General features: G+C 44.2%; 4 protein-coding genes and 5 non-coding genes across 15 annotated transcripts; 1 reads left to right on the top strand and 8 right to left on the bottom strand.

Annotated features, from left to right (window-relative positions):
• Window positions 1-13,220: 13,220 nt before the first annotated feature.
• LOC113835540 (snRNA-activating protein complex subunit 5-like) lies at window positions 13,221-40,150 on the bottom strand. Of its 5 annotated transcripts, XM_027414775.2 has the most exons (7): window positions 37,088-37,255; window positions 36,340-36,471; window positions 32,353-32,625; window positions 25,176-25,386; window positions 22,787-22,933; window positions 14,135-14,212; window positions 13,221-13,403 (listed from the first exon to the last, which is right to left on the bottom strand). In XM_027414775.2, exons 3-7 carry the CDS (start codon window positions 32,508-32,510, stop codon window positions 13,320-13,322), a joined length of 678 nt encoding a protein of 225 aa, XP_027270576.1. In that variant the 5' UTR covers window positions 32,511-32,625; window positions 36,340-36,471; window positions 37,088-37,255; the 3' UTR covers window positions 13,221-13,319. The 5 variants fall into 5 exon arrangements, with proteins under 5 accessions (XP_027270576.1, XP_035299654.1, XP_027270578.1 ...); XM_035443763.1 differs by lacking the exons at window positions 13,221-13,403; window positions 14,135-14,212; window positions 22,787-22,933; window positions 32,353-32,625; window positions 37,088-37,255 and adding exons at window positions 37,265-37,354; window positions 39,473-40,070 and having other exon boundaries at window positions 25,249-25,386; XM_027414777.2 differs by lacking the exons at window positions 13,221-13,403; window positions 14,135-14,212; window positions 22,787-22,933; window positions 25,176-25,386; window positions 37,088-37,255 and adding exons at window positions 37,265-37,354; window positions 39,473-40,066 and having other exon boundaries at window positions 32,487-32,625.
• A 569-nt stretch (window positions 40,151-40,719) lies between these two features.
• Window positions 40,720-45,255, bottom strand: Rpl4 (ribosomal protein L4). The gene is given in 11 exon segments (XM_027414774.2): window positions 40,720-41,035; window positions 41,231-41,244; window positions 41,247-41,350; window positions 41,445-41,528; window positions 41,758-41,914; window positions 42,321-42,450; window positions 43,076-43,200; window positions 43,530-43,668; window positions 44,000-44,106; window positions 44,282-44,453; window positions 45,107-45,255. Coding segments are annotated over 11 exon segments (1,269 nt in total). The 5' UTR covers window positions 45,110-45,255; the 3' UTR covers window positions 40,720-40,801.
• LOC113835563 lies at window positions 42,050-42,121 on the bottom strand. The gene has a single exon (XR_003485209.1). It is a non-coding gene; the product is annotated as a small nucleolar RNA SNORD18 (small nucleolar RNA).
• LOC113835565 lies at window positions 42,658-42,756 on the bottom strand. The gene has a single exon (XR_003485211.1). It is a non-coding gene; the product is annotated as a small nucleolar RNA SNORD16 (small nucleolar RNA).
• On the bottom strand, window positions 43,275-43,346 carry LOC113835562. Its single transcript, XR_003485208.1, has one exon. It is a non-coding gene; the product is annotated as a small nucleolar RNA SNORD18 (small nucleolar RNA).
• On the bottom strand, window positions 43,731-43,827 carry LOC113835566. The gene has a single exon (XR_003485212.1). It is a non-coding gene; the product is annotated as a small nucleolar RNA SNORD16 (small nucleolar RNA).
• On the bottom strand, window positions 44,176-44,243 carry LOC113835564. The gene has a single exon (XR_003485210.1). It is a non-coding gene; the product is annotated as a small nucleolar RNA SNORD18 (small nucleolar RNA).
• Window positions 45,256-45,465: 210 nt separating the features above from the next.
• Zwilch (zwilch kinetochore protein) lies at window positions 45,466-79,098 on the top strand. Of its 3 annotated transcripts, XM_027414771.2 has the most exons (18): window positions 45,466-45,735; window positions 48,924-48,975; window positions 50,158-50,253; window positions 52,354-52,472; window positions 53,504-53,703; window positions 55,325-55,395; window positions 55,817-55,972; window positions 57,944-58,015; window positions 60,721-60,814; window positions 61,512-61,567; window positions 62,873-62,972; window positions 64,311-64,390; window positions 66,699-66,855; window positions 67,460-67,488; window positions 69,292-69,428; window positions 72,161-72,256; window positions 76,446-76,558; window positions 78,573-79,098. In XM_027414771.2, the coding sequence occupies exons 1-18, from the start codon at window positions 45,683-45,685 to the stop codon at window positions 78,659-78,661; spliced, it is 1,770 nt and encodes a 589-aa protein (XP_027270572.1). In that variant the 5' UTR covers window positions 45,466-45,682; the 3' UTR covers window positions 78,662-79,098. The 3 variants fall into 3 exon arrangements, with proteins under 3 accessions (XP_027270572.1, XP_027270573.1, XP_027270574.1); XM_027414772.2 differs by lacking the exon at window positions 57,944-58,015; XM_027414773.2 differs by lacking the exons at window positions 76,446-76,558; window positions 78,573-79,098 and adding an exon at window positions 73,776-74,103 and having other exon boundaries at window positions 45,467-45,735.
• Window positions 79,099-80,870: 1,772 nt separating this feature from the next.
• Window positions 80,871-103,146, bottom strand: Lctl (lactase like). The gene is made up of 13 exons (XM_035443762.1): window positions 102,843-103,146; window positions 101,171-101,334; window positions 100,617-100,704; window positions 100,278-100,387; window positions 98,207-98,335; window positions 98,023-98,118; window positions 93,647-93,701; window positions 93,406-93,567; window positions 87,412-87,686; window positions 86,100-86,226; window positions 85,738-85,937; window positions 84,208-84,271; window positions 80,871-81,119 (listed from the first exon to the last, which is right to left on the bottom strand). The coding sequence occupies exons 1-13, from the start codon at window positions 102,955-102,957 to the stop codon at window positions 81,004-81,006; spliced, it is 1,701 nt and encodes a 566-aa protein (XP_035299653.1). The 5' UTR covers window positions 102,958-103,146; the 3' UTR covers window positions 80,871-81,003.
• Between the last annotated feature and the right edge of the window lie 31,714 nt (window positions 103,147-134,860).

The following is a 134,860-nucleotide window of genomic DNA, read 5'->3' as shown; positions in this document are numbered from 1 at the left end:
CTAGATTTCATCCCTCTACCCTGTACACATGGCAACTAGAACTCCTCCAGGACAACCCCTGTACAGACTGCTGTGGCTCCCATCTGCCTTGCAACCCAGCCCAAAGCTCCCTTTCCTGGCTTTGCAAACTTCCCAATGTTTCTTATACCTACCATACCCTCCCTCTAATCCAGACTGGCCTGCCCCAGTGTAAGTCCTGCCTCCTTACCAACTTTTTGCTGTTTCCTGCATCTGAAATATCCTTTCTACTCACCCTCTGGTGTCTACATCTGGTATCTACTACCTCTTAGTGCCCTTCCCAAGGTGAGAGTTTTATTTGAGCTTCTTCCCACACTGTCCCAGCAGATGCCTCAAAGGTGATTCACATCAAAGGCCCATGGTATTGTAATTTTTAAAAAGTGGAGCCAGAGAGAAAGACACCATGCAACAGAGTTAAGTGGAGGAGTTTTTTATTAGGGAAAAGGATGATAAAAAGGGAAGGGGAAAGACTGGTCTCCAGGCACAGGAGCATCTGAAGAGAGGAAAGAGGATGGGGGGGAGGGCGTAGGCAGGGACCTTTTAAAAGGGAACACAGTGAATGTGCACAGGTGGTGCTCTTAGTGGCTGGAGCTGAGGGCATATCCTGTCAGAACCCCAAGGGCAGGCCAGTACAGATGTCTGAATACTAACAAATGGCTTATTCAAACCTCCAGTTCTCTCCCAACCTTTCAAGATCAGGAGTTGCTAAGCCAAGCAGCATTCTGTGTTAAGTACCCACTGGGCTCCCAAGTTGCTAGGAAACCCACAGGATTACTGAATGATGCTCCCTTTCCTGCCCTACTAGTATATTCTCTTTAGCAACAGTGAATCTCTTCTTGGAAAAAACAGCAAAGAGTAGGGCAGTGGAAGAATGATATCTCACAGCACTTTCGAGGCCTGGGTTCCATCACCAACACCAAAAAGGAAAACAAAATAACACAAGAAGTTTTATATAAAACTAAGTGGATAGCAGGGCGGGTGTGGCTCACGCCTTTAGTCCCAGCACTCAAGAGGCAGATGCTGGCAGATCTCTGTGAGTACGAGACCAGCGTGGTCTACAAGAGCTAGTTCCAGGATAGCCTCCAAAGCCACAGAGAAACCCTGTCTCAAACACACACACACACACACGCACACACACAAAAAAAAAAAAAAAAAAAAAAACCAAAGTGAATAAAGTATTCTGTTCTGCCACCAAAATAGCCACTGTTTGGCTGGGCGATGATAGCACAAGTCTTTAATCTCAAATCTTGGGAAGCAGAGGCAGGTGGATCTCAGAGAGTTAGAGGCCAGCCTGGTCCACAGAGCAAGTTCCAGGACAGGCTCCAAAGCCAAACAGGGAAACCCTGTGTGGAAAAACAACAAACATACAAACCCACTGTTCAAAGCTCCCTAAATTTTCAATTTTGACTTCTGGATATTTCCTACCTGCTAAAACAAGGGATCTGCATAAAATGCTCTGAGGGCTGTTATTTATGTTACAAACATAGCATTACTGCACTAAGGAATCGGCAAAAGGGCAGCCTTTGTCCTTAAGGCTGTGATCCCCAGAGGGACACTATACATAGGTATGACCATGAAAACAGACAGAATTGTGCCTCAATTCTCTGAATGAGCTGGACTGGTGCCACCCATAGACAGCTGCTGCTTAGCTGCCAAGGCTAGCAAGCAGTTGAAAGAGGCAGGGCAGCCCTCCAGGGGATCCCTCTACGGTGGGTCCCTCATGTTTCTTAGGTTAAGCTGCATTCCCTATGATGTAACTTAATGGGTAGGCATGGAGGAAGAGAAGGGCAGGAGACAGGTGTGGGGGTAGGAGCCCTAGAGAATCAGAGGAGGAACGAGGAGGGAAGAATAAGAGCCCTGCAGAGAAGCAAGCAGTGACAGGACCATCTGTGGCAAGGCTGGGACCTTGGGCAGTAAGAGCTGAAGTTTGTTTTAAAAGCAAATGAGCAATTGTTATTTGCCATTATTTACTTTGTTTTTAAAGACAGGGTCTCATGAATCCAGGCTGGCTCCACACTAGCTATGTAGTTTAGGATGATCTTGAAGTTTTTATCCTCTTGCTACCAACTCCCAAGTGCTGGGATTAAGAATATGGGCCACCACACCAGGATAAACCTAGGACTTCATGCATCTAGGTGCAAACAGTACCAACTGAGCTACATCCCCAATTCCTAATGAGATTTTCTTAAATAGTAACTTTAGGTTTCAAATGACCTGCCCCTTCCCAGCATACTTAGCAGAACACTAAGAGCCCTCTAAACAAATTCGCAGGCAAACGGACAGAACTAGAAAAAAACATCCTGAATGAGGAAACCCAAAACCAGAAAGACAAAATTTAGTATGTACTCATTCATAAGTGGATACTAGACATAAAGCAAAAGATACCTGGCCTACAATCCACAGCCCCAGAGAAGGTAGAACCCTCTTCCAGAAACAGAGGTAAGCAGACGCAGAAATCCACAACTAACGAATGGGCCAAACTCCTAGAGTACAACTGAAATGAGGGAGGAGAGATAATATGAACAAAGGGGTCAAGACCATGATGGTGAAACCCACAGAATCAGCTGACCCAAGCTAGTGAGAGATCACTGACTCAGGTCTGACAAATGGGGAACCTGCATAAGACAGAACTAGACTCCCTTAATATAGGTGACAATGGTGCTTCTGGGACAATATATGAGGTCATTGGCAGTGGGTCCAAGACCTAACACTAATTCACAAACTAACTTAGTGGAGCCCATTCTATATGGAGAGATACCTTGCCCAGCCTAGACATAGGGGTGTGGGGGTGGAGAGGTACCTTGGTCCTCAATGAGATGATGGGACAGACTTAGTAGACTTCCTAGGGGAGGCCTTACCTTGTCTGAAGAGCAGATGGGGGGGAGTAATGGGAGGAGAGAAAGAGGAAACTGGGATTGGAATGTAAAAATTTAAAAAAAGGGGGGGAAGAGACCTCCATAAGATGAAGAAATAGAAGAAGCTAACTCAAATGACTCTATTCACAGCCTTCATGGAGCTATCTCTTGCTACCCATGACCTCAGAGAACTAAGCAAAAGGGGAAAAAAAAAAAACCAACCTCCAAGAATTCCAAAGCCTTCAATTAGTCATTACTTGCAAATGTAATCCTTTTCTCACTTGAACTTTTTCCCCCAGAGTGCTGATAAAAGGTTCCAGCTTCCCCACCATGTTCCACTTCCCAAGAAAAATGGATGTAGCTGGGGCAGCTGAGGAAAGCTGGGGCAGGCTGAGAGTCTGGGCAAGCCAACAGACCCAAGCTGAAGGTCCAGGCCTGTTGAACATTCCATTTGCTACTCACAGTAGCATTGTGAGGGTACTAGGAACTCTGAGCCATGGCTCTGTTGTAACAGTAGGGCAATGTGAGAGCAAAGGTTGGGTTTGAACTCCAGACTCCTGATGGTATACCGTTGCCAAACTGGAGAGCCAGGGCCCTGACTACAGTGCTCGCACAAACCACAAGAGTCATGCCTTGAGGCTTGGCAAAGATATTCGAAAGCTGAAGTTGGCTGTGGCAATAAGCCTTTCTGGGAATGGATATGACTTGGGGATGGCTGAAATCCTGGAAATCCAGGTGTGAGAGAAACCCTACCTTCTAGTCTCCCAACACTGCTGCTTCCTCAGCTCTAGCCCATTTGCTTCTTCCAGAGTCTAACTGACAGAGGCCTTCAAGGTGTCTCCACTTCTGGTTACAGCTGAGTTCAAGCAGCAAGCAGTCATAGAGTCCTAACCAGCAGCTATTTTTATCCCCTCCACTTTCAAGATTTTACAGCCACACCCAGCAACCACACCGAAAGGATTTTTTTCTCTCTCTCCCATCCAAGACACAATAGGTTTTTAAATGCTTTCCTATGCTCCCTCCCTGGGCCCTCTCACCAACTCACTGTTCACCCAGCCTGACAGTAATAGGCACACAAATCTTGTCAATGACACATGTTACAGAGTCCAGGGTTCCATTTTTATAGCACATGTCATTTGAGCACTAGTACAGATTTTGGAAACATAAAAGCAAAGCAAGACGCATAGGGGTCACACATAGACAGCATAATAAGTGGAGTCCAGGAAGGACAGAAAAAGAGATCAGCAAGGGAAATCCTCCCGACTCTGGGTCCTTGCTTTCTCATTTCTATGATGCTATAGCAACATCTGGCACAGCCATGGAAACTGAAGCTTCCTTGCCAAAAATAAAAAAGTAATCTTCCCATCAAAACAGCTTCACTGGGGTTAGGGAGGTATACAAGCACAAGGACCTATGTTTGATCCCCAACATCCATGTAAACAGCGGAGCACAGTAGGACACACTTGTAATATCAGTGTTTCAGAGGCAGAGACAGAAGGATTCCTGGGGTTCACTGTTCAGCCAGGCTAGCCAAAACAGTGAGCTCCAAGTCCACTGAGAGACTTTGTCTCAAAAAAATAAAGCAGAGAGCAATTGACGAAGACATACTGTGTCAACTTCTGATCTACACACACAAACACACCAACATGCACACACCTAAATGTACACACCCACACAAAAGAAGAACCCTCCTTAGTTATGTTTCTACTGCCGTGATACAACACTATAACCAAAAGCAACTCTCAGGTCTATCACCAAAGGAAGTCAGAACCTGGAGGAAGAAACTGAAACAGAAGCCACACTTTGATTACTGACTTGCTCCATATGCTTTGTTCAACCTGCTTTCTTATACCACTAGGATCACCAGTCCAGGGGTGGTACCATCTATAGTGGGCTGGGCCCTCCTACATCTAACACTAATCAAGAAAACAAGACTTGCCTAAAGGTTCATCTTACAGAGGAATTTTCAACTGATATTTCCTCGTTCCAGATAACCCTAGCTTATCTCAAAGCACAGACACCTCCCCCCCCCAATACAAGACAAACAAAAAACAACCAGAACATCTACATTAAGTGCTATTTGTGTTATAATAGAAGAAAAGCAGGCTTGCTGCCTGTCTCAAAGCCAATCAGCTCCCTGTTGACAGGAACAGAACTTACTACCTTGTACACTAATCATACATTATTTAAGAAGGAAAATTAGCTAAAACCTTGTTTTGACCTCCTCAGACTAACATGCTCAATAGGAGGAGGAGAAAAATAAAAGGTATAAGGTGACAGACCTATGGAAATCTGTTTGCCTTAACTGGAAAAGGGGGACAAGGACTAGTGATCTCACTATGTGGACCAGGCTCCACCAAAGTCAGGAATCATAGAAAAGTCCAGACAAAATGTCAAGAGGCTACTCACCAACCCTTCTTAGTTTGGTGAAGATCAGGTACTTAAAGGAACACAGGAGAGACTGACAAGTTATGGACAGAATTCAGTCCTTGTTTAGTGACTAGCAACCATGTACTCATCCCCAGCTTCAGCCGCAGTTCACTTGCTGTCAAATATGCTCCATCTAAAATCCTAGCCTTTTCTTAACAGGATAAAAGGGAGTCCACCATCTCAATACAAATTCCAACTCTTTTACATCAATTCTTCCATCTATCATTGATCTGATTTTTCCTGTAGTCTTGTTTCTCCAACTCGGACCAGAACCTGTGAGGCCAGGAACTACCTTCTCATAATAGTCCAGAACTTTATGTTCAATGTTTGGTTTTTGTGGGGGGAGGGGTTTATTTGGAGGGAAGGGAGACAAAATCCCACTTTTTAGCCCTGGTTGGCCTGGAATTTGCCATGTAAACCAGGCTGGCCTTGAACTCAAGAAAGATCTGCCTGTTTCTGACTCCCAAATGCATACACCACCACACCCTGCTCAATGAACTTTTATTAATTGCCTTTATCTTGACAATCATTGGCCAGAGTTTCATCTGATCCTAGGCTGTCCGAAGATATAGAGGATGTGAGACTTGAGAAATTGCTGACAATTTTGCTGAGATCATTCGAGGAGCCAATGGTAGAGTTGGAAGCAACCTCCCATGAAGTTTTTTTGTTTTTTTTTTTTGTGTTTTTTTTTGGTATTTTGAGACAGGGTTTCTCTGTGTAGCTTTGGAGCCTATCCTGGCACTGGCTCTGGAGACCAGGCTGGCCTCAAACTCACAGAGATCCGCCTGCCTCTGCCTCCCAAGTGCTGGGATTAAAGACATATGCCACCAACGCCTGACCCTCCATGAAGTTTTACCTGCAGCCAGGATGCTAAAGGGAAAGACATGGTTTTGAAGCCATTTGATGGACAGCAGCTCCCAGGAGATTCAGTGCTGCAGCCACTATCTAGTGATAGGCACTGTGTGGGGCCGGTCAGCACTTACCTCCTGCAAGAGAACTTGAAATCAGCTGTCTCCAGGAAGAAGAAAATCCCACAACAGCTATCTGTAATTAACATGGTTCCCAGCCTCAAGCTGAGAATGACTAGTGTTGTTCCTCCATGGTGTCAAGCCTTATGAGCTGCTTTCCATCTTCTTTTGGCGGTCATTAATGAGACCACCTCCAGAGTGATAACCAGGTAATGAGACTTGCAGATCAAACCAGTGTCTGTGGGGATGGGATCCTCTCAGGATGTTATCTTTAAGAGACTGGCAGTCCTGTCCCAGGGTTCTTACCAGGACATTACTCTCCAGGACTAGCAAGTTCAGCCACAAGTCCTCTCTTAATGTGACACTGCCTCCAATAGGGCCAAGAGCAAATCCTCCTGACACCACCCCTCCCTGCCAGTACCTGCCCTCTGTTCCCCAGGGACTCTCAGAAAACTTATCATCTCTCTTTTCCATCTCCCCTCCTGCCCCTTCACAGTGTTACCACCTCACTAACTCACATTGAGTCACTGGGCTATGTTAACTCCTGAAGAACTGCCCTCCCTTATCCAGATAGCCTTAACCACAGCACCTGAGTCCTTATTCTTAGAGACCAGGCCTACACACTGTACAGGAACTTCCACTACCTCCTGGAGCCAAAATAAGCTCCAGCGCCAGGACAATCAGGAAAGCCCCTTCCCAATACTGGAACCACTTTTTACTTCAGTTCCTGACCCTGACATGTTCTAGAAAACTTATTTCTAGTATGAAATAAGTTTCTGTGTGCCTGTTTCTCGTTCTACCTGGAAAGTCTTTCCAGGCCACAACCACATGTACACTTTGACCTCAGCTTTACAGCTACCTCAAAAACCTCCCCCTCCATGGCTCTTCCCAAGTAGGAAACACTCTCCCTCTTCTAATATCTGGTCCTGCAGGGATCTTGAGGAACTGAGATATGAAATCATATTCAGCCATAATCCATCCTTGTGGGATTAACCCACAGGATAGTTCCAGTAGAATAAGACTCACATTTCTATCAAAGGAATCAACCCACTGGATTCCAGATAAAATCCCTCCATCTGCAAGGAACAACAGTCTAGACAGGCAAGAAGAGGTCCCTCTCCCTATATTCCACTGTCCTCTTGAAGCTCCTGCCCATATAGCTGAAACAAGGAGGAAGGACAGCCTCCTAGAACTCAAGGAGCAAGCAGGAAAAGCGACTCTGTACACAAAGACAAGAAGATAGTCTCAGGACAGATGCCTTGGTACATTCTCATTCCAGGTGATTTGGGTAGGCAGAGGCCTCCCCAACTTTCTGTGTGAAAAACAGTAAGGACAGTGCCCAATAGGGACAAAAGTCATCTAGAAACACAGCGTATAAGATAAGACAAAACCAGACCTGAGCCACTTCCAATTTGGCTATATGGATAGATGTGTCTGAAGAGACAGGAGTTTAGAGCCTGAAATCCTGACTGTTGCTAAGGACTTTTTGTTGCAAGCTGTTGCTGGCATCCCTGTGATTTTCTGGAGAATACTGGCACCCATAGGGGACTAGGAACTGAAAATGAAGGCTCTGAAGACCCCACTTTCATATAACTTGACTAGCCAAGGCATTCAGAACCTCTTTAGAATGCATGTCAATAGGGCAGCAGCCAAGGACATACCACCACTGCTTACACTCAGATCTGTGTCTCCTTAAAAACTTATGCTGGGGTATGATTGCACACACTTAATCTCAGGGCTCTGGAGGCAGAGGCAGGCAGATCTCTGTGAGTTCAAGACCAGCCTGTTCTACAGAATGAGTTCTAAAACAGCCAGGGCTACACAGAGAAACCCTGTCTTGAAACAAACAAAGAAAAACAACAACAACAAAAAAACATCTCTTCTGTAATTAAATCATTATCTTCCTACAGAAGACTTTAAAAACAAAACAAAAAAGCCAAATCCCAGCAAACAAAACTTCCTGCTTGTTTTCTTAAGCACGTCTTCGTATGCAATACTGGGTTTATAAAGACAAACAAGTCACCAACTGCATCATCTGACAGATGGAGAAGAAAACAGGTTAAAGCATGGGCTGAAATTGTTCTCCAGGCCAGGGAGTTTGCTCAGCAGGCAAAGGATCTGTAAGCTTATGATCCACCCTGCTCCACCTCTCCAATTTAATCTTTTTTTTTAAAAAAGTTTATTATATATACAGAGTTCTGTCTACATGTATCCCTACAGGCCAGAAGAGGGCACCAGATCTCATTACAAATGGTTGTGAGCCACCATGTGGTTGCTGGGAATTGAACACAGGACCTCTGGAAGAGCAGCCAGGGCTCTTAACCTCTGAGACATCTCTCTAGCCCCTAATTTAAGCTTTTTAAAAATAAAGTAGAACAGTTTGTTGTGTTTATTACTCTTTATCAGCAAGCAACTCCAAAGCAGAATTAAGTTACAGACTGAGTTGTATGACCTCTACAGATCTAAACCAGGCTTCTTCAAAATCCTGATAAAAATAAGGCCTGGCAGAGCAGTGAGAGTGGATTGAGAAGAATGGCTGATGGATATGTAAATCAGTCTCACTAACAGAGAAAGAGATGTACCTTGGCCACCTCCATCCCTGTAACTCCTATGAGCCATTTGGCTAGGCTTTGGAAACATGGGCCTGTCACGTGAAATGAAAAGACACATCTAAAGTTTGGTATGAAGCTGTGTGGTGGTGGCACATGCCTTTAATCCCAGCAGTTGGGTGGCAGAGGCAGGCAGATCTCTGTTGAGTTTGAGCCCAGCCTGATCTATAGAGCTACTTCAGGGACAGCCAGGGCTACACAAAGAAACCTTGTCTTGAAAAAGCAAAAGGATTGGTCTGAAAACAATTCTTTTCAGAGCTCAAGGGTAAGAAAAGTATCTACTCTCCCACCTATGCCACCTTTCTATTCATAATAGAAAGCTGTCATTCTTCAAGAACTTACAGAGATAAGCTAAAAACCTAGGTTTGTACTTAGATTCTTCTTAACTTGGTTTAGGACTCTTTTTTAGTGAAGGACTAGGAAGTAAATATTTTAGGATTTGAGTAATTTCTTTCACAAGTAAATGTTCAAAAATGCCAATCTAACCACAAAGCAGTCACAGACAACACTCAAGCAATTAAGTTTGGCTGTGTTCCAACACACCTTTATTTATGGACACTGAGCTTTATGTTTGGTTGAGGCAGGGTTTCTCCCTGTAGCCCTAGCTGTCCTGAAGTTCACTATATAGACCAGACTGCCCTGCTCAGAGCTCTACTTGCCCACCTCCCTTAAGGTAGGATTAAAAGCATGTGCCGCCATGCCTGGTCATGTACATTAAAATTTGAATTATACGTAACTGTCACATATCACAAAGTTTTTGAAAACCATCCTTAGCTTGCAGGCCATACAAAATTAGAGAGAGCAGGCACAATGTGATCTATAAACCATCTGCTCATTACTGCTGAAACGATTCACTATTGTTTTAATACTCTGTTAGGAATGATTGAGTTGTTTGTATTTTTGACTCAAGGCTTAGAAAAGTTTTGTTCTGTTAGAACTTCTACCTCACTCCTGCAGCTCTTTCACAGTTTGAGAAGCCACATTCCTGTCTCTCCAAACCCTGCCCACTCAGGGAATTTCCAACAAACGGAAGGCACAAAAAGGCCAGTTCTGCAACTCCTCCCCTGAAGTTGCCAGCAGCCCACGTCACCACCAAAAGTGTTCAGCTTTTGCCCACACTTGGGCATAAATCCAGCTTGTGGCAGACACATTATCACCCCTCACCTTCAAGCTGTATAATCTCCCTGCTTTAGTTCGGGTGTGTGGCTTCTCTGGCCTTGATCTCTGGAACTGGAGAACCTGCTCAGGAGTTGCTTTGTTCAAATAAACCTATTGTCACACTTTTTCAATTTGGCTTGCTCTGGCTTATTCCATCAGAAGAGAAAACTATTATGATGCACAGAAAACCTATGCATTTTGTTATGGAAAACCTTTTACTTCCTTTTTGTCTTAAATACTGGGAATTGAACGCAGCCTTATGCATGCTAAGAACATGCTCTATTACTGTGTTATATACCCCTACTTTTAATTTGCTTGCTTTCAATATCCATTCCTTCTCCTTGACTCCTACTAACAAATTCCATCCTTGTCACTAGAATCTGTTCCTTCTGAAATACCAAATAGTTTTGCTTGGGTGTCAACCATGAGTCCCCATCTATGCAACCAACAGTGAGCATGTAACCCAGAGTGGCCCACCACAGTATGTTAATGCCCTGGTACAAACACTGGGTCAGGTGAGAGCAGAACTTCAGCAGAGCCAAACACTGATGCAGACTGGGAAGAGTAGGTAAAACTTTATCTGGGGTGGAGTACATCCTGGACCTAATTAATATGTAAGTGGCTAGTAGGGTCCATGCTGCCATCACTAAAGGGAAATCTGCCTGGCCAGGCAGTGTTGGTGCACGCCTTTAATCCCAGGACTGAAAAAAAAAAAAAATCCCAGGACTAAGGAGGCAGAGGCAGGTGGATCTGGTTAGTCTGGTCTACAAAGCAAGTTCCAGGACAGCCAGAGCTATTACATAGAGAAACCCTGTCTTGAAAACAACAAACAAACAAAAAACACACAGAATCTGCCTAAAAAGAAAGCCATACACAAAGGAAGAAGACCAGGTTGACCAGAGAATCCTGAAGCTCTAATTTCAATCCCATCTGCCTCACTATCTTCAGATTTGCTAGTGACTCAAGTCAACACATTCCATCCTCTGAGTAAGTAATCTCAAATCTAACACAATCCTGACCATTAAATTACATCACATCAGATTCTACTAAAAAAGATGGTAAGGTAGTGACTCATGGATAAAAATACTAGTTATGTTCCACCATATCCCAGAGCCCTTTACAGATCCTCTTTTTCTCCTGGCAGACACAATGTATCTATGAACCTTTTCTATGGCCTCCACATTGACTTATCCAGTACACTGCACTTGGCAGGTATTCTATAAATATTTTATTAATATTAATTACTTGTCTAAGAAAAAGGAAGAGACTTGAGAGGAGGAAGTAGTTAACATGGAGGGGCCTAGTCATGCCCCTGTACATGACTATCACTGGAATGTTACCAAAGAGGTCAGAGAGGGTCACAGACTTCCTGCCCGATGACTGAACAGCAGCTCACAAACTACATGTACGAGGCTGAGCCACACAAACTGCTCTTCCCATTGGGTATCCAAGGGAAATAGAATACAATGGTCAGTACAGCATCAGAGCATACCCCAGAGGACCAGTTCACCATGTGGAATCCATAACTTGGCCAAAATGTGAGCACTGATTACCTGGGAACATCAGCCATACTCATGCCATCCAGAAAGTATGTTCCATGAAAGCAGAGACAAATCATTAGGAATGAGAACCTGCTTTTCTCTTAAATTCCCACTTGGTGTGGATCCTCTGGACAAAAAAGAAAGATAGTGAGAAGGCTGGGGAGATGGCTCACAGATTAAGAGCATTGACTGCTCTTCCAGAGGACCTGAGTTCAATTCCCAGCAACCACATGGTGCCCCAGACAGAACACTGCATACATAATAAATAGACAGATACATCTGAGAGAGAGGGGTTGGGGGGAAGGACAAAGGAAGGGAGGGAGGGAGGGTGGGTGGGAGGTAGCTGCCTGTACAGACAAAACAAAGATTCTCACTAGGACCAGAGCCTACACATCCAATAGAAGGTATCTATCCAAACAATACCTGAGAGCAGGGGTCATATTTTACTACTTCTCATTTGCAAAGGAATTTTTAAGTGAAAGCATGATTATCTTTATCTTGCTAACATGTTCTTTTTTTGTAACTCTGGCTGATCTGGACATCACTATGTAGACCATGTTGGCCTAGATAGAACTAATATCCACGTTCCTTTGCCTCCTAAGTGATGGGATTAGAGGCATGCACATTATGCCTGTTTACTAATATATTCTACAGGATTTTGTATGTATTTCTTGGCTGTCCTAGAACTTACTCTGTAGATCAGGCTGGCTTTGAACTCAGAGATCCACCTATCTTTGCCTCCCAAGTATTTCAATTTAAGGTGTTTGCTAACACTGCCCAGCTACTAACATTTTTTGGGGGGTGGGGGGTGTTTGAGACAGGCTTTCTCTGTGTAGCTTTGGAGCCTATCCTGGCACTTGCACTGGAGACCAGGCCGGCATGGAACTCACAGAGCTCCGCCTGCCTCTGCCTACGAGTGCTGGTGCTGGGATTAAAGGTGTGTGCCACCAACGCCCGCTACTAACATATTTTTAAAGAGAGGTTTTTGGAGCTGTAATTGTAACTAGTGTAGTGAGTGCCAGTGACATGCTCATGCCTATCACCCAAGCATTCAGGAGGCTAATGCAGGACGACTACCACAAATTCAAGGACTTCACAGTGAGTTTCCAGCAAATCTGTTCTACAATGTGACAGCCTGTCTCACAAAACAAAATAAACAAAGAATGCACTTGGAAGGTAGAGGCAGGTTGATCTCTGTGTGTTTGAGGTCAGCCTATTAGTGAGTTCCAGGACAGCCAGGATACATAAAGACACCATCTCAAAAGCCAAACAAAACTAAACAAGCAACAGTAGCAACAACACCTGTACATAACAAACAAATAAAAAACATTAGTAAAGGGCTATTTGTTGCTGATATTTGTTTGTTTGTTTGATAGTTTGTTTATAGAGGGGGGTTCAAGACAGGGTTTCTCTGTGTAGCTTTGGAGCTAATCCTGGAACCAGCTCTGTAGACCAGGGTCCTGAACTCACAGAGATCTGCCTGCCTCTGCCTCCAGAGTGCTGGGATTAAAGGTGTGAGCCACCACTCCCAGACCTGGTGGGTTTTTGTTGTTGTTGTTGTTGTTTGAGAAAGGGTCTCCCATACAGCTCTGGCTGTCCTTGAGCTCATATTCACCTGCCCCAGCCTCCCGAGAGCTGGGACTAAAAAATGTGCCACCACACCCATCTTAGTAAAGGACTTTGATTCCAAAACAAAATATACAAAAAAAGATGTGACAACCTTCAGCTTTTCAATGTAATTCAGAATAAAACATCTGGCAATGCTTTCTCACCTCTGTGCATAATCTTGTGCTTCTCCCGAAGATATGTCAGGCCTTTTATCACCTGGAGGAGAAAGTCAAAAGAAGGGAAACTGAAATGGCACTAGCTTAGAAAACACAATGGCTCTCATTAAACATCACTAACAACAACAAATCTGCTTACCAAACAGCCATGACACATGTTCTATAAAGCATTACTGCAAGTTTAAATTAAGGATGGCCAAATATAAGTAACTTTTCAAAACACCCTATAAGAGATTCTTTTCCAAATTAAGAATTTTCTCAGGGGCTGGAGAGATGGCTCAGAGGTTAAGAGCACTGCCTGCTCTTCCATAGGTCCTGAGTTCAATTCCCTGCAACCGCATGATAGCTCTCAACCATCTGTAATGAGATCTTGCGCCCTCTTCTGGCCTGCAGGCATTCATGCAGACAGAACACTGTATACATAATAGATCTTAAAAAAAATTTTTTTTTCTCAAGTACCTTATCCTGTTTTTCAGACACAGGCTTTAACAAAAGAGTTGGGGCTTGGGGTTTAGCCCACACTTCAATCCTGTATAAAACTGGATGTGTTGGTAAATACCTGACATCCTAGCACTGGGGGAGCAGATAAGGCAGAAGTATCAGAAGTTCAAGGTCATCCTCCACAGAAAAATTTCCAGTGAGAAATATTTTTGAAATAAACTCCCTTCATTGACTTCTCTTCCTCCCTTACCTATTTCCTCTCAATTCATTACTTTTTTTTCTTTTCCCAACTCATTATTTCAGAAGAAAAACTTTTTACTATATACTCACAGCAATGCTAACTTTTCCTAAAATTTGCTCAGGAATTCTTCCAGCTTTCTTCAGAACTTGATCCAAGGACCCACCATCCTTAAGGACAAGAATACAGACCAGTTAGTGATAATGTTTCTACCATATCAACTATCAAACTTCAGAAGAAAGTGACTCTCATATGTAACATGCCTCCTTAACAGATTAGAGATAAGCATCCTTCAGTTTGATCCAGCTATCAAAAAACTGAGGCCGGCTTCAAATTATGATCAAACAAAATCCTCTGAGCTTCTTTAAACAAATGACAGTGGTCATAAAAAAGGTGTGCTTTGCACTGACTGACAGCATGAGATAGTGTCAGCTGTGCAGGCTCTATAGTCAACCTGCCAAAAGTTTAAACACTAACTCTGCCACTTACTATTTACTGGACTCTAAACAGGTTCTGCAACTTGTAAAATGCTGTGAATAATTATAAGGCTACTAGCCGGGTGTTGGTGGCTCACGCCTTTAATCCCAGCACCAGCACTCGGGAGGCAGAGGCAGGCGGATCTCTGTGGGTTTGAGGCCAGCCTGTCTCCAGAGCGAGTGCCAGGATGGGCTCCAAAGCTACACAGGGAAGCCCTGTCTTGGAAAAAAAAAGCTGTCCTTTGTCCTACATATGTGCTGTGGCATACATACATATACACACTAATAAGCTAAAAATTACAAATTTAAATGGGGTTTTCAGAGAGCTGGCTCAGCAGTTCAGAGCACTTGTTCTTGCAGAGGACCCTGGTTCAGCTCTCAGAACCCACATAGCAGTGGGTTACTTCCAGTTCCAAGGGATCCAATGTCCTCTTCTGACCTTCAAGGGCACCAGGAATACATGTGGTGCACACAAGTATATGCAGGCAAGCACTTGTACACATAAAATACAAATAAATAAATGCCCTTCAAGCCAGAAGAGAGCACTGAATCTTGGAAATGGAGTTAGGAATGGCTTAAGCTACCATTTGAGCTCTGGGAGCCAAACCTGGGTTTAGTGTGATGATACATTGTTTATGAAGATTGCCTGAAGTATCAGAATGCAAAGCCAGCCACACTATTTAGCCACAGAGATGAGCAGTGGTGGCACACACATTTAATCCCAGGACTCAGAAGACAGGCAGATGGATCCACTGAGTTACACGAAATTGATCCAGTCCTAAAGAGAAACAGCTCACACAAAGATGATCTCAGCACTTGGGATCACACGCCTTTAATCCCAGGATTTGAGAGGTATAAAAGGAAGAAGTAAAGTCAGTCTTAGAGATTTATTCTCTAGCCACACTAAGGACAGGACAGTCCTTTCAGCCTGAGGCAGAAGTAAGAGCTAGTGACCGGCTGCTTTGCTTTTCTGATCTTCAGCTTGAGCCCCAATACCTGTCTCTGGATTTTTATTATTTGTGTTATAGTTTAGAGCACTTAAAAGAACAGCAAGGGCCCTAAATGTCTGAGCCCTATCTCCAGCTGCCAGTGTTAGTAGCTTTAGCACTATCATTTCAGTTCACTGACATCTGGTATTCTAACAAACCACTCAACAAAAACGAAAAGAAAAATGTCACAGGAGGCAATCATTCATTCTATAAATCCTACAAAGGATCATGGACTATGTGGTACATATAAATGTATAGAGATATAAAAAGAGCTAGCTCCTATCCTCAAAATTTTTAATTAATAAAACCAGAACTGTTTAAGTCAAATGCTATAGACACACTGAAGAAAGGAGAAGCAATTCTGTCTCAATGCAGAAGACAATGTTATCACTGAAGTCATACTCAGGAGTCAGGTTTTTCTACCAAGCAAAGGAAAGAAATGAACAGGATATTTCAGCAAGATTGAAAGCCAAAGCCAGGCGGTGGTGGTGTACAACTTTAATCCCAGCACTTGGGAGGTAGAGGCAGGCCTGGTCTACAGAGCTCTCAAACTCTCTGTGAGTTTGAGGCCAGCCTGGTCTACAGAGCTAGTTCCAGGACAGTCTCCAAAGCTACAGAGAAACCCTGACTCGAGAAAAAAAAAACAAACAAAACAAACAACAAAACAAAAAGATGCTGTATAGTTCATTTCATTTTGAGTCCATGAGTCAAGGCGGCACCTGGAAAACTTCTCAGTAAGAGTGTTCGCTATTCAAGCATGAAGGCCTGAGTTCAAATCCTCAGCATGCTTATAAAAAGCCAGGCATGGCCATGTTCACCTGTATTCCTCCTGGAATGCTTGGAAAGGATGTAGTTTACAACCTGGCGATCCTTTTCTATCTGTAGAGCCAGGCCTTACCTGTATCCTCCAGAATTTATGTTTTGTTTATCCAGACCCTCTCCCGGTAAGCATTAAGCATTGCTTCTAAATCCATTAAACCCTTCCTTATGAGAGTTGTCACCTGTACTTTACAACAACCTAAGTGACTTCTATATTATCTTAAGGCCTGTCTCAAAAAACAAAAACAAAGATGATGACATGTTTCTTACTCCATTTAGGCAAGGAATGGCACTACTTTCAAATGACCCTAACCACAGCATAGGATACAGGGCAACCTAGCTAACTTAATACATATGATCTTCCCAAGGGGTTGGTAAGGAAAGTATTTTATTTCACCTTGGGTTCATAAGAGATGCAAGGCTGATCAGAGTAGATTAGAAATGGCCAGCTGTTGAGCCAGGCAGTGGTGATACACACCTTTAATCCCAGCAGCTGGGAGGCAGAGGCAGGAGGATCTCTGTGAATTTGAGGGCAACCTGGTCTACATGGGTAGTTCCAGGACAGCTAGAGCTATTACAAAGAAACCCTGTCTCTGAAAAGAGGAAAGAAAAGGAAGGGAGGGAGGGAGGCAGGGAAGGAGGGAGAGGGGGAGGGCCAGCTGTGGCCAAGTTCCCATCTAGAAAACCAACACTTGATGTAGGCAGAAGTTAAGGAATTTGCTCCTGGTGTTTTAAGATGAGAACATCAGGAGGCAGGGGGGAGTGAGGAAGGAGGAAGGGAGGGAGAGACAGACAGATAAAGACAGACAGACAGACAGACAGACAGACAGACACAGACAGACAGACACACACACACAACACACACACACACACACACACACACACACACACACACACACACACACACACACACACACACACACGAAAAAAACTACTAAAAAGAAGTAACATTGGGTCCTCCCTTTTATCCTCCAGAGTGACAAGCAGTGCTAGAGAGAGAACAATGGGCTCAAACTAATCAGGATTACCCAGCCTCCTGCAACCAACCCTGCAGCACTCTAGTTCTGCTTCACTGTTGCCAAGAACTTGTGATCACTGACTACCACTGCTGACATGGTGCTTATTTTTAGAAGCCAATTATTAACTAAGTCAATGGTACTTTTGTGATGGCTTTCTACAGAGAGACAAATGCTTTATGAAAATAATAGCTTAAAAGCTTTTACTGCCTCAAAACCATCAATTCGAACTCCCTGCTCCCTGGTTGCTCAGCTACCAACTGAGCAGAAATCCTCCTCACTGCAGACAAGAGCAGTCTGTTCTGTCTGGTAAGGGAGCATCCTATCCCCTTGGTTCTCAAAATTCAGACTTATTTCTAAGGAAGGTGAGTCCCTGGCTGAATGCTTCAGAAAATGGATAGTGCATGCAGATGACACAAACTGACTTTAAAATGCATCTCAAAAAGCATTTTAGCAAAGAATAGATGGACAATGGTTGGTAAAGCCAATATGTGGCAAAATGCTAGCAGCAGAATTGAGGTGGTCATTACTATAAAGTCCTTCAGCTTTCTCTATGCTTGGAAATTGTCTTAATCACTGTTGGAAATACATGTTAATGATATAGACCGCTAAACAGACTGTGAAAGCGGAGACCAAAAGCCTTTATAAGTTGAGATGTGTCCACAGAGCAGAGTTCTTCATATGATCCAAGTGGCAGCAAGAATCCAGTTTTTGCTGTAAGGGGCTGTGATGAAGTCAGAGACCAAGGAAGGATGACGAGAGTTCAGGTTGCATGGACTTCCAGAAACAGCTGCTTGTTACAGAGTCCTGTCTAGATCCTTGGGCTGTTCTGAATTTTCCCCTAGTAAAAACACTGTTCTAGAAGTACAGCACAGTGGTACAGCCCTTACCCCTGCATGGACCAAGCACTGAATTCTATCAACAGCACCACAAGGAGAAAGAAAATGACAAAACGAAATGAAAGAAAGAAAATGTACTGTTCTTCCTTACAATGACTGAAGGCCTTGTTGCTGCTTCCAAGGCTCTCTCCCTCCAAGCCCCAGTCCTAACCATGGCCCTTTAGATCATTATCAATGTTTGAGGCTTAACCTTAGCCCCAGAAGCAAGCAAGTCCCTGGAGAGGAGCTCATCCAACAATTTCCCTGCTGAGAAGCAGAATCCCGCAAATATAGCACTTGTGCAGAGAGGACAGTATGAAACCAAAGGAAGCAGACCTGCTTGGCTCTGGCACTCATCTTTGTGATTTACATAATGTGAAAAGGATTTGGTAAGTGACAAACGAGTTGAAAGCTAGTTGCTATTATAACTGGTCATACCACTACCCACCTTCCATTTCTTTAGCTAGACCTAAGCAGACAAAAGGCTACTCTGGCCCTTCCTGTTTCTGGCTTATCAGTACCACTGCCCAACTTCTCTTCTTCCCTTTCTAGTTGTTAAGACATCTTAGGCCATTTAGACATCTATCTGCACCAAAACTCTTTTTGGGTTAGAACCAAAAAAAGACCAACAACACAAGAGTATAAGAAATCCAAGCCAGGAGGCTGGAGAGATGGCTCAGCGGCTAAGAGCACTGACTGCTCTTCCAGAGATCCTGAGTTCAATTCCCAGCAACCACATGGTGGCTCACAAACATCCGTTATGAGATTTGGTGCCTCTTCTGGTGTGCAGATATACATGGAAGCAGAATGTTATATACATAATAAATAAACAAACAAATAAATGAATAAATCTTAAAAAAAATCCAAGCCAGGCGGTAGTGGCACATGCCTTTCATCCCAGCACTCCGGAGGCAGAGGCAGGCAGATCTCTCTGTGAGTTCGAGACCAGCCTGGTCTACAAGAGCTAGTTTCAGGACAGCCTCCAAAGCCACAGAGAAACCCTGTCTCAAAAAAGAAAAAAGAAAAACAAACAAGAAATCCAAAAGCATCAGGCACAGTGGCACAAAGCTGTCATCCCAGTAAGAAAGATACAGAGGCAGGAGGAACACTGCAAATTCAAAGCCAGCTTGATCCACAAAGTACCCAGGGTTACATGAAAGATCCCTCTTTAAAAAAAAAAAAAAAAAAAAAAAAAAAGGGCCAGAGAGATGGCTCAGCTGTTAAGAGCACTGAATCTTCTTCCTAGGGGATCCAGGTTCAGTTCCCGGCACCCACATGGCAGCTTTAAAAAAAAAAAAGGGAAGGAGAAAGAAAAGTAGTAGTAATAGTTCTGCCAGGCTTGGTTGGTTATGCAGCCTTTAATCCCAGAAATCAGAAGGCAGAGGCAGGTAGATCTCTGAATTCAAGGCCAGTTTACCTAACTTCCAAGCCAGTAAGGGCTGTGTAATGAGACCCTGTCTGAAAAATCCTTGGCAGCCAAGACCTAAGTGGGAATCCACACCCCAGGCCAGGAGCTACAGCCAACCCAGAAGAGTTCCCATGCTTCCCACAGACATTGCTGTACACTAGTTGAAGTAATAATAATTAGACACACAGAAGTCAGTTCCAGGATCCAAGTTCCATACGGCAACCACAAATGTTGGCAGATGCCTACAACAGTATATGTGGCCCTTCTTGATCATAAAAATAAAAAGATATTCAAAACAACAGTGTGTGTGTGTGTGTGTGTGTGTGTGTGTGTGTGTGTGTGTCTGTGTCTGTGTGTGTGTGTGTCTGTGTCTGTGTGTCTGTGTCTGTGTGTCTGTGTGTCTCTGTGTATGTGTGTGTTAGTGTGGAGGTGACCATCAACAAAAAGTCTTCAGGTGGAGGAGTTGGAGGTATGCAGACCAGACACCATTCTGAAAGTCAGGCTAGGTCTAAAGCTCAGAAAGGAAATGGAAATGGGAGCCAACAGTCACTGTGCCAGGTTGAAAGCACAAAACCATCAAGTTTGTAGACTCCCTTGTCTCTAAACTGCCAGCCCCATGGGAATAAAACAGGAGCTATCACTTGCAAAATGCATCGGAGGGCATACTGACAGACTGACATCTGTCATTCTAACCTGCACAACAAAACAGAATCATGGCCACTTTACAAATGAGGAAACAGCATCATAGAGATCAGGGAGTCTACTCAAGGTCACAAAGAAATGGCATGCTGGCTAGTTTTATGTCAGGTTGACCTAAGTTAGAGTCATTTTAGAGGAGGGAACTTTAGCCTGGCGTTGGTGGTGCACGCCTTTGATCCCAGCACTCGGGAGGCAGAGGCAGGAGATCTCTGTGAGTTTCAGACCAGCCTGGTCTACAAGAGCTAGTTCCAGGACAGCCTCCAAAGCCATAGAGAAGCCCTGCCTCGAACACTCCCTCCCCCCACTTACAAAAACAGAAGAAGGAACCTTAACTGGGAAAATATCTCCAGATTGGCCTATAGGCAAACCTGTGGAACATTTTCTTTTCTCCCCCCACCCCACCAGTCTGTTTCTTTCTAATAAATTGACAATTAGATTTCCAAATTTCTGAAATAGCCAACAGAGCTCCACCAAACTGCTGGCCTTGATTCAGGGCCTTGGTACATTTTCTTGAATGATGATTGACATGGCAGGGCCATGGTGGGCTTATGGTGGGCAGAGCCACCTCTAGACAAGCGGTGCAAGGTGCAGTAAGAAGGCAGACTGAAGCTAAAAAAGCCATTAGGGACAAGCCAGTAAACAGTACCCATCCACTGCCTCTGTGTCAGTCCCTACCCTGACTTCTCTCAATAATGGAGTATGACCTGGGAGTGAAACTTGAAATAAACTCTCTTCACCCCAAGTTGCTTTCGGTCATGGTGTTCTACCACAGCAGCAAAGGCCTAACTAAGAAAACAATTATAAGTAAACAGACTTACTGAGTATCTGCTCTGTACCAGGGTGTCAAGAATATTCTGAACATTCAAGACAGTAGCAGGGCTTGGGATATAGCTCACACAGGACAGGATGACGTGACATGCACAACATGGTGGCAAACATGACAATATCATTTATATTTATGTAAGGAAAAAAAGATAGAATAAACAACTGATTTCCAAAGTCCCCATGCCATTCCATCACCTAAAAGCCAACTATCCTAGGCTTAAAGGATAGAAAAGGCCCCAGTCCCTTCATCTCTATCCAGTGGAGTCAACCAATACATGTGGGGGGGAGGGTGTTTGAGTAGGATTTACTGACTGCATGGCCTAAATACAAAGTAAGAGATAAAAAGATAAGTTTTTTTTGTGCTTTAGTTTCCTCGGTAAGAGAGATCAAAATCTGGCTGTGGAAATAGTGAGATGGCTCAGTGGGTAAAGGTGCTTGCTCAAAACGTTAGAACCTGAGTTTGATTCCGAGGAACACATGGTGAAAGGAAAAAAAACAACTCCCACAGTTATCCTCCATTTACATGCTGTGGTACTTGCACACACACATACTCAGTAAATGTAATGTGTCTTTTTTAAAGTAATCATGAGAATGCAATAAAATACTGATTTGCTTAGGATGCCACTTGATATATGCCCAATAAGCATAAACATTTTTATGTTGTTGTTATCATCATCATCACTGGGAAGAAAAGAAAGAGCCTTCAGATTAGTTCCCACACATGTAATTGCCCATAAACACCCTCTGACTTGACCGTGCCTTTCACTAATGTTCTGGGGAGATTATTACTCTCTTCACCCAAAGAAACCCCTTAGGCTGTCCTTAAAGTCTATTATAAACCTTCTGAAGGAAGAGACTTCATAACCTTGTATGGTAATATATTGCTTATGGCTTATGATCTAATAAAGCCACGAAAATCACAATGCAACGCTAGCCACACTAGTCAGACATAGAGGATGAGCAGGGGTGGCACACATTTAATTCCAGGACTCAGGAGACAGAGGCAAATGGATCTCTGTGAGTTTAAGGCCACCCAGGGCTACAGGAGAGAGAATCAGTCTAAACGACAAACAGAGCTCACGCCTTTAATCCCAGAACTAGAGAGGTATATAAGATAGGAGCAGGGTCTCAGGCAATGTCTCCAGGCACGCTGAGGACAAGATTCCCCTTCTAGCCTTGGTAGAGATAGGAGCTCTCTCGTGGCTTGGCTGCTTTGCTTCTTCAGCTTGAACCCCAATATCTGTCTCTGAGTTTTTATTATTCCTGCTACAACCCTGCCTTCATCTTCATTACCCCAGAACTTTGTAAATAGCACACAGCACTGTACACATAGTAGACTTAAACTGTATAAACCAGACTTAGACCACATCAAAATTTTATGGTCATCAAAATAGGAGAAAACTAGGGAATATTCTCTAGAAAAGCCCACCAGGAATTCCTGGCATCTAGCACCTCTCTTTGAAAAGAAGAGGGGACTTAAGAAAACAGTGCTGTCATCCTGTGACTATACCAGATTCCACAGTCAGGACCCCAAGTCTTCCAGGCTGCCGGGTAGTCACCATCCAGACCAACAATGAGGCCAGAGCCAGCCTGTTCCCAGGCCACTGCCACTAGGCAAACAGATGCAGGCATACCATGTGTTCCATGCAGATGCTGATCTTGCCGTCACTGTAGAAAGCCCCATAGAAGCCCACGATGTCCGGGGAGTTGCACTCATGCAGCCCCTGCAGCTCCCGGATGATCTGGTTCCGGATTGCGGGTTTGATCTCCAGATGAATTAGCTGGGGAAGAGAAGTGAGGGGAAAGCGTTTAGGAAGGGGGGTAAAGCAGAAAGCCCTTCTTCAGTGATTTAAGTTCCTAAAGGTAAGAATAGAAACAGCTTTTTGGTTTTATTTTTAAGGTACTGATGACCAAACAGAGCCTTGCACATGCTATGCAAGTACTCTACTGCTAAGCTATATTCCTGCTCTCTACGTACTTTATTATTTTGAGAAAGGATTTCACTATATTGCCCAGATTGGCCTTAAAATCACTCTGTAGCTGAGGTAGAGAATTCACAATCTTCCTACCTCAGTCTCTCAAACACCCATTGTAGGCATGAACCACTATACACTTGAAAAAATAAGCAATTTTTAAAATTGTTATTAATTTATCTTTGTGTGTTTGCATGCACGCAAAATGTATGTGTATGTGTGTACAAGCACATTTTTGAATATAGGCACCCTCATGCAATGGTGAACATGTGGAGGTCAGAAGACAACCCCAGGTGTCTATCCTCACCTACCCATTTGAGACAGCTTCTTCGTTTTGTTTTTATATTTATGTGTATATATGTATGCCTGAGTGTATGCATGTATACCATGTGTGTGCAGGATCCCTTGAAACTGGAGTTACAGATTGTTTTAAGTAGCCATGTAGGTGCTGAAACCAAACCCAGGTCCTCTGCAAGAGCAGTAACTGCTTTTAACCCCTGAACCACCTCTGCAGCCCCTGTCCTCTGTTTCTGTGCTGCACATGCAAAGCTAGTTGGGCCACAAGTTCCTATCCCATCATGGGAACACTGAGATCACAGAAACTCATACTACAAACTGAGCTGTTACGTAGGGTCTGGTGATTTGAACTTGAGGACTCACACTTCCATAGTAGGCACTTTTACCTACTTACTAAGTCATCTTCCCAGCCCCAAACAGGTCATTTTAAAAACCAAGTTCCTATTAATTCAGGGTTGAAAATCAATGCACAGGCAGGTGTTAGCATCAGAGTTGTAACGAGGAATCAGCTACAATTTCAGTCTTGGCTCCAAAAATGGTGATCAGAGAAAACACCCATCTTAAGAACAAAGCTATGCCAGGTGGTGGTGGCCCACGCCTTTAATCTCAGCACTTGAGAGGCAGAGTCAGGAGGATCTCTGTGAGTTCAAGACCAGCCTGGTCTCCAGAGCTAGTTCCAGGACAGCCTCCAAAGCGACAGAGAAACCATGTGGGTGGGGAGGGGGGCGCTACATGGAAGGCTTACTCCAAAATTACCTGAGGAACTAAGAGACAGGAAAATGTGGCCTTCAGGACATGGTTCATAGTTGGGCTGTGGTATACAAAGGCATGTGGAACTGTGGTAGGATAGCCTTAGTCACCCAAAAGACTACTTGACTTGAAGAACCTGATAGGATTGATTTAGCCAAAACCTCAGCTGCTCCCTAATGTGTTTCAGCGCTGTCCCTTGTCCCAACCAGGAGACAAGTGACAGACACATTTAATGTTTTTTAATAAGGTCAAGGCATAGACAATAAGTATGACATGACAATTGATGAGCTCAAACAGTTGACAGGAGGTAATCAAAAGGTGGGTCCCAAAAATGGGTACTGTTGGAAAAGCCAGAAGGAATAGTACAATACAAACACAGGGATGTCGGGCATTGGTGGCAAATGCCTTTAATCCCAGCACTCGGGAGGCAGAGGCAGAGGCAGGTGGATCTCTGTGAGTTCGAGACCAGCCTGGTCTACAATAGCTAGTTCCAGGACAGTCTCCAAAGCCACAGAGAAACCCTGTCTCGAAAAACCAAAAAAGAACAAACACAGGGAGAAGCATGAACATGGTGATCTAAAAACCATACAAGAACATAGCCCTTTTACACAGGGCAACTATGTTTCCAAGAGACAACCAATGGTAGACAGGAGAGGGATTCGGCTCAAGACTGAAGCCATGGAACTCAGCTTTGGCCTAAGCATCAATCACAAGGGCTGGGTGTAAAAAAGCAGCCCCTTGGGCTGGGTGTAAAAAAGCAGCTCGTTTTGCACTTGACAAATGTATCAGGTGTCCTTCCCATAGCACACAGGAAGTGAAAGAAGAATCAATCAGTTATTCTCCAGTCTAGGGATGGTGACTATCACACTAACAGACCTTAGTATTTCCCACAGATAAGTCCAAAATCAAACTGAACCAAAAAAGTACTAAAACCCTCTTCCTTCCACCCATTCACAGACTCCCAGTCAATAATCCAATTAGCTGTTTATCTGCACAAACTTACTTTCCTGGCCATAACTAGGCCAGACGGCTTATGGGAGACCTTGAGTACCACTCCACCATTGCCGGCCCCCAGCTCACTAATCTTCTCAAAGTCATCATCCTTCAGTTCTCCCACCTTCTGCTTCTGGGTCAGAAAGGCCTCAAGGCGCTTCTGCTGCTGCTCATCAAGCTCCAGCTCCTCCAGCTTCTTTTGCAAGGCTTCCAGGTTGGTCCTGCCCAAAGGAGTACCGAGGTCAGCACAGACCAGCAGAACAGAGAGACACTCTGCCCTGCATTCCTCCACCTTACGGGCCAAGCCCACAGGGACAGCAAGGAAGGCATTAATGGGGAGGTTCTACTCACCAGGGCTCTGTCCCATTTCAACCTGCTTTACTTCTTACGAGTGGATCTTCCTCATTTAAGAAATGAGGCCCTGGATTTCTCAATATGATAAAGGCCTACAGGAGGAACCAGGGAATCTACTAAAAGTGAGAATGACCCACCTAAACTGCTTTAAAATACCAGTTTAGAAAGTCTCACTAAAGCTCTTGATTGTAGCAAAGAAGCAACATTGCCATTTGGTTAAGTTCCTTATTTTTCAAGGTCACGGTGGGTTAAGTCATACCAGTGGCCTGACTTACTCTTAGGGAACTTGCAGAGATAAATGTTTACCTCAAAACTGACCCAGACTTAGTAGGTGAGAGGGTAGTCACAGGGTACCTTCAATCTCCTCATGCTCTATCCAAGATTTATTTGTTCACAGCATCTTTCATTTCCTGTTTCATGATTTAATTGTCAAATATCATGTTTATCTGTGGCTTGTCTTCTTATGCTAGAATATATCCTTGGGAAGGATTGGTAACTGTGCTGGATTTTGTTGTTGTTATTGTTCTTTAAACATCATCAATCAGAGCAATTAGTATCAGTACTAGATCCACATCACATACTATTAACATAAATAAATAAATAGCCTCACTGGTGACTGAAGAGATAGCTCCACAGTTAAGAGTACTTGCTCCTCTTCTAGAAGATAGGATTCAGTTCCCAGCACTCATGTCAGGCTACTTAGAACCACCTGTAACTCCAGCTCCAAAGGATCCAATCTATACTCATGTACACATACCCGAACACAGATACGCAGAAATACACATAGTTTTGAAAAGCATCACTAGAGCCTTTAATCCTAGCACTTAGCAGGCAGAGGCAGTCAGATCTCTTTGAGTTGGAGGTCAGCTTGATCTACAGATCTAGTTCCAGGACAGTTAGCTCTACACAGAGACACACTGTCTCAAAACAAAACAACAACAACGAAATACACCCAGAAATTTTACTTTTACATGGTACACATGTCTACATCTCTTGACTCATTCGTCGTGTATGTTCCTATGAGTACAGTTATACACAGAGTACAGGACACCTGTGGAAGTGTTGGTCCTCACACGCTACCTTGTTTAATGCAGGGTCTCTTGTTCTGTGTACGACAGGCTAGGTGGCCCACAAGCTCCAGAGATTCTCCTGCTTCCACTTCCCATCTCACTGCAGAAGCACTGAGATCACAGACATGTACTAAATAATCCAGCTTTATGTAGGTTCTGGGGGTTCAGTCTTTGAGCTTATGTGGTAAATATTGTTCCCCACTGAGCCATCTACTCTGCCCCTCACTTATCCTTTAAAGCAAGGTAAACCCCTCTGAGTAAGGATGTGAAACAGAGTATGAAATACCCCTATGATTTCCAAGTCCTGATTTTGTGGAAGTGAAAATGTAGACATATGAAGAACAAGTCCAGTCTACAATTTCAGGCTTTCTCATTCCCCCAGTCTTACTGCTCATCTAATATGACAGCAATTCGGCCTTACTGAGTATTTTATCAGCTTTTCCCTGGTCTTTAAAGAAAGACAAACAGAAAAGCACTTTGTTTGCAGCTGCATTTTATCAGTCCATCTGATGTAAACACCTAAGCTACCACGACACCAACTGTACAAATGGGCTTGGGAACCAGCTATCTTGCAGAAATCAAGTGGGCATGGCAGGAAGCAGTTACTAGCCCAGAAGGTGGTGTGCCATGGACATCACAGTGTGTATATACATATATATTGTATACAGTATTCTGTCTGCATGTATCCCTGCAGGCCAGAAGAGGGCACCAGATCTCATTACAGATGGTTGTGAGCCATCATGTGGTTGCTAGGAATTGAACTCAAGAACTCTGGAAAGGCAGCCAGTGCTCTAAACCTCTAAGCTACCTCTCCAGCTTCCCCCACCCCCATTTTTTTTAAAGATTTATTTATTTATTACTATGTATACAATGTTCTGAGCCGGGCGTTGGTGGCACACGCCTTTAATCCTAGCGCTCGGGAGGCAGAGGCAGGCGGAGCTCTGTGAGTTTGAGACCAGCCTGGTCTACAAGAGCTAGTTCCAGCACAGCCTCCAAAGCCACAGAGAAACCTTGTCTTAAAAAAAAACAAAAACAAAAACAAAAAAAACAGTGTTCTGCCTGTATATATACCTACATGTCAGAAGAGGGCACCAGATCTCATTAAAATTGGTTGTGAGCACTGATGTGGTTGCTGGGAGCTGAACTCAAGACCTCTGGAAGAGCTGTCAGTAGTCTTTACCTCTGAGCCCAACACAGTGTTTCTGACAGAGCACTAAAGAATGTTCAGTGAAGCTTCTTGGTTAATCTTGTGAGTTGGTAAAGAGATCATCCACTGTGTTTCATCTGATTTCATTCCCCAGTCTAAACAGATGACACACATGACAATTCAGGATTTTTACACATCAGAATGCTGTTTTCCCCCCAGGTATGCCAGTCAAGGTAGAAACACAATCCTCCACTCTTCCTTCACACCCTCTACAGAGACCAAGAAGACAGGGAGACAAGAGACTTCATGGTTCAAGCCTATAGGCTGATTCAACATATACTTGGGGCAGGAGAAGCCACAAGATGACATCACTGGCTCTCCTCACAGAGTAACTCTGGGGATAGGATGATGCCATGGTCTAAACTGTGTACACCCTCCCATATTTACTCATGGATGTGTATGGAACAGGCTGTTCAAAAGGTAATTAAGACTAAAAGAAGGGATAAGGGTAGAATACTAGTCAGATAGGCTCAGTGGCCTCCTAAGAAGAGGAAGATAAGCCCTCTTGCGCAGTACACACAGTGAAAGGCCACACAAGCACACAAAGAAAAGGCTGTCATCAAACCAGGAAGATGACCTTCCCTAGAACCCTACTGATCTTAGACATCCACCTCAACAAGTATGATAAAATAAATATCCACTGAAGCCACCCAACAACAGCCTTTTGTTAAGGTGGGTGAGGAGCCTGAAGCACCTGGCCACCATTCTCATCTTGCTACTATATTTAGTTAAGTTTCACAGTGCCCTAGTCCCTCGGTTGTGAAACTGAGAGCACATGTTAGAAGTTAGGGGTGCACACACTCTTTGGTTCCCCTCTCAATTCACCCCACTGAGGGCCCACTGGTGGCCTCATTTAGAAACATGTATCAAATACAGACAGACACCTTCCTCCAAACTTAGGTGACATTACAGCTGCCTAGAATGCTCATGGGGTGGGGTGGGGGGAGGCACACATATAGAATGCAGAATCCAAAAACTGTTGTCAAAAATAAATAGGCTAGCCTAGAGGAATGTGGCTGAAAGAAAACACACTCTTCCTAGCACTGTACTATGTGCTTACACCTATGAAATCATTTGCCAACAACCCTACCACTAGAACAGAGGAGCAAACTCAAGAACAGGCAGGTGGAGTAAATATATGGACCAAGGCCACACAGCTGTACGTGAGCAGCACAGTCAGGACTCAAACCAGGAAGAGAGAATTGACCTTAGCATGAAACCTACTGCACAAGTTCCATACTTCAAAGGAGGCAACTTCCATCCCAGGCCTCAATGGCATCTGAGGACAGCACCCACACAAGACCCTTTGTCTCAGATACAAGTGCATCCTCCTGCACAGCAACCTGCTAAGGCCCCACAGGAGCAAAACAACTCTCCTCTGAACTAGTGCATGCCAGTAGAAAGGCATGCTGACTCATCACTTGCCTAGCTCTGCAGAAACAAACTACAGTAACTATTTGTGATGGCAGATACCTATAATCTTAGCACTCAGGAGACAGATGCAGAAGGATTGCCAGTCTCAGGCTAGCCTGGGCTACACAGTGACACTCTGTCAAAAATCCAAGAAGAGGACCTAAGAGATGGCTCAGCACTTGGCACGAAAGCCTGGTAACCTAAGTTCTATTCCCAGAACAGATTTAAAGGGAGAAGAGATTGGAGAAGATAACAGGGTGGTACAAGTTAAGTTAGCACCTTCTGGGAGAAACCAGGTCTTTGGGTTCCTCCCTTCCTTACCTCCATACTGGCTTTAAACCCTCCCTTATCAGCTAAGGAACTTTCCAAAGTCCTAGTCCCACTAGACCCTAGGACTGCCTGCTATGATGGTCAGGAATGCTGGTTCCCTGGGGGTAGGTGGGTAAATAAGTGTTGTTAAATTAATGCTCCACTAGCATTGATTAACAAACAGTGGATCTCTGGAAAAAACACCTAACCTTGCCTGGTCTCAGATTTCTATGTACTGTAACTGTTTCATGCATACCTTCACCAAGGCTAGCAGCACATTCATGAGAAATCCTGAAATTCGAACCCACTTTTAAATAATGGTAAGACAGTGGATACAAGAGAGTGAAAGCAGGGGAAGCCAAGGCAGCAACAGCAGGATCTGAAATCACTGCCTTCCCTTTCAGAGTTCTTAAAGTCCTTCAGTACTTTTAAGTCTTTCCTGAGAATGAAAGGTAAACCAGTGGATCTGATCCTGGCAGCAACACAGCTCCTACTGCTCAGTGGAAAGAAACCAATCTGAGGCTGTTATGCAGGGTCACATCCTATTACACAGGGAAGTTGGTCCACAAGCCTTGTTTCTCCCTCTCAAGGTAAAATGCTTCAAGCAAAGGAAATGAGAAGAAGTCCTTACTCCTGACCCACATCACAAATCCACAAAGCTCAGATGACAAGAACCTGCTTCCTTTGCAATCATTATTTTTAAATAGTTTAACTGATTTTAAGCAAATAGGACACTGGAGATTTAAAAACAAAACTAGAGCTCCAACAGCCAGTATCCCCCCCACCACCACCACCATACACACACAGCCCACCTTCTCTTCAGGGACCAGCTGTGATCCACTCAAACCCACTCAATTTCAGCAAAAACAACACAGTGAAATGTGAATTCTGCACCCTGGTTGTCTAACAGTAAACACAAGTTCAAGAGATACAAGAAGATTATGGGTTTGAAATGGCAATGCACATAAAAACAAGGGTTGTCACTTGAATTTGGAAACATCGGAGAAGCACAATGAAAGGCTGATCCTCTGGATAAAGAACAGCTCTTCTCTCTATCCCTAACCTGATGAGCATAATTATAATTACACTGCCACACTGGGGTGTTTCATTTGTGGATCAACAGTTTAAATTAAGCTGCAAAGGAGAGACCTTAAAGACCACCAACTGGATTCAATCCTCATTTTACAGAACAGGAAACTGAGGCCCAGAGGGGACAAGGTGGCAGAACTCTTTTCTTCTTTTTAAAGACCCACCCACCAAAGAAAGGGTCTCACTTGTAGCCCTGGCTGTCCTGAAATTCACTATAGACCAGGCTGGCCTCCAATTCAGAGATCTGCCTGCTCCCACCTCCCAAGTGCTGGCATAAAAATCGTGTGCCACTATGCCCAGCTTGTTTTGTTTTGTTTTTTAAGATTTTATTTACTCATTTATTATGTATACAACATTCTGCTTCCATGAATATCTGCACACCAGAAGAGGACACCGGATCTCATAAGGGATGGTTGTGAGCTGGGAATTGAACTCCATGTGGTTGCTGGGAATTGAACTCAGGACCTCTGGAAGAGCAGTCAGTGCTCTTAACCTCTGAACCATCTCTCCAACCCCCCCCAGCTTGTTTTAGGTATTTATTGAGACAGAGTTTCAGGTAGCTCAGGTTAGTTCTGAATTCATTATGTAGCCAAGGCTGGGCTTGAATTCCTGATCTTCCTGCCTACACCTTCCAAGTGCTAGAATTACAGACAAGCATGACATCAAGCACACAACTTTCAAGATCTCATACTTCCCTCTGATAGCTACTGAACTTAGAAGCTGTCCTAAGGACTAAATAGTGTGGGGCTATACATGGTCTAGACTAAAGAACTGGGGTCCTCAAGCTCCAGACACAAACCATAGTTGCATGCCAGCACAACCAGCCTGATGAGGGTAGGTGGCAGGCTCTATCTTTGCCAAGAAACTGCACTAAAGAGAGGGCAGAGGACAACAACCAATCATTGTGCTGGAGGGAAGATAAGAGTCCCCACACAGGGGACATCTCACTAGAGAACCCAGGGAGCTGTCAAATTTCCCCTGGCCTATGATGGTATGAAATGCTATTGCTTCAGGAAACAGGGAGAGAAGAGAAGAGGAGAGAGGAAGAGAGACCCCCCTTCTGCAAACACCATCACTATCTTTAAGATCATGGGCAAGTCACTTTTCTGGTTCTCAGTTTCCACACCCATACAGAAAAGGATATGAAGTGGAAAAAAATCGGGAAAGTATCTGCCTGTCTCTGAGCTCCATGTGTGTCAATATGACAGCAAGCAAAGGATGTGCAGAATAAGGCTGAGGTTCTCAGAGAGGGCAGATCTAAAGCAGCTTCTGGTAAGACTCACAGAACCTGTGTATCCATCGTATCGAGCCCCTTTCTGCCCTGCCCCACCTCTTGTTCTTTTTTCATGCTTGGGGATGCACAGTGCCAGACATCAGTCTCCTCAGTCCTCTTATGAGTTACGGGGTTGGGGCACACAGCTGGGATGCAAGTCAGGGAGGGGCCAGCATCCATAACCTTCCTGAGAACAGGCCTTTTCTATCTCTGCCTGGTTCACCTCACATTTCCTGAGTTACTCTTCATCTAGTTCTTGTGTGATGGCCATGACATAGGAAGGTGATACTTTTTAAGATCCAGACTCCATGACATGTGCAGCCGTGAGTGTAGTGTACATTCCAACAAACTCAGAGAGTTGCTCAGAGAGACAAAGTTGCCCCAGATTATATGTGTGGCAGAGGGTCTCTGGGCTGCAGCTAGCCTACTTGTTGCTAAAGGGACAATGCTATAAGCATCTTCCAAGTGGTACCTAGGCAGTTTTCCCTTGCTTTTCCCTCCTGGTAGTTTTTCCCTGTTTTCTGCACACAGGTTCATGCTTTCATCAAGAGATCTGATGCTGAGGAGGTAGACTTCGCAGGTTGGCTCTGCTCCACCATTGGGCTTAACCAGCCCAGCACACCAACCCATGCCGCTAGCATCTGAGCCTTTGGGAAGCAGCAAAGAGGAAATCCTCTGCCCAGTGGCATGCCATGTTGCTTTCAGGCCTCTCCCATGCTTGTCTCTGTTCAGACGTGCATCTCATCTGTGACAAAGGATGAAGAACACAGCATGTGCCAAACTGTACTTGTGTGTGTCATTTTTAATATCACTGTCTTTATCACTATGGTTACTCCCCTAAGTGATTGGCTTTGTGCTTGGGGCTATATGTATGTTGATCAAAACATATACCAGGCTGAACTATAGTGAAACCCTGGTGACCTGGGTGGTCATTCTTATTGATGTTTGCACTGCTGTTCATGTTCCGTGACTCACTGGCTGGCTGCCTCTATTGTCAGGATTCTCGGACCCTTGGTACTTCACTCTTGCTGGTGACCTCTCAGTCTGAGGAGAGGGAGCCTGGTGAGACCCTTCACAGGCAGTGCATGGGAAGCATGCTTTGCTGCTACTGAAATGAGCATCAGATTGTGTACATCATGTTATTTTTATTTTTTGCTTTTGATATAGAACTCAGCAATTCCCATAAAAAAACAAAACAAAACAAAAAAACAAAAACAATAAAAAAAAAAAAAATCTAACCAGAGCCCATCACTGCCATGATAGCTGGGGCTTCAGTCTGTCTACTGTGGTGATTTTTTAGACTTCTGGTTGTATTTCTATATTTATTTTTAAATATACTATGTGGAGTACTTAGTGTGGTGTGTGTCTCTTAAGTTTGGATTAGTGTTTCTAAATAGGTGGAGTTATTTTTGAATGTCACAAATGGATTATGGCATCAGTATGTGTCAGAGTTCTATCTTTCCTCCAATCCAAGCACCAATGCTATTGTAAACAACATGTATAGTGCCTACAAACTGTATGAAAACCCTTTAACCATTTTAATCCAGATGTTTATCAATCTAATCTCTTATTCTAATAAAAATACTATCGAGTTAAAATAAAAAGGAGAAAAGATATTTCTGCTTTTGTGGCAGGCCTTTCAATTTCTCTAGACTATAGGAAATGAAGTGATTTAGCCATGCACTGGGGTAGGGGAAAGTGAAGACAGGAACACAACTGGAAGGCATAAATACTACATCTGAGGGTTTCTGTTGCTCATATGAACACCCTGACTGAAAGCAACTTGGGGAGGAAGAGGCTTACTTTGGCTTATGGCTTGTAGTCAGTCCATCGTCCAGGGAACTCAGCAAAGGAGCCTGGAGGCAGAAACTGAAGCAGAGGCCATGGAGGAACCCTGCTTACTGGCTTGCCCTTCATGCTTGCCTAGCTTTTCTTAAAGCACCCAGCAACACCAGCGCAGGGGTGACACAGCCCACAGTGAGCTGGGCCCTACCACATCAGTCATCATTCAATAAAATGCATAAGCTTGCCCACAGGCCAATTTGATGGGTGCATTTTCTCAGTTGGGGCTCTCCTCCTTAATGACTCTAGCTTGTTTTGAGTTTACATTCAAACTAGCCAACACACATGGCATGGTAGCATATTCGTCTTTAACTCCAGTACTTGGGGGGCAAAGGCAGATGGCTTGGTATATATAGTGAATTCCAGGATAGCCAGGGCTATGTAGAGAGACCTTGTCTCAGAAAAAGAAAAAAAGAACAACTCCCCATTCCCCCCGACACACACACACACACACACACACACACACACACACACCAGCCCACACACTGCCAGCTCTGTGCAGTGGTGGGCTAATGGGTCAACTTCACTCTTTGGAACAACTATACTCATGCAGAACTGTGACTATACCTTTCCAGGACCTGTGAATAAGTAGTCTCTTTTGGGTGTCATGGGGTTTCTATTGGGATAAAACACCTTGACCAAAAGCAAATTTAGGAGGAAAGGGTTTATTTGGCTTACATATCCTGAATCACAGTCCACTATAAGTAAACCAAGGAAGGTACTTTCAAACTAGGTGGGAACCTGGAAGCTATTTTAGAGGCAGTGAAATAATGCTGCTTACGGGCTTGTTCAGACTTCTTTTTCTGTGTGTGTGTGGAGGGGGTGTCGAGACAGGGTTTTTCTGTGGCTTTGGAGCATGTCCTGGAACTAGCTCTTGTAGACCAGGTTGGTCTCGAACTCAGAGATCCCCCTGCCTCTGCCTCCGGAGTGCTGGGATCAAAGGTGTGCACCACCACCACCCTGGCTTGTTCAGACTTCTTTTTATAGCACTCAGGACCACCAACCCAGAGGCTGGGCCCTCCCACATCAACCACCAAGAAAATACTTTACAGGCTTTTCTAAAGCTCAGTCGTACAGAGGCATTTTCTCAATCAAGGTTTCCTCTTCTCAGATGACTATAACTTGTGTCAAGCTGACAAAAACCTTGCCAGCATAGTGGGGTTGGGCATCTGTCTGAGGAAAATCATAAGCTATGATTTTTGTTCTCCCAGACCATTTCTTATTTTCTGTAGCAGGGCCTGCCTGCAGTTCTGGTAACCATTCTCATAGGAGAGCCTTCATCCAGGTTTAGTCAGTCCGCTGTGCTATACAGGGAAGTGGTTTCCTTTCATTACTTACAGAGTTAACTACACCTTCCAGGGAGAGGTACTCTCAGTGCTGGTTTTGTCATGCCTATGAGGTAGCTGCAAAGTCAGAAAAACAAGATGTGTGACCTCATCCTTTAGAATACTGCTGTGCAACCGTGAGGTAGTTTAAATACCAGCACCCACATTAGAAGCTGGGCATCCCACAAACATTTGCAACTGCAGCTCTGAGGAAATTGAGCTTTGTACCAACATCTACTTACATACATATGTGCGCGCGTGCGCGCACACGCGCGCACACACACACACACACACACACACACACACACATACTCAAAAAGATTTTTTTTTTTTTTTTTTTGGCCATTGAGACAAGGTTCTCTGTGCAACAGCAGGACCAGGCTGACCTGAACTCACAGAGACCCACTTGTCTCTGCCTCCTGAGTGCTGGGATTATATGAGTGCACCACCACTGCATGGCATTTTTCCTTTTTTGAGACAGGTTCTCTTTTATGTAGTCCTGGCTGTCCCAGAACTTGTCATGTAGACCATCACACTGGCCTGACATCCTGCCTCTGCATCCCCCAATCACTTCCCTTACGATTGTCCCTAGTAATGACTAAAACTATTTCAATTTGTATAGTGTTTGCCTTTTTCAGGAAAAAGATGGAATAGAATGACTAGTTTATTTCACTTAGCACAATGCTCTAGAGATTAAGCCATACTAAGACTTTGCATTGTGTTTTGCTTTGGCTATAGTCCTGGCTGGCTTCAGTGGGTGACCGTCATTCTTGCTGGAGAATATCATAGCCTGGGATTACAGGTGTGTATATGTCACAACTTCTTTTTCTCTAAAGATCTTTTAGATAACAGTCTACCTTTTCCCAGTCCTCTGAAGTTGACCTTGAATTGCTTCATATACTTGAGCAGGAAAAAAAAAAAATCTTTGTAGCTTGCTGTATACTAGCACTATTCTAAACCCTGAGTACTGCACCTCCACTCCCACCATCACTATTTTCTTCAGCTATAGTTGCTCAGTGAGCCCGAAGCTCACTGGTTTCAATAGACGGGCTGGCCACACAGCTTCAGGGATCTTTGGTCTCCCTATCCTCAGTGCTGGGGTTACAGGCATGTAACACTGTGCCCAGCTTTTTACACAGGTTTGGGGACTCAAACTCAGGTCTTGATATTTGTATGGTAGACACGTTAAAACAAGTGTATATTCCCATTCACAAGTGTATATACTCTTTCACATAAGCCCCAGGACCCAAGGCAAGTGCTTGAGATTTAAAACTTTAGTTGGTAAAACTAACCCTAGTTCTTGTCTGCCTTTACGAATCAGATTCTTCCTCTTCCTCCTCCTCCTCTTCCTCCATAGGGCTCCTTGTGCTCAGCTTCAGTGTGGTTTGATTGATTGATGCTTCATTGTCTACATGCACTGACATCTGTGTAAAACAAGAACATGCACATGACTAGGAGGGAGCTGAGTCTCAAATCAGAACATTCTTTTTTTCTTCATCAAAACAGCAAATTCCAAGAGCAGTGGTGGTGCACGTCTTTAATCCCAGCATGTGGGAGGCTGAAGCAGGCAGATCTCTGTGAGTTCGAGACCAGCCTGGTATACAAGAGCTAGTTCCAGGACAGCCTCCAAAGCCACAGAGAAAACCCTCTCAAAAACACAAACAAACAAACAAACAAAATCCCCAGCAAATTCTTTAAAATCAAATTTCATTTGTGGGGGCACATGCCTATAACCCCAGATCAGAAGGTGGCCAGCCTGGGTGTATAAGACACTGCTTCAACACAAAACTCACCATGACCTCTCTAGCACAATAATCATTACCAGTTTCTTGGGGTTCACTTGAATGACTGGAAATAAAGGGGCAGTCTGAGTAACTGGGAAGGACGGGCGTAGTGGTGTACAATACAAGAGTAGAGGCTGCTTAAATCTGACAAGTAAAAAAGACAGGCTATTATTGCCTGATAGATTAATGTAGATTAGCTATTTATTGAACTACAATATTGAGGGCCTGGAGATGTATGTAGCTCATGCTTGCTTACCATGTATAAGCTCCCAGGTTCAATCCGCAGATAATTCCCTCATGCCCCAAATATTTGATTGGCATTTTCCAGGGTCCTTCGGACTTGATAATGTGGTATACAGCATTCGCTAACCCATGCAGCAAGGCAACAATGGGACTCCACACTATCTGGAAGCCTGTTGTTAACTAAACTTACATCATATAACTGTTCAGGTGCAGGCTGAGAAGACAGCATCTCAGTCCCTCTTCGAGAACTTATCATTGACTGGAGGGCCAATTCTTCCACCTAGGGAAGAAGAGATGAGGACATTTTACTGAGTAGTCTGCTGGGGTACCAAAGTGAGTGAATTCCACTGGATGCTGTAAAGGTTGGCATCATGAGAGGAAACTGCTTCCAATCCCAGGACTGCTCCAGAAAGGTAGAGGGTGTTTTTTAACCTTTACCTGCTCCCCACCCCACCCCAGACAGGGTATCGCCATCTAGTTCTGGTTGTCCCATAATTCTGCATGTAGGCCAGGCTGGCCTTGAACTCACAGAATCTGCCTGCCTCTGCTTCCTAAGTGCTGGGAGTAAAGGTGTGCACCACTACACTAGGCCTGAAGAGCCACTAGATGGAGTATGTGGCTTTGGCAGGCCTTGCCCTTCTCCCCATTAAAATCATTAGATTACATTCCTGAAGCTAGCCCCCATGGTCCATTCCTTATTTGGCCAATCCCTCCTCCTGAGGCTGACTACTAAGGTCCAGCTATCAAAGGTCCAACAATCAAAATCTCCCCTTGGCTTATCTAATTAACATGCTCAATTAAAATTAAACACCCCATCCTACACGAGGTTTCCTCTTGTACCTTTATAAGCTGCTATTTTCCTATAGGCCATGTCTATCTTGTCTCTATCCAGAGGCAGTCCTTTGTCCTAAGGGACAAATACTTTTGTCCCCTTTCCCTTGTTATTATTCCCTGCCGCCTCTCCCTCTGGGGCAAATGAATCTCCTTTGTGCTGAGAACTTGGTCTTGCAGTGTACTGAGCTAACTTTGAGGTTCCCTACACAGCTTTACCTGCTTTTTTTCACACAGGGTTCCTATGTGTAAACCTGGCTGTCCAGGAACTCACTCTGAAAAGCAGGCTGGCCCTGCATTTAGAGATGAACCTGCCTCTGCTTACCTGTTTGTTTTTTGTTGTTGTTTCTTTTTAAATGAGGGTCTTTCTAAGTGTTTAGCTAAGCTGCAGGCTTCCACACCCCACAACCAAGCAACTCTGTGAGGAAATGCAGGCACACCACTAAAAAGCCAGGTATAGGGGCCAGGGTGATGAATCAGTGGAGTTAAGAGCACTTCCAGAGAGTCTGGGTTCTATTCCCAGCCCAAATATGGTAGCTCACAACCACCTGTAACTCCGGTTCCAGGTAATCCAAGCACCTCCTACTGCCCTCTCCAGACACTAGGCATAAACGTATTGCACAGACATACATGCAATAGATAACAAAATTATATACACCAATAGATATAAAATTTAAACAAGCAAAAGACATAGATAAACAGACAAAAACATAGATAACTATATATAGTCAGGTGTAGCTTGTTGTGCAATTGCATTCCTGTAATCCCAGCACTGGAGGAGGCAAAATGATCGCAAGCTTGAGATCAACCTGGGCTACAGAGAAGGTTCCAGATCAGTCTCAGTCAGTCTCTCCCTCTCCCTTGTCCCTCTCCCTCCCTCCCTCCACCACACCTTCAAAAAAGTCAGGGGTAAGCTGGCTCCACAGACACAGATGGATGTCCTAGGCCTGAGTTTGTCTACACATTAATGAGAAAGTGAAGACAGAAGATCAGAAAATGCAGATGTTTCCTGGAGCATCAGGGTACTTGTGTTTGGGAAATAATCAACACACAATCATTAGGTGCAGTAAGTGTGAGTGCAGTAAGGTGCAGTAAGTCTGTACCACTGTATACAAGTTCAGTTTATAAAGGGTTTCTGTAATCCTCATGTCACTTATATTTAAAGATCTTGCATACGAGTGAGGTGCTGGGATTACCATCGTCATTTCACAGGGGCCAAAAATTATCCCCTGGTCTAGGGAGTGATCAAGGTAAATGTAATTCTGGGTTCCTCCTAGTCAGTATCTGCTCCCGTGTAAGAGCTACTGAAAACTCTACGGAACAAGTTTCTTTCCCAGACCTCATTAGCACCCCAGGAGGATCTAAACACTAAAGTCCTTTCCAGTGTATACAAACACTAGTAACCAGCAGCTCTGGCGGGATCTAGCGAGCCAGAGTTGGGCTTAGGGGGCTGAGCCGCTGAAGACCTAGAGGACTGAGCGGTGGGGAGGAAGCTGCACTGCGCGGAGCTCTACCGCATGCGCCCGGACACCCGCGAGGGGCTGCGGCTGGAGGGCGGGTAGCTCACCTTGAGGCGGTTCAGTTGGTCGTGGAGGGCCGCCTTTAGACGCAGCAGGGTCTCCTCCTCCTTGCGAAGCTCCTGTAGCCGGCTTAACATCCTTTCAGCTCGTTAGGCCGCTGTCTTTTGCCGGGCGCCGGGTGATGACGTCACTACCGACTCTCGGAAGCAGGCATTGATCGCCAGACTATCCTCTTCAATCCACTTAGTATGGGTTTAGTGTCCACCGGGAGTCTGAAACAGGATAGTGGAAAACCAAGGAACTTGGAGGCTTAATTCTGTTGCTGGTTCCAGAAAATGAAACTGAGTAAACTCGTTTCATAGGCCTCAGGAAGTCAGTTACGACCGTAGCCCTTTTTAGAGGGGGTTTCCGAGACAGGCTTTCTCTGTGTACCTTTGCAGACTAGGTTGGCCTCCAGATCAGCCTGCTGCTGCCTCGGGAGTGCTGGGATGAAAAGGCATCCACTATCACCGCCAACCGCTGTCGAATGTACCAAATGGCTTTACAAAAGCTGGAGACAGCCAGGCGTTGGTGGTGCACGCCTTTAATCCCAGCACTCGTCAGAGGCAGGCGAATCTGAGTTCGAGGCCAGCCTAGAACGAGTTCCAGAACAGAGAAACCCTGTCTTGAAAACAACCAAAACAAAAAAACCCGAAAGATGGAGACATTTGCAGGCATAAACCAACTTCTAAGTTCAAACCCTTAAGGTCCCATTTTGCAGGGCATGAAAAAGCCTATGTTACAATCAAGACCTATTTTTCCTCTATTTTATTTCTTACATTCCAATCCCAGTTCACCCTCCCATACTGTGCACGGAGAGGGGTAAGGCCTCCCATAGGAAGTCTACTAAGTCTGTCCCATCATAATGGAGACTTGTGTTTTCAGGGCTCACTATGCCTGCTAATGGTTTTGACCAAATACCACGAAGGCAACAAGAAATCAGGTCAATTGTCAGATGACCAGATAGACATGTTTAGATGAGGAAACATCACTGCTGGTTAACACAAGTAGTTTAAGTACTTCACTCCCAAGGATACCACACCTATAGAGGGCCTACATGTCCTCTGATGGTTACTGTGGCCTCTTTATGGGACCAGTTCTAAAAGCTAGTCAGAAAAATGTTGTTCTTTCTGCAACCCTGATGACCTAAGCTTGGATACCCAGAACCCCATTATTTCTAAGTGTCTTGCCACCATTCATTCTACAAAGGGGGAAGGGAGATCTTGGAAACATTCACAATTAAGATTCACACAGATTGTTTCTCTGTATCTTTGATCAGGTTTATTCAAATAGGCTGTCTCTCTTTGCTCTATGGAATGAAACAGACTTTAATAATTCTAAGCAGCAGGCTTTTTTTCCTCTGTGGTAGGTTTCTTCTCTGCTGGTTTCTTCCCAGCTGCTGGTTTCTTGGTAGTTGCAGCCTTTTTCCCTGCAGGCTTCTTCAGCTTCTTGACATCCACAGGCTTCTTTTCTTTCTTACTCTCTACTGACTTCTGATCTGCTGCGCCTTTCTCTGATTTTGCTGCTAGCGCTGCTGCTGCTGCTTCTAGTTTCTTCACCCGCAGTTTGTGCTGCAACATAGACAAGTAGGAAATTAAGAATTAAATGCTCAACTTTATATACCAGTACTTGAGAGAGAGGAAGAATCTGTCAGTTTAACAGCTGCCTGGTCTACATAGTGATGCCCAGGACAGTCAGCTAAGGAGTGAGAACCCGGGTGTGGGTCAAAAGACCAACAATGCTTGACACAGCAAATTATGGCTTACATTTCTGGCCTGCGAAGAATGGTATTCCTCCTCATAGTCTTTGCATACGGGTTGAGCTTCAACATTATTCTCAGGTTTTTCAGTGGGTTCTTTTTCAAGACTCTACGATGAATCTTCTTGCTATAAAGAGGTAGCACACGGATCAATCAACACATAAACCTTTAAAAGTCAAAGTATCGGGCTATAGCAAGAGCTTTAAGTATCAAAACCTTACCGTGGTGCTCGGAGGGCTCTTTGGATCTCTGGGCTTTTTAGGATCCTGCTTAGGTCTGTGTTCATCATCTTGTGCATGGGAAGGCTTGGAAAAAAAGTCAGTAAGTCCAAAATTTAATCTTCTAACTGAAGGTAAATCATTAGAACTGCATTTCAACTGTGTTAACTCTCCAAGTACATAAGAGTTTTTACACCCTCAAAATAGGAAATGTAAAAATCCAATGCGTAATTTAGGAATATAAACCTAAATCAAGTGTGAATATAAATATACACTCTAGGCATCCATGCATAATAAATATAGGAAACTCACTCACTTGTAATTACTTTTCAGGGAAGCAGCCTTACGCCAAGTCCCATACAACTCATCTAACTTTCGGAAGGCACCCTCGGTCCAGATGCAGAAACGTCCCACATGTCCACCAGGAGCAAGTTTCAAAATGTTCAGTTTGCTCACATTGAGCAGAGTAATACCTTCAAAGGCAAGGAAGAATCAGTCTGGATTCAATCGACAGGGGAATACAACTTTATGGCTCATTGAGCTACACAAGGCACTCAAGTCTAATGAATTGTGAAGTTCAAGCCTTCATGGTGGAACTCACTCATCTAGGAATCAGAACTTGCACAAAATCATGTTTATTTCAGAAGCACGGACCATGAAGTGGAATTTCATCATTACCGAAGCTGAGCGAGTGTGTACCAAACAGGCAGTTAAAGCCTTTAACATTGTCAAGTGGTGGTGACGCACTTCACAGCACTTGCCCCACACAGGTGGTGCTCTGAATTGGAGGCCAGGCTGGTCGACAGAGCTAGTTCCAGGACAGGCCCCAAAGCTACAGAGAATCCCTGCCTCAAAACTCTTTAACATTGTAAGACTTACCAGGGATGTTCCTGAAGGCCTTGATGATACCATTATCCTCATTATAGATGATGCAGGGTCCCCTGCGCTGGATCCGTCTTCGGTTTCTCATTTTGCCTTTGCCCGCTCTCATTCTCTGAGAGGCATAGACCTATAGAGGGAGCAGCCTTAGTATTCTGATCAAGGTATAACCTTTCCATCAGCTCTCCAGCTTAAAAATGAACAAAAACCCATGCTGGAGAAGCCTTGTCAAGCAGATAGAGGCATTCTCAGCCAAACCTGATGTTTGGTCCCCGGGACTCACAATTCTTTTTTATTATTTCACATTTCATATCTCAGTTACTAAAGGGTTATGACTTGCTCAGTAACAATTTTCGTCAACCTTCTGAATCAGCTTACTGACAGCAGGCAACTGTCACTGAAAACAGAGTAGGACGCAAATTACAACATCATTGCAAGCAAAACTGCACTGTATCAAGCATGTCCTGTAAGAAAGTAAGTCCTGCAAGTTCTCCTCTTACACACAAATGACAAATGCGATACAGTAGTGGTTATATAAATATTGTATTTTTTTGTTTTCTAAATAACACAAATTAAATCTACGCTGTACTAGAGATATGTTACCTACAGAGAACGGGTTAATACAACTGCTCTCATCTATGGATCTTTCAGAGATTCCTATAATCCATCTCCAACCAAAACTAAAAGCTGACCCACTAACTCTCTTAATCTAAATCTGACAGCATTTTGAATAGTAAATGTGATGTTGAACCTACCTTTTTGATGTCATTCCATGCTTTAAGCTTCTTCAGCAGCTGAACAGCCTCCTTGGTCTTCTTGTACCCTTCCACCTTATCTTCCACGACCAAAGGGAGTTCAGGGACTTCCTCGATTCGGTGACCTATCCAAACCGTGGATACTTAGCAAGGTCTCAACTCTTTACATACATACCCAAAACAAAACTGTGTGCACCGTCAAATCAGAATTTCCACTAATATCATGTCTTTCAAAAACACGGACCAATTAAGTGGAGTTTCATCATTCTGACAGTTAAAAACACAGCAGGAATTTGATGGGAACTACAATCAAGGGCTTACTAGACTGAAACAAGCAGAACTGCTTTTAGTAGACACCAAGAGGAATAGAATTCACTCAAGCTAATCTCCTTAACAAAGGTGTCAGTTAAAGGTAAAAATTAAATGTCCTGAATCAAAGCAAAGCATCACAGACCTTTAGACATCACCAAAGCTGGCAAGGCTGAGGCAGCCAGGGCAGAACAGATGGCATATCGCTTTTGGGTTGTGTTTACTCTGCGGTGCCAACGACGCCAGGTTTTGGTTGGTGCAAACATGCGGCCTCCCCGGCACATCTGTTTTCTTTGTCAAGAATTATACCGGCTTTTAGTTCTGGAGAATTAGTGAGATTATGACTTGCTCAGTAACAACTTTCGTCAACCTTCTGAACCAGCATACTGACAGCAGGCAACTGTCGCCATGAACAGTAAGACGCAAATTACGACATCACAGCAAGTAACACCCCCCCACACTAAACTAAACATCTCCAGATTGCAGTCTAGAGGTTCTGTTTATTGGGGACACTATTAGTTTTAGACAAGATTCAAAACATTATTAAACATTAAAAGAATCAAGTCCAAGTCCAGTTGGTTAATTGCTACGAATGCTAGTACAGAAACAGGATACATTTCCAAAGGCACCCTGGCCAGAACGGTGGGTTCCTCCACCTCGGACTCTTGGAATTCGAGCCACAGCTCTGCCAGTACCCCAGGACTCAGCACTGGTCTGATGACCTAAAATCAAGAAAAAGTATTAGGTACTAAGGCACAACAACCCATGACTTGTTTTATGCATGCAAAGGCAGTATCAGAATAGCCACGTAAAATCACATGTTTCAGAAACACGGACCAATGGCATTTCATCACCCACTGCAAAGGAGCCCTACCCACGATAAATGGAAATCCATACCTGCCAATTCACTAACGGCATACGGCTGTCTGTTGTTTTTCCTCAAGTTGGTGTGAACAAAGTTCACAATATCCGGTCGAATTGGAGCTTTGAATACAGCTGGCAAAGTGACATTTTTGCCAGATGACTCCCCCTTTTCCGAGTACACCGATATGAGGGGACGGGCACAAGCCTTGGAGGGAAGAAAAAGCTAACTCAGACACAAAGCAAGCATCGTCTGCTATATCCGGAATGTAGGTTTTGAAATACACATTTTGAAGAGTTGCAAGGCGGATATAAGACTACTTGCGATATTATGCTCCTTGTGAGGAACTAGGGACCAGAGAGGCAGGTATTGAGAAACAAGGGCGAACCAGTACATTCGCTACACAAAACGCCATCAGAACCGTATCAGGATTTAGTAATACTCACTTGAGGAAATAAAAGCTTTCAAAGAAGCAGTCTTTCTAAGAGCATTAATACTAATTTCCTTAAGAGGTGCAGATCCATTCACTGGACGGCAAGCACATGACGCCCCAAGGCCCACGCCGAGTTGCCGCCAGGCATGTCACCAGCATCCAAGGGCCCGATTTCCAGATGCCCTTTTCCTCTACAACTACGGAGAGCAAGGATCCCGAAGGCCCCGCTCTCGTCCACCCCGCGCTGTCTCCCACGTTGGCTCTAAGATGGCTGCCGCAGCGCCCACAACCGAGCTCCCTGACCTAAAAGATCCAGGTTCCCTTCCCAGGTCCTCTTTGCCTGCCGACCCCATGTTCGGATCCCTTCATTCTCCCCCATACGCCCCAGAAATGAAATGAAAGCCCAGCAGAGAAGACCTCCACTCACCATGTCGGGGAAAGGAGAGGCGAGGAGAGGGCCACGCTCCTCTCAACCCGGCGGGTCCCACAGGAAAAGGAAAGACCTAGCACCTACCCGCCACACATATCCTTCCACTTGACGCACATCCTGCCCCTCCCCCAAACCAACTCGGAGAACCAAGATATCTCTTTATTAGGCTGTAAAAATTCGAAGGAGTCACATTATTACTTTGCGTGTGTTAAAATAGGTATCTATTTTTTTCTAAGCTGGAAAGACTGTTTAGAACACAGGGACTCTTTTTCGCGGAATAATTCGCAACTCGAACCAACTCTCGCGAGATGAGGTTTCTTGCTTCCTCCTCCCCCTCCCCCATCACAACCTCTATTTTAACTTTTTTTCTCCTACACGACAGAATTGGGTGTCTACTAGGATTGTAAATGCCACTGGATGCACTAATAAATTAGAACGATGTGTGTTAGCGTTGGATAAAAACGAACTTAATGTTGTGAAGTAGTTCCGGCGGGGCGGAGTCCTGTCCTCTGATGTCAGCGTCGGGGCGCGCAGTTCAGTTTTAGCTGCTCTGGAATAGGAGGCCCAGGCGGGATGTGGGCGCGTATGAACCGCGCGGCTGAGGAGTTTTATGCTCGTCTTCTGCAGTGAGTTGTGGCCGAGGGATGGAACGGCGTCTTGTCCCTCCCGGCCTTTGTGTCTCTGCCTGAGTCTTGCCACAGCTGATGGCTTCGAGCCCTGCCGGCTTTACTGGGGTCTGGGATAGCCGAGGGCGGGTCTGGTTTGGCTCTGCTGACGCCTAGGCCTGCTAGCCTCCCGAGAAAACCTCAGTACTAGAGCAACAGGGCCAAGGTCCCTTTACTCCCCTTGATGATGCACCCACTTCTACTTAGAGGCTCCGGGAATTGGAGAACTAAATGTCATCCTTCTCCTGCCTTGAGCTTTGACTGACTCCTGAAAAAGAAAAGTCTAGCCGGATCTCTCCAGTTATTACCGTGTGAGCTACATTTGACCGTGGCTGGCTTTAAAATGTCATTGGCATGTAGCGTTACACCCAGTTTTGGAGGTTTTAGGAACAGAATCCAGGGCTTCACACACGTTAGGCAAGCAGTCTTACACCTGAGTTTATGTTACTAGCCTATATGGTTGGTGTTGCCCATGTTCATCAACCCCACTGATAATTTACTCAGATCTATTATGCTTACCAATCATTTTCTGAGTGTTTTCTTCCCAATGTGGTATTTAACTCCAGAATTCTCTCAAGTTAAGAGTTCTAAATCTAAGACTCCAGCTTCCAACAAGGCGGTAGTGGGGCAAGCCTTTAAATCCCAGCATTCCGGAGGCAGAGGCAGGCAGATCTCTGAATTCCAACAAGAGCTAGTTCCAGAGAAACTGCCTCGAAAAAAAACAAAACAAACAAACAAAAAAGACTCCAGCTTCCTTCTTTTCACCTTTCCCAGACTCCCCACCCCTTCTGTTTTATTTCTTTGCTGAGGATTGGAGGTTGGGGGTCGGGGGCCTTGTGATGCTACACAAGTGTTTACCAGTAATCCCAGTCTCTTTATTCTTGCCCATCTGCACTGTTCTACTACTTGGGGCCATTATCATCTCTCCGAAAAACTACAAGTCATTCACAGTTATTTTCCTTCCAGAGTTGTCCATGCCCCCTGACAGTTTACTCTTTGGATTCCTGTCACAACTGGTTTTGTTTGCTATTCCCAGTATCTAACCAGAATGTTTGAGAAGCAGATGCTCAATGACCAAGCAAAATCCTTGAATTATATGGAAGGTACAACCATCTTTAAGAGAAATTCACAATCTTGGGCCAAAAAGATGGTTCAGCACTTGCCACCAAACCTTAGGCATGGCATGGGACCCACGTAGTGGGAGGAAAAAATATCCTACAAGTGGTCCTCTGACTTAAGGAAGCACACATACACACACATATACACATATCTAATAGGAAATAAACAGTGGGGTGTGCTGGCAAATGCCTTTTTAATCCCAGATCTCGGGAGGCAGACAGCAGAGTTTGAGGCCATCCTGGTCTACCGAGTGAGTTCCAGGACAGAACTGTTACATAGAGAATCCCTGCCTGGAAAAAGAAAAAGAAAAAAGTCTTGTACAATATAACAAATTAATTTATCAGGCCTGTTTTCGTGTTCCTAAATCAGTTAGGCCAAGTCTCAAATCAAAAGAGGCAAACTGCATCCTGAGATAACTATTGAGGTTTTCCAGTTAAGATTCTTTTCCCTGTAGACCAGACTGGGAGTGCATTTTGGTATTTCATTCTTGTCTGCTAATGGTTTATAAATTATGTAACTCTTAAATATCTTGTGAAATGGGGCCGAGCAGTTAGTTAAGAGCACCACTTACGGTGACTCACAGCTGCAGCTGTGATGGGAGGGTCCAGTGTTCTCTTCTGGCCTCTGTACATGCACAGACACACAGATAATTAAAATAGCAAATCTTTATTTTATTTTCAAAGATTTATTTATGCATACGAGTGCTCTATTTACATGTATGCCTTCATGGGACAAAATAGGGCATCAGATCCTGTTACAAATGGTTGTGAGCCACCATGTGGATGCTAGGAATTGAACTCAGGATCTCTGGAAGAGCAGCCAGTGCTGTCAGGCAACAAGCCATCTATTTTAGAGGGTTTTGCCTTTTTGGGTTTGTTTTTTAAATAGGCTCTCAAGTTGCCCTAGAACTTATCTTCCTGCTTCAGCATCTTTTTGTTTGTTTGTTTGTTTTCGAGACAGGGTTTCTCTGTGTAGCTTTGGAGCCCATCCTGGCACTGGCTCTGGAGACCAGGCTGGCCTCGAACTCACAGAGATCCGCCTGCCTCTGCATTCTGAGTGCCTGCTTCCGCATCTTAAGTGCCAGAGTTACAGGTGTATAACACCATCCCTAGTAGATTTTTACATTTTTAGGTTTTTTGTTTCATTTTGGTTTTTGGTTTTACGAGACAGGTTTTCTCTGTATTGCTTTGGAGCCTGTCCTGGAACTTGCTCTATAGACCAGGCTGGCCTTGAATTCACAGAGTGCTGGGATTAAAGATGCCACCAACACCTGACTTGTTTTCATTATTATTATTATTATTATTATTATTATTATTATTATTATTATTAATTTTACTGAATCTGGAGGGATGGCTGAGGGGCTAAGAGCACTTACTACTCTTCCACAAGACCAGAGTTTGGTTTCCAGAGAACACAGCAGTCACCTACTGTAATTCTAGCTCCAGGGCAATGCTCTCTCGGGCACCTGCTCTCACACATGCATTACCCACTCCCCTTACGTACACACATAATCCAAAAATATTTTAGATTTATTTATTTTATGTGTATGCTTTATCTACATGTATGTATGTATACTGGTTTGTGCCTGGTGCCTGCAGAGGTCAGAAAAGGGTGTCAGATCCCCTGGACTTGAGTTACAGATAAGGTTGTGGGCCATCCCATAGGTTCTGGTATCTGAACCCAGGTCCTCTGAAGGAGCAATAGTGCTTTAACCCTTGAGCTATCTTACTTATCCATAAACCCCCCCAAAAAAAAAAAATTGTTCTGAGACAAGAGTCTCACTATATGTCCCTGGCTGGCCTAGATCTGCTTGCCTCTGCTGGGATTAAAGGTGTGCCCCAACATGATTGACCCTCCTTTATCTTTTCTTAACCTAATTGTTTCCCCTTCTGCAGCTATCCTTAGAGCTGCTATAAGGACTGAGCTTTTCTCGCTGATGCATGCATAAGTAAAGTAGCAGCTAATTCCCGAGTTTAAATAACAAGAATGATCCTGAAGCTCTGTTTCCCACACACTGTTCTGTATTTCAGGGAGTTTAATGAAGAAAAGAAAGGAGTCAGTAAAGAACCGTTTATCTATGAGGTATGTGCAGTTTATTTGGTTTTAATATAATTATCCTAAAATCATAGGTTTTTTTAAAAACTTAATTTACGTATGCTAAATTTTACCCGTTTAGGACATAGTTCTATGAATTTTGACAAATAGCTTCAGAAGTGCAGCTACCCCCATTATGAAAATGTAGACTATTTCCTGTGCTCATGTCCCTTATAAGCATTTTTATGTTTCTAGTACCTGCAGCTGCTAATTTGTTTTCTGTCTCCATAGTTTTGCCAATTCCTGAATGTCAATAAATAAAATATATAGTTTCCTAGCTTTGGTGCTTTTTTTCTCTGTCTCTGTCTGCCTTCCTTCTTTCCTTTCTTCCTTCCTTCCTCTCCTTCTCTTTCTTTCTGTGTGTTTGAAGCAGGTTCCCACTGTATAGCAAAGAGGGCTTTCTTTACAAAGCAGAACATCTTCAGTTGGACTTTGATGAAGTGTGGACAGGTGGTGGGTGTAAGCTAGATTTTCTTGTATCGGTGCATGCACATGTGCCTATGGGTACGTATCAAGGCCAGAGGTCAGTGTTGGGTGTCTTCCTCAGTTGCTGTCCACCTTAGTTATTTTGTGACAGGGTCTCCTACTCAGTCTAGAACTCCTTTCTTGGCTGTACTGACTGGCCAGCAAACCTGAGTTTCTCCTGTCTCTGCCTTCTGAGCACTGGAATTACAGATATATGTGAAGGTGGGGTAATAATGAGTTCACTAGACCCAAGATAAATGATAAATGAGTGTTTTATTGGGGAACAACCTACACAGATTAAGGACCACCATGGTTTTCCTGCCCTTCTGATACTTTCCAAGACCCAAGCGAGAGTGTGTTGCCCTTCTCTACCTTCAAGCAGTCACCTCCGCACCTGGAACCATGCCCAAAGGGGTGTGGCCACTAACACGAATTCACTGGCAAGGCAAGATGCTACTCCATACATGTCCTTGTGCTCATCTTTACATAGGTGCTGGGAATTGAGCTGAGGCCCCCATGCTTAAGCAACAATTTTCAAACTGATATATTTCCCCAATCCATAAGCTAGGTTGTCTGGACACAAGAAACAATCTGGCAAAATAAGGGGAACCTTTTTAAACATGTTCCTTTTTTAAGTAATTTGCATGCAGTTGGTGTGTAATACTTAAATTACATATAAAAACACTGCAGTCTTATTTTTAATAGGCTGATGTGCAAGTGCAGCTGATCAGCAAAGGCCAACCAAATCTTCTGAAAACTATTCTAAATGAAAACGACGAAGTGTTTCTTGTGGAAAAGGTGGTAAGTATTGGGCTTCATGGTTAGTTCTTGGTAGCTAAATTTGTTTCTTTGGGAATATTCTCACACTACATGTTTTCCTATCAGCATTAATGAAAGTGGCTAGTAATTTCTGGAGTAAGCATGGTACTATCTACTGGAAATATAATGCCAACCACAGATATATACATATCCATACTTTTATAATAGATTCATTAAGAAAAAGAACAAAGCCAGGCATGGTTGCAGAAACCTTTAATCCCAGCACTCTGTGAAGCAGAGGCAGGTGGATCTCTTGAGAGTTCAAAGCCAGCCCAGTCTACATAATGAATTCCAGGACAGCCAATGTTACATAATAAGACCCCCACCCCCAATCTCAGAAACAAAACCAAAACAATAAAGAACAAATAAAATTATACATCATTCAAGCCCATTGGACACATTAATGAATAGTCCCTTTTGTAAATTACTGCTATGTATATTCCATAGTGTGGAAATACCACAATTTGATCCTTGAAGTGCATTTGGGTTGGTCTTGGTCTTTGGCTCTTATGTATACTACTACTATAAAAGGGCCAGAAAGATAGCTCAGTTGTTAAGAGCACTGGCTGTTTTTATAGAGGGCCTAGGTAACTCTAGTTCCAGTGTACCTGTCGCCCTCTTCTGGAATTCATGGGTATTGAACACACTTGATGCACAGACATACATGCTGGCAAAACATGCATGCGTGTAAAATTAAGAGAGAGAACTAAGAACTACTATAACTATTCCTGTATTGTTTTTTTTTTGTGTGAGCACACCTAGGTTCAAATGTTGATCCTCAACCCCACACTCCCATTTAGTAGCTAAATGTGGTTCTGGGCAAGTGACTTAATTTTTTGTTAATTTCAGCTTTTTCATCTATAAAACAAGGATACTAATAGTGTCTATCTCATGATTTTTATGGATAATAAAGGGAAAATTAAAACGGTGCCTAAGATGCACTAAGGCTCAGGAAATGTTACTCTTAACTATCATTGTTGTCAAAACCAAGTTATGTAACTACCATACAGACATAGATACTAGATCTCTGTAACACTGGTGAGAGCTGACGCCCAAAAAAGAGTAAATATAAGAAGTGAGAGCTAGTTGGGCAGTGGTGGACGCACACCTTTAATCCCAGCACTTGGGAGGCAGAGGCAGACAGATCTCTGTGAGTTCAAGGCCAACATGGACTACAAAGTGAGTTCTGGGACAACTAGGACTATTGCACAGAGAAAATCTTTCTTGAAATCCGCCCCATGTGAGAGCTAGGGACTGGAAAGATGGCTCAGCCTTTAAGAGCACTAGCTGTTCTTCCAGAGGACCCAGGTTCAATTCTCATTGCCCACATGGCAGCTCACAGCTGTCTGGATTCCTGTTTCAGAGAATCTGACACCCTCACATAGACATACATGTGGGCAAAACACCAATGGATATAAAATACAAATAATAAATGTTTTTTTAAAAAGGGAGGCCTAAAGCTAATTGGTTGTGGTGTACATCTTTAGTCCCAGCCCTCTGGAGGCAGAAGCAGGTGGATCTCTGTAAGTTGAAGGCCAGCCTGGTCTAAAGAGTGAGTTCCAGGACAGCCAGGGCTACAGAGAGAGACCCTGTCTCAACAAACAAACTGGGGCCTGTGGTTGAGTGTGGTTCTGTATACCTGTGATCCCAACATGTGGACCTTGTGTCCAAATAAATAAATAAAAGGTAAAATTGAGGGCTGTGTACTCAAAGCTTATATCCCATTAACAGTTTGTTCCAATTGGGAAATGAAAATATCTAAATATCTGGGCATCTCTCATGAGTTTCCTGTGGTATTTTACCTTTAGCTTAGCATGTTAGGGCATTTTTCTAATGTCTTCAGATACTTCCTTTACAAGCAGCAACTAAAATCATTATCTTTGGAAGTTAGAGAGATGGCTCAGTGGCTAGGGGCACTGGCTTCTCTTTCTAAGGAACTGGGTTTGATTTGCAGTATCCACATGGCAGCTTACAACTGTCTATAACTCCAGTGCCAGTGCTCTTAAATGCTCCTGTGTAGTTCTTAGCACAGAAGAGATTTGACACTTGCATCTGATTAAATTATTTATAACATTTTTAAAGCTTTTGGAGAAGGAAGAAACAAGTCATGTTGAAGAACCACAGTCTGAAGAAACTGCTATTTCTGATTTCTCTACTGGTGAAAATGTTAGGCCACTGGCCTTGCCAGTTGGGAGAGCAAGGTAAGTCTTTCATTTATTTGTTTTGTTTTTTTATAAGTTTACAGTTAGGGATAGAGTCGAGGATTTGAATTGAATCTTTGCTGAGGATAAGATTGTAGCTCGGTGTGTAGACTGCTTGAATAGCACACACGAAGCCCTGGATTTGAGTCATAGCAATGCATAAAACGATACATGGCGACAGATACCTCTAATCTTAGCACTTGGGAGACAGAAGGAGGAGGATCAGAAGGTCAAAGTCATCTTTGACTACTAACTAAGTTTTCAGGAGCTTGGCTACCTGAGACCCTGACTCAAAAGGGGGGAAAAAAATGTAGCTGGGTGTTGCTGGCGCACACTTTTAATCCCAGCACTCAGGAGGCAGAGGCAGGTGGATCTCTGTGAGTTCGAGGCCAGCCTGTCTCCAGAGCGAGTGCCAGGATAGACTCCAAAGCTACACAGAGAAACCCTGTCTCAAACAACAACAAAAAAAAGTCTTACTGGGCCGGAGAGATGGCTCAGCGGTTAAGAGCACTGACTGTTCTTCCAGAGGTCCTGAGTTCAGTTCCCGGCAACCACATGGTGGCTCACAACCACCTTGAATGAGATCTGGTGCCCTTTGCTGGCATGCAGGCAGAAAACTGTATACATAATAAATAAATAAAATAAAATAAAAGTATGTGAAAGTATTTCTTTTTTTTTAAGATTTTATTTATTTATTATGTATACAACATTCTGCTTCCATGTATATCAGCACACAGAAGAGGGCACCAGATCTCATAATGGATGGTTGTGAGCCACAATGTGATTGCTGGGAATTGAACTCAGAACCTCTGGAAGAGCAGCCGGTGCTCTTAACCTCTGAGCCATCTCTCCAGACCCACATTATCTTTTTTTAAATTAAAAAAAAAAAAAATAGGGTGTGGGTGGTGCTGGAAATTGAACTCAGGGTTTCATATATGCCAAGCATATGCTCTCCCACTGAGCTACTCTTTCAGCTTCAAAGATAATCTGTGATTGGTATTTTAGAATTGGTTCTATCCATTATTTTCAAGGCAATTAATTGGGCTTTATACCATGGCTCACAATCCTAATATGACCCACTTGAAGATTAAGCAGCCAGTTACTGCCCTTCCTCCTCTTTGGGTGAGATGTGACAGTTCAGATCCTGAAGGTACCTGTTGGCTAGGAGCTGAGCTCATCACAGCAAATGACATCATTACAGGAGTTGTCTTATATGTGGTCACTTGTAAAGGTGAGTGTTCAGTCTTGGTATATTTATTTGCATAATTATTTTGTGGTACCCCTAGACTTCCATATAGGAGGGAAGTGTGATGTGGAGCATTGAACTTTTGATGTGTACTTAGTATCAGGGAGGAGGTATTGCAGAAACTCCTGAAAGTCTGGACAGATTATGTATGCTTTGTTTGGGTTTAAATTATTGTGTACTTTTTTTTTAATTTAAAGATTAAAAACCAGACTATAACTAGAATGAAATCCTATTTTTACCTTTTTGGAAGGGGTGGGTTGAGGCAAGGTTGGCCTTGAACTTACTAATTTTTGCTTTAGCTTCTGTGACTCTACCTGAATCCAGACCTTTTTTTAAGATGTGAGTTCTTTGCAGGCTAGTCTTGAACTCCTGGGCTCAAGTAAGACTTCATTTCAGCCTCCCAAGCAGTTGGGACTACAAGCCCATGCCAGTGTGCCTAACTATTTATTTTCCATATATATTTGTGAGTGTGCACATTTGTTGTTTGTTTATTGCACAGTGTCTTATAGCCCAGTCTGAGCTCAAATTCAATATCCTTCTGCCTCAGCCTTCAGAGTAGCTAAGATTTTAGATTTGAGTCTCCATGCTTGACTTGAAACAAGGTATTACTGTGTAGCCCTAGTAGGCCTGAACTTAGTACATAGACCAGAGTGATTTGGAACTCACAGAGACCCACCTACCTCTTTCTTTCTCTCTCTTTCTCTCTCTTTTTAATAATTTATTTTTATTTCATGTGCATTCATGTCTGGCCTGCATATATGCCTGTGTGAAGGTGTCAGATCCCTTCACACAGGGATCTGGAGTTACAGATAGTTGTGAGGTCCCATGTGGGCACTGGAAATTGAACCTGGGTCCTCTAGAAGAGCAGCCAGTGCTCTTAACAGCTGAGTCTCTGTCTCTTGAGTGCTAGGATTAAAGGCACTTGTCAGTATGCCCAGCTAATTATGTCCTTTTGTTAATTGGAAATAATTTTTTTCATGTAATATGTTCTGATCACAGTTTCCCTTCCCCCAACCCCTGCCAGACCCTCTTCCCCATCCCCCTGCCCACCCAACTCCCCTTTCTTTCTCTATTTAACACTTTGGTTTGGTTTTGGTTTTTTTGAGATGAGATCTCACTGTATAGCCCTGGCTATCTTGGAACTCACTATGTAGACCAGGCTGGACTTAAATTCAAAGAGTTCTGCCTGCCTCTACCTCCTGAGTGCTGGGATTAAAGACCTGTGCTATCACTTATCACTGTCTGGCATATCTTTCTAGTTTTTTGTTTTGCTTTTATATATTTGGGAAACTGAGGGCCAGGTGATCACTGACTATAATACCAACCAGAACTATACTGTGAGCTGCTATCTCCAAAAGAAAGAAATAGATATAATTTATTATGTATACAATGTTCTGTCTGCATGTATGGGTACAGGCCAAGGAGCGCAACAGATTCTACTATAGATGGGTGTGTGGTTGGTGGGAGTTGAACTCAGGACCTCTGGAAGAGCAGCCAATGCTCTTAACTGCTCTGCCATCACTCCAGCCCCCAACTTTCTAGTTTTAACAGTATAATTTGGAATTTAATCTTTACTCTTTTTTTTTTTTCATTTTATGTCCTGTAGCTGATAAAAATTACTCTGAAGATCTGGAAAATCTAAAAAATTCACACAAGAAAAGACATCACTTGTCTGCTGTGAGTTTTTGTCTTGTTAGCTTACTTAATACAAAGCTTGATTGATCTGCCTTCCTACATAACAGCTTTCTTCTCATTGGCACTATGACTAGATTTTCTCTGTACTGTCAGAGTATTTGTATTTCTAACAGCCAGGGCACAGTTATTCTTAGGTATCTTTGGGGTTGGTTCTAGAATCATGCTCAAGTACTAAAATCTGTGTGCTTAAGGTTCAAGGTTGGCAGACTCCTTAGATGTAGTACCCACATACTATATAAGTACAATATTTGTTGTTTAAAAGAATTGTCTTATATTTTCATTTAGGAAGACAATGTCATGTATGGTTTGTTTGTTTTCTTTTGGGGCAGAAATGAAGGTGATTTTTATAATGGTTTGGTCGTATGAAGTTGTTGCTAATGATCTCCCTATGACCTGTCTTTAGGTAACAGCCAGAGGATTTGCCCAGTATGAGCTCTTTAAGTCCACTGACTTGGATGATATTGTTACCCCATCACAAACTACAGTCACTTTGGATCTTTCCTGGAGTCCTGTGGATGAGATTCTTCAAACCCCTCCCTTGACTTCAACTGCAGCTCTGGTAGAAATGGACTCTGTCTTCTCTTTAGGTTGCTCAGGCTCCTGACTGGTTTACTTGTGTTTTTTTTTTTTTTTTTTTTTTTTTTTTTTTTTTTTTTTTGCTATTGTTATATGACATTCACTGGTTGCTAGGCTGTACCACTGGCTCCCAGGGTCTCTCTAAGCAAACAACCAATGGCGGTTTTGCCTATTAAGGTGTGCTATCAGTTGCCCATAACCCTGATACTATGGAATTTTACTTTCAAGAGATGATTAAGGTCTCTTGTGTGGGAACTCAGGGGGGTGTTGACTTTTTTCTGTTCCTGGGCACAGTGGCACACTCTTTTAATCCCAGCACTCAGGAGGCAGAGGCAGGATGATCTCTGTAAGTTCAAGGCCAGCCTGGTCTACATAGTGAGTTCCAAGACAGCCAAGCTACATAGTGAGACCCTGCCTCAAACAGAAACAATAAAAAAAAAAAAAAGAAAAGAACTATATTAAGTTTATTTTTGGTATTGGAGAATGATTCTAAGTCTTGCGTATAACGTAATAGGCAAACATCCTCCCACTGACCTATGTCCCCAGCTAACCCCCTTTTAAAGATTTATTTCAATGATTTTTTAATTATGAGTATGTTCATGTGAATGCAGGTGCCTGCAGAAGCCAGAGGTGTTGGATTCCCCTAGTTCTGGAGTTAGAGGTGATTATGAGCTTCCCAACATTGGTGTTGGAAATCTAACTTAGGATCTCTGCCTGAGCAGTATGTGCTCCTGACTACTGAACCATATCTCCAGGACAACACCCCCCATGCCCACACCAAGCCTCTTTTTTTTGCTTAAAAAAAAAAAAAAAAAAGAGGCAGGCCAGGTAGCACATTCCTTTAATACCAGTATCAAGTATGTTTTCTGGGAGTTCCAGGGCAGGCAATCATATGTAATGAGACGCAGGCTCTTACTAAGTTTCCTTAAGGTTGGCTGTAGGGAGTAACCCTGGTCAGCAGTACCTATGACTAGGGTCATTCGGTACCACTGACCAGGGTTACTCCCTACAGTTGGCCTTGAACTTGCTCCTTAATCCAGACTGGCCTATAATTTGTGACTTCTTGATTTAGCATCCAGAGTAGCTGGGATTATAGACCTGCAGCACCAGGTTTGGTTCTTTTACAGGTGAGGCAAGTGGATCTCTGTGAGTTTGAGGACAGCCTAGTATACACAGCTTATTCTAGGACAGCCAAGGCTACACCAAAAAAACAAAACAACAAAAAAAAACTATGTCTTGCAGGGGGAAGAAAAGGTTATGTTTTAAAAGTCTAGGGCTAGGGATATGACTCAGTGGTAAAGTCTAGATCCAATCCCTAGACTTTGTGGTATGGGGATAGTTACTTTAAAAGAACAGGAAATGCTTATTAAACAAAAGTTAAAAAGAGGTATACAGAATAGCTTGTACAACTGTGGATGTCAAATATGTTTTGTTTAAAAAAAAAAAAAAAGTGTACCCAGAAGCCTACATCATATTAGCAGTGGTTCTCTTGGAGGATGGGATTGTGGGTAATTATATTTGTGCTTTTCTTCTCCTGTAGTGGGAATTTACTTGATTGTTTTTAAGCATTTAAGTTTGTAAAGCTGTAGCTTCTAGCTAGACTAGTGTGTTGGTTTAGCTGGGAGTCTCAGACAGTTACTTATTGTATCAATAAGTATCAACGAGTTTTGAGCTATTTATTTAAATTTTCACCCGTGTGCTCTTGGAAATTTCCCTGAGGGAGGCAGTTGTTCCATCTTCAAGGTACAGAGGAGGGCAGTGGCCTGATTCAGGTTGTGTATCAGGATGGCTAGATTAGTAAGTTCACAGGGTAAGATGTTCTGAGCATGATGTGGACCTAATTTAATTTACTGATGTTTTATAAAACTTGCAATTGAAATGCAAGTCACAAGTACTCATGGAAAGAGGAGAATGGTATTGTGAATGAAAACTGATAGTCTTTGATACTTTGTAGCATATCAGAGTGCAATCAGGAGAGCCCAGAAGTTGTTTGAGTCATCTCCAAAGGGAACTGAAATTTCTCCTTGTGAGTATCATTCTGGAGTTTCTTTTGAATTACACATTGTCATGATAATGTTTCACAATTCAGCTTTGATTTTCTTTAAAATCTGTTTTAAATTTTACATTTCATTATACTCTTTACAACTTGGACAGTTACTTCTGTGGCAGTTGTCCTCAAAATGAAAGGGAGCTCGACTTAGATAATAGCTATGTACACTCTCCACCTTTCTACTTGAGTGGCAGAATTGTACACGCCAGCGCCACAATTAGATTTTGTTTTATGTCTGTCTGTCTGTCTGTCTGTCTATCTATCTATCTATCTTGTTTATTTATTTATTTTGGGGCTGGGTTTCTCTGTAGCTTTGGAGCCTGTTATGGAACTCACTCTGTAGACCAGGGTGGCCTCCAACTCACAGAGATCCTCTTGCCTCTGCCTCTGGAGTGCTGGGATTAAAGGTGTGTGCCACTACTGCCCAGCTTTATTTGTTTTTCTAAGATTTATTTTTATGTGCATTGGTGTCTCATCTGCATGTATGTCTGTGTCAGGGTGTTGGTTCCCCTGAAACTGGAGCTACAAACAGTTGTGTGCTGCCATGTGGGTACTGGGAATTGAACCTGGGTCCTATGGAAGAGCAGCTAATGCTCTTAACTGCTGAACCATCTCTCCAGCCCCCACAATTAGTTTTACAACATTTTCGTCTCCTAAATGAAACCTTATATTCATAGTGCAGTTTAGCACTCTTTTTACAACCTTGCCAGCCTTTAGTAACCATTAATCTACTTATAAGGTTTTGTTACTTTTGATTGTCAAATAGCTTCTCATTGTATGGATGCACTGCATTTTATTCATCCTATCATGGGCTGATAAACATTTTAATTTTTTTTGTACTTTTTGGCTATTAGGAATAATATTGTTGTGAACATTTATACATTTTTGTAGGAACATATATTTTCTAAAACATTTCTGGTGAAATTGCTAGGTTATATGGCAACTATGTTTTATTTTTTTGTTTTTGGAGACAGGGTTTCTCTGTGTAGCTTTGGAGCCTATCCTGGCACTCGCTCTGGAGACCAGGCTGGCCTCGAACTCACAGAGATCCGCCTGCCTCTGCCTCCCAAGTGCTATGATAAAAGGTGTGCACCACCAACGCCAGATATATGGCAACTATGTTTAAACCATCCTTTCCTCTGACAGCCCCCCCACACACACACAGAATCACAGATGTGTTAGGATTGTGTGTGTGTGCGTGAGAGTGCCTATGGACTTTTCAAATTTAGTCCTTGTATTTCATAAATGTTATAATTTTTTATTTTATGAATATCTGCCCTCTTTTGTACTCTTCTTTTTGTCCTTCGACTGCCCCCACCCCTTTTTGTGTTTTAAAACATTCAATTACAGTTCTTTCACTTGCATCTGACACCCTCTCAAGATCATGCATTGTTTCTCAATAGAGACTGTTGGCATTTCACACTTCCCCATTCTTTGTGATTTGGACCATTCTACACACAGCAGTATGTTAAACATCCCTGACTTCCACCAAGTTATTTTGACACATAAAAAATTATTTTCGGGGCTGGAGAGATGGCTCAAAGGTTAAGAGCACCGACTGCTCTTCCAGAAGTCCTGAGTTCAATTCCCAGCAACCACATGGTGGCTCACAACCATCTTTTATGAGATCTGGTGCCCTCTTCTGGTGTGCAGATATACATGGAAGCAGAATGTTGTATACATAATAACTAAAATCTTTAAAAAAAAAAATTATCTTCACCTTTTAGACCCTCTGGAAGTGGGAAATTACCTCTTTTCTGGTAAAAAACATTTTTCTTTTCTTTGGAAATAACAAAATTACTAACTACTTGATCCTGTCATTTTATTGTTACAAAGTGAATGAATGATGGATATTATGTCTCATATGAAGAAAAAAAAAAAAAAAACTTGTGAAGTTTCTCAGTGTTTTGGTAAATTTGCCCTGTTCCTTCTGTTTCCTGCTATTGGTTCACTGTGGTTGAAGTCTTCTCTCATGATCTTCCCCCTCCTCCTTCCCTGCTTGTAGGCTCTGCTTAGAGTTTGGTATGTGCATGTGTGTGTAATTATATTGTGTTTGATAAACTTGTTTTCCGTTTCACATTTGTGGTTTCATTTTTACTTCACCTGTTGTTCCTGTGTGCATAGCATTATAGTTGAGAATACCATTCTTAGAATCAGCCTGCTGGATATGTATCCTGTACTGTTCATTAGTAACTGTGTAACGCTCAGTTAGTGACCGAAGCTTTCTTAACCTCCATAAAATGAAGATAGTAGTAGTACCTACTTCAGAAAGTTTTGTTGGGATTAAATAACACTACATACAAAATCCTATGACAGTGCCTAGCAAGTGGTCAGTAGTCAAGAACTGTTACCATATGGCTGGAGAGGTAGCTCATTGGTTAAGAGCACTTGTAGCTCTTCCAGAGGACCTGGGTTTGATTCCTAGTACCCATATGGTGCCTCATAACCATCTAAACTCCATTTCCAGGTTATCCAATAACCTCTCTTGAACTCTGAAGGTACCAGGCATGTGGTGTACAGACATACATGTAGGCAAAAAACTCAATACATGCAGTAAAATAAATAAGTCTAAAAAAAATTGGTTTTAAAGAACTACCTTAATTGATACTATTAAATACATCCATGTTAATTAAGCTGTAATTTCTGCTAACATATTTTCTGACTGTTAAATTTTTTTACAGGTTTTGGCTGATGGCTTGAGGACTGGTATAACTGAATGGCTTGAACCTCTGGAAACAAAATCTGCTGTTGAACTTGTGCAAGAATTTCTGAATGGTGCTTGTTTTCATAATCTGTTCTTGTTTGTTGCTTGTTTTTAATTGAGTATATATGCTTACTATATTTAAGCATCAGTGGTCTCGTGACTTTATATAGCTTTGAGTTAGAATACATTAATGCTGTGATCTGATCTAGTTGGAGGGATGGCTTTTATTATAAAGTATTAATGATAGATGTTATTGTTAAGATTTAGTTTGAGCCAAACCTGGCAATACAGGCATGTAATCCTAGCTAGCTGAGAAGCTGAGGCAGGAGAATTGTTACCTAGAGCTACAACAGAGTGAGATCAGTACAAAGCTAGGCAACTTAGTGAGACTTTGTCACAAAATAAATACAAAAGTAAGAAGAGGTCTGGGGCTGTAGCTCAGTGGTAGAGCACTTGCCAACTGTACTTGAGTTCCTAGGTTTGATCAGGCTTCAGGGCTACAAAAAAAGAGACGATTTACATGGAAATTCACATAGCACCGGTGGGTTTCAGGTTGGAGAAGAATGATGAAATAGCATCTTAGTATCTTCCACATGCCTGCCGTTGTGTTGTACCCCTGCTTGAAGGCTAGCTATCATAGTGGTAGTTTGCTAAAGTCCCACTCTGCTCCTACTATTCTCATTTGCTACTTGGAAACGGGGATTGGATGAAAATAATACAGAAGGCAGAAAAATAAAATCAAGTTAATGAGCTTTTTCTACTTCCTAGACTTAAATAAATTGGATGAATTTGATGATTCTACAAGAAAAGACACACAAAAAGAGGTAAGCAATTACTATCAGTTAGAAACTTAGCCTGTGGGCTCGAGAGATGGCTCAGCGGTTAAGAGCACTGGCTACTCTTCCAGAGGATCCCGGTTCAATTCCCAACACCCATACAGCAGCTCACAACTAGAACTGTCTGTAACTCCTGTTCTAGGGGATCTGACATCCTCACACAGACATACATTCAGGGAAAACACCAATACATATAAAATAAACATAAATAAATCATTAAAAAATGTTTTAAGGGCTGGAGAGATGGCTCAGTGATTAAGAGTACTGAAAGCTGTTCTTCCATAGGTCTTAAGGTCAATTCCCAACAACCACATGGTGGCTCACAACTATCTCTGGTGGATCTGATGTCCTCTTCTGGCATAGATGTGTATATGCAGATAGAGCATTCATCTATAAAATAAACAAATCTTTTTAAAAGAAGTTTCTAAAAAGAAAAGAAACTTGCCCTGCTTTTCAAATTTGGTGTACTGCTACTTTTGGTTTTGTAGCATCTCAGATCTCCTTCCATCTGTATTTGTTTTTGTTAGCTGCAGAGAGTAGAATTAGTTATGTTAATAATATACTGCTATAGTATATGAATGCAACATAAAATGCTGTTGCCATACCATAATGTGGCATTATGAAACTAAGATACTTTCCATCTGATGAAAACAAAATGGAGACAAAAGGAACTTAATATTTTCATGTGGAAAGAGAACTGAGAGCTTGCTTTTAAGCAGTGTAGTTTTGCTGTTATTTGGTGTTTGATTTTTGTTTTGAGACAGGGTTTTGCTGTGTAGCTTAGGCTAGCTTCAAACTCATTTTACTTCTGCCTCAGCCTCCTGAGTAATGCCTGGCCTTTATGGGTATGATCTACCACCATGTCTGGTTAGGCATTACAGATTTAAAACAACTTTTTTTTTTAAAGATTTTATTTATTTATTATGTATCCATCATTCTGCTTCCATGTATATCTGCAGATATACCAGAAGAGGGCACCAGATCTCATAACGGATGGTTGTGAGCCACCATGTGGTTGCTGGGAATTGAACTCAGGACCTTTGGAAGAGCAGTCGGTGCTCTTAACCTCTGAGCCATCTCTCCAGCCCGATTTAAAACAACTTTAAGACTATTATTTTAATCTGTTTAATAATAAATGTCTCTTTATTAGTAAATGAAAGTCTGTGGAAAATAACATTTGTATAGTTTTTTGTATGTGTTCATGTCTTCACAGCTCTCAGAACAGTGTTTAAAGCTTAAACTATTTCACTTTGAAAGTAAATAAATAGTGTTTGAAGTTTGCTTCTTTTTCAGAAGGTGAACCATGATGCAGCTGCAGTTGACAGGTCTGTGCTTATCACAGTGCGGGGGGATCTTGATTTTGCTGAACAGCTTTGGTGCAAAATGAGCAGCAGTACGTATCCATCATCCACTACAGTGTCAGTGGGCTTTTGTTTGTTTGTTTAAGGTTTTTTTTTTTTTTAAGTTTTATGTGTATTGGTGTTTTACCTGCATGTATGTTTGTATACTACATGAGATCAGCCTGCTTACACATGTCAGAAGGCAGCTTCAAATCATCTGGAACTAGTTATAGATGGTTGTGAGCCACCATGTGTAATCAGATGTTTATTTCCTTCCCTTTAGTTCCCAAATAACCATTCAGAGGCTGAATATGAATTATATATGCTCAGCCAATAGCTCAGGCTTATTACTAACTAGCCCCTACAACTTAACCCATTTCTATTAATCCATGCACTTACTGCCCCAAAACTTATGGCCTTTACCTCTCCTGGTTTGTATATTTGATTTGTTCTCCATCTGCTTGGCAACTCCTCTCACTCCCTCCTTCTTCATCCCGTCATTCTGAGTTTGGCTTTCCCACTTAGCTTTATCCTGTTCTGCTATTGGCCAGTCAGCTTGCATATTAAACCAATCACAGCAACAAAACTTCACAGTGTACTAAAGGATTTTCCACAGCAACCATGTAGGTGCTGGTATTGAATCCCAGCACTATGGAGGCAGAGGCAGGTGAATCTCTGAGTTTGAGGCCAGACTAGACTACATAGTGAGTTCCAAGCGAAACCCTGTCTTGGAAAACAAAAACAAAAAAAAAGTTTGTGTCAGCACATCCAACTTTTTTTTTTTTTTTTTTGGTTTTTCGAGACAGGGTTTCTCTGTATAGCTTTGGAGCCTATCCTGGCACTCGCTCTGGAGACTAGGCTGGCCTTGAACTCACAGAGATCCACCTGCCTCTGCCTCCTGAGTGCTGGGATTAAAGGTGTGCGCCACCAATGCCCGGCTAACACATCCAACTTCTCATGCCTTTAAAATATAAAACTTGCTGAGCAGTGTGGTGCCCACCTTTAATCTCAGCACTTGGGAAGTAGAGGCAGGTGGATCTCTTTGAGTTCCAGGTCAGCCTGGTCTACAGTGTGAGTTCAGGACAGCCAGGGCTGTTACACAGAGAAACCCTGTCTGGAGAACACACAAGATAAAATAAAATGTAAAACTTAACTATATTTGCATGAATCAAAACATATCTTCATAAAATTGTTTAAAAAATACATTCCTGCCAAATGTTATTTGTCAATCTGAGCTATGTCTTTTGGGGTTTTTTTTCCCTCCCATTTTAAATCCCCCCTTTCACCACTAACGTACAGGGTTTTTGCTTATTTCATGTGCATGTCATTATAATTGGCACTTTTGATCAGTAGAGATGTGGAAATAATTTCTGTGTGACTTGGTTTTCAAGGTGTGGTTTCATATCAAGACTTGGTGAAGTGTTTCACATTGATCCTGCAGAGTCTGCAGCGTGGTGACATACAGCCTTGGGTAGGTCGAAACACTTTGTGACTAGAGTGTTTTACTCAGTGTCAGATACAAACCAAATCAAACCAACAAAAAGAGTATGTTTGATAAGACACTGGATCAAAAATTTGAGTTGAACTCCAATATACTACTTTCATTTTTGTTTTTTTGAGACAGGGTTTCTCTGTGTAGCCCTGGCTATACTGGAACTTGATCTGTAGACCAGTCTAGTCTCGAACTCACAGAGATCTGCCTGCCTCTACTTTCCGAATGCTGGCATTAAGGTGTGCACCACTATGCCCGGCGAACTCTGCTACTTTCTAGTTGTGTGAACTTGGACTCCTTTACTTCTGTACCTAAATGCCCTCATCTGCAATGTGAGGACTGGAATCTGCGCGTCATAGTATTGTGTAGGGGTGAATTGATCTAATGTATACACAGTACTTAGTTCCTTGAACATATAAACTGCTGATATTGTTAACTATTCTGGGAATGAATGTTTTCATAGGCCACTGATGAGACTTACAAACTAAGATTCTCTTTTTCAAAACAATTTTGATGATGACTTGAGATTCTCCAAATGTAATATGATCTTTGAACCAATAATACTTGTGTTAGGATCTACTCTTCACTCATGCACAAAAATAATATACCAAGGCTGAGTGTGGTAGCATATGCCTGTAATCTCAGCATTTGGGAAGCAGAGGCAGAGCAATCACACATAGAGGTCAGCCTGGGTTATGTCATGAGACTGTGTCTCAAAAACCAAAACCAAACAAAAAAAAGTAGATTTTTGTCTGTCAGAATAGTTCTATATTTTGTTTATCAGAGCCAAAACCAGCAAATGATGTACATTTCTCTTGTTGATGAGATGACTAAGTAGCAATAATATAGCCACATGGGGTGTGTAATAGCTGCTAAAGCAGGGTTAACAACAAATGGTGCAGAATACACTGTATAAATGTAAATTTTGAAAAGAACAAATAATCTAAAAACAGATGGGCTAAATTCTCAGTAACAGCCACCTCTGGGAGAAGCCTTACAAATGGCTGTGCTCTCTGCATTTGAACTTTGTGTCCTTGTGTGCATTTTCCACTGAACAAAAAGCAGTTAGAGCCGGGCAATGGTGGTGCAAGCCTTTGATCCCAGCACTTGAGAGGCAGAGACAGGTGGAGCTCTGTGAGTTCAAAGCCAGCCTGGCCTTCAGAGTGTGTTCCAGGACAGACACCAAAAGCTACAGAGAAACCCTGTCTTGAAAAAACAAAACAAAACAAAATCCCAAAAAACAGAAAGGAAATTTAAAGGTTAGAAATGGCCTATTAGGAACCATTTTAAATAATGTAGCTCCCAGTTCATTGTGATAAAAGAATTGTAAGTGAAGTACAGAAGTTTAGTAGAGATGCCCGGTGGTTCTGAAATCACCACCAGAAGGAGTCTTAGTTGTAAAGCTTCAAAGGACCAGCTCTGACTCCTCCTTGCTAAAACTGAGCTTACCACTTTTATTTATTTTTTTATTTTATTATTATTATTATTATTTACTTATTTAATTTTTTTTTGGTTTTTTGAGATAGGGTTTCTTCTCTGTGTAGCTTTGGAGCCTATCCTGGCACTCACTTTGGAGACCAGGCTGACCTCGAACTGACAGAGATCTGCCTGCCTCTGCCTTCCAAGTGCCGGGATTAAAGGCGTGCACCACCAACGCCCGGCAGCTTATCACTTAGACCTTCCTTGGTTGCTTTGGATTTTCAACACAAGTGATGTGAGAATAGCTTCCTTTTTTTTTTTTTTTTTTTTTCTTGGTTTAAAAGTACAAATAGCGGGCTGGAGAGATGGCTCAGCAGTTAAGAGCACTGACTGTTCTTCCAGAGGTCCTGAGTTCAATTCCCTGCAACCACATGGTGGCTCACAACCACCTTGAGTGAGATCTGGTGCTCTCTACTGGCATGCAGGCAGAAGACTGTATACATAATAAATAAAATCTTTAAAAAAAAAATACAAATAGGGTATTAAGCTGAGGATGACTGACTTTGAATTTCTGGTGCACATGCCTCTATTTTCATAGTGCTGGAGTTACAGACATGTGTCAACACTTTGTGTTCATAAGGTGCTAGGGATGGAACCCAGAGCTTTGGACATGCTAGGCAAGCAAACACTCTTAATGCCACAGCTCCAGCCAGGAATGGCATCTTAGAAACTTAGGATAATTTTAGTAAAACAATTTATAGTGCTAAGAAGCTGAAAATTGTAATTTTGAACTCCATAGTCTTCTTTTGCTTTATTACATTTATTTATACTTAAATTTAAGAATGTATAAACTTTTTTCTATTTGTAGCTGCACAGTGGGAGTAACAGTTTACTAAGTAAGCTCATTCATCAGTCTTACCATGGATCCATGGACAGCGTCCCTCTCTCTGGAACTACTCCACTTCAAATGCTTTTGGAAATTGGTTTGGACAAATTAAAGAAAGATTATATCAGTTTTTTCGTCAGTGAGTCCTTTTACCAACTTGAAAACCTGTCAGTTGCTACCCGAGTTAGATTTTTACCTTCCTAATCATTGTAGGTCTGGCTTTGCCCATTGACTGTGAGACAAGTATTTCCCATTTGATATATATAATTGGTTAAATAGAGCCATAGCGTTCATTTTTTGCTTTTAGGTATGAGGTTTTTGTTTGCTTTTTTGTTGTTGTTGTTTAGTTTTCTAATGTGGTGTGGTAGGGCATCCGTGCATGTGGAGATGGAAAGATACCTTGCTGGAGTCAGTTCTTCCACCATGTGGATCCCAGGATCTAGCTCAGTTTGTAAGGTTTGATGGCAGGTACCTTTACCTGCTAAGCCATCTTCTTGTCCCTAGTTAAAACATTTTTTTCACTACCTAACACTTGATACTTTTATTTATTTAGGGCCAAACTATGATCAGTTTTAGAATATTAGTGTATATTTATGATGTAATTGAGTAGCTATTTAGCTTGATCACCTCTTTAATATATGAACTATGAAGTTTTTCTTCTTAGGTTCTGTTTTTTGTTTTAATTTTTAAAATTTTATTGGAAAATTCCTAAAGTTTATTCTCATATATATTTTTCTTGATAGGTCAAGAACTTGCATCTTTGAATCATTTGGTGAGTTTCTTTCTCTTATGTAGTCATTCTGTACCCAGTTGTTAAGTGTCTGTATTGTGCCAGCCTCTGTTCTAGGTCCTAGGATGCATCAGTAAGCCAACTGATGCCAGTTACTACTATATAAATTAAAAAGTAGCTCATTCCATGTCATTCCTTTTCTCTTTGTATTTCTGCAACTGATACGTAGTTTTATTTTGTTGTTTATATGGTTTTATTTTGTTGAAGCTAATGTTCTACTGAAACTCTTTATCTAGAATGGTTAGGGAAGCCATTAGACCCATGGAGGAGTATTTATTTTATATACTTTGACTCATTTGTATTACAGTTTAAGGATTGTTTGTTAAAGGAGTTACTACATTCCTGCTGGGCACATGCCTTTAATCCCAGGACTGTGGAGGCAGAGTTAGGCAGATCTCAGAGTTCCTGGCCAGCCTGGTTTACAGAGTGAGTTCCAGGACAGCTAGGACTACACAGAGAAAAACTGTCTCAAAAAACAAAACAAAAAGTTATGGCATTCTTTTCTTTTATTGGCTCAGGACCAGTCTCAAGTCTTATAGGTTGCTCTCAGCATTTATCATGCAGTCCTGCCCACAGCATGACAGTTTATTCTTTCAGAGTGAGAGTAAGGGCGAAGAGCATCTCCTGTGCCTCTCAGCCTTAAAATGGCCAGGCTGAGCAGGTTTTTTATAAAGAACAGGTGATAATCTCTCTTTGATCAACAAATAGTCTATTAGTGACCTAGTTATTTATGGCAATAAAACCACATCATGTTTGCAAGTTCTAGGCTTGCTCAAGGGGAAGGACCTGTACAAAGTGTACACTTCAAGAGACTAGTCTTGACATTTCCACTATGGGTTATTAGGTAGGGTCTCTAAATTAGGTCTGGAAAGATGAACGTTTTATGATACTGCTTAGCTCACCAAATTTCTTCTCCAAAAGCTGTGCTGGTATACCAGTGATATGCGCTAGGGGAAGGTTGTCATATGCTTGGTTACTTTCTTGAACTTCAGTTCACTGGGTATAGAGAGATTTAGAGTGGTTTTTCATATTAGTCAGTCCTTCACACCATCTCCAGTAATGAGTAGTGTCGGCTGTCTACTTGTGCCTCCCAAGTGAATCAGCCCTGGGATTAGTTTTTATGGGAGACTTCATACCATTGTCTACCTGTGGCATTCTTAGAAAAGACTTGAGTTTGTTTGTTTGATTGGTTGGTTTTGCTTTTTTTTTTTTTTGAGACAGGGTTTCTCTATGTAATAGCTCTGGCTGTCCTCGAACTCGCTTTGTAATCCAGGCTGGCCTCGGAATTTAGAACCTACCTGAATTTAAAGGGTAGTGGTGAAAGGTGGTGAACTCTGTGACATTGTCTCTAGTTCCCAACTCTGCTGTCAAGCATTCAAATTTAGAGGTAGAGGGAATGCCATTTTTCCCAGAGGCTCTGTTTAGTCTTTGCTTCCTTATTTGTCCCGCGCAATCGCCTCGCCAGCAAGAACCACACAGGACATTCGGATCCTTCTGCAGGAAAGCTTTAATGCGTCTTGAGAGGAGAGCATAAGCTTACCAGAGCGGAGACCCCGAGCCAAGAATCCCGTCCCCTAATAAAGGCTGGCAGCCGCTGCCTGGGACGTGTCACCCTATGATTGGCTGCAGCTCATCAGGCCATAGGCAGAGATCAAGGAATGGAAAATTACCCAGCGCCTGCGCAATAATCTTATTTACATTCAGTGCCTGCAGGCGCCATCATTGTAATGGAGAATGCAGGGACGGCTCCCTACACTTATTCTCTCTATACTTCTTTCTTTCCAGGAATATTTCATTTCTCCATCAGTATCTACACAGGAGCAGGTTAATCGTATTCAGAAACTCCACCATATTCTAGAAATACTAGTCATCTGCATGCTTTTCATTAAATCTCAGCACGAGCTTCTCTTTTCTTTGACACAGTAAGTATTTTTTCTTTTTACTTTGAGATTTTGTCTCATTTGTAGCCCAGGATGGCCTCAAACTCAATGTAATCCTCCTGCCTCAGTTTCTCAAGTGCAGGGATTATAGGTGTGAGCCACCACAGCAGCTCACAGTAAGTATTGCTCCATTGTTTATTTATTTAAGAGCTACCCTCTTCTAAATATCTTCTTTTAAAAAGTGCAGTTAGAGCTGGGCGTTGTGGCACACACCTTTAATCCCAGCACGGGAGTCAGAAACAGGTGGTTCTCTGTGAGTTCAAGACAAACCTGGTCTACAAGAGCTAGTTCCAGGACAGCCTCCAAAGCCACAGAGAAACCCTGTCTTGGAAAAAAAAATGCAGTTAGAAGTATGCACCAAGCTGGAAAGATGGCTCTGCAGTTAAGTGCACTGGCTGCTCTTGCAGAGGACCAGGTTCTGTTCCCAGAACCCACATGGAAGCTCACAAACCATCGGTAGCTCCAGTTCTAGGTAATCTGATGCCCTCTTCCGGCCTCCTTAGGCTCCTGCTTGCATGTGGTATGGTACACATATATACTATACACTCAGGTACACACATATGCGCATAGAATAAGTTTGTGTTTTAAATATTCACAGTTTTATTGCTAGTTAGACTCGAATCTATTTGCCTTGTCTTTAATGTGGATTTAGGGCAATGTTATATGATGGAAAGGCTTTATATTGAAAGATAATCAGATTCAACCCTTTCTTACACCTGTCTTTATTAGGAAGTTTCCTCTCAATCATGTTTCTTCTGTAAAAAGGATATACTAACTCATTTGACTACTGAAAGATTAAATGACATAACCTATATATATATATGGTACCTGATATATAATAGGCATTTAGTAAATACTGTTGTATTTGAATTTTAAAAAGCAAGTTCTACACTTCTGTAAATGTAGATCAGGTTGCCAACTGTCTGTGATGACTGAGGGAGATCCCCAGACCTGTCAGTAGCATGGCTGTAATTAGAGCTGATCAGTTTGACTTCAGGCAGTTTAGAATAAACTTGCATGTAAAGATGCTGGGTCTTACTGGAAATTGGAGAACCATTATCTTTTCCAAATATTTTTCAAGATTTATTTATTAATATGTGTGTGAGTGTTATATACTGTGTACACCCCGTGCATAGGCACAGAGGCCAGAAAAGGGCCTCCTGTGTTCTTCTCTATCATTCTCCATGCATTCCCTTATTTATTTATTTTTTTTTAATTTTGGCTGGATATGACACATGCTCTTAATCTCAGCATTTGGGAGGCAGAGGCAACTGATCTCTGAGCTCTAGGTTCTACATAGGTAAGTTCAAGGCCAGGATGGGCTACAAAGTGAGACTCTGTCTCAAAAAAAAATTTTTTTTTAATATTTATTTAGTGTGCACATATATGTGTGCCAAGACATCTATGTAGCAGTCATAAGGACAATTTACAGGACTGTATTCTCTTCTACCATGTGAGTCTTGCAGAATGAGCTCAGGTTGTCAGGATTTGCAGCAAATCCAGTAGAAATCATCTCACTGCCGCCACGCCCCCCCCCCCCCTTTGTTTCTTCTTTCTGGGAAGGTCTCCCAGGAACCTAAGGCTTGCATTTTTCTCAGAAGACTGAAGCCATCAGGCCCCAATCTTCCTCCCTCTGCCTGCCTCCCAGCTGAGTTGTCATTGCATATATATATATATATATATATATATATATATATATATATATATATGAATGAGATGTCCAGTTTATTATGTGGGTTCTGGTATCTGAACTCTGGTACTCATGATTCCTTTTAACTGTTAAGCCATCTCTCCAAATCACATTTTTCAAATTTAGAATTTGCATCAGTTGTGAAGATGTAAAGAGGAAAGTTTGAAATCATTATTGTTTATCCAATCTAAAAGGTTTTTTCCCCCCTGTTAAGCATCAATACTATAGACATGCTAGAGATGCAGCATAGTGGTAGTAGAACATTTGCCTAGCATGTATGAGGTCCTGGATTTATTCCCTAGCACTAGAGAAAGGGTGGGGGGAGATAAAGGAAAAAAGAAAAGATCAGTAGTATAAATGAATTAATTTTTTAATTCCCTAGATTCTGAACAGGAGAGATGGTTCAGCAGTTAAAGACATTTGGTGCCAAGTCTGGGGACCTAGGTTCATTCCCTGGGACTCACATTATAGGAGGAGAAACAACACCTCTGAGTTGTTCTCAGATCTCTCTACATGTATACATTGAGATGGTAGCACCCACACATGTTCACAAACACACACATACACACAATAAATAAATTTGTTTAAACTTCCAGTATTCTGAAAGCCATGGAGTCTATATTTGTCTCTCCTGTATTAATTTTTCTCTTTCAGATATTTCTTCTTCCTACTTAAGTCTTTATTTGTGCTTGGCTGGGAATTGAACCTAGATCCTTGCCTATGAAAAGCAGGCTCTCTACCACTTAGCTACATTTTTAGCAATGTGTTTTATATAAGAAATGTATCAACTATTGTTTTGTTTTTGTTTTTTTAAGTAATAGGATTTCCTTGGACAGAAAGAGAACATAATTTAAGTTTTGTTGGAAGGGCTAGATGGGGGTGTTTGTTACTATTATGGCTTTGAATTCATTCCGTCTGGTGATTTCCTGGTTAGTGGTTCTCAATAAAATGTTTTTCTAGACTATAAAGCCTTTATTTTTTCTGGTGGTTCTTATTCCTAAAAGAGATTGTTTTATCTTTCTAGATCCTGCATAAAATATTACAAACAAAATCCTCTGGATGAGCAACACATTTTTCAGTTGCCAGTCAGACCAGCTGCTGTAAAGAATTTGTATCACAGGTGAGAAACTTAATAATTACATTGTACCTCATGGGCAGTCTGTAACACTTTAATAAAAGACCCAGAGACAGATAGTGGTTCAAGCTTTAAGCTGAAGATCAGAAAAGCAAAGCATCTGGGCACTAGCTCTTACTCTACCTCAGGCTGAAAGGTGAGCCTAGCTCCACTAAACCTCAGACTGCTGCCTCTTATCTGCATGGTTGGAGAATCCTGAGACTTCAGTGTCTTCCTATCCTCAATGTGACTGGAGAATGAATGCCTCCTCTGAGAACCTGTTCCTGTCTTAAATACCTCTTATGAGTCCTAGGATTAAATGCATGTGATCCCAACTGCTGAAATCACCTTTGTGTAAGCTGTTTCTCTTTAAGACTGGGTGTATTTCTTGTAGCTTAGCGTGGCCTCGAAGTAACAGAGATCCATCTACCTCTACCTCCCAAGTGATGGGATTAAAGGTGTGTAGCACCACCTCCTGGCTGCTATAGCTTGTGGCTAACTTTGCTTTCTGAATCCTCAGGCAGGCTTTAATGAATTATAAACAGTACATCACCACTGTACCCATTTTCCATAGGATTTTATGACTCAGCGTGGCTTAACCTCTGACCTTTAGTCTTTGTCCCAAGTTTCATGGCTTTCTGTATGTCTTCTCCCAGACTTAGTGTCACTTAAGACTTTTGAGCCTCTAGTCTTTGTTCTGTCGATTACAGTTCTGTCACAAAATCAAGGGAGAAACAATAACCAGGAAAAAATGACAGACTAAGAGAAAGTAATGGGGATAGATAGGGATAGCAAGGCCAAGGACGTGAATGTGGGAGTGGGAGAATTGTTGTGGACATTCACTCTGACATACTGCAAATGCTTATCTCTGGCTTTTCCTTTCTTCCTCATGTCTGCTTCCTGAAGCTGCTTTATCATACTAAAAAGTATATCTAGTGATTGGTTGATTTTTAGATGACCTCTTACTGTGTTGCCTAGGCTGACATATAATCCAAAGTATTGGGATTATAGCTATGCACCCACATGTCCAGTTACTAATGGCCTCTTAATTTGCCAAATTAAATGGACATGTTGTAGAATGTTTTTGGCTAGTTGTGATGGCACATGCTTTTAATTCTAGCAGGTGCCTCTCATGAGTCCCAAGGCCAGCATGGTCAGCCTGGTCAACATAGCAAGTTCTATGCCAGACAGAACTACAAATTGAGACACTGCCTCAAAAAGGCGGGGGAAAGTCAAAATATGGGTAGGCAAGATAGATTACTTGGTAAAAGTCACTAAACCTTAGTCACAGAGTTCAGCTCTTGGAACTCACATAGTTAAGAGAGACTGACTTTCACAAGTTGTCCTTTGACCTACACATGTATACTCTGGCATACTTACCATGGCATATACACACCCATACATGGACACTCTCACACATACACTAAATAAATGTTTAAAAGGGGGTGGGTTTGGGAGATGGCTCAGCTGGTAAGAAAATCACCCACTGCCCAATTCTTAGTGACCTGAGTATTTTGCTCTCCAGGACTCATATAAAAAGCCATTGTAGTGGCTTGCATTAAGTTATTCCAACCGTGGCTAAATGGGAGACAGAGACAAGAAAAGCCACTGGACCCCCCCAATACTCATCAGTAAACAGCAGAAGTAATGAGAACTCTGCCTCAAAACCAGAAGAAGGGGGCTGGAGAGATGGCTCAGAGGTTAAGAATACTGACTGCTCTTCCAGAGATCCTGAGTTCAATTCCCATCAACCACATGGTGGCTCACAACCATCCTATATGAGGTCTGGTTCCCTCTCCTGGTGTCCAGATATACATGGAAACAGAATGTTGTAGACATAATAAATAAAATCTTAAAAAAAAAAAAAAAGACTCTCTAAAAGTTGTCCTCTGACCTTCATATGTCCTGTGGAACATGCTTGTCTGCACTCACGCACTAAATAAGTCTTTAAAAGTTTAAAAAATATGCATTTATTTATTTATTGGTTTGTTTTTGGTTTGGTTTTTGGTTTTTCAAGACAGGGTTTCTCTGTGGCTTTGGAACTTGTCCTGGAACTAGCTCTTGTAGACCACGCTGGTCTGGAACTCATAGAGATCCACCTACCTCTGCCTCCTAAGTGCTGGGACTAAAGGTATGCACCACCACCTGGCTGTTTATTGTTTTTTTTTAGATAGGGTTTCTCTATGTAGCCCTGGCTGTCCTAGAACTTACATTGTAGACCAGGCTGACCTTGAACTCACAGAGATCCGCCTTCCTCTGCCTCTGCCTACTGAGTGATGGGATTAAAGGCATGTGCCACCACTGCCCAGCTAAAATATGTATTTATTATTATATGTATGTGTGTGTGTGTGTGTGTGTGCTCTATGCTGTGGCATGTATATGGAGGTCAGAGAGCAACTTTGTAGCGTTCATTCTCCTTCCACCTTACATATGCACTCTGGTGGTCAGACTCAGGTTGCCAGCCTTTCATCATCTGGCAGCAAGCACCTTTACCCACTGAGCCATCTTGAAGGCCTAAAATGAATATTAATTTTTATTACACTTATTTATTTGTATATGTGTATGTGGATGGGTGCTTGTAAGCTATGACACACATGTGGAAGTCAGAGGACAGCTCACACGCGTCAGTTCTCCCCTTCCATCATGAAACTCAAGTTATCAAGCCTGTACTTGCTGAATCGGCTCTCCTGCCATGATAATCTTCTTTAAATTTAATTAATTAATTTTTTAAAATTCTACATTCTTTTTAACACTTTTTCCTTCCCTTGTATTGCATTTTTCAAATGATCATCACTAATCACCTAATGCCCAAACCAGGATTCACCCTCTGTTCACTCTTATTCCTCACTTTGACTTTTAAATTATTACCAATCTTAACTACCCCCACCCCCACATACATGATGTTATTTCTTTGGGGGAAAATAGGAAAATAGAAGTAGGAACTCACTGTAGTTCATGCTGGTCTTAAATTTGTGATTCTCCTGCCTCAGCCTCTCACATGCTAGAATTATAGAATACGACACCACACTTGGCTTACACATAGTTTCTCTATTACTGCTTTTTGTATGTATGTAAAAAAATACAATTTATTTTCTATTTTATGTTCATTGGTGTTTTGCCTGCATGTATACCTGTGTGAGAGTATCAGAACTCCTGAAACTAGAATCAGAGACAGTTGTGAGCTGCCATGTGGTTGCTGGGACTTGAACCCCAGGTCCTCTGAAAGGAGCAGCCATCTGGAAGGATAGCTCTTAACCACTGAGCCATCTCAACAGCCTCAGTCTACTACTGCTTTCTTTTTTAACATTTTTTATTTATTTTTTTATATTCCAATCCTAGCTCTCCTCCTTCCTCTCCTGCTCCCCCACTTCCCATCCACATCCCTTCTGCTCCTCAGAGAGGGTAAGGCCTCTCCTAGGAAGTCTACTAAGTCTGTCCCATCATCTCCTTGAGGCAGGACCAAGGCACCTCTCCTGTGTCTAGGCTGAGCAAGGTACCTCGCCATATAGAATGGACTCCACTAAGTCAATTTGTACATTAGAGTTAGATCTTGGACCCACTGCCAGTGGCCTCATATATTGTCCCAGCTGCACCATTGTCACCTATTTTAAGGGAGTGTAGTTGAGTCTTATGCAGTTTCTCCATTTGTCAGACTGTAGTCAGTGATCTCTCACTAGCTTGGGTCAGCTGATTCTGTGAGTTTCCCCATCATGGTCTTGACTCCTTTGTTCATATTATCTCTCCTCCCTCACTTCGATTGTACTCTAGGAGCTTGGCCCAATTTATAATTGTGGATTTCTGCCTCTGCTTCCATCTGTTTCTGGTATTACTACTGCTTTTTTAAAGATGTGTTTTCTGCTGGACAGTGGTGGTGCATGCCTTTAGTCCCAGTGCTGGAGAGGCAGAAATAGGCAGTTCTCTGAGTACGAGGCCAGCCTGGTCTACAAATGGAGTTCCAGGATGGCCAGGGCTACATAGAAAAACCCTGTCTTGAAAAAACAAAATAGCAAAAGTTTTTCTTTGAAATGTGTTTATGCTCTTGTCTCTCTCATTTCTTGACTGTACTGGTCCACCACAGACATTGTGACCTATTTATATCTCTCTCAGTGCTTGTCACATAAGAATCTCACTAAGTGGCTAGGGGGAAGGAAGGTATTATTTAATTTTTAATTTGTTTTGATCTTTTTTTCTTCAGTGAGAAGCCACAGAAGTGGAGAGTGGAAATAAGCAGTAGTCAGAAGAAGGTGAAGACAGTGTGGCAGCTGAGTGACAGCTCTCCTATAGATCACTCCAGTTTCCACAAACCTGGTAAAGATGACTCATAGTAAATTCAGTCTTTCTGGGAGGAATCACTGTTACAGGTCTTTTCCTGAACCATAGGCATAAAACACACTTTAAAGGAAAGTCTGACTTTGTGCCAGTGTAAGTATAATAATCTCTAACAAGATCTTTTTCTTATTGTCCTGGATAAAAAGAGCCTTTACTGAATAAGGGCAAGAAGTAATGAGACAAATGGAAAGGTCAGTGATGAGATGGAAATGTTAGCTCACACTGTATACTGTAACTGTGGTAATACTCTTTCCCAAGTGCATTCTCTATAACTAGAATAAGGGTTGCCATTTCTGATTTCCTGTCAAAGATTGCCTATGTCAGTCTCTTAGCTCTTTGTATAGTTAGCTGGCCCTCTAGCTTCTTCAGTAAGCACCTTTTGCTTTTATCTTCATGCAGACTTCATGTGATGTTATCTCTTACTCATATGGGCCTTAAGTGGTCACATTCAAACATTACAAAGATTATCTGAAAATAAATCTGACAGTTTTCTGACAGAGAAGATTTCAGATGCCTTAGTCAGCCACTGGTTGGAATCCAAATAATTTTATCTTATTGATTGATACAGTCCTAGTTTCTTTTCTTTTGCTCTGATAAAATACCCTAATAAAAACAACTTTGGGAGCCAAGCAATGGTGGCACACACTTTTAATCCCAGCACTCAGGAGGCAAAGGCAGGTGGATCTCTTGAGTTCCAGGACAGCCAAGGCTAACAGAAAGAAAAAACAAAAACAAAACAAAAGGGAATTTAAAAGAAAAGAGAGATAGGGTTTATACTGGCTCATGGGTAAGTCAAGGCACCAGGAGCTTAAAGCAAGCAGCCAGTTTCATTGCATTCATACCCAAGAAGAATGCTGCTGCTGAATTCCCTTTCTCCTCTTACACAGTCCAGGGTCCCTGCCCAAGGAATGGTCCTGTTCATAATTAAGATGGGTCTTCCCACATCACTTAACATAGTCAAGATAATCCCTCACAGACATGCCCAGATGCCCATCTCCTAAGTGATTCTAGATTTTATGGATTTGAAATTAACACTAACACTAACCAACACAACTTTACCCCCAAATAAAAGTCTGAGAAAAGCTTTATTTTATTTCACAGTTCAAGGTACAGCCCATCATGGTAAGGAAGTGAAGACAGCAGGAGCTTGAAGTAGCTGTTGATATAAATTCCATAGACAGAAGAAGAAAGCAATGCATGCCTGTATGCTGGTGTCAGCTCATTTTCTCCAATTTAAAGCAGTCCAGAATGCCTGGCCCAGGGAATGGTTCTGTCTATAGTGGGCAAGTCTCCCACTTCAGTTAACACAATCAAGATAATCCCAACAACCTGCCCAGGCCTATTTCCCAAGTGGTTCTAGATTCTGTCAATTTGACAGTTAATACTATCACAGATAGACAAAATGCAGAAATCCTTAAACTGTAGGAATTTTTCTGGAAGTCATCAGTTAAAATCATGTTAGGTGTTTTTAAGTAAGATGTAAAACTTAGAGCCAGGTGGTGGTGGCACATGCCCTTAATCCCAGGGTTTGGGAGGCAGAGGCAGGTGAATCTCTGAGTCTACAGCCTGATCTACAAAGTGAGTTCCAGGACATCCAGAGCTACACAGAGAAACCTGTCTTGAAAAAACAAAACAAAAGACTAAATCCTAAGCATTTCTTCTCTGAAATTATGTTATAGCAGGATTCAGAACAGACACTTGTTGAGCCTTATGTGGTGACACAGAAATTAATGTAATTGGTTCTCAAGGGAGGGTAGCTTTCTTCCTTTCATTCTATTGTTAGCTTTGTTTTTAAATAAGTTGTTCAGTCTTGGTTTAAAAGGAGAGTATACTGTATAACAGTTGCCCTAGCTAATTTGCCAAACAGATCCTTAGATCAGTTTGGAAGACAGATGCCATCCACAATCCTTCTCATCTTCTGTGTCATAGTAAAGTCAGCATCGTACATGGTGTGAAGCAGTTCTTACTGACCTCATTATCTTTCTGGTTACAGATTTTTCTGAGTTGACACTGAATGGTAGTCTGGAAGAAAGGACTGCTTTCATTAACATGGTTACCTGCAGCCAGGTGCACTTCAAGTAACACGTGCTGAGCATCCCTGCAAGATATCTGTGTTCTTCTCTCAAATATGTTGTAATGTGTTGAGTACCTTGTGTTTTAGCTATTTTTACATTGTCAATATTGAATCTACACATCAGGAATCCAGTTGTTCACCTGTCATCTCCTGAATAGCCTATTTACTTGACTTTGCAAGTCTCTAATTCCTTTGTACTTTTTTTTTTTTTTTTTTTTTTTTTTTTTTTTTGGTTTTTCGAGACAGGGTTTCTCTGTGTAGCTTTGGAGCCTATCCTGGCACTCGCTCTGGAGACCAGGCTGGCCTCGAACTCACAGAAATCTGCTTTCCTCTGCCTCCCGAGTGATGGGATTAAAGGTGTGAGCCACCAACGCCCGGCCCTTTGTACCTTTTGTTGGCCACTTACCACCTCTGCTTAACTCTAGAATTAAAGAAATGAAAATGATTTTTCAGTGGTAATAATATCTTTTTATTTTAAATCTGAAGAGTTCAGTTTCAAAATCGTTGATTTTGAAAAAATCATAAACAAACCCCAACTGGACATGAAAAGCAGTTTCTTTAATAAACAGTTTTCTTCATCTGGGTGTTGGTGGCTCACACCTTTAATCTCAGCAGAGGCAGGCAGGTCTCAGTAAGTTTGAGGCCAGTCCGGCCTACAAATCAAGTTCCAGGACAGCATTGATTCTTACACAAAGAAACCCTGTCTCACAAAAACAAACAAAAAACCAGTTTTCATCAGGTCAATTTCATTGAGCCCCAAATGTAAGCACCTTTTTAAAAATCTTACTCTGATTTTTTAAATTAGAAAGTAAGCACCACCAGGCTGTGGTGGGGCACACCTTTAATCTCAGCCCTTGACAGGCAAAGGTAGGAGGAGCTCTGGATTCAAGGCCAGCCTGGGCTACACAGAGAAGCCCTAAAAAATAAAATCATCTTACTTTGAGATGGTATTAGCTAAAAGGATTCAGGAAAATCCTCCTTTTGTTTTTTGTTGTTCTGTTTTTGAAACTAGATCTCACTGTGTAGCCCTAGCTGGCCTGGAATTCATGGTATAGAACAGGCTGACCTGGAACATACAGAGATCCTGGGATTAAATGTGTATACTGCCTTGCCCATCAGACCTCTTTTTGTTTGTTTGTTTCAGAAACAAAAATAAATAGAATTATAGAATTAAATAATAAGTAAAATTTCTTAAGCTACATTTGTCCTCTAATAAATGGAGGGTTTTTTTTTTTAAGATTTTATTTGTTATGTATACAACATTCTGCTTCCATGTATATCTGCACACCAGAAGAGGGCACCAGATCTCATTATAGATGGTTGTGAGCCACCATGTGGTTGCTGGGATTTGAACTCAGGACCTCTGGAAGAGCAGCTGGTGCTCTTAACCTCTGAGCCATCTCTCCAGCCCCCAGAGATTTTTTTTATTATGTATAGTGTTCTACCTTCAAGTTTTGCCTGCAGGCCAGAAGAGGGCGCCAGATCTTATTTTAGATGGTTGTGAGCCACCATGTGGTTGCTGGGAATTGAACTCATGACCTCCTGAAGAGCAGCCAGTGAGTGCACTTTAGCTCTGAACCATCTCTCCAGCCCTGGAGATTAATTTTTATCATAGTTAAAAATAAAGTGAACTTTAAGACAGGCCTGTCTATGTAGTCCTGGCTGTTTGGGAGCTCATTGTGTAGACCAGGCTGGCCTCAAACTCACAGAGATCTGCTTGCCTCTGTCTCCTGAGTACTGACTGGTATTAAAGGTGTTACCACACCTGACTTTATTTAAATTGAAGAGGGGGAAAAAACAAACCTTTGTTCCCTAGCAGATGTTTGGTTTACCATCACAGTTTGTTACTTCACAGTGTCTCTTTGCTGGCTGCACCAGTGACTAGCATGCTTGGTCTCCCTCAGGACACACATGTCACACATGTTCCTGTTCGCTTGCTGCACAACTGCTTAGCTAATAGTCTGCAGCTTAAAAGGATCTTAGAGATTGACGATATCCATCAGATATGGCAGTGCTTGGGTGACGGTCATTTGTACATTACACTAATCTTTCCAGATAAGTGAAAAATAATCAAGTTACAAATTATATGCTATATTCCTAATTTTGAAAAAATGAAATATGTGCATAATACTCTGACTTCAGGAGAGTTGAGATTACAGGTCACTTTCATTTTATTTATGTTTATTTTTATTTTCTGATTCTTAAATCCCAGCACAAACCAAAAAAGGTGGGGGGAAGAAACAGGTAATTTTCAGATCCTAAAATATAGACATCAAGTGAATTTTGAAGCAGAAAAGAAGCATGATCCTGAAGGTTGTCTGAAAGATGAAGGTGGAGATGAGATCCTATCTCAGCCGTGGCTCCTGAGAAGGAGTGTTAGCAGCAGGGCAGCAATGAGGATGGAGAGGACGCAGACTGTGGGTACCACAATCTCTGAAGCCACACGCATGTGCCTAAGCAAGGGCTCTGAAACGGACAGAGAACATTCCACCAGAAGTGAACTTTGTTTTGAAGCAAAACTAAAGAAGAGGTACCACTGTGGGGTTTTTTGTATTGTTTTTGTTTAGGAACTCACTCTTTAGACCAGATTGGCCTCGAACTCACAGATCCGTCTGCTTCTGCCTCCCAAGAGCTGGGACTAAAGGTATGCCCAGTTTAACACTTGTATCTAATTGTTGTAATTGTACATTTGTTGTAAAAGGAAACCAAACCAGTAAATCATACATTTTGAAGTGATTGTCCAGGTGCATAGTGCTGGGGCAGAGCATTCACTTGACATGACACAGCCTTGGGGGATTTCTACCATCACACAAAACTTATGTGAGAGTTGAAAATGTCACAGAAAATATGGGAATGCCTAAATTTGGTTCTTTCATTGAAACTTCAGTAACCCTAAGTATGGATATTTATACTGGCATTAATTTCAAAATATTAGCATCTATATTCCATGTGTCCTCTAGATTTTCACTGAGGAACTTGGAAAAGAACCGTTTGGGCTGGGAGTGGTGGTGCATACCTTTAATTCAGCACTGGAGAAGCAGAATCAAGCCTGGCCTACAGAGGGAGTTCCAGGACAGCAAGAGTTACAAAGAGAAACCCTGCCTCAAAAGAAAAAAAAAAAAAAAAAAGAATCCTGGAAACATTTTGTTATTTTGATATACTTATATCTTATATACGCTTAAGTGATGTAGGAGTGTCTATTACAATTTTTTGGATTGTTGTTTTTGTTTGTTTGTTTTCTAAGACAAGGTTTCTCTGTATAGCTTTTGGAGCCTGTCCTGGAACTCTCTCTGTAGACCAGGCTGGCCTTGAACTCACAGAGATCTGTCTGCCTCTGCCTCCCGGGTGCTGGGATCAAAGGCGTGCGCCACCACCGCCGCCTAGCTTATAGTATAATTTTTAATGGTAATTGTTAAATTCATTCCTTTGTTGACACAAAAATTCATTAAAAATTAAACAATTATTTGGTTATTCTTGCAGTTATTCTTGTAATTATTTGGTTAATCTTAAAGATTTAATCTTTAAGAGCTAAGTGGTATTGTGTACCAGTCCAGTGAAAGACCTTCATGCAGCCCTCTTTGATTTGTCTGCTGAGCACTCTGATGACTGAAATAAATGGGCATGGATATGTTCTTATGAAGCTCACAATCTTGTCAGACCCGTCAGCAAATCCTGCATTACAGCCATGTTGCATTAATTGATTTGATGGACTATGGTTTACATGTCCTGGTTATTTAGGAATGGAGATATTAGTGCATGGTTATATACTAGCCTGTAAAGATAATTTGTTAAGAGGGTTTCTGCACCACCTGCTTTGATCCCACATTAAAGGATAATATTAAAATAGGAAGTGTATTTCTTTGATTGCAGAAAAATTGATTTCTCTGCAATCCCAGCACTTAGGAGGCAGAGTTAGATGGATCTGAGATCTTTGAATTCAAGGACAGCCAAGGCTACACAGAAAACCCTGTCATGAAAAACTTAAAAAAATACAAAGAGGAAATTATGCTTTTAAAGTAGGGACAGTATTTTGTTCATTGCTGTTATCTCTGAGGCTTAAAATAACCCTCAAATATTTGCTGAAGATCCTCTTGCAAGTCTGTAATCCTAGCTACTTGGTAAGCCGGAGTATGAGGATCACAAGTTCAAGGCCTATCTGGGATACTGAGTTTAAGTAGCCATCCTGGGCAAGTTAGTGAGACCTTGTCTCACAAAGTAGGGCCACAGCTGGAGAGATGGTTCAGTGGTTAAGAATACTGACACCTCTCCCAGAGGACCCAAATTTGATTCCCTGCATGCACATACAGCTCATCACTGTAACTCTAGTTCCAGGGGATCTGACACAATCTTCTGTCCTCCTTGGATATCATCAGACTTGCACATGATAAACAGATATACATATGATACACAGCATACATGCAAATTTTTTTTAACTAGAGCTGATAATATGACTTGGGGGTGAAGGCAGTTGCCATCCAAGCCTGACCACCTGAGTTCAATCCCTAGAACCAATGTAGAGATGGAAGGAGAGAACACACAGTTGTCCCCTGAGTGCCTTACATACACACACACACATCATACATACATACATACATACATACACACACACACACACACACACACACACACACACACACACACACACACAATAGCAATGAAAATAATTAAGTTTAAAAAGAAAAAGTTAAAAGGATAGGGATATACTCAAAAGAAGAGTACTTAAGTGTTTGTGAAGACCTAGGTTTAATCCCTAGCAAAACCACACACATAAAATTACTTGCTTAATTAGTGTAAGACCTGTGTTTTGCTTTTCTTCATTCCAGTTGATAATGGCTGGTTTTTCCTCTTCTTCCACAAGCTCATTTTAACAAAACTGGTAGGCACATAAATTTACAGTATAATTCAAAAATGATGAAAATGGCAAGGTGCAATGTACTTGGAAACCTCCCTCCCTGCCCCCAAGAAACAGGGAAGTAAAGATAGAGGCCAGAGCTAGCTGGCAAGCCAGTCTAGATTAATAATTAGGTGAGTTCCAAGCCAGTGAGAAACTTATTCTCCAAAGAGGTTATTGAAGTTCCTGAGTATAAGGTTGTCCTCTGGCCTGCACAGAAGAAATCTACCCTTCCCCATTTCTTATGTGCTTGCATGCTTGCTTTCTCTTTCTCTCACATAATTTGTTTTGCTTTGTTTTTTAGGTAGTCTGTAGCTCATGTTAGTCTGCAATTCATGTAGCCCATGTTGGCTTCAATACATATATCTAGGTAGGCAGGCAGGAAGGCAGGCAGGCAGACAGACAAACAGACAGACAAGCAGGCAGGTAGAGAGATATTTAAAATGCTGTAGAGGCTGGGAGTTTTAGCTTGCTGAGTATGTACAAAAGCCTGCCTTCTAGTAGCTCTAGCACCCAAAAATTTAAGTGCTTGTAAGACAAAAGTTAAAATTAAAGAAAAAGAAAAACACTTTTAGTCATAAATGGTTGGGAATATTGATTTTAGGTAGATCATTGAGACTTTTGGTAAAATTACATAGTTATCAAAGAAAAGAGTGTCCTCACCTGTGGCAAGCATCTGGTTGTTGATGGAGCAAGTTTCCAAAGCTTTGAGACGCCAGCTTTCCACCTAATAAAAACCACTTGATAAGCAAGGTTGCCTTACTGATTTTCTATGTTTGAAATTGTTTTCAGAATAAATGAAGGAATTTTTTAAATTTTTATGCATTTGTGTGTGTGTTTACATGCATATACATGTGGGAGTCAGAGGACAACTTGCAGAAGTCAGTTCTCCCCTAACACTTGGGTCCCAGGGACCAAACATAGGTCGTCAGGTGTGACAGCAAGAGCCTTTACCAGCTCATCGGTCTCACCAAGACAAACACATTTTTTAATCTAACACATTTTAAACTCACAGTTTAGATTTTATTATTTTTTTGATAGACTGACCACAAACTAGCTATGTAGCTGAAGGTGGCCTTGAGATACACCCAGCTTCAGGTGTATTGATTCTAGTATTGGCAGAGTGAACAGCTGAGAGCCATAGTTGCTGACTTCACGTGAACAGCTGAGAGCCATAGTTGCTGACTTCACTTCTAGGCCCACTGGGTCACTTTGAAGCAAATCTAGCTAGAAAGTCAGATTTTTGTTTGTTTGCTTGTTTATTAGTGTTTTCAGATAGGGTTTCTCTGTAGCTTTGGAGTCTGTCCTGGAACTGGCTCTGTAGACCAGGCTGGCCTTGAACTTAGAGACCCAGCTGCCTCCCAAGCGCTGGGATTAAAGGTGTGTGCCACCACTGCCTGTCCAGGGTAACATTTTTTATTCATCAGAATTCCCATCTGATTTTTTTTTTTTTTTTTTTGTCTTACTGTTTGTTTTTTTCGAGATAGGGTTTCTCTGTGTAGCTTTGCAGCCTATCCTGGCACTCGCTCTGGAGACCAGGCTGGCCTTGAACTCATAGAGATCCACCTGCCTCTGCCTCCCGAGTGCTGGGATTAAAGGCGTGCGCCACTGAGCCCGGCTTGTCTTACTGTTTGAATGTGTTCTAGATGCAAATAAAAACCTGAAGGGGGGCTGGTCGGTGGTGGTGCACACCTTTGATCCCAGCACTCGGGAGGCAGAGGCAGGCGGGTCTCTGTGAATTTGAGACCAGCCTGGTCTACAAGAGCTAGTTCCAGGACAGCCTCCAAAGCCACAGAGAAACCCTAACTCGAAAAACCAAACAACAACAAAAAACCCTGAAGGGGTAAGTAGGGGGAAGGCACCATTTGGAGCTGGAGCTCAGTAGTCGAAGCCTTGCCTGCTGCCATAAGTAAAGCTCTGGACTAATCCCTCGTTCCAGCAACACAGAAAACAATTGAAATCTGTATTGCTTTGCTCTGTTATAACCTAGCACAGACAGGACTTTTGTCACCCTGATGCTCTATTGGAAGAGACTAAATTCTGAGGTGTGCTTACCCCATCCTAAGCAGAGGTGATGAGAGGCAGGGGAGGCCATGTTCCCATTCCCTTCCTTAGAAGGAAGAGGAGAGGTATGGTGTATCTCAGTTATTAGTCCTTCTAAGAACAACAAATGTCAGGGTAAGTTAGCCCTACCTCCCTTGGGTTTGGAAACCCATTGGCTGTGATGATCTCCTTGTAGTACTGAACTGAAGCCTTGGGATAGCGAGGCTTGTTTCTCACATTGAATTCAACATAGTAGAATCCATATCTATCTGCATAGCCATTCTCCCATTCAAATTTATCCAACAGAGACCAGGAAGTATACCCTTTTATATTCACACCATCTTTTATAGCTGTGAAGACATATGATTTCATTTTTTAATACATTTCATTTGCTTAGAAGTAGATAGATGGTATTGAGTTGTTTCTAAGATTTAGAAGCAAGTTAATAATAGATAACAATTTGAATTTTGTCTAGATAGAAAAACATATAAGGCAAATCTGTTTTGTCTCACCTTTTAACATTTCATTTATGTATCCTTTGAGGTACTGAATTCTCCACTCATCACAGAGTTGAGTGTAGTGTAACTTTTGAGGTGCTCCGTTTTCTGTCACATATATGAGAGGATGGCCATATTGAGTCTGAAAGTGAGGCAAGAACGAATACTAAACATCTGACTTACAAGTGGTCTGGATCCCATGTGCATATTAGCTCTTAGTAGGTGTCACACATAGTAGGTGTCAAGTTACATTTATAGAGATGATTATAGGAAGATGACTTGATATAGAGGAATATAGTTCTCAATAAACTGGCCTTATTTGGGAAAATGCACTTCGGGTCTTTTTCTTTCCCACAAATTCCATTTCAAATTAGGTGGGCCTTAAAAGGACTAAATATACCTGAAAGAGGAGCAGTCATTTTCTTTTTAAATTTTTTTTCTTTCTTTTTTTTCTTTTTTTTGAGGAGCAGTCATTTTCTTCAGTGGTATAACCACTAGTTAGTTGTCCATACTCCAGTAAATAGCCTCTCACCCATGTGCATGTAAGCAACCCTAATTGAACTCAATGGGTCACACCAGACAAAGACATCAAAGTAGGAGGCAAATTTGTTGGGAAGAAGTGAGTTAAGCAAGAGTGGGAGAGGGGAAAGGAATTAATAGAAGGTGGATATGATCATAATAACTCACATACATGTATGAAATTGTCAAAGGGTAAATTTAAAAATTTAGACTAAGGGGCTATAGAGATGATTCAGTGTTGTTTCCCAGAGGATCCAGGTTTAGTTCTCAGCACAAACATGGCAGCTCACAAGTGTTTGTAACTAGTTCTGGGGGATCGGATCCCCTCCTCTAACCTCCGTGGGTACCAGCCACCCCTGTGATACACATACGTATATTCAGGCAAATACTCATATACATAAAATAAACACTAAAAAAAGGAAATTAAATGTCAGATTTTCAACTGTAATTGGAAGTGGTTGTTTACATAAGCATCAGTGTGCAAGACCTATGTTTAGTAGCCTGTAAAGTACAGGGGACTGGGTTTATTGGCTTGTTAGCTTTTTTGTTATTGTTTTGAGCTGTATTTGTTTGTTTCTTTGTTTGAGGTAGAGTCTCATACAGTTCAGACTGTCCTTGAGCTCAGTATGTAATATGTAGAAGACTGAATTCCTGATCTTCCTGAGGCCAGCCTCCCAAGGGCTGGGCTTGCAGTCAGGTCCCTCTGTACCTAGTGTTTTATCAGTTTTCATATGTAGTCATCTGAGTGTCTGCTGCAAAGGACTAAACTCAGGTCTGAAAGTTGTACACAGCTTGATGGGGTAAGTACCTGGACAAAGTTGAGAAGCCTCCTGAACCCCCATGGCACAGAATAGAGCCATGAAGATCCCATATCTGGCCAGTTGGGGTCCACAAATTCTATTACCGCACGGTCATTCTGGTAGCTGGGCCCCTGGTGGGAGGGGTATGTCCTTTGAGTGATGTATCTAGTGGTGAAGTGACCCAGTCCCAGGAAGTCAGATGTGCCTTTAATGTAGCTCTTCTCCTGAAGGGAGAATGTAGGCAACCTCGACATCTCCAGGCCTTGCTCTGCACTCTTTGTTCCTGGCAGGAGAGAATATGAGAATTTAACCAAGTCTTATTTCTCACAGTCATTTTGCTTTGTCCCACAGTGCTGTTGGAATGGTGGTGTAGAAGCTGGACTTTGGTGCTGGAGAGATGCCTTAGTGGGTAAGAGCATTTATTGCTCTTGCAGAGGACCCAGGGTCAGTTCTCAGCACCCACATGGCAGTTCACAACTGGTTAGTTCTATGAGATCTAACACCAAAGGCACAAGGTCCATACATGGTGTGCATATATACATGCAGCAAACATTCATACACATAAGATAAAAATAGGTAAAAATTTTTTTTCTTTTAAAGCTGAGCTTTAAAGAATCCAGCTGCAGCTGGGTGAGATGATGCACACCTTTAATCCCAGACTAGGGAGGCAGAGACAGGTGGATCTCTGTGAGTACCAGCCCAGCCAGGGATATTACACAGAGAAACCCTGTCTCAAAAACAAAACAAAACAAAAAAAAACCCACAAAAATCTAGCTGCATGGAAAATACACCCTTGACTCTTCAGGTTGGATTGTGACATTTGAACACCATCTAAAGAATTTATTTTTTAAAGATTTGGTGTGTGTGTGTGTGTGTGTGTGTGTGTGTGTGTGTGTGTGTGTGTGTGTTCATATGATACCGTACCTGCAGAGATCAGAAGCAGATGTTGGCTCCTCTGAATCTGAAGTTAACATTGATTGTGAGCTGCTGTATGTGAATGCTGAGAACTGAACCCTGTTCCTCTGAAAGAGCATCAGCTGCTCTTAGCTGAGTCATCTTCCCAGCCTCTATCCAAAACAATTCAAAATTTATATTGCTTACTATTTGTGGCTAGGAGTGTAGCTTGGAGTATACATACTTGACAGTCATGTATAGGGCCCTGGATTGGACCCCTAACAGCCAAAGAATGAAATATTTTCACTCATTAATCAGTGAGTGGTATATGGATAGCTCCTTAGGTATCTGAAAAAAGCAGGTTTATATTGTTCCTTACATTGAAATATTGGTAATGGAGACCCCTTCTAAAAGGAAACTGGAAGGCCAATGGTGTTAAGGGAGTGTCATGAATGTTTTCCTACATTGTTGACAGAGTAAGATGTGACAGGTTCTGTGCTGGGAAATTTTGCTCTATTCTAGGATTGAAAAGGTACATCTTTTAACTAATAAACTCCAAACTATCTTATGCTTTGCCCACACGTGGAAAAGGATCTGGGTTCAAGTGTCTTCACTGTAAATCGAGTAGCGGGAGGTTGGAAACAATGTTTGTATTGCCAAGGGGATGGCTAAATAAATGGTGGAAAACTGAGGATGTAGCATGCAGGAGGCCCAGCGTCTGATACCCAGCACCACAGTAGTACTAATTACAGGGGCTGGAGAGATGACACCGTAGCTAACACTTGCTACCAGAGGACCTAGGTTCAGTTCCCCCCACCTACAGGTGACTCTCAGCCATCTTTAACTCCAATTCCAAAGGATCCAATACCCTCTTCTAGACTCCATGGATCCCATGCATGTATATGGTATATAGATATGCATACTGACAAAACATTCATACGCATAAGATCTAAAACAACCCCTCCTAAAATAATAATTATTGTTGAAAGGCCATCAGTATCACAGTATGTAGTCTTTAGAATAAACAAAGCAACACTTTCTATGCCAGCATGGAAAGATTGCCTAGATATATGTTTAAGGAAGAAAAGATGCAGGCCACTGATTATGACATTACATACTCAGGCAAACAATGATCTAGTAGGACAATAAGATCATTTGCAGGGAGACTATTGGCTTTGATTAAAAGAGTGAAAGGGTTTGTATTATTAATATCCTTCAAAAATCAGCATGTTGGGGCTGGAGAGATGGCTCAGAGGTTAAGAGCACTGACTGCTCTTCCAGAGGTCCTGAGTTCAATTCCCAGCAACCAAATGGTGGCTCACAACCATCCGTAATGAGATCTGGTCCCCTTTTCTGGTGTGCAGATATACATGGAATCAGAATGTTGTATACATAATAAATAAATAAAATCTTTTAAAAAATCAGCATGTTATTGCTGTCAGTCAAATTGAGTAAATAGAAAAGTCACTGGGCACTATCCCTGCACTGTCTCATACATTAGCTACTGCCATGTGCATCCACTGAATAGGGCTAGATGCAGTCATACTGAAGGCCTGAATTTTTTTTAAGTTAACATACAAAGCAATGAGTTTCATGATGGCATTTTTTGTACATTGTGTTATTATGCTATGGTAGTTTGAATGAAAGTGACCCCATAGGCTCATAGGAACTGGCACTTGTTGTGGAATATTAGTTTAAGGTATGTTACATTTGTTTATGCTGTGGAATATTTGGTTAATGATGCAAAGACGCATTACATTCTTTTTCTGTTACATTTGTTTAACTCTGCAAAACTGTGTTACTTTGCCTGTCTAAAATACCTGATTGGTCTAATAAAGAGCTGAATGGCTGGCCGGGCGTTGGTGGCACACGCCTTTAATCCCAGCACACGAGAGGCAGAGGCAGATGATCTCTGTGAGTTCTAGACCACCCTGGTCTACAGGACAGCCTCCAAAGCCATAGAGAAAGCCTGTCTCAAAAAAAAAAAAAAAAGCTGAATGGCCAATGGCTAGGCAGGAGAGAGGGATAGGCAGGGCTGTCAGGCAGAGAATAAATAGGAGAAATCTAAGCTCAAGAGAGGAGCAAGGAGCAAGAATAGAAGGAGAGGGCCAGGGACTAGCCACCCAGCCACACAACCACCCATGGGTAAGAAGGGAAGAAAGACATGTAGAATAAATAAAAGTAAAAAGCCCAGAGGCGAAATGTGGAAGAAGAGATACAGGCTAATTTAAGTTAGAAAAACTGGCTAGAAACAAGCTAAGCTAAAGCTGGGCATTCATAAGTAAGAATAAATCTCCGTGTATTTGAGAGCTGGGTGGCAGGTCTCCAAAGAGTTAAAAAAAAAAAAAAACTAACCAACTAGAGGTACTATTGGGAGGTGTGGCTTTGTTGGTGGAAGTAGTCACTGGGGGTGGGCTTTGAGGTCTCATATGCTCAAGCCAGGTCCAATGTGGCATTTTCTCTTCTTGCTGTGTACAGATCAAGGCATAGAACTCTCAGCTCCTTCAGCACCTTCTCTGCCTACATGTTGTCATGCTTCCTGCTATGATGATAACAGACTAAACCTTTGAACTATAAGCCAGTCCCAGTTAAATGTTTTTCTTTATAAGAGTTGCCATGGTCATAGTGTCTCTTCACAGCAGTATAAACCTTAACTTAGATATTTGCTTTGTCATTATTTGCCTTCTTTCTCAGTTGGTCCCCTCTTGCTATATGTGTTCTAGTACTCTCTTTTTCCTTCATTCCCCCTTCAAGATCTCTTCCCTCTTCCTCCCTCCTTCAAGTAGCCCCCTACACACACACTCACACACATACCACTAAAATTTAAAGTTTTCATTTGGAAAATATCCAATGTTTATGTAATTCTGACTTATTTTGAGTAACATAATTTCCAGTTCCATCCATTTGCTACAAAGGTCATTTCTCATTTTAATGCCCAAATAAAATTCCTTTGTGTAGTTGGGCAGTGGTGGCACAGGTCTTTAATCCCAGCACTGGGGAGTCAGGGTGGGCAGGAGCAGATGGATCTCTGTGAGTTCCAGGACAGCCTGGGCTACACAGAGAAACCCTGTCTTGAGAAAAAAAAATCCATTTTGTGTATGTATATACACCACATTTTCCATTACTCATTCATCTGTTGATGAATATCTTGGCTGATTACACTCTCTGGCTATTGTGAACAATACTGCAATAAACATGAATATCTAAGTTTGTCTGTAGTATGTCTGTGTTACCTAACCTAGTGGTATATGGCTAGGTTATTTCGTAGTTCAAATATATATTGGGGGTTACCATAGCAGCAGTGTGTAGGTCAGAGGACAACTTGAAAAAATCTGTTCTCTCCTTCTACCTTGTAGGTCCTGGGAAATGGAATTCATTTTAGATTATGGGTAACAAGTGCTTTTACTCACTGAGCCATCTCTCTGGTCCTGTTTTTTTTTTTTAAAGATTTTATTTATTATGTATACAATGTTCTGCCTGCATGTATGCCTGCACACCAGAAGAGGGCACCAGGTCTTATTTCAGATGGTTGTGAGCCACCATGTGGTTGCTGGGAATTGAACTCAGGACCTCTGGAAGAACAGTCAGTGCTCTTAACCTCTGAGCCATCTCTTCAGCCCCCTCTGGTCCTGTTTTTAGTTGTTTGTAAATTTTGTTGTTTGGGGAGAAAACGACACTGATTTTCATAGTGGCTACACCAGGTTTTACTCCCACCATCAGTGAATGGAAGTTCTCCTTTCCAAAATCCTAGCCAGGGTTTGTTTTCTTGATAGCCATTCTGACTTGGGTGTTTTAATTGCATCTTCTGTTGACTAAGGATGCTGAAAGAAGCCAGACACAGAAAGACAACTTCTGCTGCTCTCACTTAAAGGGCAGCAGATCTCCTAGAGTTAAGCCTGGTGTGCTGTCCCAAAGGCCCACCCATGGCTATGAAGCCACTGCTAATAGGAACAGGAAGCTTTGTGCCTGCAGAGCGACGACTCTGGGTAACAGAGTACTGTGCCTCTCAAATAGCTAGAAGAAAGGGGCTTAAGAGTTTTGTCATAAAGCAATGATAAATAACATGTGTTTAACCTGATGTAAACATCTGTGTCCATATATACTGAAACATCACACAGCCCAATAAATATATATAGTTAAAAAAAAAAAAAAAGTTTAGGGCTGGGGCAATAGCTCAGTTGGTGAAGTACCTGCCTTGTAAGCATGAGGACCTGATTGTCAGAACCCATGTTAAAAATAAAAGGCTGGGGGGCTGGAGAGATGGCTCAGTGGTTAAGAGCGCTAGCTGCTCTTCCAGAGGACCTGGGTTCAATTCCCTGCACCCACATGGTGGCTCACAACAGTTTGTAGTTCCAGTTCCTGAGGATGTGACACCTTCACACCAGTGCACATAAAATAAAGTTAAAATAAATTATTTAAAAATAAATAAATAAATAAAAGGCTGAATTGCCAGGTGGTGGTGGTGCACACTTTTAATCCCAGCACTCAGGAGGCAGAGACAGGTGGATCTCTGTGAGTTTGAGGCCAGCCTAGTCTACAGAACGAGTTCCAGGATAGGCTCCAAAGCTACACAGAGAAACCATGTCTTGGAGAAACAAACAAACAAACAAAAACAAATAAATAAATAAAAGGCTGAGTGTAGGCTGTTGAGATGGCTCATCAAATAAAAGTATTTGATGTGCAAACCTGTTCACCCGTGTTCATTCCCTGGATTCCATGGTAGGAAAGAACCAATTCTAGAATCATCTTCTGACTTCCACACTTGTACCTTGGCATGAACACACACACATACACACAAAAAATAATAATAATTTTTGCTTTTAAGATGAGCATGGTAGTACATGTTTGAGTCCCAGCACTGGAAAGGCAGGTTAGGTGGATTCCTGTAGCTCACTGCCAGTTAGCCTCTCGTACTTAGCAGGCTCCACCCCAGTGAGAGAGACTGTCTCAAAAAAAACAAGGTGGATAATGACTGAGGACCAACTAAGAAGATTCCCTTTTGGCTTCCACGTGCATATACATACATGTACATCATTCCTGAACATATATACTTTCACACATGAACATATGAGAAAATAAGTTAAAAACAAAAACATGACTTGGCTCACCAATGTGGTCCTTCATGACTTGGGGGTAGTCACCAGCATAAATGGGGTTGGCAAACCAACCAAGACAGAACTGTAGGTATCTCTCAGCTGCCTCAGTATCGTTGGGGTTGTTGATGTCCACAGGTTCCCCCCAGTCACAGTTCAGTGAAATTCCCACCATGCCTTGAAGGAAAAGGGAGATAGAGAAAGGCAGGAACTGGCTCCTCTGGGCCCGTGTCTGAACCTGAGGGTCCCAGCTCACCTTGCTGTTTGCTGCGCCATGTATTGTTATAAGAGTGCCAGGCTTGGGCGTGTGCCTGAAAACAAGAATTCATGCATGTATCTAACTCCTCCCCTGCCTGCCTGTCTTCCTTCCCTTCTTCCTCCCTCCATTTCTTCCTTTCTTTTATTTTACTTATAGAGGGAGGTTCAGAAGACAACTTTCAGGAGTCATTCTCTCCTTCCACCATACCAGGAGTTGAACTCAAGCTGTCATTCCCAGAAGCAAGTGTCTACCAACTGAGCCATCTTGCCGGCTGGGGAGTGGCCTTTCTTGCCTTCCCTACTCTTGAGTTCCAACTTCAAATTTCCCATGTTTCTGAATCCAGTCTCAAATACCACAGATTCCCTCCCTGTGACTTCCAGAGACACTTGCTTCCTCTGTACCGTCGAGAGATGCATAGTCTAAATGGGGCAGAAGCCACTGTGTGTTTACTGCTGTCGCTACCCACCTTGACATTAGGGACTGAATCCGGCATCTTGCCCATGCTAAGCAAGTGTTCTAGCAACTGAGCGATCCCCAGCCCATCATTTATTGTCTCTGGATTGTTCATGTATGTCTCTAGAAAGGCAGCAGTGTTTCTGAGACTTTGGGGGAAGTGTGAGTTCCTGAGGCCCCTCACCAGGACCTGCTGAAGCAAGCTCTGAGAGGAGGGCCCAGCAACCTGTGTGGTTTGTTTCTTTTTTGTTTTGAGGCAAGGTCTCATGGAACCATGACTGTTCTCACACTTGCCGTGTAGTCAAAGCTGGCCTTGAACTCTTAATCCTCCTTGTTTCGGGCTGTTCGTTTACACTGTAGAAGATGTGTCCTTGTTTTGCCTCACCTGCCTAAGGCACCTGATTGGTTTAATAAAGAGCTAAATGGCCACTAGTTACACAGGAAGAATATAGGTGGAACTTCCAGGGAGAGGAACTTGGGAAGACTCTGAGGTGGGTGGTATTAAGCCAGTGAGACACAGAGGGAGTCCAAAGTACAAAATAGAGGAGAGGTAAAGAGCCATGTGGCAGAATGTAGAGTAATAAAAACAGATTAACAAGTTATAAGAGCAAGTTGGGAATAAGCTTCGTGTCATTTTCTGGGGGCTGGTGGTCCAACAAGAAAGACTCGATACACCCCCTGCCTTCACCTCCCAAATGCTGGGATTACAGATATCATCGCCCAGCCTAACTGCAGTGTTCAAACAAGGTCTCCGTATGTTTCTGACATTTGCTGAAGTTTGAGACTCATTCATGTGTCAACCCAAATATTTCAGGCTACAAAGGTTTTGAGTGTTACTCGTTGCTCCTGGAAAGCCCTTATTTCAGCATTCTTTTCTTGCTCTCTCTCTCTCTCTCTCTCTCTCTCTCTTTCTCTCTCTCTCTCTCTGTGTGTGTGTGTGTGTGTGTGTGTGTGTGTGTGTGTGTGTGTACACGAGTTTGCAGCATGCAAGTACATGTGCATGTATATGTAGAGTCCAAAGGTCAATCTTAGGTGTTGTTGCTCATGAACCATCCACCTTGGTTTTTCAAACAGGGCTTCTCACTGGAACCTGGATGAAGCTTGCTCCAGTAGGCTGGATTCTTGCCAGCAAGCTCCAAGAATCCTCTTTGTCTCAGCCTCCCCAATGTGGCATTACAAGCATGCTTTAACACACCCAGGGTGCTGGCTAGTTTTATGTCAACTTGACACAAGCTAGCAGAGAGGATGTAACCTCAACTGAGAAAATGTTTCCTTGAGGTTGGGTTTAGGCAGGCCTGTAGGGCATTTTTTTTTTTTAATTTGTGATTGAAGAGTAGGGCCCAGAACTCTTTGAGTGGGTCACCCCTAGGCTTGTGGACCTGGGTTCTATAAGAAAGTAGTCTGACTAGTTGTTATCAGAGAGGCTTCCTCCGGTAGCTGATGGGAGCAGATACAGAGACCCACAGCCACGCTTTAGGCAGAGAGCCCAAATTAGAGGTCTCCATCTGGTCTTTCCACTTGGAGCTCAGGAAACCCAGTGGAGGGGATTATAGGACATCAGGAGAACACAACCCACAGAATCAACTAATCAGCTTATGGAGACCAAAGTGGCAATCACAAGCCTACATAAGTCTGCACTAGGTCCTCCGCATATATATTATGATTGTTAGCTTGGTGTTTTTGTGGACCCCTAATAGTGGCAGTAGGGGTATCTCTGACTCCTCTGCCTTCATGTGGGACCCTTTTCCTCCTACTGGGTTACCTCACCCAGCCTTGATGTGAGGGTTTGTGCCTAGTCTTATTCTAAGTTGTTATGCCATGTATGGTTGATACCCTGGGAGGCCTGCTCTTTTCTGAAGGGATACAGAGGAGGAGTGGATCTGGGGAAGAGAGGAGGTGGGGGAAGGACAGGGAGGAGTGGAGGGAGGGGAAGCTGTGGTTTGGATGTATTGTATGAGAAAACATAATAATTTAAGAAAGAAAAAATAAAGCAAGCTGAACAAGCCATGGGGAGCAAGTCAATAAGGAACTCCTTGAAAGCCTCTGCATCAGCTTCTTCCTCCAGGCTCTGTCCTGCTGGAGTTACTGCTCTCACTGATTTTGATGATGGATGTGTGTCTATGTCTGTAAGTGAAATAAACAAGTTGCTTTTGGTCACAGTAATGGAGTGGTGCTTTGAGTAAGAATGCCCTCTCCCTCAAATTAGAATGCTTAGTCACCAGGGACTGGAACTCTGATAGAATTAGAAGGACTTGGAGGTGTGGCCTTATTGGAGGAAGTGTGTCACTGGGGGTGGGCTTTGAGGTTTCAAAAGCCTATGCCAAGCCCAGTTTGTCTGTCTGCCTATCTGTCTCATTCAGCTTGCAGATCATGGTGTAGCCCTTAGCTACTTCTCCAGCACCATGCCTGCTGCTCTGCTTCCTGCCATTTCGTTAATGGACTAAGCCTCTGAAACTTTAACCAAGCCTGAAATTAAATGCTTTTCTTCGTAAGAGTTGTGTGGTCAAACAGGCAGTAGTGGTACACACCTTTATCCCAGGTGAATCTCTGTAAGTTCAAGGCCAGCCTGGTCCAGAGTGAGTTCTAGGACAGCCAGCACTATACAGAGAAACCCTGTCTTGAAAAACCAACCCCACCCCCAAAAAAAGGAAGGAAGGAAGAGAAAGAAATCTGGCCTGGTCATCACAGCATTAGTAACCTTAAGACAACCAGCTTTTTTTTTTTTACCTAGGTCCTAGGAATTTAACTCAGTTCTTCATGCATGCATAACAAACACTGGGCTATCTTTCCAGTCCTTATTCTTGTTATTTTGCTAGCTAGTAAGTAAGTAAAACAACAGGATGAACCCTGAAATTATCTGGTGATCCAGAACAATAAATATCAAAATCCTAACTGTTCATATCACTCTTTCATGGATTGCTCTGCCCTTTAACTGTTCAGTTAAAGAACTCTTAAGTCGGGCTGGAGCAGTGACCCTGAGTTAACAGCACTGGTTGCTCTTGCAGAGGTCCCTCATTCAGTTCCCGGCACCCACATGGCAGCTCACAAACACCTATAACTCTAATCCCAGGAGATCCAACGCCCTTTTCATAGCCTACCAGAGCACTGCATTGCATATACGCACCTATATGCATACAAGTGAAACACCCAGACACATAAATTAAAAATAAATCTTTTTTTAAATCTCAAGTTGCCAGGTAGTGGTGGTGCATGCCCTTAATCCCAGCACTCAGGAGGCAGAGACAGAGGCAAGTGGAACTCTGTGAGTTCAAGGCCAGCCTGGTCTACAGAGACAGTTCCAGGACAGCCAAGTCTACATAGAAACCTTATCTCGAAACAAAACAAAACAAGTCCATTTTATAAAAAGAAAGAGAAATATGAGAGTCATGTACCTGACATGAACTCAGGCTAATGTATCCCCAATGGTCCAGCCTTTTCAGCCGCAGCAGGTTATCCTTTCAGCCATGTGTCCACTGGGAAGAGTCCTATCAGCTTTGTATCCCCAACATTGCTCCCTATATTTTCACTCATGTCTTGTAAGCAATCCACTGTCTCTGCCCTTCCTCAGTTTTCAGTGTATGTTAGGCACCTTTTCTGAGTGTCTCCTTCCCACTCATGCTCTTCTGGTTGCCCTGAAGATTTCCACTATAATCCAGCAAGCAGGGACAACCCCCCAGCCCACATATCTTAAACTGGAAGCTTCAGCACATGACAGATTTCCAAATGCCTACCTCTGTCCTCTTGGTAAGATCAACGGCAGCCGCTGTACTACCTCTGCCACAGTGGAGTGACTGTGCTCTCTCTATATCATCAAATTAGAGGGCCCACAGCACATACTGATCTGGCAGGTGATCAGTATGATCCCTGAGGCAATGACTCCACCTGGAGCCCAACCTTTGCCTCAGAAGGATCTGGCTTACCTTAATGATATGGTGTGCAGCCATGTATAGGCCCATGCCCTGGAGCCTCAGGCCTGGTGCGTGGAGACCAGTCTCATAGCCTTTTTCTACCATTGTCTGCAGAGACAGCAATGGAGACCCCAGGTCCGTGAGGGACAGCAGGGGACATCCCCGTCTCCCCATCTGAGCAGGATCCCCTACTTACCCGAGGATCACTGAATGTGAGCCAGTGCTTCACTCTGTCCCCAAAGACCTCAAAACACAGGTCAGCATAATCCCTGAAGTATCGGGTCATGCTCACATTCTGCCACCCACCATATGTGACCTGAAGCATCTGTCAACAGAGAGAGAAGCTGGTAACCTGGGGAGACTCTGGAATACATTGGTGAAATGTCTGGGTAAAGCATGGATGACTACAATACAAGAATGGGAGCAAAGATGCAGAGTGGGGACAGAGCCTCTGTGACAGGGGAGTGCATCCTTTAAGCCAGAAACTTGAGGGAGCAGAGGAAGCTGGAAATGCCCGCTTAGGAAGAAGCTGACAGATTGGATATTTAAGGTATAAGGGCACACGCCTCGAATCCTAGCACTCAAGAGGTAGAAGCAGGAGGATCACAAGTTCAGAGTCATCCTCAGGTACTTAGCAAGCTTGAGGTCTGCCTAGGTGGGTGCTAGGTGAGATGTGATACTGGGGAAATGTCTAGAACATTCTTTGTGACAGTAGAAGGCCTGGCTCTGGCAGGAGACCCCTGGTGAGAATTTTGAGGGTCTTGCTGAAGTCAGGGCACACCCTGGAGCCTCAGCTGTTAACATGAGGTTACCCCTATGGCAGAAACCTGCTGCCCACTACCTGTGCACAGGGCTAATCATCCATCTGTCCTGGTTACCTAGTGCCCTCCTGGTATGCTTGAAGAGATGTTCCCTGGACAAGTTAGTGGAAGCTGCAAACCTGCTGTGTCCTCTGCTCCAGCCTTTACTAACTCCCCAACCCAATTTCCAGTCACCTTAGCTTGGAGTTGGGGGCCTCGGGCCACTCCTCCAGTCTCCAGTAATTGTTCTACAATATGCCCCTCCTACCCAGAAGCCCACCCCCCTACCTCCTCCCTTTACCCTTCTGTGCATGGATTACACCCCACCTTCTCCCCAACTCCTCCTTAAAACTCTGGACCAGGTGCCATTTGTCACAGGTCACAGGCAGCTATTTCCTTGGCTTGACTGTGGTCTCTATTGGGCCCAGATGAAGAAAGGAAAAGCTGCCTGAATATTGACAGAAACTTCTGAAGCATGCTGGCATATGGCTGGACATGGTGGCCATAGATGAGGGCAAGTGGTACTGCCTCAAAAAAAGGGAAGAAAGGCTGAACAAAACCTGTGGAATACACCATGTCACCAAACCTGAGTCCGAAGGTATCTCTTGGGCATAGGCTTCTTCAGCTCAGTAGTAGAGTGCTTGCCTAGCAGACACAAGGTCCTGGGTTCAGTACCCAGCAGCATATATACACACACAAGGATTTCGTTCTTTTTGATTATTTTTTTCTTATGCCAAACATTGTGGAAAACATCAGGACCACACTCTTCATTTACTACAAGCAGCATGGCCTCCTAGCTAATACTTCATATGTGTGTATATGCATTGCGGAGGTGGGGCTGGTGGGGCAGAAATCAACGTCAAGTGTCTTCCTCAATCACATACACCTTATTTTTGAGACTGGAGTTCATGGATTTGATTCTGCTAGGCTGGGTGGCCATCTTCACCAAGTGCTAAGATTCCAAGCACGCGCCACCCACCATGCCTGGCTTTTTCTGTGGGCGCTGGGGATGATCCCTAAGCCTTCCTGCTTGCACAGCTGGTGTTATCAACTGAGCCATCTCTCTAGCCCCGTGGATGTTATGAAACCTCATGAATAGGATCCTGTATCTTATATCACTGGTTCATTCCCTTCACCCTTCCTCCTCTGCCTTGTGGAGACACAGTGCCCCTTAGAGGACTGTGTTCAAGATCCCATCTTGGAAGCACAGACTAGTCCCCACCTCACTGATTCTTTGGAATATGACCTTGAACTTCTCAGCCTCCTTAATTCTCAGAATTAAGACAAACTTCTGATGTTTTTAACTTCACCAGTCTGGCATTCTGCCACAGCAGGACAAATAAGCTAAGACAGTCATTCCTCATATCTTTCTGTCCTGAGCCAGGACCCCAGACTCTGCCCCCTTTCTTGGCCACAGCAGGCCCCCTCCTGCAGAACCAAGCTCTTTTATACCCGCCTGGCCCTCACCTGAGGCAGATCCCAGTGGTGCAAGGTCACAATGGGGGTGATGTTGCTCTTCAGCAGGGCATCAATGAAATCACTGTAGAATTTGATTCCTCTCTTGTTCACCTGTTCAGCTGTAAGTGAAACAGAACTTGGCCGGAAATTTCCTGTGGGGCTCGGTATTCTTGGGTCCCATGGCCTTCTGCAGGCTGAAGCACCCGTAGCCCACAATGTCTGAACCCATAGAGGAATGCTGTTGGTATGCCTGGAGTCCCCTTACCTGCTGCACCCATGCTCCCAGGCTGGTCACCTTCATCTGACACTGATTCCCACAGAGTCCAGGGAGGGACTGTTGTAACTCACCTCTGACACCTGTGGGCAGGATCCGTGGCCAAGACAGGGAGAATCGGTAGTGGCTGACGCGGAGCTCCTTCACCAGGGCAATGTCCTCCTGTGTAGACAGCGTGGGGAGGCAGGGGAAGACAAGTCTTGGGGGCCAGGAAGGTCATATCTGTAGTGGTATCCTCTATAAGGGCTGTGATGAATTCCCTCTCCAAGCTGGCAGTGTGTGCTCACAGACAAAAGGTTGGGGAACTTTGACAAGTCCCTGCACGGGTCTCATAAACTTGCATGAGAAAGGGGTTCTGAAGGTGAGCTGCTCCATGCCCTCCTGCAGGCTCTGGGGCCAAGTCACTGGCCTCTTGGCACCTGGTTGCTTGGACTAAGTTACTGGCCCATTTCTCCTTTTCCTTCTTCCTACATCCTGTCACTCACAGCCCTAGCCACCTCTGCCCCACCCTCTTTGGCTGGGTACAAGGTGATTAGCAGAACATCAGGAGGACACTGTCAGTGAAATGTCCCCATCCTTCACTCCCCAGCTGTCAGGCAGGGCGACACATACAGCCGCCTTTACTCACCTGAACTTTATAGTAGCTGTCACAGGCGGCATCTGCTGTGTCATCCCCAAGCACTTGCCCCTTCCTGCCATGTGTGAAGGCATCCCAGATGCTTGGCCCTTTCCCATCCTGGTCCCATGCACCTTCTGTCTGGTAGGCAGAACTGCCCACACCCCAGGAGAAGCCTGCAGAGAGAGACCCCACACCAGGCCCTGGGCCACCCCAACTTCTCTGATGTTGGGAACTCCAACCATGCTTCCCAGGCTCAGGACACCCACCCTGTGCCCTGCCCCATCTCCCTGGAATAGGAATATAGGTGGCAAGGGAAGGGAAGATACAGTAATCAAAAACATTTCATGGAGGCTCAAGAGATGGCTCAGTGGTTAAGAGCACTAGCCCTTCTACCTAAGAACCCTGGTTCAATTCCCAGCACCTGCATAGCAGCTCACAGCTGTTGGTAACTCCAGTTCCAGGGGAACTGGCATCCTCATACAGATATACACGCAGGCAAAACATTGATGCCATAAAATAAAAATAAATTATTATTATTATTATTATTATTATTATTATTATTATTATTTATTGGTTTTTCGAGACAGGGTTTCTCTGTGGCTTTGGAGGCTGTCCTGGAACTAGCTCTTGTAGACCAGGCTGGTCTCGAACTCACAGCAATCCACCTGCCTCTGCCTCCCAAGCACTGGGATTAAAGGCGTGCACCACCAACGCCCGGCTACAAAAATAAATTATTAAAAAAATGTTTAGTTAAAAAATTTGTGCAGTTACAGCTCTAATTAGTACCTGTAGCTTTTTTTTAAGATTTTATTTATTTATTTTGTATACAACATTCTGCCTCCATGTGGGAGAGAGTACCAGATCTCATTATGGATGACTGTGAGTCAACATGTGGTTGCTGGGAATTGAACTCAGGGCCTCTGGAAAAGTAGCCAGTGCTCTTAACCTCTGAGCCATCTCTCCAGCGCCAGTACCTGCAGCTTTTAATGACTTGTTTCAGATTTTTTTATTTCATTTTTTGTTACAATTTGTGTGTTGGGGAGTTGGGGGTGTTGAGTGCCTGGATCCCTTGGGGCTAGGATTCTAGGCAGTTATGAGTCACCAAATGGATGTGGGTGCTGGGAGCTGAACTCCAGTCCTCACAGAGCAGTAAGCACTCTTTTTTGTTTGATTTTGAGACACGGTTTCTTTGTGTGATCCTTACTGTCCTGGAACTTGCTCTATAGAACAGGCTGGCCTTGAATTCACAGAGATCCATCTGCCTCTCCTTCCCTAGTGCTGGCATTAAAGGTGTGTGTCACCAATGCCCGGCTTGGCTAAGCACTCTTAACTGATGAATTCTAACTTTTAAAAAGTCTCTGGGTTAGGAATGTAGCTCAGTACCAAAGTGCTTGCCATGCATGAACAAGGCTGTAAGTTGGATTCAATTCCCAGCACCACACAGACACTCGGATTGACCGAGATACTCTCCCCACCCCCACAAACACACACCTACCTATCAGGAAGTTTTATTTTAGAACATCCACATGGAGGTGTTCCATCCTACCAGATAGAAAACCAGAGCACCCAATTCCTTGGCAAGTCAGTCAAGGTAGGGGGGCCAACAGAGACCGACAAATGTATAGACAGACAGACAGACAGACAGACAGCTGAGGACAGAACAGTGGAGGAATGGACATACCAGGTGGAAAGGTTCCATAGTGGAAGGATGCCTCTTCTGCGGATCCTCTCCTGGCAGTCCCTACCCTGGGCACCAGCAGGATCCACACAAGGATGATGACCCACACTGGCTTCATGACACCCCACGCTCCTCCATGCCTAAGAGCCCTTGTTAGAGCTCAGAGACATAGGCCAGGAGGGGAGGAAAACTGCCACAGAGTTGATTTGTCTGGGCACACAGCAGCAGTGTGGGGGACCCTGTGTTAAACAGCAGGCAGCTAGGCTATTGGGGCAAACTGCAAACCAACCACTGCCCTGATCTCAAGTAACTCTTACCTAGTGGGGAACCCACCTCTGCCTCAGAAAGTTCCAGCCTTCTGGGGCAGCCCAACAACCCAGAGAACCCTCAGCCCTTCTACATCCCTCCTGGGCTGCTTCCCTAACTAGGGTCCTCTATCCTTAGTTGTCAGCAAGACATCTTCCCACTGGGACCCTAACCTTACCCAAGATGGTCCTCAGTCCTTGACACCCCCAGGGCCACTGCTGTCAGTCACAGCTCCCTCTGAATGACCCCTGGAGCCTGCACTTCCCCTAGAGCTGAGCCCACAGACATGGAAGCCTCTAGTTGTGGGTGTGGTTTGTGGCCTGATCTCAACAAAGAGTTTCAGTAATCCCACAGGGAGGACATTGGCCAGAGTGCTGAGCTGGCCAAAAGGGCCTGAGTCAGCAATAGCTTGGGTACTGGGCCCTGGGCATCCATCTGGCTCCCTACCAGGGGAGAAGGGCTGCAAGGCAAGAGGTGACCTAGTCCACCCAGCCCCTGCCAGGCCTCACATGCAACCTTCAACACAGTCCTGGGCTCACATTTCCAGATTATAGTCTACCAATGCCAGGAAGTCAAAACAGCAAGACCTCAAGACAGCTGATCACATTCCATCCGTAGCCAAGAAGCAGAGAGGAATTAATGCATGCATGCTACTGCTCAGATTACTTTCCTTATGCAGTCCAGGACTCCAAGCTGAGGAAATGGTGCCACCCACAGTGGGCAGGTCTTTCCACATCAGTTAATGTAATTAAAATAATCACTCACAGGCATCCTCAGAGGTTCTTCTCCCAAGTGATTTTAGATTGTACAAGCTGACAATTAGCATTAACTATCCAAGTCCCTCCCCTCCATTCTTACTCTCCTTGGGTCCCCTGTGCCCTCCTCCACAAGCCTGCCAGCAGCTAGAGCCTGAGGGGGCTGGAAAGATGGAGAGGGGTACACAGGATAATGGGTGGGAATGAGGGCTGGCCTCAGAGTCTTTTTTTTTTTTCTGTTCCTGTGGGTTTCTCCATCCTAGTACAGACCCCTTCGTTCTTCATTCCTCCCTCTCTTCAACTAAATTCCCGATTTCGGCTCATTGTATATCTGTGGATGTCTGTCTCTGTTTCCATCAGCCACTGGGTGAGGGCTCTAGGATGGCATAAAGAGAAGTCATCAATCTCATTTTAGGGGGGCCTCAGAGTCTTTAGATATGTTGGGCATGGTCCTTGAAGGATATGGGAACACTTGCCAAATGATACAAAGCAGATAGGGGCGTGGCCACAGAGAGAGGGAACAACTGAAGCATCCATCCCAAGTGTTTGGGGACTGGTGGGTTAGGACCTTTTCTCTCCTTGCATCATTTCTGCAATGCCAGGCCAGGTCATGTTCATCACCAAGAGGGCTGGCTGCTGGCCATCTCCTAGTAATCACAACTATTTCTGTGATACCTCATTTCTAACCAGTGGCCTGTAGGCATGCTGTGTTCTAGGCTGATGGTGGACTGTAGGTACCCTGTGTTCTAGGCTGGCAGTGGCAGGAAACACCACTTTAAGAGTTGATGTCATCTCTGAAAAATGTCCCTACCCAGGAGCCTGGGCCTCGTGGTGTTTATGTTGGAAAGGCTGGGGCTGCCTGGGGTCTGAGGAGAGGCCTGGCTCTGGCTGGAAGGGGAAAGGACCTCATAGCTGGTGCCCCTCCTTGCTATTTCCCGCTCCACACACACTCTCCAGCGGCTACCTTTGGTCTGCATAGGGCTTGAAGTCCCTGATAGCCAGGCTGGGCTGGCAAACAAGGAGTTTAAAGACAGGGGTGGCGGGGGTTGGGGGAGGCACTCTTGCCCCTCCAACCCCTCCTTCCTCTTTCTCACCAGCAAGGGACTGTGAAGATGGCACTCATTGCTGACAGCCCTGTCAGGACCCCAGTCTTGATGAAACCGTGGGTTCTCAGGCATAGGCCATGTGGAAGTTGTTGTCATCCAGGCAGGAATGAAAATGTTCTAAAGAGAGACTCTTGTGCCCCTCCCAGACTAGTAAAGCTGGGTGCCAGTCAGAGAAAGTGCCACGGAGAATGATTTCCCATAGTTCTTCTCAGAAATGGTAAGGCCACCTTGCAATAGAGACTGGAGCTGAGGTAGTGATGGCTCACTGGTGGGCAGGACCTCACCTTGACTAGGACTGTCCTTAACTACATAACTCTGACCTTCCACTTAAATGTTTATGTGTGTGCACCTGCACCTGTGTTTTCAGGCACCTGCAGAGGTCAGAAGAGGGTGTCAGATCCCCTGGAGCTAGAGTTAAAGGCAGTAATAGCTGTCCTATGGGGGTGCTGAGGCCTGAGCTTGGTTGAGTCCTCTAGAAGAGAAAGAGCAGGTGGTCTTAACCACTGAGCCATCTCTCCAGCCACTTTGGCCCTCTATTTATAACAAAACCTCATGTCTAGATCCTGAAGATGAACTTGGGGCCTCCCTGGACCTCTTTCTTCTTCCCAGTAAAAGCCTGCTACCTAATTCTCTTGGGGAGATCGAAAAGTAATGCTATTTACCGAAAATAGAGAGGTCATAGGCAGGGCTGGTGAGACAGCTCAGTAGGTAAACACTTTTTTGTTGTTTTTTTTGGTTTTTCGAGACAGGGTTTCTCTGTGGCTTTGGAGGCTGTCCTGGAACTAGCTCTTGTAGACCAGGCTGGCCTCGAATTCACAGAGATCCACCTGCCTTTGCCTCCCTAATAAGCAAGAGAGAGAAGGGGTGGTTGGTTGTTGAGGAGCAATAACCTGAGGTTGACTTGTGGCCTCCGAATGCACATACATGCACACTCACACATACATATGCATACCCACATACACACTCCCATTCATATACACAGACATTCAGGAAAGTTGAAAGAATCGGACTGTCCACACTGGTATCTACACTGCACTAAACTCACTTCATCCCAAGTGGGTGGACTCCTCTAATCCTCTCTCTACTCAGAAATCCTCCCTTTGTAGATGAATTTCAGACCTAGCCATAAGCATCAATCCATTTCACCCTTAAGTATTCAGCAGGCTGCCATCAGCCACTCTTCTTTGTTTCCCGTTTTCTTCTGGAGCTGACATTTGCTGACTCTTTGCATAAGGCTCTGTGAGTTTCCAGAAATGTGGGAACCTGTGTGACCAAACCACTATAAAGATGCCACTATGAACCTGTTCCCCCCTAACCTGTTGACATAGTGGGCACCTTTTTGAAGGTTTTTCAGAGAAAAGTTTTGCAGGTCTCCTGGCTTCCTTTGTGAGTACCAGGCTGGAGAATGTACACAATGCTAGAATGTCAGTTTTGTATGTGTGTGTGGAGAGGTATGCACATGCGTGTGCAGTTATGCCTATGAAGACACCAGAGAAGGGTGTCAGGTGACCTGCTCTGTCACTTCCTACCTATTCCTTGACACAGGGTCTCTCACTGAACCTGGAGCTAAGCTGGAAGTAGCAAGACTCAGTGATCCTTCTGTCTCAGTGTTGTACAGTGCTGGGGTTATAGAGCACACTGGCTTTTTATTTGGGTGCTGGGGATTTGAACTCTGCTCCTCAGGCTTGCCTAACCCTGAGCCATCTCCTCAATCCTTGGAATGATATCTCTCTCTGTGTCTATGTCTGTGTCTGTGTCTGTGTCTGTGTCTGTGTCTGTGTCTGTGTCTGTGTCTGTCTGTCTGTCTGTCTGACTATCTGCCTCCTTTCTCCCTCCCTCCCTCCCTCCCTCCCTCCCTCCCTCCAGGTTTTTTCTGTGTAACAGCTCTGGCTGTCCTGGAACTTTCTCTGTAGACCAGAGTGGCCTTGAACTCACAAAAGATCTGCCTGCCTCTGCCTCCTGAGTGCTGACATTAAAGGTGTGTGCCACCACCGCCTAGTATAATGCATCTCTTACTCTCCCTCGTAAGTTTTAAAGTTATATGTATATATGTGCATCTATGTGGGGTTATGTATGTGAGTGACCATGTCCTTGAAATCCAAAAGAGGATATTGGATGCCCTGGAGCTGGAGTTACAGGTCACCCAATATTGGTGCTGGGAAATGAACTCAGAGCAGTTTGCGCTCTTAACTACTCTTAAGCCTTTGTTTGTTATTTTTAAATCCTACTGAAGTATATGTGCAGTTTACTCTCTGGTTCTCAGATCCTGTTCTTGGAACAAGACTGAAGGAATGCTTCATGAAGAAGTAATCATATTGGAATTTTCAGGACATTTCAAGGATTTTTGTACCAAATATGTGAAACTGATGCTATTCCAATAAATCTGGAATGAATTGACTTTACCCACACTGGGCAGACCTGCCTATATAGCATGCACACCTGTGTATGCATGCATGAACACACACACACACACACACACACACACACACACACACACACACACACACCTGTCTCTTGGTCTAGACACTGACATTGGCAGAGCAACTATCAATTCCAGACTGAAAGATCCCACTCAGTAGCCTCACTGCCCAGGAGTCCTGTGGGGCCCAGGCTTGGGAGGGCTGCTTTGAGAAGCAGCTTGCATGGATGGAGGGTGACGCCCAGTATGAGGAGAGTGATGACGATGGGTCTGGAAGAGACCAGTGCTTCCTGTACTGAGCTCATCTCCAGAAGATTTCTAGCATTTTCTCTTCCATCCTCATAGGGAGCCCCCACTGTCTGTTGCAAAAGACTGCTTGAGGCTCCAAGCTCCAGTTTGTGAAGGATGGGGTGGAGAGAGGAAGTGAGCTTCAGGGAACTAGTGAGAAAGTCCCTCAGCTTTCCTCATTGTCCTTTCTGGAGTCCATCTTCCAGAACAACCATCAAAGACAAAGCTCACTGTTATTTAGGAGACTGATAGACATTTGTCTCTTCACTCTATTCTTTTTTCTTTTTTTTCTTTTTTTTTTTTTTTAAGACAAGGTTACTCATTGTAGTATTGGCTGTCCTGGAACTCATTCTGTAGACCAGGCTGACCTTGAATTCACAGAGATCCACCTGCCTCTGTCTCCTGAGATTAAAGGCCCAGCTACTCTGTTTTTATTCACCACTGGTTCTTCACTGGTTTTACCCAGGGCAATACTATTGAAGGAAAAAAGGAAGGGGGAGGGGGGGAGTAAGGAATGGGGGAAGAGGGAGAGGGGAAAGGGCTGGGGCTCTGGCCTAACATTCTCAGAGCCACCTCCTCTGGGAAGACACACCAACCTAGAGGAAGGGGTCCAGGTCTCCACAGAGGTTGACGTTGATGGCACCATTTGAGGAACAAGTGGCCATTGTTGGCTTGTGGTGACAGCAAACATTGTGTGAAGTGATGACCAGGAATCCAAAATTTGGAAGCCTAAGCTTCCCTCAGTGTGGTGCTCATTTCCAGAACTGGCTCCCTTGAGCCACAAGAGGGACCTTGCTGCTCATGTTTGGGGCAGCAGCAGGCAGGAGACACAATTCACATGGAAGTTAGCTTAGCCTAGGGAGAGGGTGGGGCCTATGATGGCATTCAGGGCAGTCAACCAGAGCCACCTCCAACAACAGTCCCTATCTTGGTGGCTTCCGGGTGCTGAACTGCTTTGGTTCTTATCTGTACTGAGGTCAGTCACCTCAGGAGCAGAAAGATAGTCCATCCTTGTGCCACACGGAGACATGGAGGCCCAGAAAGGCCAGTGGTACAGATAGTTAGGACTAGATGTTAATCCTCAAGGTAGAGCAGTGTCAGAACTATGCTGAAGCTGAGTGTGGTATCACAGCTTGCAGTTTCAGCACTTGGGAGGCAGAGATGGGAAGGCTGCAGGGGACAGTTGTGATGGCTCAGTGGTTAAGAGCACTTGCAGAAAACTTGGTTTCCATCCTGGCACCTACATGGTGGCTCACAACCTTCTGTAACTCCAGTTCCAGGAGATCAGACACCCTCTTATGGCCTTCTCAGACACACATGAAGGCAAAACAATCATGCACATAAAGAAGAATGAATTTTAAAAAAAATTTTTTTTTGAGACAGGGTTTCATTGTGTAACAGTCCTGGCTGTCCTGGCACTCACTCTGTAGATCAGACCTCAAACTCACAGAGATCTGCCTGCCTGTGGCTCCCAAGGGCTGGGATTAAAGGTGTCCACTACCTGCTATCTGCCACCACCACCCCCACCACCCACACACACCAAAAAGAAAACAAAATTAATCCAAAACAACAACAACAAAAAACCAACAACAACAGAGTATCAGAGAGAAGCTCTGCTGTCTGGAGTTCGGACCTCAGCACCCACATCACAAGCCAGTGTCTGTGAACACGCTGTAACCTCAGCACCGGGGATGCAAACACAGAAAGATTGCTGAGGTTCAGAGGCCTGAGTGGTGAGTGATGAAGAGGATACCAATGCCCTCTTTTGTCCCCTGAGTGTGCAGAGATGCACACACCAGCACACCCACATGTGCATATCCACATACACACATACATAAAAGTAAATCTTAGAAAAATGCAAAACCAACAAAGCAAAATTTTAAAATTTTTTTGTTGAAACCCAGCCTGGTTATGCACACATTTCATCCCAGCACTTGGGGGAAACCAAGGCAAGAGCATCTTGAATTTGAGGACAGCCTTAGCCATAGCTCAAGACCCTAGCTCAAAACAACAACAACAAAGCTATATTGAAAACATAAGAGTTTTAAAAATTGAACAGAAAATATGTGAACATGATCCTATGAAAAAGAAATGACAAAAAAAAAAAAGCTGGAAGATGGTGGTACACAACTTTCATCACAGCACTGGAGAGGCAAAGGCAGGTGGAGGCAGATCTCTGTGAGTTGGAGGCCAGCCTGGTCTACAGAGTGAATGCCAGAGAAACTCTGTCTTGAAAAACAAAACAAAACAAAACAAAACAAGAAACAAAAGAAATGGCAACCATTCCTGAAATATAGTTTGAACACAGGGCAAGGCCCGCCCACACTCCAGTCCTTTCCTATGTGGCAGCTTCTGATGGCCATCTGTGTCCCTTCCTGCATTCCTGTGGTCTCTTCACGTGGAGCTGGTACATAGACATATGGGTTGTGTGTTTGATTGTCTACATCATTGGAGGTAGGCATGATGACATTGTTTGATGAATTTCTGCTTCCATGCATTATGCTGGGGATCTTCTTGGATCCACACCCTGCTGCCTCAGTCATTTTTATGGTGTTCCTTTATTACGTGGTGTTCCATAACCACTCATGAGACCCTGTGGAGCCATGTTTTATTTTTGACAATGCTTTACTGTCACAAAGAAGGCTGCAATAAATAGTTCTGCACGTGTAATTCCACACTGGTGTGTGCACATCTACTCATAACAGTGGAATTGAGATTTATTTTTAAGTGTGTGTGTGTGTGTGTGTGTGTGTGTGTGTGTGTGTGTGTGTGTGTGTGGTGTGGCATATACATGTGGGTGATCATGAAGACCAGAAGAGGGCATTGGATCCCCTGGAATTGGAATATAGGCTATCTATAGCACATCAACACCAGTGCCAGGAACTGAACTTGAGTCTTCTGGAAGAACAGAAGTGTTCTTAACCACTGAGGCATCTCTCCAGTCCCTGGAATCTATAGTTTTCATAGATGCTGGAAGTTATCCTTCATCAGAGATCTACTCTTTCTTTATCAGATTTATTTACTCTGTGTGTGCGTGCGTGTGCACACACCTGCAGAAGTCAGAAGGGAGCATGGACCACTTGGAACTGTAGTTATGGACATCTGTGAGCCAACTAACAAGATACTGAGATCTGAACTCTGGTCCTCAGCACTCTCAAGCTACTGTGATCTATCTGCTGCTTCTTGCTCCTTCCTTCCTTCCTTCCTTCCTTCCTTCCTTCCTTTCTTTCTTTTTTAGACAAGATTTCATGTAGTCCATGTTGGCCTGGAACTTTCTATGTAGTTGAGGATGGCTTTGAACTTTTGATACTCCTGACTCTGCTCCCCAAGTGCTGGGATTCATGGTGGGTGCCAACATGCCCAGTTTATGGGATGCAGGGATTGGACCCAATGTGTTGTGAATGATAGGCAAGTGTTCTAGCAATGGGGCTTCATCACCAGTCTTTCTTTTTTTTTTTTTTTTCTTCCTGGGTCATGAGGAGAGCAGTTGGCTCTGCCATGCTCTTCCATCATGTTGTGTTGTCCTAAACAGATGCCCCAAACAATGAAGCTGCTGAGTGTGGACTGAAACTCCAACAACCATGAGCCAAAACAAAGCCCTTCTCTTTGGGTGTTTTGTTCTGTGACAGAGAGCTGATTCCGGCTTACCATGGTGATTCATGGAAGGGCAGTCATGATGTAACCCAGCTCCTTGGTCAACTATCATATAGCTTGCCATACTCCTGTAGCCTCCCAGCTTGTCCACTTTGCCTGAACCAAACATAAAGGCAGAACCCCAAGGACTTAAAAAAAAAATCCCTTACACTTTAAGAAAAGCTGACCCAACACCCTCCACCTCCACCCCCACCCCCGCTTTTCTTTGCTAACCCAGCCACCCATGCTTGTCTTTACAGAGGCCAGGAAACCACACTGTGTCTCTTCACCCAGCTGGCTCCAGCCTTGTCCCAGGGCAGGCTGGCTCCGCAGCCTCCTTCTCTCCAGGCCCCTCTCTTAGGCCATGAACCTCAGCCTAAGCTGTTTCCATCTCACTGTCACTGTGGCCAAGAAAACAGGAAGTGTCTGAGTCACCCCTTGTCCTCTTGGGCTTTGGCTCTTTAGAATCAGGGAGGGACAAGGAGGGAAGACATTGGCGTCATAGAACCAGACTCTTGCTGGGCTCTCCTCCCAGCTTGTGGGACCCAGAAGCCTCACTTTAGTTCTTGGGATTAGACAAGGACACTTCCTTAGAATATGGACTTCAAGAGTTGGCCCCGTGTCCTGCTGGTTGTGGGTCTGGGCCTTGGCTGGGGACCCAAGAAAGCTTTAAAACTACTGATACCTGGATGCTGCACTGGCGACTCAAGTTAAAGGGGTTTTGTTGTTTGTTTTCAGTCTTATTTATTATTATTTGTGCGCCTGTGTGTTTGTGCCATGGTAGAAGGTCCGAGGACAGTTTATGGAGTCCGTTTTCTCTTTCCACCTTGACGCAGGTTCCTGGATTCAAACTCTGCTTGTTAAGCTGGAATCACAGCAGCAAGCACTTTTACTTGCTGAGCCATCTCACTGGCCCTGTTTGGTTTTTTAAGCCAGGGTCACCTATAGCCAATGCTAGTCTCAAATTCACTACATAGCTGAGGATGGCCTTGAACTTCTGACCCTTCTGCTCCTATCTCCTAAGTGCTAGGATGGCAGTATGTGCCACTCATTTGTGCAGTGCAGAGGATCAAACCCAGGGTCTTGTGCACGCTAGGTGAGCGCTTTACCAGCTGAACCCCAGCCCTAGGTCTTCTGAATACCTTTTAATGTTTTCACCTCTGTAAAGTGGAGCTAATCATAAATCATGATGTTATTTTGTGAGCATTACATTCATGAACTTGTAAACTCACAATCCTTTGTCAAGCCCTGTGCCAGGCACAATTGTGGGCATTGGAGAGAGCCAGTGTAACAGCCAACATGGCTTGTGCAGCAAGGGCCCCCTGTCACTTTTCTGAATTCATAGGCTATACAAAACAGACCTTATGACTTTCTTTTTTTTTTTTTTTTTTTTTTTTTTTGGTTTTTCAAGACAGGGTTTCTCTGTGTAGCTTTGAAGCCTATCCTGGCACTCACTCTGGAGACCAGGCTGGCCTCAAACTCACAGAGATCCGCCTGCCTCTGCCTCCCGAGTGCTAGGATTAAAGGCGTGCGCCACCAATGCCCGGCTGGCCTTATGACTTTTAAGCCACCATCTGTTGGTGCTCCCTCATCTCCCTGAATCTTCTGATGGCTAGCAAAGACAGACTAGCACTGAGGCCCTCCCCATGCAGATGCTGATACCTCCTCCTCAATGTCACTTTGGCCTAGGGGAGTGGGGAGAAGTAGGATGTGTCCTTGAGAAACCCAAGTTCTGAAATAGGCTTTCAAAGGAACACATATCACATCATAGATAATAATCTTTTCTATCAGGTTTTTGCAAGCTGATAGGTGGTTCTCACTATGGCTTAGTGCAGGCTCTCACTGGTCACATGTGACAAGTGGCCCCCATTTTTGCGCAGCTCAGGTTTAACCTAGTTGTAACCCAACCCACTAGTCCCAAACAATAGTATGACCACAGGTGAGTGCCATAGACAGCCATTGGTGATTAAATGTATGGGTTTTCTTTTCCTTTCTGTTTCACTTTCTTGGGGAAGAGGTGAGCAGCTGTGGTGGTTTGAAATAAAATGGCCCCCAGAGGAAGTGACACTATTAGGAGGCGTGACCTTGTTGGAGTAGGTGTGGTCTTGTTGGAGGAAGTGTGCCACTATCCAGGTAGGCTTTGAGGGCTCATATATGCTCAAGCCACACCCAGTATCTCAGATCGCTTCCTGTTGCCTGCAAGCCAAGATGTAGAACACTTGGCTACTTCTCCAGCACCGTGTCTGCCTGCATCATGTGGCACTATGATGATAATGGACTAAGCCTCTGAAAATGTAAGCCAGCCCAATGAAATGTTTATCCTTTATAGTACTTGCCGTGGTCACGGTGTCTCTTCACAGCAATAGAAACCCTAAGACAGGGACCTTTGAGGATGGTAATTCCACATGATCTAGAAGCTTCATGTTTGTCTGTGTCCTGAGTCACAAGGGAGACCATCATGTCTAGTCCAAGAAACAGGAAATGAGTGAGCTTTTGTAAGTAAGGATCAAAACGGAGAAACTTGGGGATGGGGATGTAGCTCAATCGGTACAGAGTGCTTGCCTCGCATGTATGAAGCACTGGGTTCAATCCTCAACCCTGCATAAAACTTGGTGTCACAAGTCTATAATCACAGAACTCAAGAGGCAGAGGCAGGAGGCACAGAAGTTCAAGGTTATCCTTGGTTACATAGTAAGTTTGAGGCTACATGAGATGCTATCTAAAAGGGAAAATAAAAATCTTGGATTAGGTCCAAGAGAAGCAAGTATCTGCAGCCATAGTGTATGTGATACAGTGGGCCACTAGCTCATTGCAAGAGGATAGGGGATCTTGTGATGATTGTCCTTGACCAAGCCTCTGGAACCTGCTGGGTCCTGGGAAGTCCCTTCTTGGCATGAGTGGTAGGAAGGTTCTAGAAGAAGCACTTGACCTGGATGTACTTGTTTTTGTTTGTTTTTTTTTTTTCCTGTCAACATCCTTTTTGTCCTTTTCTCTCTCCTACATCTTTCCTTCTTGACCCAGGACTAGTGCGCTGAGTGCCCAGGTGAAAAGGTCAAAGTTCACCTGTGTGCCTGTGGGATGCCTAGGTATGTATAGCTCTTAAGGCAGGGCCTGGGAGAAGGGGTTGCAGATACTCCTGTATGTCCACCTGGAGGCCCAGCCACACCTGTGGAGGCCCTTCCCCTGTCTGCATTTTGTGATTGGGCAACTCTGACCACCTGTCTGTGGCTTCAGACACCAGTGCCTTCCACTCAGGGTCCCTCATGAAATGTATATTGGGTATGTGACAGAGATTCCCAGACTGAGGGTGGTGCAGCAGGCTTCCTGGAGCACAGGGTTGGTAGCCAGTGCCTCCAGCCGGGCTTTGTATAAAGAGTTATTCATTCTGGACAGGTGTGTGGTGAGTGCTGGGTCTGGCAGGTCCCTCAGTACTTTCAGCAGGATTTAATCAGGGTTAAAGCAGCCCTCCCTCCAAAAGCCTGAGATAAGTCCTTAGTAAAAGTCTGGGCTTCATTCTGGAATAGGGGGTGGGGAGGAAGAGACTAACAGAAAACTATCCAGGCTCTAAGGTCTGTCCTGGTCCAGGCGTGTGAATCAAGGCTTCTGGGGAAGGATTCGATGCATGCTGATTCAGGCTCAGTGTCCAATGCTTTCCTTAAACTGTTTATTACATCTTATTCATTATTTTTTTTCTTTTTTGTTTTTTCAAGACAGGGTTTCTTTGTGTAGCTTTGGAGCCTATCCTGGCACTCACTCTGGAGACCACAGAGCCTCGAACTCACAGAGATCTGCCTGCCTCTGCCTCCCGAGTGCTGGGATTAAAGGCATGCACCACCAACGTCCTTATTCATTAATTTGTGCGCAGGCGTGCACAATCTTGTAAAGGTCAGAAGACAATTTGTGGGAGTCAGTTCTCTCCATCTATCTTTCAGGTCCTGGAGACCAGACTCAGGTCATCAGGCTTGCTGGCAAGTTCCTTTACCTGCTGAGCTATCTTGCTGTTCCCTGAATGTTCTGTTTGAACTGGTTCATCACCTCTTCCTGAGGTGTGGTTTGTTGCCATGTCACAGATGGAAAAATGGAGGCTCAGGGACTGGGGGTGGGGGCTTGTGGAGGTTGAGGCTGTGTGGCAGAGCTAGTCTTCCATCTTAGCTGTGGTGCCAGAGAGCCTCCAGGCTGGGTCTCTTCTTGGCTGCTCCCCTTCCTTCAGGATAGGGCAGAGGGACGGTTTGGGTGGGCTGGCAGAGTGAGTCTTAGGCCAGTGACTTAAGGGAAACGAGCCTTTGGTGTTCTGTTATTTAGAGCAAAGGGACAGTGTGAGTCCTTCCCTACTGCCTTGGTGGTGTGGGCCTCAGCTGTTTGCTCTTGACTTTGATGTCCTTTTCAGACCCAGATGGGCTGCTACTTTTGGGCATCACTAAAATTAAAAGTGCATGAGATGCTCACAGTCACATCTGTCTAGCCCTGTCCACTGTGCCCTCCTAGGCACACAACTTCCGGGAACCTTCTTGACTTCCTTCTAGTGGGTAGAAGGCAGTATTCTTAGAGACCCTGAGCGTCAAAGTATCCTTCTGTCCTCTTACCTGGGGACATCATTAGTTAGCCGTAGGGGATCCTAGGCTACAGGGGTCTATGCTCAGTCAGGCTACAGAAGCTTCCTCCGTCCCTCCCTCCGTCCCTCCCTCCATCTCTTCCTTCCTTCCTTCCTTCCTTCCCTTTAAATTTAGTGTGTATTTGTGTGTGCACACCATGTATATGCCAGTTCCACAGAGGCCAGAGGCAACAGATCCTCTGGAACTGGAGCCGCAGGTGGTAGTGAGCTGCCTGATGTGAGTGCCAGGAGATGAATTCTGCTCCTGTGGAAGAGCTTAACCATTGGACCAGCTCTCCAGATGCTAAAATGCTTTCTTGATCTCTTCACTGATAGGCCCGGGGTGTTGGAGGCAGACAGTCTTGGTTTGCCCCCAACCAGAGTAGAATGGTTCCTGGAAAAAAATGGGCTTTTAGAATGTTCTAGAACTGGGCCATCCTGGACATGTTGAGATGAGCTGGTCCCCTTATTTATTTTTTAATGACTCCCTGCCTATTGTGGCTGCCCTAGGAATGGGGGAAGAGTTAAGTCTGCATTTTATAGTTGGGAGTGACCAAGACTTGGAATTTGATTTGGGGACACTTGACTCCTTGAGTAGGCTGGGTCTGACCCTCTGTGTTATTCTCACCTGGAGACTTTTTGTTGTTGTTTGATCTTGCTTTGCTTTGTTTGAGGCAAGATTTTGCTTTGTCTGGCAAGGAACTATGTAGACCAACCAGGCTGTCTTGGAAATATCAGACATCCACCTGTCTCTGCCTCCAGTGTTGGGACTAAAGGCATGCACCACCAGACCAGGCTTAAATTGTTTTAAATAACAACATTCTTTGTGCAAATGATGAGATCAAGTTCAACTGCTGCGCCCACTTAGCTATCAGGGATTGGTGTGGAGTTTCCTGGGCTACCCCTAGGGGGTGCTCATACCCTGCCTAGGCAGCACTTCTGGCCAGAGGTTTTCCCTCCCTGGCACAGTGCAAACTTCTAGGTTAGGGGTTCCCAGAGGGGCCCAAGTGTTCCCTTGGCCCACTGAACTTCTATCACCATAGTGGGATCTTTGCTCCGGAGAGAGGACTCCCTGAGACCCATTCTTCCCAGAGTGGCCCAAGGGAGTCCGGTAATTTCTGATCAAAACTGTGAGAGAGACAAAGGGTTTGTGTTTGAGAGGGACCTATGACTCTCATTCCTTACCCCAGGGCAAGTTCACTTAGAGTCAAGAACCCAACTAGAGGCCAGAATACCAGGGCAGGACAGCCAGTCCTAAATCAGAATGCCCAGCCACTTGGGCATTCCACAGGCAGAATGAATACCCATAAAAAAAGCTGACAGAGCCTCCCACCTGCCTCTCCTAAAGGGAAAGCCTCACAAAGAATACACAAATCTCCCTTGCCTCACCCACCCACCCACCCTGCAGGGGCAGTTCCCAGAGCTCTGACTTGGGGTGGGAGCAAGCTGTTCCTGCTTGCCTGGTGTCTTCATTCTCCAGGCCTCCTCCCTCCTCACATGTGAACTTGGGCATTTGAGTGCCTTCTGCAGATGGAAGGTAGTCCTGAGACTTGCAAGCAATGACTCGGAGCAGAGCCTGCTAAACCCTGCACATGCTCTGGCTGATGCATTCCTGTGTCCCTCAAAGACAGGTAGCAGAATGACTCAGGGGTAATGCGTTCCAGGAGGGTAGCATCTGTGCCTGTATTAGTCACTGCTGTCCTCAGGGCCCAGACCAGAGCCCTGCATGTGGCTGGCACTTGATAAATATTTGTAGCTAACAATAGGGCTGGGGCAGCAGATGAATCCAGAAGAACCAGAGAAACAGGCAGGATGGGCTCTGACATCATTCACTCCAGAACCTTGTGTTGATCCCGCCATCAACCTTCTGGATGACCTTGGCTGAATCCTTTCTCACTGGGCCTGTTTTCCTATCCAGTATAAAGGCCTAGGCTCTATAGGCTCTGGGAAGCTCTAATTCTTGCTCATCTTGGGAAGCATGCCCACCTGCCTTGAAAGAAGGAGTTGACATGGGAGGAGGGATGGGGATGTGGAGCCTGGAAGCCTGACAGGTAGCTACTGACTGTGGTCAAGCCAAACAGAAGTCCTGGGAGTTGGAGCTGTAGCAATGGTCTCCTGCTACCTCCGGGGACAGATCTTTCTTTTAAAAATAATTTTTGGAAGGTCATTATGTCATATTCCTCTTTTAAAATTAACTCATTTTCTGTGTATGTGTGTTTTACCTTCATGTATGTCTGTGCACCAGTGTGTACTTGGTGTCCATGAAGATCAGAAAAATGTGTTGGATTCCTTAGAACCGGAGTTGTGAACTGTTGTGAACTGTTATGTTATTTATTATTATTGTATATGTATGTGTAGGTGTGCAGGCATGCTACAGTGCCCATGTGGAGGTCAAAGGACAACGTGGAGGAGTCAGTCTTTTCCTTTTACCACATGGGTCTCAGGACTTGGTATCAGGTGCCTTCACCACAGGCCTCAGCATGGGTAGTACTGGTTAATTTTGTCAACTTGGCATAAACTAGAGTCACTAGGGAACCTCAACCAAGAAAATGTTTCTAAACTGGGCATAGTGGTGCACACCTTTAATCCCAGCTGGGTGGCAGAATCAGGTGGATCTCTTCGAGCTGGAGACTGTGAGACCAGTTTGGTTAGGAGTGTGGGGAGGAAAGAAAATAAAATGTTCCTATCAGATTGGTCTGTTGGCGAGTCTGTGCAGCATTTTCTTGATCAATGATTGATGTGGGAGGGCCCAGGCCACTGTGGGTGGTGGTGCCACTACTAGTCAGGTGGTCCTGGGTTGTATAAGAAAGCCAGCTGAGCAAGCCATGGGGAGCAAGCCAGCAAGTGGTGTTTCTCCCAGGTTTCTTTTTCAGTTCTTGCTTCCAGGTTCCTGCTGTGGCTTCCCTTGATGATGGACCGTAACCTGGGAGCCAAATTAATTCTTGCCTACTTTAAATTGGTTTTGGTGAGTGTTTAATCACAGCAACCGAAACCCAGCTGGGACACCTCCCATTTCCACTAGGAACCTTGGACTGTAGAGCTGTGGCCTGGTCAGCAGAAGGAGCTGCAGGCACACGCTCCTCTCAGTATACAAACCCAGCAAGGGACATCAAGGCCAGGTCCCATCAGAACACCTGCCTAAAGCTATGGAGCAGAGGCTCCATCTCTAGTGGAGGTACCTTCCCCAATGAGGCTGGGTTCAAACTGTCCCTTTGGGACCTGGGGAGACAGGAAGTTGATATGGTGGGATTTTACATGGCTCTGTGATTTCATAAACCATGAAATCTATCTACCAGCACTTCTGGGCCTCTGTCTCCCCCACCCTGCATTGTTCATTGTCAGCTGACAGATCTTCTTGCCCATGCCTGAGACCATATAAAGCCTGATCTTGTAGCAGAAAATTTCCCGGGCACCATAATGATATATTTTGCTGTACTATTTCAGAGGAAATTTTTCTGAAAAGGTTCCAGCTATCGGTCCCCATCCTGGACCCAAATTCTCTATCGACTACCAAAATATCACTAACTATCCAGTTAGATCTAAGGAAACTTATAACAAGGGGGTTGGGAGATAGTTCAACTTTTTTTTAAAGATTTTAGTATTATGTTTACAGTGTTCTGTCTGCATGTATCCCTGCAGTCCAGAAGAGGGCACCAGATCTCCTTGCAGATGGTTGTGAGACATCATGAGGTTGCTGGAAATTGAACTCAGGACCTCTGGAAGAACAGCCAGTGCTCTTAACCTCTGAGCCATCTCTCCAACCTAAGATGGTTCAACTTTTAAGAGTACCTGTTGCTCTTTCAGAGAACTGGAGTTAAATTCCCAGCACCTGAAAAGCTCCAGGGGACCTAATGCCCCTTCTAAACTCCATGGGCATCCACAAGCACTTGCAAATGTAATTGCAGGCACCCAAGCAAACACACACACACACACACACACACACACACACACACACACACACACACACACACACACATAAATATTTTTAAAATATTTAAGACAAAACAGTGTGTTTTTTGTGAGCATTACAGCATTATATGAAGATCTTTAAAAAGATAAAAACCCTGTCCTCAGGCGGGCTTTGGTGGCGTACACCTTTAATCCTGGCACTCGGGAGGCAGAGTCAGGCAGATCTCTGTGAGTTCGAGGCCAGCCTGGTCTCCAGAGCGAGTGCCAGGATAGGCTCTAAAGCTACACAGAGAAACCCTGTCTCGAAAAACAAAAAAAAAAAAAAAAAAAAAAAACCAAACAAACAAATAAACAACAACAAAAAAAAAAAACCCTGTCCTCTCTCAGTGGTGGTGGCGGCGGTGCACGTCTTTAATCCCAGCACCTGGGAGGCAGAGGCAGGCAGATCTCTGTGAATTCGAGGCCAGCCTGGTCACAAAGTGAGTTTTCAGGACAGCCAGGACTACATGAAGAAACCTATCCTGAAAAAACAACAACAACAAAAAAAGAAGAAACCAAAATAACAACAAAAACAGCAAACCTCCAACTTCTCTCCCCCTTTATTGCCTCTGAATAATACATCCTTTGTTCCACACATTCTATACATATAAACTACTCACCAATATTTATGCAATTTTTAGGTAAATGAAATCAGTCTACACACTGTTCCACCTCAGACATGGCCTTCGGACTCAGCATCATGAGTGCCCTCCTTAGAACAATCATAGTTGACGGACACTTGGGTTAGGTCCAGTTCCCTCTAAATGCAGATGGTGTCCATATGATAGGTTCATCCTGATCTTTGGGCACAAGTGTGAGTTCATGTGCAAGACAACTTTCTAGAAGAGTAATTACCATGTCAAAGAACACACGTGTTTAGCTGGACATGGTGGTACACATTTGTAATCCCAGCACTTGGGAAGTAGAGGAAGCAGTAGAAGCTCAAGGCTACATGAGACCCTGTTTCTAGCAAGCAAGTAAAAAATTGTATTTAAAATTTTCTTAGACATCTTCAAGTTGGCAAACTCAAATTGAGCACATGTATATGTTTACTGCATGGGTGGTTATACAGAGGACCTGATCTTTGTTGCAGCTAGAGCAGTGGTTCCTAATCTGTAGGTCACAACCCATTCTGAGGATGGTAGGTCAGATGTCCTGCATATTATTTACATAATGATCCATAATAGTAGCAAAATTACAGTTATGATGTAGCAATGAAAATAATTTTATGGCTGGGGGTCACCACAACATGAGGAACTGTATTAAAGAGTCACAGCTTTAGGGAGTTGAGAACCACTGGGCTAGGGGCTGAGCCTTGGAGGGAGATCAGATGGAGATAAATCTGCTCCTCATTTCTGCCAGCAGCTTCCCTGACCTCTCCCATCTCTCTAAAGAGCAGAATGGCAGAAATGGTGGCACACATCTTTAATCCCAGCACTCAGGAGGCAGAAACAGGCAGATCTCCAAGTTTGAGGCCAGCCTGATCTACAGAGCAGTTACAGTACAGCCAGGGCTACATAGTAAGATCCTGTCTCAAGAAAAAAAAAAAGTGGAATGAACCCCAAGGACACGTTATGTCTATTTGTGCCCGGTTTGACCTTAGACACTGTCACAATGCATGGGCTTGTTGTCCTTGAAGGAGGATGGGACACAGTCTTGACCTACACTGTGCATCTGGCATCACAGTCATGCCTGCCAGCCTTCTCTGGCATCAGAGCACTTGGAGCCTCATCTTTCTTGACTCTCCCAGGGGTGCTGAATTTCTGCTGTCCAGGGTGCATTTTTCTGTGGGTTGTTGGGTTTACAATCACATGATCAGCAAGTAGAGGTGCGAGCCTGGCCCAGGCAGTCTGGAGACTCAGAAAGAAATGACTATGGCTTGATCTGGGGATGAGGCCTTCTGTGGAACTCTGCTTAGCTGGCTATGGGAGCTTGGTGAGTTACTTCATCTCCCCTGTAGCTCTAACCACTTGTTGATCCTGTTACATGGCTAGGCTTCATTGGCAGGTTGTCACAGGAATGAGGTGAGGTTCCCAGAGAAGCCCAGAGCCATGGCTATACCCTCTGAGTTCATGCTGTGGGTAGCCTGCAGTCCTCAGAGACCCCTGGTCTCAGGGAACAGAGTTCCCTTTGACTCTGCTGGCCACTGTGGTTATCACCCCATAATCACTACAAACTGGAAAGCAAACATCCCAGGCCCAGCCTTTTCTTGGCTTTTACCTTAGATGTGGGTTGTGGGTAGAGTGAATGGCTCTCAGGTAAAGAGAGTTCCCACAGTGGTCCCAGCCTGTCTCAGTGGCTCTGGGCCAGGTCCTACTCTCAACTCCTGAGCCTGGTGGAGCCTTGACACCTAAACCAACAGATGGAGGGTAGTGTGGTCATGCCAATCCAGACAGCTGTGATTATCATTCCTGGTTTATACGTGGGGAAGTTGAGGCACACAGGAGACAGAACCCCTTGATCTGGTCCTACTTTGGGTCTGAGGATCCAGCCCACCTTCCAGGAAGGGCTTTTTCTCCAAAAGACACCCATTTAAAGGCTGGTGACACATGCTTCTAATCTCTGCACTGGGGAAGCAGAGGCAGGTGGATCTATCTCTGTGAATTCGAGGCCAGCTTGGTCTACAGAGCAAGTTCCAGGAACGGCTTCAGAGTTACACAGAGAAATCCTGTCTTGGGGAAAGGGGGAGACACCCATTTAAATGTGTGTATCTGACCTTAGGTTTCCTGGGCATTTCTGCTTGATACTGTGTCTGTGATGAGGGAGCAAGGGAGATGAGGCCCAGCCCTGAACAGACATGTGTTCAAGACCCAGCCTTGCAACTGCTCAGCTACATAGAAAACTGTAGGCCGCTCTGGCTTGTTTTCTTTGTCTCTGATACAGAGGCAAGGGAGATTTAGTAGCACATTGTTCATGGAAGCTGACTTCTAAACTGCTGTGGTGCAGCCAAGTCCTCTGCAGAGAAAGTGATGGGAAGGATCCTCTGCAGGGAAAGATGACTGAGAAGCTCTGTGGAGTCACAGGAGCAGGGACCTGAAGGAGGCTGTGATGGCAGCCTGTCCATCATTCTGCATGTTTTCAGAGCTGACGAGGCCCAAAGGAGGGTTTTACCCAAGGACTGTGGCAGCGCAGGAGCTGGTTCAGTGCTTAGCAGGAACCCTGTCTAGCCAGCTGTGCAACCCTAGAAAATTACTCAACTTCTCCGGTCACCTGGTTATGAGCTATGGGGAGGGTGTTCTTCCCGGAGCTTGTATGTGTGTATCACTTGCCAGTGTGGCCCCCATGTCTCAGGAATGACCCTGGGCCCATCAGGCATTGGCCTGGCAGCTCTTGCTGGGTGATGTGGTGTGGCTCTCTGAGTCGTGAAACCCTTCCTTTCAGTGTAAGTATATGGTGTGTGTGGGGGTGGGGTGGGGTGGTAATAACCCTAAACTAGGCTTAAGCAGGGTCAGCCTGCCCAGTGAGAAGTTTAATAGGGAAGTCCTCCTCATGGTGCTGCAGGGGCCTCTGAGGAAAGTGTGGGCTTTGAAGAGGACAGCGGCTTTGGGTGTGTGCTTGCTGTGGACAAGACAGGCCTGGTCTCTGGCACAGGAGAATGCTATCCCCCACCCCCTTCCAGAGCTGACCCACAGGCATTGCATACCAGGGTGGGTCCTGAGACATGCCAGCCCAGTGCCAGGCTGGGGGCCTGAGTGGGGCGGAGGAGGAAGAGGAGGAGCAGGGTGCCGCTGCCAGCCAGGAAATGTCTGCTGGCTGGCTTCAGGCATTCTCAAGCTAGGGAACTGGGAGCTTCCTGCAGTGGTGCATGAGGTGACCTCAGCCCACAGACATTCGGGGACAGCCCCCCAGTCCAAATAGGCTGGCCCATTGTCCCCTGGAGCGGGGACTGGTGGCGGCACTGCTGACCTTTCAGCATGCAAACAACATCCATTCATTGAACAATGTTTATAGAGCACCCACTTGATGGGGGCACCAAGCCAGGCCTAGGGACACAGAGGGGGCTCTGGAGCTGGTCGTTACTGCCCCTGCAGCATCCCTCAGCCCCCGAAGCTGGAGCTGCTCTTTGGTTGGGATAGTGAGATCGACATTGAAGGGAAACTACACAGTGGGTTACTGTTGAAGATCAGGGTTTCCCGAGTAACACAGTCTTCGTGCTTGCTGTGTGTGCTAGCAGAGGACCAGTAGGGTGGGACTTGGGGGCTATCACCCTTCCCTCAGGAAAGGAGGCCAGAGGGAGGGTTATTGGACACTCACCTGGGATTCCAGCTGCTCTATCCAGCCATCTGTATAATTCTTTTCCTACTCACATCGGCCTAGAGTGTATGGGTTAGGGGAAGCTCAGCTAAGGAGAGCTCCATTTAAGGGGAAGCCATCATCCCTGCTAGGTGTAGACTTTCCCATATGGCTGTTTTCACATCACACTCTTCCTGTAAGCAGCCCTGCACCGCACCCCACACTCTTTAAGTAAGCCCAGTGAACTCATTGGCTCCCCAGGGTGTGAACTTCGGTAATATCCTACTTTGGTTTGGCATTAAGGCCTTGTGAGGAGTGGATAGCCATTGTATCCCCAAGGAACAGTGACCCCTGGGGAGGGAACAACCCAAGCATGTAGATTATCACCTCATACTATCAAGTAGGCTAGCCTTAATAGCATGATAGTAACAGGCCCCAAAGCAATACAGAGAAACCCTGTCTTGAAAAAACAAAACAAACAACCAAAAAATAGCATGATAGTAGGCCATGTCTGTATTTTCTTGGATACTCAGTACCCATGCCTACAAGACTGCAGTGTCTAACTCAAAGCACTGCCATGCAGGGTTAATGGGACCAGATGGGCCTTGTAGATTCTGCTCAATGACTGAAGCAAGAAGCCTCATTCAGAGGCTTCATCTTCCAGAATGTTCTAGTCAGACAGGACCTGGAGGAGTCTCTGACTTTGGGTCCTACCCAGGTCTGATCACTTCCAAGAACTGTTAGCACACCATTCTGTTGGGGCAGGTGGGAAAACTTAAGGGACTGGACCATCTGGAGAACAACACCGGTGCTCCTCTCTCCTCCCTCAGGGAAGCTTAGGGTACAGGCCCCACCACAGTCAACCCTTTGCTGACACTGGTGGTACTGAGCCTTGAGTCTGAATCTATTGCAGCCCTAAACAGTATCCTGAATTACTCTTTTCCCATGTTGCAGACATGCAAATGATGGGTCTCAGGAAAGTTCCAAGATGCTCCAGTGGGGAGGATTAGGGCCTCTGAGTGACCCAAATTATCTTGGAGTGTCTTTCAGAGCTGGGCAAAGGACAGTAGGTTTTTCTTTGCACAGCTGGCCAGACCTACAAGTGGGATGGAAGCTTCTGGAATCAACCTCCTGGGAGGTTTTCTCCTCTACTGCTCTCTCTATCATGAGACCCCTGCATAATAATAAGAAAGAGGTCATAAATTCAAGGGAGAGGGAGGGTAAGAGGAGTTGGAGGATGGGGAGAGGAAGGTATAGAACTATAACTTGGTACTCATATTTGAAAGTCTCAAAGATTTTTTTTTTTTTTAATATGGGTCCCAATCTGTAGCCTTAGCTGGCTTAGAACTCACAGACATTACCTACCTCTGTCTCCTGAGTGCTGGGGTTAGAGGTGTGCCCAATCAGACCTGGCTATTTTTGTTTTTATTTAAAACAAGAAGAAATACCCCAGCTGCTGTTTTCATGCCTGTCTCCTGCTCAGCCTCAGTAGATGACAAGAAACAATGCCTGCATGGATAGATACAAGACCTCCACAGCCATCTAGGGCAGTCATGGAGCTCCCCTAATGCTGGGGGCAAGACCTTCCATCCCTGTGGATATTGCTCATTCCTACATGAGTCATTTTTGTAGGAGACGTGATTCTGAATGAGGTTCCTCCAAAGATCGGGAGTTTTTAAAATTCCCTGATGACGCTATATTAGAACCCGTGTGCTCCCAGGGCAGCATGCCTTACTTTCCTGTGTGTGTGACTGTGAGCATGTAAGTATGTTCCTTAAGTTGGGTGATGTCGGCAGTGCACTCCTTTGATCCCAGCCCTTGGGAGGCAGAAGTAGGTGAATGACTTGAGTTTGAGGCCAGTCTGGTCTACAGATCGAGTTCCAGGACAGGCTCCAAAACAATACAGAGAAACCCTGTCTCAGGGGGAAAAAATAGAAAAAAAAAAAAAAAAGGACAACATTAATGTTAGCATGTGTGTGTCAGTGTGCCTGAGTGTAAGGGCACGAGAGGTTGTTGTCACAAGTGTTTGAGTATGTGGGGGTGAGTGTGGTCCAAGAAACATGAGTGAGTTTATACCTAAGTGTGTATTTGAATATGTGTATATGAGAGTGTCTCTGGAGAGTGTCAGTGTGCTTGAATGTTATGAGTGGGAGTTTGAGTGTGAGGGTGTATGAATGTTTTGAGGAGTGTATGAAAACATGAATGAAGTAGGTGTGTGAATGTGAGTGTGTTCCAGAGTGAATGAGTGTGTCTAGATCTGCCCATAACCACATCTGCACATCCATAAGGCTGTCAGGATGAATTCTGACCTTGGCTTAATGTCTTTGAGAAATAGGTATCCCTAGTCATCAACTGCTTTATATATTTATATCATTTTAATTTTTTTGTTATTTTATTTATTTATTGCTTTTTTGAGATAGGGTTTCTCTGAGTAGCTCTAGCTGTCCTGGAACTCCCTCTGTAGAGCAGGCTGTCCTCAAATTCAGAGATCCACGGGCCTCTGCCTCCCTCATGTACCACCACTACCTGGCAATTATATTTTATTTTAAAATGTTTATTACATATGTTTTTTGTTTGTTTGTTTGTTGTATTTGCATAGTTCACCATGCACTTGTGGAGGTCAGAGGACAACTTGTAGGAATCAATTCTCTCCTACTATGTGGGTCCCAGGGATTAGACTCAGGTTGTCAGGCTTGGTCGGGAGAGTCTTTTCTCATTGAACCATCTCTCTGGCCCTCATTTTAAAATGATTTTTAGGGGCTGGAAGATGGCTCAGAGGTTAAGAGCACTGACTGTTCTTCCAGAGGTCCTGAGTTCAATTCCCAGCAACCACATGATGGACATGGTGGCTCACAACCATCTATAATGAGATCTGGTGCCCTCTTCCGGCCTGCAGGCATACATGCAGACAGAACATTGTATACATAATTTAAAAAATCTTTAAAAAAAATGATTTTTAGCTGGGCAGTAGTGGTGCATACCTTTAATCCCAGCACTTGGGAGGCAGAGACAGGTGGATTTCAGTGAATCTATAAAGAATCTATAAAGCAAGTTCCAGGACAGTCATGACTGTTGTTACAAACCAAATATATATATATATATATATATATATATATATATACATATATAGTCTTTCATATTATATATATTTCCTTTTAAATTATTTTACTTTGGAGACAGGATCTTGCTCTGTAGCCCAGGCTGGCCTCCAACACATGATCCTTCTGCCTCAGCCTCATGAATGCTGTGTTTTAGCCATGCCCACCACACCAAGATTCAGAACAATTTTTCCATGTAATTCTTGAACCAAATTAGGGTTTTCCAGGTAGAGTAGGGGCCTAGGAGGACTCTGGCTACCATCTGTAGATGGTGACTTGGAGCCTGTCACAGCCTCTCTAGACTCAGTTTGTCCTGTGTTCAACAGGAATACTGACAGCCAGGGGGCTGGAAAGACTACACTGGTATAGACTGAAGCACCTGGCTGTGCAGGGCTGAACCCTTGGCTTCTACCCTGTCTTTTCTCCAGGAGACAGCCCTCCGTGTTTCTTCTGCCCAGGATCCCATCAAATAAGCTTGACTGTGTTTGAAAATCTTGGGCCACTGGCTGTGTATGAGCTGTGGCCCCTGATCAAATGAGCCACTTCCCTGAGTCCATTTTTTCCACCTGTGAAAAAATGCAGGCACAAGGCTAGACCCATTGTAGGATCTGACCGATCACAAATCAAGTGTTCATTTTACCTTAAACTCACAGTGCAATGAAAAGAATCAGTGGTCTTCTATTTCTCTGGTACCCTGACTCATGAGCACCTTGCACGGGCCCTAGTATGCAGAAAGTGCTCAGGACATGTACAGGCAGAACTTAGCCCAGAGTAGTGAGATGGTTTTCCATAAGAGGGGTTATTTATTTTGGGCTTCAATGACTACTTAGGAGTTCTCTGTTCCTTCCATTTGTCCACTGATCAGGCTGAAGAAGACCATACCAGGCCAAGGCTCCTGCGACTCATCATCTCCTCCTGTGCACCCAGGCCTCATAACGAACTCTAAGGAGTCTCCGGATGTGAAGAGGAAGTGGCCAGGCTACGGAAGGCAGGCTCATTTCCAGTGTGGGGCCAGGCCGCCAGCCCCGGGTCCTGTTTACACAGCAAGGCGGACAGGCCGACAGAACTTGGCGGCAAATGGGCTTTGGCCTTTGAGAACAGAAGGGGCTGGCAGGGCCCGGCCGGGTACAAGGAGGCCTGTGCCAAGGGAAAGTAGAAATCTAAAGAGCGCTTCCTCTCAACCAGGCGGCCGCAGACTTTTGACTCCAGTCTGAGCAATTCCTTCAGTGATTCATGAGCAGCGGGAACTTATAAATAAACCCCACCTCAGCAGCTCACCACAGCGGGGACCTGGGCAGGATGGGGAATGGGCCAAGGAGAGGCTGCTAGGAGCAGCCACAGGTCCTGTCCCCGCCCAAGGGGTGATGATGTCTGCTGCACCAGGGCCTCTGACTTTCCAGGGGGCTGGTTGTGGCCAGCGCTTTCGTGTGTGTGTGTGTGTGTGTGTGTGTGTGTGTGTGTGTGTGTGTGTGTGTGTGTGTGTGTGTGTGTGTGTGTGTGGTGTGTGTGTGTGTGTGTGTGTGTGTGTGTGTGTGTGTGTGCGCGCGCGCGACACGCGCGCGCGCGCGCGTGCGTGCGTATGTATGTATGTATGTATGTATGTATGTATGTATGTATGTATGTATATGTGCACCCGGGCAAGCATGCACATGCCCACACATGTTAGCATGTAGCCAGTCTGCCTTAGTACTCACTATGTAGTCTAGGATGACCTTGAACTTCTGATCCCTTTCCTCTAGCTCTCTAGGGCAGATGGGCACTACCATGCCAGGTTTTTCTGTGGTGAGCCCGGACTTTGTGCACACCACCTACTGAGCCACATTTCCAGCCCCACTGTGGGTTTTCTGAAACAGCCAGTATCACCTCTTGAGTCCTAGACTCAGGACCAAACTGTCTCAGCCCTCTGAGTCCCTCATGTGTCCTCTTCAGTGTGATTGTGCCAAGGACCCCTTATCATGGAGGGGATGAAGAGCAAACACTAAAGACATGTCTGCTGGAGTCACCAATGCAACACAGCTCCGTAATCACAGGCAGAGTGAGGAGTGTACATTATTCCCTCTGAACCTCATGTCCCTCTTTTGTAAGGAGGGAATTGAGACTTAGAAGGTGTGTCAGTGGCTCAAGGTCACACAGCAGGTAGACTGAGATGCTAGGCTTTGCCACACACTGCATTCATTTTGGGTCTGCCATCCTCCCTGTGTGCTCTGTGCTTTCAGGAGACTTCTCAAGGCTTTTTGTCCCCCTGTGATGATATGGCCATAGAAATATTTGGGTGGGACTTGCATGGCAGGTACTTGCATGGCAGCTGGCCCTCCAGATCCCCGAAGACTGACAGGAAAGATCCCTTCTCTGCTGTGCCCAGAATGGGAGCTGTCCCAGCAGTCTGAGCTCCTAAATGTTTCTGGATACCCCAGGATCTGGCACAAAAAACTGTTGCAGGTTGTGGAAACGCTGGAAAATGTGACTGCAGTGACAGAAACTGACCACCAGGTGGCAACACAGAAACCACTGTGCTCTCCAGAAAGCTGTGGTTCTGGGTCCCAAGTTTCTTTGAAAGAACTGGCTCTCCTCTGAGCTGGGTATGACAGCTAGGTAAACTGAGGGTGGGAGGGGCAATGACCCAGATAGGAGGTCTGTACTTTGAACAAGGCCTCTGCCTGGGACAGTGACACAGTTGCCCTTCTCTGGGACCTGCATCCCCTTTGTAGGGTACTGAGTCCCTCCTATCTGGCTTTCTCTCCTGTCAGTTTCCAAGTGTGGAAAACCTATGGAGTAGAGCTTAGCTTGCATCTTAATGCCACATAAGGTGTCAACCCTTCAGGTGAGCTCTGGGTCTGTCCTATTCTTCCAGCTTGACCTGGGGACAGCAGCACTGTCCTTGTGCCAGTGGAAACCCCAAGCAGGACCCCGCAAGAGGACCTTGAGGTCTAGAAAGCCAGGAATTTACCCAAGTCTTACACTCCCACTGGTCCTGAGGACCTCTCTCTCCTCTGCCCAGAGGCCCCATGAAGAAAACCCTGTGCATTAGGGCTACAGGGACTAGGGAAGGGTGAGCCTTGGGCTGTACTGTTGTGCTGTGAGAAGACCCACTGACTGGAGCAGCAGGCACACTGAGCCTAGCAGTCACTCTCAAGGTCTCCCAAGGAAAAGTCCTTCAGAGTTCCCCTGCCCAGATCCTGGGGCAGTGTCTAAAAGTTTACCACAAGAGGGACTTGTGGTGCACATCTTTAATCCCAGCACTCTGGAGGCAGAGGCAGGCAGATCTCTGTGAGTTCAAGGCCAGCCTGGTCTACAGAATGAGTTCCAGGATAGCCAGGGACACCTGGCTATTACACAGAGAAACCTTATCTTGAAAAACAAGAAGTATAGAAATACAGAATTCCAAACACTGCACAAGAGCAGCCTCTAGCTTGGAGAGAGGATTTTGCTCAGAATCCCAGGCTGGTCATATGCAGATTGGAACAAAGCATGCTGGGAACTTGAATTCATTGCTATTTACATGCAATTTACATTGTATGGTATTAGGCTTTTTCTAGATCAGCTGGGCAGGGAGAGCAGGGCCCTGGGAGCTTGTGGAGAAAGGGTGGGGAAGGCACTCTGATCTTCAAGTTTTCAGAGCCAGCTCAGGATGGGGTGGGAATGGGGGAGCATTGCAGAATGGGAGATGGGGGGGGTATCTCCTCCCAGAAAGGAACAGGGACTTCTGTTGTTTGGGAGCGGCCTGGGTGAGGAAAGGCACAGGTGACAGGTGGCTAAGTTTCCTGGAGTCAGTGTCTATAACCTAGGGGAGAAGGGTGTACCTGTGGCCCTAGGACTTCCCAAGGGTGGGGCTGGCCTGTTGGCCCAGCCTAGCACACATCTCTACTGGGCCCCACCCAAGCCCTTACTCTGTTTGTGCCAAATACCTGGAGGAACCAATGTCACTCTGCCCATTGCTTTTCACTCTAATTCTGCCTGTATCAGGAACAAGGCCACTTGATTGGACACTTGACAAGTTATTAAAGCTTTCTAAACCATACTGTGACCATATAAAGGGCCTGGCACACAGTAGGTATACAGGTAATGGCTGCTGCCTTACAAAAGAGTCTAACTTTCTTGGGGCACTATTCCAGAGGAGGCTTAAAAAAAAAAAGTCTCAGGAAAATCCTTTAGATCCTTTAATATTGGGGTGGAGGGGAAGGTATATGAGAGAGTGAGTTTTTAGGCTTGTTGAGCCAGGCGAGAGTGCCGGGAGGCTGGCCAACTGTGCGGGATGGAGTGGGGTGGGAGAGTAAAGGGAGACACTAGAAGGCAGGCAAGTACTCAGGGTCAGGCCATTGGTGAGGCCCGGCTTGGGGCTGTTAGAGATGTCTGATTTCTCAGTGGGAGAGGAAAGGGAGGGTGCCTGTGTGAAGGAATGCCCATGCACCCCAAAGTTGTTTCTCCTTGCTCTCTGAGTCAGCCTGGGCTTCTGGTTGGCAGGGGAGGCCTCTCTCAGCCCCTTTCTCCCCAACCCTGCTGCCTCCCTAACTGTTTGGCAGCAGACTTGATGTTCTGTGCGGAATTTAAAGAATTCGAACAGGCCGAATGCTAATCCCACCCGGAGAGATTGCCCTGAGCCTCTGCTGCCGGCTAGCTAGCAGGAAAAGCCCCCATGTGTGGCAGTGGGAAGAAAGGGGTCTGTCTGGCCCTCTGGCTCTGTGACCAAGTAGCCAGGTCAAGTCCCTAAACTTCCCGGGGCCTGTGGAAAGGAGAGCACCTCAGTACCCCAGACCCTGTGCAGAGAGAGACAGGCTTGGGGCGCCCGGACGAGGGGGAAGTGAGCGACCTGGCACTCGGGGGCCTGGTGAGTGTGGGGGGACTTTGGGTCCCGTTCCCCGCCCTACCCTGCCCTCAGCCGCCACCCCCGTGGCCCCGGCGTCTTGCAGTCTCGGGCGCCCGAGCGCCGGGCGTTATCTGCACTCCGGGGCCGGGCCCTTCCCACCCCGGGCCGCCGTGCCGCTCCCGCCTTATCTAAAGACGCCGCGCTGGCGAGGGCTGAGCCTACCTCCCCCGGGATGCGCGACTCCCCACGGGACCTTCCCGCTGACTTCCCTCCTTCCCTGGTGCCTCTTCCCGAAGCTATCCCTCCCCCTTTTAGTGCTATCCCCCTGAAATGCCCCTCCCCGGGTGGTCTCTTCATGGCCAGGCTGAGCAAGAGGCAGGGCATCAGAAAAAGATTTTGTTTTTCGGATTTCTGTCTTCCTCAAAAGACAAGCGTTAACTATGGTTTAACTCATTTAGTCACATTTTAAATGATTTCACAAGAGAGGAAAATTCTGCAAAACAAAGTGAAACTCCAAAACACCCTAAACTCATCATCCGGCCGGCTGTGGGAGCCCCAGCCACTTGCCAGGTCCCAGCAGAAGCCTGGCTGTGTTGGCGGCTACAGTCTTCTCTGCACAGTTGAGTGTGCAGTGTTGGCAGGATCTCAGGGCACCCTTGGTAATAACGATTTGGCAATATGGATGGAAAGCCATAAAAGTAGTCATCCCCTGCGTTTCAGTGACCCCGCTCTGGGAATGTGTCCCAAGGAAACAGTTGAGCAGCAGCCCACAAGCTCTGGCTCCATCTATGTGTTAATCAAAGGGCTAGTGAACCACACTTCCTCGGTGTAGGGAAGGGATCGGAACCCACCAGTCACCTACAAATGTCTCTGTTCCCTATCTTAAAGGGGACAGAATTGGGGAAGATGGCTTCTAGTGCCTGGTGCCAGGCAAAAGAAGTTAAGCCACACAATTGCTCTTGTCTTTTTGGAAATGAGTGTATGGAATGGTTCAAGCCACATTTGCAAACACAGTCAGCTCTCCATATACAGGCTTCCACATCTAAGGAGTCAACTGACTTCGGATCATAGTGTTTTTAAAATAGCTGTTCTGAGTGCAAGCAGAGTCTTGTCATTCTCTAACCATCTAAAGCCACCATTTCCCCAGTGCTTACACTGAGCTACACATTGCAAGCAACCTAGAGGTCATTTGCAGCCTAAGGGAGGGAGTGCATAGGCTTTATACAAACATGAAGCATTTTGTAGAAGGGACTTGGCCTCCTTGAATTTTGTAAGGCTCTGGAACCAATTCCACACAAAATCTGAGGGAAGACCAGAGGAAGTGTCCGTGCTGATGAAGAGTTTGGGAATGTAGGGGACTGTAGACAATGACTCAGCAGTTCAGAGCACCTTTTGTTCTGACATAGGACCCCACTTCAGTTCCCAAAATACACAGGTGGCTCACAATGACTTAGTTCCAGGGAATCCAATGCTGTCTTCTGGCCTCTGAAAGGACTACACTCATGTGCACAAACCCACATTCATACACATGTAATTTAAAAATGCTAAAAATAACTGGGTGTTGGTGGCGCACGCCTTTAATCCCAGCATTCGGGAGACAGAGGCAGGTGGATCTCTGTGAGTTCGAGGCCAGCCTGGTCTCCAGAGCGAGTGCCAGGATAGGCTCCAAAGCTACACAGAGAAACCCTGTCTCAAAAAACAAAACAAAACAAAACAAAAATGCTAAAAATACCATTAAAAAAGTTTGGGAGTCTGGAGAGATGGCTCAGTGGTTAGGAGTGCTTGCTGAACAAACATGGACACCAGCGTTCATATCCCAGCACCTACATAACAAGCCCAGTAACAAGCTGGGTGTTCCTGGTGAACTCTGTCACCCTTGCCCTAAGGTGGTCAGAGGCAGGAGGATTGCTGGGGCTTGCAAGCTCCCAGCCCAGTCAAGAAAACACACGCCCTGGTTTCAGGGGAACTTGGACTCAGAAGAATAGTCAGAATTTTCTAGCCTCTGCATGTACAGGTGCACATATAATCGCACAGGTGCACCCACCTGCATACACAAGTGCACATATACTCACACCCAGGTGCATACACACTAATACAAATCAATCATTTCAGGGGTTTTGTTTGTTTGTTTGTTTGTTTTTGAGACAAGGTTTCTCTTTGTAACAGCTCTGGCTATTCTGGAACTTGCATTGTAGACCATGCTGGCCTCGAACTCACAGAGATCCACCTGCCTCTGCCTCCTGAGTGCTGGGATTAAATGCATGCACCATCACCACCCAGCCAATTTTTAAAATTAAGTTATTTATGCCGAGTCGTGGTACAGGACTTTAATCCCAGCACTCTGGAAGCTGAGAGAGGCAGATCTCTATGAATTTGAGGTCAGGCTTGTCAACATAGTGAGCTCCAGGACAGTCAAAGCTATTTAGTAAGACCCTGTCTCAAAAAAGCCAAAAATGAGGTTAGACATGGTGACACTCTCCTTAATTCTAGTACTCAAGAGGCAGAGGCAGGCAGATCTCTAAGCTTGAGGCCAGCCTGATCTAGAATCCCTAGACAGCCAGGGCTAGTTAGAGAAACCTTGTCTTGAAAAATAAAACAAGCCAGGCGTTGGTGGCACACGCCTTTAAGCCCAGCACTGGGGAGGCAGAGGCAGGCAGATCTCTGTGAGTTCAAGGCCAGCCTAGTCTCCAGAGCAAGTGCCAGGATAGGCTCCAAAGCTACACAGAGAAACCCTGTCTCAAAAAACCAAAATAAATAATAAAACAAAAAAGCAAAAATAAAGTGTAAATTGTGCTTATTTATTGTGTGTGTATGCACACATATGCATGTGTGCATCAAAG

The sequence above is a fragment of the Cricetulus griseus genome, chromosome 4, assembly GCF_003668045.3.
Source record: "Cricetulus griseus strain 17A/GY chromosome 4, alternate assembly CriGri-PICRH-1.0, whole genome shotgun sequence".
In the NCBI taxonomy this organism is placed as follows: Eukaryota; Metazoa; Chordata; class Mammalia; order Rodentia; family Cricetidae; genus Cricetulus; species Cricetulus griseus.
Note: the sequence above shows the minus strand (reverse complement) of the source record. Positions and strands in the feature narration are given on the sequence as shown.

Coding starts and splice junctions, on each gene's coding strand:
- LOC113835540 (XM_027414775.2), bottom strand. CDS start 32,510: ATGGGTTGGTGTGCTGGGCTGGTTAAGCCCAATGGTGGAGCAGAGCCA. Junction 22,934..25,175: donor GCCTAGTTATGGCCAGGAAA/GTAAGTTTGTGC, acceptor TCTCTTCCCCAG/CTAATTCATCTGGAGATCAA. Junction 14,213..22,786: donor GCATCTGCATGGAACACATG/GTATGCCTGCAT, acceptor CTTGTCCTTAAG/GATGGTGGGTCCTTGGATCA.
- Zwilch (XM_027414771.2), top strand. CDS start 45,683: ATGTGGGCGCGTATGAACCGCGCGGCTGAGGAGTTTTATGCTCGTCTT. Junction 45,736..48,923: donor TTTTATGCTCGTCTTCTGCA/GTGAGTTGTGGC, acceptor TCTGTATTTCAG/GGAGTTTAATGAAGAAAAGA. Junction 53,704..55,324: donor ATATGTGGTCACTTGTAAAG/GTGAGTGTTCAG, acceptor TATGTCCTGTAG/CTGATAAAAATTACTCTGAA.
- Lctl (XM_035443762.1), bottom strand. CDS start 102,957: ATGAAGCCAGTGTGGGTCATCATCCTTGTGTGGATCCTGCTGGTGCCC. Junction 100,705..101,170: donor ACAGCTACTATAAAGTTCAG/GTGAGTAAAGGC, acceptor CTGTCTACACAG/GAGGACATTGCCCTGGTGAA. Junction 84,272..85,737: donor GGTTTCCAAACCCAAGGGAG/GTAGGGCTAACT, acceptor GGTTTTTATTAG/GTGGAAAGCTGGCGTCTCAA.